The sequence below is a fragment of the Leptosomus discolor genome, chromosome 4, assembly GCF_034619465.1.
Source record: "Leptosomus discolor isolate bLepDis1 chromosome 4, bLepDis1.hap2, whole genome shotgun sequence".
In the NCBI taxonomy this organism is placed as follows: Eukaryota; Metazoa; Chordata; class Aves; order Leptosomiformes; family Leptosomidae; genus Leptosomus; species Leptosomus discolor.
The window spans coordinates 33,406,462-33,528,357 of NC_141394.1; the positions used below are offsets into that span (position 1 = coordinate 33,406,462).

The following is a 121,896-nucleotide window of genomic DNA, read 5'->3' on the forward strand; positions in this document are numbered from 1 at the left end:
GTTTCACAGGCAAGAGTTTCTGTAGGCTTGGCCTGAGACGGGAAGTTGTTTTTTTTTTTGTAGCTGAACGTGATTTCAGTAAGTGCTTGGACAAAATGATGAAATAACAATGTAGGTCTATTGAATGCAAAGACACCACCTCTAGGCTTAGGAAGCCCTTAACCTGCATTTAGATGGAAGCTGGAAAAGATGTTTAGGAAATAACACTTGCCCTGTTGTTCTGCTCTTCCCTAGGGCCTACTACCAGTCGCTGACGGAAATAGGATGCTGGCTAAGCAAGGCTTTGGTGTGTGGCTGGAATCTGTGCTCTTAATGCACCTTCTTGGATTTGGCATGATCTATGTGTGTCTGAGCAACAGAAGGCTTTTCTTATTGTTTTTGGGGCTGTCAGTATGTTTTCAGTTGAAGCTCTTTGAGTTCTTATAAATAACTGATTTCCCCGCCCCCCCCCCCCCCCCCCCCCATTTAAAAACCAAAGTACAGCAAGGTAGTCAAAGACAGTTGAAGATGTATTTAGATACAAACTGCCTTTTGAATCCTATGACAACCTACCTCCTTGACTGCTTCTCATACCAAATTCTAACAATGGGGTTTCTTTGCTTTATGATCTGAATTATTTTATTTTTTGCCTTTAGGTCCCTAGAGATGTCTTTATAAATTAAGTTTTTATCTCTATCAGATGCTCACGGCAGTGCAGAGTCTCAAGTTTTCTTTATTAATTATCTAATACTTAAAATATGTAGTATTTCAAAGATCTTTTTATGCTTTAGTTTGCAGCATTTGTGTGAGGCACACTCTCAAAGAAAGCTTGTCCCAGTTTGCCCAGCTGACAGTAGATCTTTCTTGCCTTTACTGCTGAAATGTTAGTAGACAGTTCTCAGCTTTTGACCAGTACTGCTTCTTCCCTGAGCTGTTGGAAACTCCCAAATTATGCATCTGCAGCTCCTGTTTCATTTGCAAGAGTAATTAATTTCTGCCCTGAATTCCTAATTCCAACTGGCATTGGTGATTGTGGCAGTCCCAGGCTGTGCTGCAGGACTTGACATTGTAGATCCTTGTACTGAAACTTCTACTGAAATCTTTCTTCTGTCACGCTCAAAGATCTTTGATCTGTTGTTGGTTGTTTAGGTCAGTCACTAGGCTCCAACAGTGTATTTTCACTCCTGCTGTTCTCTGATACAGAAAGCTAAATCGCATAAAAGACAGAGGAGCCAGGATTTTTTTTATCTTCTCACAATGGGAGCTCCCAAACTTTTTGCTGGCCCACTTCTGGTCTTGCACAAATAATGTAGCTCCGTAGTCAACAGTGGGTCAGAAGATCCTGTTGTGTTGGGAGTTCAGGGCTATGATGCAGCACTATTGCTGTGTGCTGATAAAAGCTGTTACCTCCTCTGACTGGTTTCATCGCAGCTGGTCTCCTCAGCCCCGTGAGGATTGCTGGCTTTGCGGCTTGGGCTGTCCCAGATCAATTGGAGATAGAACTGTGTTTTCCTGCACAAGTCTGAGAAGCCAGTTTCTTTGCTATGTTTTGTGGAACATGGTCTGATGACAAGAAAGGTAAACGTTCTGTGTGGTAGCTATGAGATGATTTGAGCACACTAATGTTTTCTGTGGCATAGAAAATAATCAAAGAGTTGTGACTGTTCTATACTCAAGAGAGGAAAAGTGCCATAGCTACATACTGACTCACTTTTTTTTTTCTGCTACACACTGTATCTCATGTGGGCACAGTATTTAGGAACTGATCTTTAACAAGACGGTCCCAAGCTATATCCTTTCCCTGTCTCTTTTTCTCAAGCCACTCCACTTCCGGCCTTTCACAGTTTGGATGTAGTTCGGTGCCGATTCAGAAATCTGAAAAAGTCTGCCTCTCTCTTGCATTTGCGGAGATGTAATAAGAATTCAGCAGGGAGCCTGGTGATCAAACATTTCTGAAGGCAAACCACTTGCAGAGGTGAGAGACAAAGGCTTTTCTGTCAGGGCTACATGGAGGGATACCTGCCTGTTCTCCATCATATCTAGCAGGCAGCAGAGGAAGGGGAAGCCCCCATCTTCTTCCATACATGTGCTAGGACCTGGGAGAGGTCCTTGTCCTCTCAACATCATCAGAAGACAGAATGTGTGTGTGTGTGTGCTGCAAGGAACATGAACATCATACTAGAATTCAAAATTATAGCAAATTATAAATGGAATGTGATTTAATGATGGCATCATCAACAACAAAAAGCTACTTCTTTTTAGGGTCTGCAACAAGAGGAATGTTGTTTGTAAGAGAGCATACAATGCCCATCTCTGTGATGTTATCCACGAGGTGCTATTGCTTAAGAAAGGAGGACAAAAGGGGAGAACAAGGACATGGCCTTAAGAAATATGATCTGTATGCCAGTGCTTCATTAGAACAGGTTGCTTAGGAATGCTGTGGTTTTTCTGTCAGCAGAGATTTTTTTAAAGGAAAGCTAAGTAACTGTCTACTTGTCTAGGTTTGCTTTATTTCATCTTGTAAGGAAAAGATGGACAAAAATTACTTTTAATGCTTCTTTCAAGTTATATGGAAACTATGTGTAATTTTATTCCACCTTTATAGGGAACCCCCCCAAGTTAAAAATATTTCTGCACCCTGCTGTCAGTGGTGTTCCTGTGTGTTGTGGTTTGTCTACCTGGACATATGGGTCAGATAGAGAAGTTCACTTGCACTCCTTGAGGGATATCATGCCCCATTTTTCCCTCTGCCACAATAGCAGCAAATTCTGTGATTATTGTCCTGCAGAGAAGTCATAATTAGGTAAAGAGAAGACATGATAATATGATGTAGCATAAAGGGTTTTCACATGCATACAGATGCAATACTCAACCACTGAACCTATACTTTATGAAATTCATCGTGCACTTGGTGCCAGGAGCATTTTCCTAATCTCATGCCATCTGTGCATCTGGCAGAATATTACAGGAAACTCATTTGTACGTCCACTTGAGAGTGTATCCTTCCTATTTAAAAAAAAAAGAAAACATTTTTAGATCATATCTTACAGTGGAAGATACTAGATTTGAAGTAGACTACCGTTGAGAGCTCTGAATTATTTTTTTTCCATTTTATTTCTTGGGCTAGAGTTCTTATTTTCCCAAAATGGTGAAATGCAGACACCAATGTACCAACAAGATAGTGCTGTTTACAATAGTTCCAACTTCAGGAAAGACTTTAATGAAAGGATTTTTTTTTCCTAAAGTGTATGGTGAACAGAAACATAACTATGACAATCATGATGGTAGCAGTGTGAAAAAAGAGAGGTTTATTTTCCCACATTAATTCTCTTACAGAATGATACTGTGCCCACTGTATGGAACCCTGACAGTGGGAAGGTAGGATCACCACAAGAGACAGATCACCACTCTTTCATCTGTTTAGAGATAACTGTATATAGAATAACCTAGGATCTTTTAGCAGGGACAAGACTTCTGCATAAGGATATTAAAGAGGTATATACCAAAAAAGAATACTTTTGAGATAGTGAATTAGGAAGAATAGTGAACATCACATAAGAACTAGGAGCTAGTGGACAAAATGATCTAGCAGTGAGTTTCTAATTACAGGGGCTAAAATGATGCAAGGCAAAATTAAACTGTGGAAGTTACTGTTGTAAGGTGCTTTGGATGCAGTGGGTGTGTGCTTCAGGGGCAAATTCATAGGGGGAGGGTGCACCAAAGGCTACTAAACATGGTTATGTAGACTTAAAGTCCAGGCTTAGGGATCTTTATGCTGTAGGATAGAGACAACATCAATCTATCCTTATGTTGTTATAATCTTTTCCTGCTGGGCTAGATAAGCTTTTGGCTTGACATGGCCTAGAACTGCCATTCTTTTATTAGTGAACGTAGCTTTGCAAATGTATACCAAGCTCAGTGATGTGTATGTCTGCATTGTCTTTACATGTTCCTTTAACTCATACAGTTGCTACCTTTTGTCTACACGGGATTTTGTACAAAATAACACAAAGACCTGTGTATATTGCAGAATAGTCACTTTCTCAGTATCTCTTGCTGGATACTATGTAAAAGAAAAAATGAACTCTTGTGACTGACCAAAGAATTCAAAGCCGATGTCTGCCCAAGTGAACACAGGTTATCTTTATATTGGGAAATATAGTTTGTAATCATCTTCACAATTGTTTTCTTGCAGTCAGAACCTAAGCATCTTCACTGTCTTTCATTTAGGGTAAAGCATTCTCTCTTTAAATGTTTGAATCCATGGTACAGAGGTACCCTCACCTCTATGCAAGTGTGTTTAGAAAGTGTGTCATACTTTGCAGAAGATACTTAGTACGTTTCCAATATGCAGTCATGTCTTGGTTTGAAAAGACAGGTGTCTGTGGAGGAAGGCAGGAGCCTCCCTTGAAATGGAAAGTGCAACCCCCTTCCCTCCAAATTATTATAATTTTGAAATTAACGGGCCTTCAGGCAAAGATATGGGGAATAGGAATAACAGTTCTTTACTAATATATGTATATATATAACACAAGGCAGGGAAAAACAAACAACCCACTGGTTTACACTGACAGAGTCAGGAATACAACCTGACACCCTGTTAGGGTGGCAGTAGCAGTCCGATAAGATGCTGGCTGCAGTCCTCCTGAAGTGATGGATGTAGTTCTGTGGAAGCAGCGATCTTGTAAAAGAGTCTGGTCTTCCCCCAAAGGTCCAGTGGTAGGTAGGTAGCTCTTGTCCTCTGGAACTCCAGTGGGGGGAAAAGCTCCTCTGGGAATCCAGTGGAAGAAAGGCTGCTAGGGTGTTCAAAATCTCCGTTTTTATTTGGCATGGACTGCTTGGCTCCTTCCCCCCGGGCGGAGCATCTCACAATGGGATGAGGAGTCGTGAGGCAGTTCCTTGATGGGCCATTAACAGGAGATAGCCCAGGAGCGAGTTATCGATGGGTCAGGCGATAAGGCATTGTTGTGCCCATTAACAGGAGATAGTCCAGAGGGGGGAGGCAGGGAGCACCGCCCCACCTGGTCTCAACAGCTCCTGAAGATGGTAATAGAATATTTTTTTTTTTTCCTTTTGGCACATTTTACACTGTAACCCAGGACAAGTCATCATCAGTTAGTTAAAACAGATATAACTATCACATAACAATTGCAGAGGCGTGATATTAGAAGTCTTCAGCAGTTACCTCTCTCTGGGTTGATATTGAACATGGACAGGCATTCTCTCAGTCTACTGATGCAGAATTAACCAGAATTCCTGCAGTCTCACTCATCTCAGCTATACCATATTTTGCAATACATCGTGCAACAGATGTGTTAGTGGATTCTGTGCATCATCCTGTTCACATCTGCAGGCAGCATTGGACATCTGAGGATGCTGCTGGGTGGCCACAATTGGTGGGAGGGCCAGGGAAAGCGAAGGGAGAAAACTGCTGTTCCTCCTTCCGTCCCTGCACCCATCCCTTCCTCAGGAAAAGCCATAGGCATCTCTGCTCGACTCCCTCCTCACTGCCCCCCAAAGGAACCTGAATAGGAGAGGCCTTTTAGGGTTTTTTGTGTAAAGTATGGAAGGTGAGAGGGAGTAGAGGGAAGGGATGGGAAGGGACAGAAGATGCCACCCAGCAGCATCCTCAGATGTCCAATGCTGCCTACAGAGGTGAACAGGATGTTGCACAGTATCCACTAACACATCTGTTGCACGATGTATTGCAAAATATGGTATAGCTGAGATGGGTGAGACTGCAGGAGTTCTGGTTAATTCTGCGTCAGTAGACTGAGGGAATGCCTGTCCATGTTCAATATCAACCCAGAGAGAGGTAACTGCTGAAGACTTCTAATATCATGACAGTAAGTTGTATATTTAAGTTTTAACTAATACTGACAAATGTTAGTGGTTTCACTTGTTAGTGATAGGATATCATGAACTCTTTAGACGATAAGCTTGTTTGGATTTCAGTTGGGGAGCGGGGTATTGAAATCCTGTTTAATTCCTGGGATGGAAGAAAAGCTTGCCTTTTTTTTTTTTTTTTTTTTTTGAAGCCAAAAAGATCTGCAATGTTAGAGAGAACAGTTGTTTGCTAGGAAAGACCTTCCCTTTCTGCATCTCTTAGCTCCCTGCACCTTAAAAGACAAAACACTAAAACCCACTAGATAAAACACTAAACCAGATTCTAGTTTAACTCACTAGAAACTGAAGAACAATCATATTTCAAACAACTACCATAAATTTGTTCAGCTGCTTTTCTCCCTTCTCCCCCCCCTCCCAAATCTCAATTCTGGCAGATGAGCAAAACGCCACAGGTACCCCACACTTCCTTCACTCGTTAGTAGTTCTTACGGCTCATTTCACACTCTGGCTAGCTTGATGTTAGAAGGTATGTGCAGTCCTCTAATTTATGGTTAACAAGTCTGTATTATCTTTGTAATCTCTATTGTCATGCAATAACAATTCCCCATGTAGGTTCGACTGGGTACTACAAATAATTTCTCATAAGTTTACTGATAATAACAACAGGTCTTAAGGAATGAGAGCAGGCTTATTATAACAATTGTTTGCAGGTGTTAAATGAAGAGCATTATAGAAATACATATGTGTAACACTCTATTAAACCAGAATCTCATAATAAGAGATGGATAATGATGAAGAAGCCTACACACTTCACAGCTCAGAAATTAATTTCTTAGACTTCCATCATTCAAAGAAATCACATTCCAATCACTGTTCAAGTGACATGAGTTTTCATACTTACAGTAATCTCCTGTATTGATAGTACATCAAAAATAGTTCCCTGAAGAATAAGGCTAATTTTCTAACCCAGTCAACCCTCACTTTGAAGTCTGGATTGGGATGGTGATGGAAAAGTTTCTGCAAAGGTTGAAGTATTGAGCCTTAAAGCATTCTTTATTCTTCCAGTATAATGATGGCAAATCTGCCCTCTCTCATTTCAGTCTTTTGAATAAGTCCCTAAAGCAGAAATAGGCAGTTTCACCTTGCTGTGCGTAACTCTCTTTCAGTGTCTTTCCCTTCTAGGTCTTGTCCAACTGCCATTAATCCTACTTGACATCTTATTTCAAGCTTTTGATTAATCTTACAGAAGTGAAACTGTTAGCATGGTCTCTCACTCCCAGAAGTACTTTTCTTTTGCACACATAGTAGGCTCTTGTTAAAGTTGCTTAATGAATTACATCCAGTGTTTGAAGAGGGAAGGTATGCAGGGTTGGGCAGTCCTTGCAATACTGAAAAGCTGGGAATATGCCCATTTGAGGGGCAATGGCCCCCGTGAGAAAGTTCTGCAGCCCCTTCCTGGCTCTTCTGAAGGTGCCGAGGTGGCATGTGCTTGCGGAGTCCTCACCTTCCACTGCTGCCCTCACCCCAGCTTTGCCTTGGCCTCTGTGTGCCAGCCTTGGTGCACCAGTGGTGTAAAATCAGCAGCAGCAGCTGCACTGCTGGGGTGTATTACAGAATCACAGAATGGTAGGGGTATTCTCTGCCTGCATCAGGGAGGGTGGATCAGAAGAGGTGATATGGCTTTCATGACAGTTTCAGACAAGACTGTCTCCTTCTGCTGTAACTTCTCCACAAAATATTCAGTTGTTTGTTTTGTGACTTCTTTCCTCTAGCAGGGTCCTAGCATTCACTGAGGGGCACTATCTTCATATGTAATACAGAAACAAATAGTGTAGTCTCATAAATCATCGCCTCTAAATATTGAGTTAGATCTTTTATGAAAGCATAATGACACCATGAGCTACCTCTATGTGTGTGTTTAAAAGTTACTCTCTTTTCCCCTTCCAAGGAGGAAATTGTCATTACCGTCATCGCCGGCGTACCCCTCTCCATACTGTCTCTCTTTCCTGCTTTCGCAATGGCCTCTGGGTGTCCATACTTCAAGCAGGTGTATAACAACCAGTGCCACTCATACACTGGAGTATGGAGTGTTTGTGGCTGTTGTGTCAGTTTGATTCACTGGACTTCTCACGGGAGCACTACATCTACCCTTCCAGCTCTGTATGAGGCTGCATCTAACTTGGTACTGTAATTTCAGTGGTGGAAATAAGGAGGAAATCAAACAGAAGAACCACCATAATAACTTTGGTAATGATAAATAAAATTCAGATCAGTCCACGTCATTAGCAGGCCAGAATGTACCTGCTATCACTCTGTTGCAAAATTTATGACTCAGTGGTGGGAGACACACAGATAATTCAGGGAGAAGTCAACGTCTATCTACTGTGGTGCTCTCTGAAGCATCCTGAAACTTTAGGATCTACCAATACAAATTATTTTTGTCAAAGTTCACTTAAATGCAGACTAGAGTAAGTCAATACGGATAGCAGCATGGGTTGTGTTCTTTGCTCGATGTTTCTGTTGGTTACACTGAAGGTCACATCGGATACGCAAAGCCAAAAGATGCTCCAGCATCACAAAGAAATGGGTTCTTAGTTGAGTAAGAAAATGCTAACTCCCTCAACTTCTAGGTCTCAAGCAATAAGGTGGAAAGCAAAAGACTGCCAAGCTGAATTAACTCATTTGTAGTAAGATGCTGAAGACAACTACCTTGCCAACTTCTGTCAGAAGCTATGTTTTACTGGCTGTAACTAAGATTCAGTTAGAAAATCTACACACTGGCTCTTACTTCCATCTTTTGCATATGTATCTATAAGATGGGAATCTAAGATAAGAGAGACCTGTGAATGATTCATGAAAATACTACATATTTAAATAAGCAACAAAAAATATTTAGAGAACGCCGTGACTATCTTCAGATCAGCAAAAATTATGGTAGGGTCTGGGGAATGTTACTGAAGACAATTGTACTTCACAGATGAGCACACTGTTGGACCACTGGAGGAGAATAGACAAGCCCACGTGTACATGCTTATGCCTTACGAAGGAACTGAAAGTATAGGAAAGAGTCAGTCTCTTATAATATACTGACTGCTTTTGTGGGATTAAATTGCCTAATCAGCTCCCAAAGTGCTGCACCTGATCGTTCTTTCTGCTTACTCAGCATAAAACATTTGGATGGGCTGTAGAGCTGCGTAAAGACAACAATTCCCTAAAACGCTTTGCAGGGGTTACAGTATTAGTGTATCTATCTCTGGCCATGGAGGCTCCCAGAAGAGTTAATGTAGTGCTAAAGCTTTTAAAGAAAATACATATTACTTGCAATAAGATTCAGAATCCTTGTGTTTGGCCTGAAATGGTTTTGTGGGGAGTAAAAATTTAATGCACTTACCTGTATAACTACCCCCATTCTGCTTCAGTCTAGTCAAAATCAGTTTGCAAAATGATGCTTGGCGTTAGAATGAATGATGTGATCTCCAATGCTCTAAACAGCATTACTGAAACTGTAGGAACATGATCATGACCTGTGTTGTATTCTTCATGGGCATGGTCTGTAATGAGAAGTACGAAAGCTCAACGTCTCACAGAACTGGCTGCTGAAACACTCAAATGGCAACAGCAGCAAGTGTAAGATCCACCAATCCATGTGCCTAGGGCACGTGCAGGGCTGGTGCTCCAGAGAGTCTCTGCTGGCTCCTGCATGAGACAGGCACTGGCAAAGTGACCAGAAGTCTCTGTTCTCTGCAGCTCAGCTCCTCATATGCTGAGATTATTTTAGCTGCTTGAGCCTCTGTAGGATGGTATCCCTGAATGTTAGATACATTAGGCTTTAATTGTATAGTGGGGGAAAAAAAAATGCTCTAAGCCCAGCCAAAACCCACTGTAAATTCATCTTCACCTTCCTTACCTGAAAGCACACTGATCAGCGATAGCTGTACCCACTCTTCCTTTTCTTCTTGACGAGCTTGCCTTAGACAAGCATGGTCCTTGCTGCAGCGGCTGGCAAGGTGAGCAGGGGAAGAAGGGGCAGAGCTGTCCTGGAGCAGCTCGCTTGTGTGTGGGCCCCATGGCACTGTCTGGGGAGGTCCCTGGCAGGCAGCTTCCCTGCCCCACTGGCTGTTGTTTCAGGCAGATGTCAGCAGATGTTTTTTGTCACTGCGATGTAACAGCGCACCCTGGGTTTATGTTTCAAATTACCCTGAGCAATAGGGCAGAAACTGATCAGAGCCCAATTCTATCCCTTAGGCTTTGAAGTAACTCTGACATGTTACCTTCTGTGTGGGCACAAGTCTACCAAAATAAAATTATTCTGGGAATGAGATATTTTTAGATGTGAGAGAAAGAAATTATGTTGGGGAGGAAAAGCGTGAAAGAAGGACAAGGGAGATAGGTCTAAGGCAGTTACTGAGCCAAGATTTTACATATCTCAGTTCAGCTGGAAGATCTTTTTTTTGTTTATGGGTTTGCTGAGATTTTTCATGAGATGAGTAAGTTTCAAGTAAAGGCATTCAGACCTTGTTACTATCCTGGCAACACGGCAAGTCTTACCTGTTTGGTTTTTTTTCCCCCCACTGGAAGAACAAGGATACTTTTGTATGGAAGCTTTGCTTGCTTTAAGTTAGTGCATGGCTAATAGTAAGTTGCAGAACTTGACTGGCAGATCTTACTGATGCAGCAGTCTGCTTCTGATTGCAAAAATTTAAAGGCTGGTGTACTGCTCTAGCTGTGGTCAACATCAGCAAAACGAGTGGACTTCACATGCCTGATCTTGTGCTCTCACACTGTATTGACTGTGGGAATTGAGAGCAGAGCAGAAAATGTTAAATATTCACAGACAAGAGATGTGCAACAGGCTTTCAGTAATAGTCTCGCAGTAACCATGGTTTTAAAGTCAAACAAACATGTAGCCCCTGAATGAGCAGAAGCACTCCTGCAGTGTAGTTGTTCATCTGAAAAATTATTCAAAATGGCATTATGGAGCGTCTCATTGAATGCCATGGTGATTTCCAGAACTAGCATTCTTGCTCTGAACAGAGAAAAGGGACAGAAATGACATTGTCAAATCTGAAAATACAATCTGGAGTTTGAATTGGTCTTTTTTCCTCTTCTTTTGCCTAGTGGATGCCCAAAGTTAGAGCCTTGCTTGCATCAATTTGTTCCCAATGTTGTCAGTAATATCCTTGATAATTCCTGCTCTTGTGCATGGTAATTTCTTGTCCAGGTGTAAGCTGTTGGACTGGGTTGGTCCCACACACAAAAGGGACATGGATCGTCTTTCCTTGCGTTGGCTCTTCGCAGCTTGTGAGAGGAGAAACACAAAATTAAGACTTAATACAGGAATGAGGAAGAAGAGGTTTTCTTGCAGTGAAATTTCTTACTAATAGCCTTCAGGATTTTGGAAACCTTCAGAAGCAGTGTAGTGTTTTCCCATTCACCTGATAATGCATTTTGAGCAACTGAGAATTAAAATATGCAGATGAGTACGTTATCACATCTAGGAAATGAAGTCACGGAAGACTGGAAAGCATCCCTGGGTCATCTATGTGTGCGTGTGTTCACGTTGCTCAGCTCCCTCCCTGTCAGGCTGTGCTGTTACACCTGTGGAGGGGAATCGCAGACAAACGTTCTCCTTGCTGACCCTGTAGACAAGCACAAGCGTAGCTGACATGAGAGCAGGTAAAAACCAGGGTTTCCTAATGGGGTAATGGCATAATGGTATCTGGCTTTGATCAGAAAGGTACTAGGCATTCCTGGCCCTGGGAGCATTGAGTGCCAAATGTTGTTAGACACTATGTGTATACACTCTGTGCCATCTGGGACATGGGCCCTTGGAAAGGGGACACTGAGCCGGTGTAAGCTGCTACCATGGTGTTGCTGAAGTCCTGGGGCAGGTAAAGTTTATGCTGGCTGATGATCTGCCTGGGTTCATTATGGTGGAGGGATGTCTAGAATTTCATTTTCTACGGTACTTTCCCCATACCCGTCTCCTTTTCCGCTCAAGAGTCAGTCAAAACAAAGCCCATTTTAAAAGAAATGAATGTAGAAAATGTGAAACGTAAGGATCTTTTACAAAGCGTCTTTTACAGAGTTGGGGACATAAAACAGGGCAGTGGAAGATAAGCCATTATGTATGTTGAGGAAGTCTAAGAATAAAGATTATAGGCAAACAGTCTACCTTTCTTTACAAGGCCTTGATTTACATCCCTGAAATCTCAAATTTAGCTATTACAATGAAGTCCTGTTGCACACAGAGCTGACTTTTTATCACCACTTAAAATCTAATTAATCCGTATTGAAGCACAAAGATTTCTGTTGTGTTTTAGGGTGAGGGGTCACAGAGCCCTCTTTGTTCATCCTCAGGCTTGTAATCATCAGGCATTGGGATATAATTTTACCAAGCAAATTGGAAGGTAACAGATCAAATCCTTATCGGAAAGCCTAACTCAAGGTTTAGTGAAGTCCTTCGTCCTTTATGTGAAACTTTATATTCATGAAGAACAAAAAAGTGTTTCAGAGCCTACAAAGGGTTAATAGCAAGGGCTTATATTTGGGGCAGCAGAGAACTGAAATCATCATAGCTTCGACCATCACTCAAGGTAGCAGTTGTTACAGAACTGCAGGGGAGACCTTCCTCCTCAAGCTTTTAGGACTCTGCTCTTATAATGGCCTTGGTCTATCGACCAATGATGCAATTAAGTGGCATCCTGTTCTCCCTGTTGGGATGGGTCCTATCCTGTCTCACCACCTATTTACCCCAGTGGAAAAATCTTAACCTGGAACTGAATGAACTGGAGATCTGGACCATGGGACTCTGGCAAGCTTGTGTTGTCCAGGAAGAAGGGGGAATGCAGTGCAAGGACTTCGATTCTTTCCTAGCGTTACCTCCAGAGCTCAGGATTTCTAGGATTTTGATGTTTTTTTCCAATGGATTGGGGCTTTTGGGCCTCTTGCTCTCAGGATTTGGGTTGGACTGTTTGAAAATTGGTGAAGGACAAGAAGAACAAAAGAAATGGCTGTTGCTGTTTGGAGGAATGCTCTTCTGGATATCGGGGATTACAGCTATTGTCCCAGTTTCTTGGGTTGCCCATTCCACTGTCCAGGAATTTTGGGATGAGAATATACCAGATATTGTTCCCAGGTGGGATTTTGGGGAAGCATTATTTGTTGGCTGGCTTGCTGGATTTTGTCTTATATTAGGAGGATCCCTACTTAATTGCGCAATTTGTTCAACTGAAGTCCATCCATCTTCAGTCCATTATGCAGTAGCAGAACAGCAAGAACAGTGTCAACACTTGGAAACTGAAACTAGGCCTTAAAATGGAAGGTTTTAAACAGTACAGAAAGACTGCCCTGTCTTTTTCAAACCCTAGTGCAAGCCAGAAGCTTGTTCCAGTAGTAATTCAAAGGACTCTTTGTTACCTAGCGGAGTTTCTAAACTTATGTCTGTTTTCTCCATAACTGGTATTGGAACGTGGTGTGTTTTCTCACCTGCAGAACTGTTTAAAACTTTGTTTCACAGCAGAATGCTGAAGTCTTCATGGACTGCGCAGAAAAGGTGCTTTTGCTTTCTTAACTGCACTGTAAAATCATGAAAATGAATATGCATGTTCCCTTACAGCTTGGCTTTTAACCAAATTGCGTTTTCATAACAACCAATTAAATGAGCCTCAAAGCTTGACTCCCTGTTGCAGTTTTCCACTTGCCTAATGCAGTGACGTACAAACTTGAGTTTTCACATCCTGAACAGTTTAAATACATGCATTGCAGCAAATCGTCTTTCTGTGTACTTGGATATTGTTAAGAAAACTGTAGGTTTCTGAAATTCTAGCAAGTTTTGTAGTTGTCTTTTTGTGCATGGGGCATTACAGGGTGGGTGCTTCATACCCAGGAAGCTGGGTTTTCCCAGTCTAGCACATTAAGCTGCCCATGCAAGTTACTCTGAGAGTTTCTGGCACCTGCATACTTTATGCACCAAAACCAGGCTGAGAAATGCTGCTTGAAAAAATACTTAAACTATCTTCACCTGATTGAGGCATTATGCATCCTGTCAAAGGCTCCTTAAGTTCCATTCACTTACAGCGGTGCGTTGTTCTGAAGGTGTAACCTTTGGCTTTAAACAAATTATGTTTAACTGGCCACAAAGCAGACAGCTTCATTTGCTGTCAGTGGAAATGTGGTAGTAAAATGCAATTTAAAAACAAACCCCAAGATGCCAGAACTAGCGGAACCGCTGTAACGCCTTAGCAGACTGATAGAAAGCAAAATACATGCTTTTCTTAAAAAAAACAAACTCAAAACTAATGAAAGGTGAGCCCAGCTGCGGCCATACCCTTCAGCTACAGGTTTACCACACTACCTCCTTACCCCCCAAACACTGCACATGGCACCAGGCTATACAAAGCAGGAGCAGAAGTATTTCATGCTTTATCAGGCATTGTTTTCATTTTTGCTTATGATCAGTATGACAAAGAATTGAGCAGAACAGCGCCTGCAAAAGCGAGCAGTTTAGCACTTCTGTGACTGCTAAAACTGAACTTGGTCCACAGGCAGATGCTACAGTTAGCTGGATTGCTGTTGGCTGTACTAGGACGGATTTTAACCTGTACCTGTAACTACTTACCAGACTGGAAAAATCTCAGCTTAGACTTAAATGTACTGGAGTTTTGGACCACGGGACTCTGGCAAACCTGTATAGTCCAAGACATAGGAAGGACACTGTGTAAAGACTTTGATTCTTTCCTAGCGTTGCCTCTAGAATTCAAGATTTGCAGGATTTTAGTATCTACATCAAATGGACTAGGACTTCCAAGCCTTGTGATCTCTAGTCTCGGTTTGGACTGCCTAAAGATGGAGAATACAGAGCAGAAGCTGAAGAAACATCTGTTACTACTTGGAGGAATATTCCTGTGGATGTCTGGGGTTCTGGCCTTAGTCCCTGTTTCTTGGGTTGCCCATACTATAGTCTAGGAATTTTGAGATGAAGATACCCCAGAAATTGCGCCCAGATGGGAAATGGGGGATGCACTGTTCAGTGGTGGATTTTCTCTATTTCTAGGGGCATCTCACTCCTCTCCACACTCTGCCTATCATCTGACCATCAGCTACCAGAGCAGTATGCAATGGCAGATATGCAAGACGCCCATCAACATCCAAAAACTGGAAATAGAAGACTTTAAATAGGGTATATATCAGGTTTTCTGATTTCTTACTCTTGCACTACAGTAAGAAAGGTCTGCTGAAGAGACAGGTTACTCTTTACAAGACTGGGGGGAGGGATTGTTTCTTACTAAGTAGTTCCTTTAATCACTACTTAACTTCAATTTTAATTACATTAACTGGTGAGCTGTGGCGATCTAAGTCAGTCACTGCTGTATTTCTCCAAAATCTAATCAATTGCAGATTTTGTTTTTGTAGTTGGTTGTGGTGGTTTGTTTTTTTTGGATAAGTGAGTAAAAAATTTTTGATCTCTAGGCATGCATGGAGAATTGTCCATATTTTAATCGGCAGAACTCCTACCAGGGCTGCTTTAAACAATGTCTTTTTTACAAAAATAGTATTAGTTTGTCCTAAACAGTTTGTAGCGCCAGTTGAACAGGCATTACAAAAGCCTAACACAGTAGAGCCTTGAATGACGTTTCCTGGACCTGTATCATTTACAGTAACCTGAATGTTCTCGGACATAACGCCATGTAATACGAGATTCTCCATCGTCCGCGTGTGAAAGAGAGAAGGACTGACTGTATCCCTGCATAATCTCTCTTTCTGAGGAAAGCCACTATTTCTGAATAATAATGACACATCGTCCAGTAGCAAACTGGCCGTGTTCATTGCTACTGCAGTTTTTACTTAAAGAACTAACTTAAGGATATGAATCAGTTTCCATATAACTTATCCTAAGACTTGTCAGTGATCAATGTGAACTTGCTATAAGCTGCACTGATTTTACATTGACAAAGCTGTAGCAACCATCTGTTTCTGCAAAGAACACAAAGACACAGAACAGCAATAAACAAATTAAATAAAACACTGGTCTGGAAAAGAGCTTTGTTAAAAAATGTATTTTCCGATCACTGAAACATATGGAAAGTGCAGAGACAAGTTAATCTATGTGATGTACTTGCATACTCTTACAGAAAAAATTAGAACAGAAACACATTCAGAATATAACCTGATTAAATATTTAGTTCAGTCCTGAGCATTTGATATTTAATACAGTATAAACATAGCAATAGTAAAAAAAAATAATCTTAAAGTTATCTGATTTGTGTTCTATTACAATTTTTGCTAAGCTTTGCTCATTTGGCTAAATATTCTTGTACCAGTAATATTTAGACTTTGATACATACAACTGCAGTAACATGGGTACCTGGAAATAGAACTAATTACATTCATTATACCCTGCTGTACAGAGTAAATTCCACTTTGTGTAATATTTATAATTTTAAATGGATGGGGAGTTATTTGTATGTATTATTTTAGCTTATTCTATTGTGTGTTTCAAGTGTGCACAATCTGAATTAGTAAAAAAACCCCAGAACTGTTAAAAGCTGCCTATAAGTATGTTCAACTCTACAGTTGTGGAAAATGAGGAGCATGAATATGTTTAAGTCTCTCATTTTTCAATGAGTTTTGCAAGCTAAAGCCAGCAATACTTAAATTTTACAAATCAGATGATAATACTTTTTTTGAAAATTATTCAACACGTGAGGAGAAACAGCTAATCTGGCAAGAATTTAGACAGCTCTAAATATTTTTCACAATAGCATGCTTAATGTCAAATATTTTTATGGTCAGAACTGAACTATATTAAGCAGAACATAAATAAGACTGTAAATAAATAAAAGAAAAATCATAAAGTACACCTCTAAACATCATTCTACAAACAACTTACATAATCAAATTGAGAAGCTGAAACTGTCAACCTTCATTTCACCTCTACATTAAATAATTCCAGATTCATTTTTTTTAAAAGTTGACCTTTGAAACATGAATGTTATCTCAAACCCAAGAAACCAAAAACAAATGGGGCATTCATAAAGGACGGTCCATCAGTCATCTTGCCCGAAAGAGCATGTTTGGCTATACATTTAAGCGAACTGATGTATTTGTGCATAAGAAAAACCTTGGGTGTCTGACGGACCTCTCATCACTGAATTGTCACTTTGAATTCAGGACAGCTGCTACCGTATCGTGGTTGTATTTGCTTCCGTTTTCTCACCAAGTAATTACAGCCTTTTTGAAGGAAGAAGTCCATGCGCATGGGGCTTGTTGCTTGGGGAAGAAAACTTTAGCCAGTGAATTAAACATGTCCGAGTGCAAGGTATTAAGTAGAAACCAAGATCATTCTGTTATCTGCAATGTCCACCTACTTACACAGCACCCGCAGAAGGTGACATCCCAACTGCTTTACCCAGACAGGGCCGCTTCAGCACCTGCACCCACTGCATCCGAGGTGATGCTTCTGCCTCGCAGGCTGCTTCACGGTAAGGCTGATTTGAAATGCACCGGTCACACCTGTTCGTTAAACCTGCGCACCCCCAACTGCATACGGGGTCAGCTGTGTGTTTTTAAAAATGTTATTTATTGTACCGAAATCGGTGAAGACCTCTAGTCGGGAGCTTGTCTTTTTCAGAAAGGGTTTACCTTACCGACGAGGCTTCTGACAGCTGAGTTAGTATGTGGTGGACTTTTCTCCTGGTACAAATACTTTAATGAAATGTCTTCATATTTGTAAAATTAACAAACGCTTTTACATATTCCTAGTTGGCAATAAGACAGCCTCTAGGACAAAAGATTAACATAGAGAAACTCTCACTTTTAAGTGTACAGTGGATATAACTATTCCGATTTCAATGTTGGCATTATGAATTTGATTCCAGTTCAGAAAGCAGCTGCCCCTTTTGGTAGTCTCATGGTAAGTTTTTAGGGTTACTTGTCTGCCTTGCCTTTCTCACTCTCCTGCAGATGCAAGAAACCTTTTAGTGCAGGTTAAAGTAGTACTGTACATTCACAGAACTCTGAACTCTGTCTCTTCCTACGAAATATTAAAAAACAAAACCAGAAGAAATTTGTTTTCAGAAACAACATTCCAATGTGGGTGATGAATCTAATTAGCAGCTGTTGTGAGGCAGCCTCGATGTTTCGGAAAGGAGCTTACGCTTGTGGTTAACTTTAAACTATAAAAGTCACACTCTTGTACAAAAATATTGCGTGGCAAAACAGCCATCTTCACAGTCTGCTCACATGAAAATAGTGAAAAGATAAACAATCTTCTGTTGAACGTAATATTTCTCAACACAGTGCAGTTCAACAGAATACATGCTTAGTACTGCCTTTGTTCCACCTTTACAAAATAAAAACACACACTCAATACATACAAACTGTACAAAATCAGCATCAGTATACCAAAATTAATCTACTTTGGTTTTCTGGTTGTTGTTTTTTTTTGCCGTTTCTTAAGCATAAACAATTCAATTCACTATATTTTACAAATAAACATATCAATAGTGAATGTAAAATAGAAGATCTTTAAAAGCAGGTCACTAGAACCACAAAGTTCATCTGAAAAGAGATGAACAAGTGGAAAACCACTTCAATGAAAATGCATAATTATACATCATCAGCTGGAAGGGCTGGTATACTGATCTTTGCTCTTGTGAAGTATGCTATCTTCTTCCTGAAATTAGAAAAGGAAACAAGTTATTATTTTACTATTTACGGCATGACCCCAATGTCATCTGCTAATGTTACAGCACAGTTCTTTAAAATACAGGTTTGGAAATTGGAAAACATACTGTGAGGAAAATACACAAGGAATTTATTTACCACATTGTGGCATTCTGACATAATTCCCTTCTTAGGCAGATTTATGTAAAAAGCAGCTCCAATTTTGAAAAAGAAGGGAAAATCAATATTTCATTAATAACTGCAATGAGACAAATATTGATCTAGTCACTGAATTTCCCACGACAATATTTCAGGCAAGGGATGAAAAGGCAAAATAAAACATTTATCTTGACTTGGGAAAAGGGGCGGTGGGGGGAGGGAATAAAACAATTTGGTCTGGGCAAGACTCAGAGAAGCAGAGTTGTCAGCCCATTCTCTAGTTGCTTTCCCTGGGCTGTTACCATTTCTGTCTCCTATGAACTGAGAGATTACTGAAGCATAGCAAGTTTACACAAGCTTGTCTGCCAGCAGCCTGGAAAGTAAATGATAAGTATTGGGGGCTTAAAAATCAAAGCTCAGAAGAGTCATTCTTCTTGAGAGCTTCAAAAATGCCTCTGTGTGATTAGTCGGTGAGGCCACAGCGCTGTAACAAGTCCAACCAGCAGGGCGGGTACAATTTGGCCTTAGAAAGTACATATTTGTCCAGTAGACTGAACCACGTTTGCCACTGGTGAAGCTTCAGCTCCCATCAAAAACAGTAGCTCAGAGCAAAATCAACTACGTAACTGGATTCCTCGGCTAGTTCTGTGGCGACCAGAAGGGGAATGGAACCTTACGATACCCTTCGTGCAGGTGAATGGTGCCTTGAGCACTATTACATGTTCCTGTAAATTTGGGCAGCGGTCTGTTTGTGATGCCTGTGAAATGACCAGCACGGACTAAAACTCTTTCTCAAGACTTGCACAGAAAGTGAAAACTGTTCTAAGATGCTCTAAATTTCGTACTGGACATAAACAGCTCAGCTGTAGCGCTTCTTTGCCGAGGAACCCCTTGCCTTTCTCTCCCGCTTTGATTCTGTATCACTTAGAGCTGCTGCTTGCAGTATGTGCCTCACAGGCCCCTATTTGCTTATGGATTTCTCAAACTGCTCAAACAATTGACTGGGTTAAAAAAGGAAAAAAAATCCTCATGCTTATTAGCAGCTGCCTTAAATTTCCTATACAGGAATCCAGAAATCAAACTTTAGAAAAGTGTGTTAGTGACAAAACGGATTAAGTTAGCTTGCAGCACTGTTTCTATATGGAAGAGTAAGCATTTTATTTTTCAAGCAACACTTTTATAGTTATTTTACATAGAAGTGTGGCCTTTGGGCTGCTGGCCTGCCACTTAACTGCCCAGCTTTTTGGGAATTTAGACCAGTTAGAATTCAGGTTTGAGATAGCAAGTGGTCATTCTGGCTTATGGTAAGCAAGAACACTTGATTAATTGCTTCACGTAATCAGTTGCCGTTCCCGCAACCAAAAGGAGGAGGAGAACAAAAAGGGGGAGGGATTCAAGATCTTTCCTGAATGACAAGTCTCGAGCAAGGCACGAGTAGCGGTTAATCAGTTTCCCGATGAGATGTGTACTGTGCTGCTTCTCCTTGAGGGGCGGTTTGCTTCGGGCACCTCCCACCACTGGAAAAAATCCCACCACTGCCAGCCCACTGCCAGCCTCCTGCGGGTGAGGTGAGCCATGGCGATGGGCACACACGTGCCTGCCCACAGCAGACACCACCCAGAGGTCTGAAACTTTTCACTCGGCTTCCCCCCCACCAGGGCTCAGCTGACGTACTGCCGCCTCCGCCACACGAGCAAGTTGCTGAGGCCTGGTCCTTTGAAACTCCAGCTTTGAGCTATGTCACAGTTTCTTGCAAGTCAAAGGCATGTGGATTTTTGACTAACATTACAGGGCGTATCTGACTATATTTAGAAATAATTCATGTTACTCCAGTACATTAAGAAGAGCATGAAAAGCAGAGCAGGCCGTACCTGAATGACTGCACCTGCAGTGGCACTTTCTGGCTCTGCTCCCGTAACCGGCATACATCCTTAGAAGCTTTCCTCATCAATTTCTCAGCGCTTAAACCTTGTTTCTGTTCTTCTTTTGACTGTTCAGCCTGTCAATGGGAAAAATAACTATATTTTGCTAATAATGAACTACTACTCATTTCAAAGAAATGACAAATTCTTTGAAATGCCCAGCCAAACAGCTGGCAGTGTCATGTGTACGGTTGGACTTGATGATCTTAAAGGTCTTCTCCAATGTAAATGATTCTATGAAAATCTCTATACAAAGGGTCAACACGACAGAAGACTGACATCACAAGCCTAAGCCATGGGCATGAAATAAGATAACAGAGCTTTTCCTAAAAAAAAAAATAAAAATAAAGCAAATCCCCTGCCATCACAGCTGGCTACTAGGTGTTACAAACTTCGGTAGTTCTTAGGGCTATAGTTAGACAATACCTAAATTTGTACGAACCAATGTTATCTAGCCAAGTATCTTTTTAGATCTGGAAGACAGTGATTCTCTTCCGATGTAAAACACTTCTATTCCCTAATGAAAGCTCTCAGGAAAGTCACCTGTACCTACTCTAAAATGACAGACAAATTAAAAAAAAAAAAAGAGAAGGTGTGCTCTCAAAATGCAGTTTCCAGTTTTGTTGACGTTGTTAGCAAAGTTAATATTCATGAACTTCTGTGCTTTTATTCATGACGACACCTGTTTTGGTAACAGCTAAGGCAAGTGAACAGTACACCAGTGGCAAGAAGGGATCAAGGAATTTTCTTGACATGAATGCTGTTATGCAGCTACATGCCCACCAGTAAGTCACAGTATTTCTGTGCTGCTGCATCAACAGGACGACTGCAGCAGTAACACCCACCGTTTCAGTGACAGACTGCTATTAACAGCTCTGTTTTGTTTTTTAACAAACTTTACCAAGGGTTTCTGAATGCCCAGTAATTTGAACAGCAGCTCTTTTTAGGTGGGCAGTCACCTGGATTTCTTAGACAAATGGTCTCGGTTCAGATGCAGATGAGTCCCATAACACATTGCATTATCACCCCAGTCGTGGGTGGGGTGCATGACATGGGCAATGCCACCTTGTGTGTGCACTTAGCTTCATTTCTAGACTGCAGGGACTGTCACACTTGAATTTTGCCAGCCACCAAAATTTAATGGAAGCAGTTCATGTTCTGAAACGATTTTTTAAAGTTCTTTAGAGGTTAATTTTCAATGCTTAACTTCAAGCACTCAGACTTGAAAATGCTGGTCTGTTACCTCAAAGTAAAACAAGCACATTAAAACACACCCAAGCCAGAAACAGCAATCTTCAAAGCTGGTTTGTAACTTAGGAGTTCATGTCTCTAGCTCTGAATTCCACCCAGTAAACTCCCAAACAACAAAACCAACGAGTTTAAAAAAGTTAGTCCATACTATCAGTTTCATACTGGGTATTTATAAAAATCTGTTCACAGCAGGAAAGCGGTACCCTCTGTCCATTGAAACTCACTCCAGTGTTTCATATGAAAGTGTTTTACACGAAAGAGCACGACCCTTTGAAAAAGTCACTCAAAATCCAGTCAGCCTGTACTGCTGTTAACTTCTTCAGTCCCCAGCTCCAACATAGCTATGACTTTAAAATGAAATTAACCTGTAACTATTGTTTTCTCTATTAGGTAGTGAACATCACTTTGCAATGTACAACTGGTAGCGTCTTAATTAATTTTACATATCACTGGCCATATGTTTTATCAGCTCCCCTAGTTAATATTTATCATTGAAGCACTAAACATGCAGTATTTCATATTTTTCTAATTTTATCTTTTCCCTAACTATACACGAGATTCTTGTGACTACTGCATTTCAGGCTGACAGCACAGATGACTTTGTTTTCATACTCTCTATTACCATGTACTGCTTTCTCATTTTTTAATCCTTTTATTTTTTCAGGATGCTCTCAGAGGAACTTTGATTTCAGCCCAATGTCTCTAAGCGTATGCATGCAAGGAGGTAAGCACGTGACCAGGTTTATATTCACATCATGTCTCTTGAGCGATTCATAAAGACAATGAATCCTCCATCTATCTAAAAAACAGAAAAGCACACTAATACATTTGCCATACATTCAGTAAGTGCCAAAAATCTGGCAGCTACCTGCCCAAAATAAGTGCCAGATAGGAATCTCTGTATCTGCGCTTCGCTTAAGCCTGAGGTAACAGAGAAGGAACACCATCAAAATTAGAGCTGGAACACCAATTCCTGTCTTGTTCTTCAGAGGTTTTTGTATAGAAGAAAATGAATCTAAAGAAAAACTGTTAACTGTGCTAAACACCAAAACACCGGAACAAGGACATAGTTGTGGTATTAATGACATAATTACATATTACCTTTACATAAAAGATGCAATGAAAAGAAATAAATAAGATCTTTACAGATATTTACGGGAGTCTTTTTTGGACATACACAAAGAGGAAGTACTTCAGAGGACACTAGGTGTCTGAAAACTTGTATGATTTAAGACTCAAACATTGAAACTGCATGATTTCTCACAAAAACGCAATCTAAACAAGAGAAAATGCTTCTGGTGCACAGAATTACCTACTGTTTTCTGATCCGCAGGTATTAGTGGGCTTTACGTACTTGCTGTACTTAGGAAGGTGTGGTAGGAAGGGGAGGGAAGGGATGGAGTCTGTGTGTTTGGCTTCAAGCAGAGGAACTGCGTGCCAGCGAGCAGCCACTGATTTTTCAACATCCCCCACATCTGCGGTTTCATTTTTCACTTGAGACTCTCTCAATTTCTCTGGCACTTCCAGCTGCTGTATTAGTCTGCGCTATTATAATGCCCGCAGGATCTAAAAAATAATCTATGACAATGTTCTCTAGGCCCCTGTGTTTTGCTAACCCAAGAGGAAACACTGACAGCAGAGTACAGCATTCTCAGGGTTGTTTCGCTCCACAGGGGAGGGCTGCAATGATTTTAAGGGTAGAAATATCTCTAGAAACTTTGTAAGCGCTCTTCAAAGAGGTGGGGTGGCTGTGATCACTGTTCTGATTTTTAGCTTGGAAAGGAGAACTTAAATGCTGAGCTGCAGCCTGCATATATTTTAGGAACATATTTTATTACCCTATTCCTCATCGCAGTGTGTGTCATGGCGTTGATCACTGACACCAGAGATGTAAGATATGACAAACCTATCTGCTGCCTTGACAGAGACAGCTGAAACAAGAAAGCACAAATCCAAAGGATTTATAACATTAAACGTTGCAGAGGCATACTCTAGTCAAGTGGGAGTAGTTTTAAATGAAATAAATTATTAAGAATTTCTATCCTACATCCAGCATTAGATATAAACTATGAACTACTAAACAAATTTAGCTATGCTTCTTTTATGTAAGCTACTATTTTTATGGGTTAAAATTTAGAAAGACCAAATGCATACAACAAATTCACACAGTAAAAAACCACAGTTATGCTGTGCGATGTTTAGACACTGCGCTGTCTTATCCCATTTTGCCCAAGGGTTTTTGAACACTTGTCAATGCTCAGCTTAAACTCTGCTAGTGTTTTATAGCCATTTTAGAACTCCACTAGCTATAGCCAACAGCAGGTGCCAAGGAACGAGAGACAGGAAGACAGAGGACAGAACAGGGCATAAACACAGAGCTGGAAGAACACATTGGGGAAAAGCTTTGTTTCCTAAGCTGTCAGTTGGTCAAGGACTTCTCGAAGTAGGTGACATCATTATGGTTAATGACCCCTGATGGATTTTTCTTCCATGAATTTATCAAAATGCTTTTTGAACTTAGGCAAACTTGCAGCACTCAATGTTCTGTGGAAAACATTTTTACAGTTTCTAAATGTTGTGCTATATTTGCTTGCATTAACCCGCCACCTCTTCAATCCCCTACTTCCTATGTAACGAAAGACAATGATTAATCGCTCTCCTCTGCCTCGCTCATGATTTTATAGACTTCAGTTGTAGCTATTTAACCACTCCTACACGGAAGCTCCTTTGACCATCCTTGTCAACCCTCTGGAGTTTTGATCCAGTTGGAGAAGGGGAACCAGAGGTGAACAATGTTTAAGTTACAGGCATAACATGTATTTACATCATATAAAACCATGATTTGTTTTGTTCCAACTTCTTTTCTTAGTAATTCCTGTCTTGCTTTTAGACATCCGCTGGTCACTGTGATGTTTTTGTTTCTTCTATCCAAGTATCTCATTTCTAATGTTTAGTGCAGAGCTCAGCTTTGTATATGTAAATATTAGGATCATCCCTTCCCTCTCCCACACAAGACTATTGACCAACATTTAGCTTTTAAAAGCTAAACAACAACTATTGCTTACATATTAGAAGGTCCTCTGCACCTTGTTAAAACTGCTTTCCATTTCTTACCACTCTGAATAACTTGGTGTCATCAAAACACAGAATCACAGAACGTTAGGGGTTGGAAGGGACCTCAAAAGGTCATCTACTCCAACTCCCTGCCAGAGCAGGACCACCTAGAGCAGGTCACACAGGAACGTGTCCAGGTAGGTTTTGAATGTCTCCAGAGAAGGAGACTCCACAGCCTCTCTGGGCAGCCTGTGCCAGGGCTCTGTCACCCTCACAGTGAAAAAGTTTTTCCTTCTGTCGATGTGGAACCTCCTGTGCTCCAGCTTGTACCACATCAAATCTCTACCAACCACAAATAGCTGAAGAGTACAAACCCCTCCTGGATGTCACTAGTAACCTCCCCGCACTGAAAACTGATGTACATTCGCTGACGTAGATGGGAAGGGGCCTCCACAGGGCATCTACTCCAACTCCTGCTTAGAGCAGTTGAAGCTAGAGCTAGGTACTCAGGGTCCTGTCCAGTTCAGTTCCAAATATCTGCAGCTGTGGAGGCTGGGGTTTGTTTGTTTATTTGTTGTTTTCCCTCCCCTTAACAACCTCTCTAGGCCCTTATTCCAGTGTATGAACACCCTCACAATTTAAAAAAACAACCTCCCCAAAACATAATAAAAACGTCCAACTTTTTAACGTATCTTGTTGCAATTTTCCACGTTCCAACTTGTCTCAGTTGCCTCTCTTTTATATCCTGTTTCTTACCTTTCATCCACACGAGGGCATCCTGTTACCTTACGGCAGTTTAGAGGCAGTGCACATATACTTGTATTGTTTTAGAGACCATCACATACAGAACTGGATTTGGCTTTCCTTTGCCAAAACTAGAATAAGTACGTCCTGCATAAGGAAACAGGCCACAGTGGAAGTACTGCCTTTCCCACATGCCCCCACCACTGTGAGTAATGGTCATAGCCTCTCTCTGTCTGTTACAAGTATCTTTTGGCTACAAGTTCTGGGCAGACTGCAAATCAACCGATGCTGAAGGACAAAAAGCGTATGCGTGTCTAGAAGTACGGCTGGGATGTGAGAATTTTAAATTAGCTTTTAAGTAAATGCTATTTAACTACACCAACCACAACTATTCCTCTAAATAACGGTTTCTACTCTGAAGTATTTAGAGGGCACTAGAAAAATACTACCTCAAATTCTATGTTTAAATGCTGTAGCATTGACTAATAAATAAAAATATTGCTTACACTATGTAATTCAGAGGTGTAATTAGTCAAATGTGAGCTTCTGCAAAGATCTTTAACATGACAGACCCAATTCTTTAACGAATTTATAGAAGAGGTAGCGGCATACGCATATTCACTCACACAGTATCTGCATACGCTGCTCATACCTGTTTTTCAGCTTGTTTCAAGAGTTTCTGGAATCGTTCATCCTCTAGCACACACAGGGGAAGGTCTGTCTCTCCTCTGCCTTTCATGTCCTCAAGCTTCTGTTTAAGATCCCGCAAGGCCCGAAGCTCATCATTCAGACGGTTCTGTCTGGTGCGCGATGCCTGGAGGTCCAGCTCCAAGTCAAGGGAAGTGCGTATGGGGCACTCTTGCGTAGCTCTTTGCATGATTGGTTGGCAAACAGGCTGGATCATTTGGGAGACAGAATAATAAAAGTGAGTATCGAGAGAGGCCAGTGTAGGGTTTGACATAATATGGTCAGAAAAGCTCAAATATGTTTTGTTTTTCTTTAGCAGAAAGCTGCTATGATGAGAGCCAAGACCAAAAATTCATCTATTCTAGAATTTTTCTTCAGTCGCTAAAAATAAATGCAAAAGTTTCTCCAACCAGGTGCACAATGATGTATTCACAGGTTAAAAACAAAAATCCCATTCTGAGCCCCGGGATGACACAATGCCAGGAGACCAACACTACACAGGCTTCCCCATAGATTTCAACTACATTACTTATTTTTATAAACATTTGCTTTTTCAAGGCCTAAGCAAACACATAATGTTATGAACTCTGTAAACATGCATTTCTTCAGTGTATTTCGCATTAATTATTGCCCTTTCACATTGACTTTTCGCACGAATAAGTTGGGCAGGAGAAGCCATCCCAGACTGTTCAGTATTTCTTTCTTATGCCAAATGCAATCCTGCTACCTGGTAACAACCCTTCCACAGAAGTGGTTTTTTTTAGTTGCAATCGAGATTAAAATATAACTCTCAACCTACGTAAGAATGAACTTCATGCAAGAGAAATACAATCTCACTCTTTTGTCCTTCAAACCCTCTTGGAGAAAAGTAAATCCCCTTTAAAAAGACATCTGAATCCTTGAAATTTCCACCAAAATTTGCTCAAGATATATATTGCTAGTGTTGAGCTTTGTGCAGCATAAGCCACCTTGGGTCACTCTGTAATAGTCGACTTCTTTAGCTTGTTACTGTTGAAGGGATCTGGGTTAAAGTTCAACAGTAAATGCCACGATGCCGAGCACCGGCGTCTTGCTGCAGGCTTCAGCTACAACTAGAACAACATAAGCTTTGTTGGTGGGGGAAGATGTAGGACTGAGACCACTGCGTGGAGATTTCAACCTGAAACCACAGGACTATGTGTGGTACTTGCATCACTTTTGCTGAAATACTTGAGGCACGTTGTTTTAAGTTGTTTGCTATTCCTTCTCTCCCCATACTTCATTTTAAACCATGTCCAGGTAACATAGCACATACCCGTTTCACTCTGAGGCTGCGCCGTTCCGTGGCATTTCTCACAAAGAGAGACTTTCTGGCTAGTGTTGAGCTGTCACTGTCACTTCGATTCAGCTGTCAAAACGCAGATAACAAACAGATATATACAGCACCTTCACATACAAACATATAGCTGTACTGCTATAACCAGTCAGAAAACCTCAGTGTTGGTACACATGTAGGTCGTTCTTAGTATAAAGTAAAAATTTTTTCAACTAGAATAAGCATCTACTCTAAAATTCTATTCCTAAACCAAGACAACCATTGATGTTACTGAATGAATAGTAAGCACACTCTTTAGGAATGCAAGGAAGGTACCTGTCGTTATTAAGTACTGCCAAATCAATGTCTCGCTGCAGATTATAAACCATGGATTTCATTTACCTGGGGCAGGCTTTTAACAAATTTATTACAGGGAAGGTAAGTCACTGTAGATGTGCACCTGCCCCACAAACAGTATTTCTGTATTATTATCATTATTTGAAACAAGTACAGGTGTGCCTACAGCTTCCTTCAAGAAGCACTTCCTGACTCTCAAAACATGCACCACAGCCCAGCAGTAGTTTCTTCTCAATTACAGCATTAGTTCCGCACACATCAGTGCAGACAGACAGTCAGATGCATCACCATGCGTGGTGGTAACCTTTAGAGAAAACAGAAGCATCTATCTGCAGGATATTTCTTTCACCTCTTCAGAGAAGGACAGACAAAAAGAATCATTCTACTAACATTTCAATAACCAAAGCTAGAGCCCTAAAGCACGCTTACACAGGACTGACTGGCTGTGGGGGGTGAGAAATGCAACCTCTTACAATATGAATACACCTCTTGAGAGACAAATCTGTCTTTTCACCACGGAGCCACGACTGGGAGCTCACCGCCGCTGGGTACGCACAGGGGTTATCACCACTGATGTTTGTTAAGCTCTTTTCATGGGAGATTTTCCAAGGCACCAACAGAGTCTGGGTCTGTCCTTTAGGCCTCAAAAATCCTTGTGTTTGCTGTAATGTCGGATGAAGGTAGGTGCTTCCTTGAAGCTAGGCCGTCTCTTCCAAGAAGAGCAGCTGACAGTTAGCCAGAGCATATCCAGCGGGTGCTTTCCTCTGGCACAGCACCACAAAGCAAGCAAGTCTGGACATGCTTGTGGTGCCAGCTGGGGACTAGGACTGGGGAGACCCGAGCTGTTCAGCCCTCTCCATGGACTCAGATGCAGCTCCAGTGCTCACTCTTGAGCCCCAGCTGTGGACTACAAGTATTTCTGAAACATTTCTGCAGAAGATTCATCTGTGCAAACGTGGTTTTCTCCTAGGGTACTTCGCTTCCAGGCAATACCATACAGAATTAGAATTACCCAAGGTATGTTTTTTTAGATTCTGGCTGCTGGCCAGATGTTCAAAGCTACAAAAGCCCAATACTTTTCCCAAAAGCCGAAAAACCTCAGGAGCTTATACTATCAAAGCAACTAGCGCTACTTCCTGTCAAACACCTCCATGGGCAGTAAGCTAAGGCTGTATTGTTTTGCCAATACAACTGATTTCCAGTGTACAGGAATTAAGACGAAGGCTAAGTTCTGAATTCAGCCAATAATATATCCAAATTATGTAAAGATTGTTACAAAATGATCTGCTGTGTTTCACTCTGGAGGCTATACGGAATAGTTATTTTAAGTATGTAGCTACCAACTAGGTTTTGGGGTTTTTTTTAGGCCAGTCATAATCACAGAGAAGTGATCAACTTCAATGTTCCCAAATGATTAAGCCAACCGCCTCTAACTGAACTGCAGAAGAATTAAAACATGAGTATTTTTTTAAAAAAAGTCATACTTGCCTGAGTAACCTGTAGAAGCTAAAGATCAAAACAAACTGCCTTTTCTAGGGTGTCTGTAATTAAAATCTATAGAGCTGGCAATCTATGCTTAAATCTTTAAACACATGATTTTCACAGTTAGTTTAGCAGCAACAGGGCTGACAATTTAAATCTTTTTTTCTTTCATGCTACCATAGATCTTTGTTGCCAAAGCCACGTTTAAAACTCAGCCCCTAGGCAGCGCTCACACATCTTTCAAAGATATAATTACAGCAGATTTTTGGGCTGCCCAAGTTTAAAACCAGTTGAGATACAAAGTGAGATTCAAAATTGATGACTGAGCTGTTTCCACACTGCTACCCTCAAATGGTTACATTATTAAAATGCAATGGCAGTTTACAGTGAACTCTATTCTATGTTTCAACAAATCATTTTGCTGTGCGAGAGCTGTAGTTGCTGACGTGCAGGGAAACGCAGCTTTTGCAGACAGCCTCAACACAGACATCTGCGTTACTTCTCTCCAATAGGGTGTATTTTTGCCCTGGTAAAGGAGTTTTGCAAGAGTATGCAACTCTGCTGAAAGTCAGTTCTGCTATGCATCAGGTCAGCTAGGGAAAGACAGAATCTAGAGAAAGCACAGACTGTGCCTCTCGCAGGGAAAATTGGTACATGACTCATTGTCATTAATGCATCATTCCCAAGAAGTTAAATGACTCTTCAGTTAATAGCTCTTCATTCCGAGTGTTTTTCCTCTTACCCTACAGATGTATTGGTTCCGCTCGCCTGGAGAGAAGGTTTGTGAGCGCACTATCATGCTGTTTCTGACAAAGGGACGCTGTCTGGAGCTCCAGCTGGCTCTGTCCTTGGGTCGGACTGTTGTGTTCTCGTTAAGCGCTTCCTCAGTGTTAGTCTCCTTATCAACCTAACAAAAGGAACTCAGTTTATCAGAACTACTATATCCAGTACATGCCACCATGTAGTTTTCGTGCCTTTGGATTTTAGAAGCGTTCTTGTTACCACGCAGCAGATGGAAAAAGACCAGCAGAAAAAAGCATCTTGCACACACAGAGAAGCTACATCAGGCAAAGAAACACAAAATTCCCAGAACGCTTAATGGTGTGTGGAGAGTGTTTGAAGGTACTCTTTGTACCCAGCAAAACCAAAGCTTTTGCAGAAAGGCCTTTCCTGCCCTGCAGAGGGTCTGATGCAGCCACAGCACAACAAGCAGTCTGCTTTGCCACGTGCAGACGTTACCGTCTTGCGCGTTTATACCTATTGCCCTCTGCCTCTGCGGAACAGCAAGGCTCTGCCGTGCCGGAGATGGTGCCTGGGCACGCTGCAGGAAGCAGCTCGCAAAGGGACGCTGCCCAGGTCCTTCCAGACGTGCTGCTGTACACCCCCGAGCCTCAGCAGCGGGGCTGCCTCATGGCAACCTGCGGAGCTGCACCAGCCTCGTGAACCCAGGGAAAAGACATGGCTAGCTGCTGGCCCTCCCAACAGCCTGCTGCCCCACACGTGCCCTCAGGGGCCAATGTCCCCGCAGGTGGCGCAGCCTGCACTTGCTTACATGCAGCAATCCTCCTGACAGCCGGGCTGCAGCAGCTGGCACATCTGGTGTCACGGATGTGCACTGGGGCATTTTCTTCAACTCGAGTAATTTAACAAGGTTCACGGTTTTCAATGTGCAGGTGATAAACACGATGACCTGAATAGCACAGCTGCAACCCTGACAGGATCTGGCACGCCAAGACCCATCCTGTGGGTGGCTTTGCAATGAGCTCTGCTACGTCTTTCGCTCACTGTCCAGGTCCGCCCAGCCTCGTCTTAGCGAAATACTTGGGTGCCTGCCTAACCTTCAGACGTTGTCCTTGACACCTCCCCTTGCCGAACTCAGGCTTTGATCTCTATGTGCTTGCTCCCCAGCAGGCTGTCAGTCCTTTTATACCACAGCCTTAGCTCATTTGGCTTCTTGCCATATTAACTGGAAGTTAATTACAGTTTCCAGCAAGTCCACTGCGGTATTGAACTTTTGTATTCTCACAAACTTGACGGAACGAGATGTCGTTCTTTGCTTTTCTATCTTTACTATTTTACAGAACCTGTGAGTTTAATACATGCAACAATTTTTTCATTAAGATGCAGAAAGGTGTTCTAAAAATTTTATTTCTGGAGTATGTGCTACCACATCAGGGATATGTTTACTGAAAATATACTAAAAGTGCTTTCAGAAAGGTGGAATATCATTTAAAGCAAACAGTTAACAAGAACATGGAATTAGACTTTGCTATACGCAGTGTGTGGGTAGTTCAATAGTACACAGTTTAATACACAATTTGGAATTTTCTGTTCATTAATCTTTCCTCCTCATCTCTGCTAAGCCAGTTTTTGTATTTCATACCCTAAGACAAAGGGAAGAAATAAGGAAGTCCTCTGGTTTAAAGATCTTGACCCTTGTGCTGTCTTTCCCCCCTTTATCAGATGAATGAGGAAAAAAAAGGAAACTATGAAACAGATGTGCAGAAATATCTTAAATATGCACAAGTTGTAGCTACTGAACTGCACCGGTATTTTGAATATTCTCCCTATGCAACAAAAAGTGGAGATACACATTTTTAGTTAATTGTCTTTGACTTAGAAGTTCTGCCTAGCATGTCTGTTAAACGTGCTCTTCATAGTTCAGAAGTGACCATGCCAATTTCATTAAAAGTATGTAACTGGCAAGTGCTACAGCAAAGGCCACGTCAAATTGTAAATGCTCAGATGCAGAAGACTTTTACATTAACTGCTCAGAAACAGATCTTCAGACATAATAAGATACTGTAGGAATGTGTATTTTAAGATACTCGCCAGTGTTAGTATTACAGCAGCTTGCTGGCTTTCGTGGGCCTCATCACTGTTCTCCCTGTCCTTGTCTTCACTTGTTTCTGCTGCATCAGTGAGTAACCCCATGTCATCAGTACAGCTGCCTTCTACTGCCAGCTTAATGCCATCTTCCTCTTCATCCACAATTTCATCAGAGGCTTCCGCGAGCATTTCTAACCTGTATGAACAGAAGTAGCCCCAGCTTATTCTCAAACTGAAAAAGCCCACCAGAGAAAGAGATCAGAAGGCCTAGGCCTTCACCCATGTATAGTGTACGCATTTTCCTGACAGGGAAAATCAGAGTATCACCCAAGTGCTTCCACTAAGTTCCCATGAAGGCAGGTTTCATTATAAGCGCAAGTAAAACCCAGCAAGCTCTATTACAGTTCACCTGCGAGATCATTATGACAACACTGCACTACATTCAATAGCTGACAACGTTGAAGGACTTAGGTTGCAACAAATTCATAAAACAAATGAGCATGTCTCCCCCTTCCCCACTGCAGCTAGAGAAATTGCACAGGAACAGAACTCAATGTAACAATTTAGCAAGAAATCTGTTTCTTGGGAAACCTCACAACTCCTTCAAAACCAAGACCATCGATAGAAGAACACACACACGGACTTTGTCAGACAGCAGCTCTCTTTTCAAATCCTTGATAGGAGACGTTCTAGTACACCTCCAGTGGCCTAGGCTCCCCAAGTGACTTCACAAGCACATGGAATGGAGGAGCATCAGCAGTAGGAGTTAACAGAGCAGCCAAGAATCCATAAACCTAAAAGAAGGTGAACTAACTGACCACACAAGAGAACGAGACTTTACCCCAGTTCCAGTGGTCGTGAGACACTGGAACACGCTGCCCAGAGAAGCTGTCCCCTCCCTGGCAGTGTTCCAGACGAGGCTGGATGGGGCTTTGAGCCACCTGGTCTGGTGGAAGGTGTCCCTGCCCATGGCAGGGGCGTTGGAACTAGATGGTCTTTAAGGTCCCTTCCAACCCAAACCATTCGATAAGTCTATGATCCCCTCTGGAAGTACAGCCCATTCATTTGTCTGAGAATAGGAGGAATGAGCAGAACCATTCAGGCATGAACGCTGAGGAAGTAAAAGTGGCTTTACCAGTCTTCCTCAGAGCCCCTTTGCTCCTGTTCCTCCTCCTCCTCATCTTCAGCCAGCTCAGCAGATGTCCTCTCCAGCAGAGCTGACACAGCATCCTGCTCACAAGGAAAGCAAAGATGAAACCACAACAGTGATACGTAACATAGGTAAAGAAGTGACAGCTCTTGCAAGAACCGCATTACCCTGCTGTTCCCCGAGGCCAGCAAAAACATGAGTCAGATCTCAAGCACAAGGGGTTTGAATTGTCAGTGTATAGCACATTAACGGATGGTTTTTATACAGAATAAATCTCAATCAAAAACAGATTGTTTGTAAAATGGTAACACAATCAAATATGCTCCTGTCATCCTTTAATGCCCTGTCTCTCCCTCTCATACTTGTAATACCCCTAGGTAAAAAAAGGTTGTTCTTAAAAGCTACATTTTTTAATGTAGTTCTTTTACGGAGGTATTAAAGCAGAAGAGCTTATTTAACCAGAAGAATTAGTATGTGTTTTGCATAAACAGCTACTTTTAATGGGTGCATATGAAAATAAATGGTAGACTTAAGGAAGCTCATGTTCAATAGCATTTTGAAATGAAACACAGCTGAAGTGTTTCAAATTGAAGTGCAATTTCGTATCCCACTAAGAAGCATCAGCCCTACCCACGCTTGCTAACAAGTCTGAAACCCCACACAGAACCTAGTCGCGCTCAAAGTGACAAAAGCACCCGCCAGACAACAGGGCCTTAGACCTTCAGGGGAGGAAATTCACATATTCAAATAACCACAGTGTAACGGCACAAGGAGAGTCTATGGCGCTTTTCTTGCTATTACGGTAATAGCCCACGCATTGCTCACCAAGTCCAGCGAGTCTGCCGACTGCTTGCTTAACAGAAACATGGGGTCTTCATTTTGTTCCCTGGGGTTTTTGCCAGGAATTCTCTTGCAAGGCAACAGGTTGTACCACAGAGTACAAGTCTCGTCGGAAAACGATAAATCTGCCAGACTGATCTGAGTCCCAGCCTGCACAAAATAAGAAAGGGGAAGAAAATAGTTTAAATTAGTTTTATTTCCTGCAGAACAGCTGAAAATAAATTGTACATTATCCATCTTATTTATTGTTATTTATCTAATTCTATAGTATTTATCACGTAAAATAGGCAGCACAAATTTGACATGAATCTTAATTCCCTTTTTAACTGTACAATTTTCTATTTCCCTCCACTTCTAATTAAAATAAACAAACAGAAGTACGTGGAAAGGTCCTTCATATTGTCCATTCTGCCATCTTTTACTTCCGTCTGTGGAATTTCTCCCCCGACGCACACACACGCAAACCCCTCCGTATCACTGTAACACACAGGTCTGCTTTTTACAGCACTCCATAATGAAAAACTCTGTCAATGAAACCTGCAGCAACAACTCATGGAGCAGCAAGTTTCAGTCAATTCTTCAGTTCTTCCACCACAAAAATCATCAATACAGCAAACAATAACAGGTGACCTTGTTCGCTGTAGCCAGTGAAGAAGCAAATGAAAAGACAGTAAAAGAGACTAAGAAACACTTTCATGTGGACAAGTGCTGACATCCACTGAGCTGGCTCTCTGGGAAAACCCACGAAGTACTCGTGTTTGGGCTGTGCCTTGGAGATTAAAATCCTCTGTTCTTTGGCAAAGCGAATCATCTTCACAGCTGCTGGGCTGCACACAGAGAGCTCTGGCAGAGACTCTGGTCTTGTTGCCCAGGGCTTTCTGCTGGGGGTGGTACTCCCAACTCTTTCTTTCGATCTTGTGATTAACCCTTATGTCTTTGTTTTGGTTTTTTGGGTTTTTTTTTGGTTGGGTTTCCTTCTTCACCTTTGTATCCTGCATTCTGCTGCATTTTTGTTCTGCTCTCCCCTTACCTGAGGGGAAACCTCTTACATGCTGAAAAACGCCAACACATTCCCCAGCAATTAAGTTAACTTCTACATTTTTGAAAGTGAGAGGCTGTTCCCAGTGGTTGAGGCTGATGAACCCCACCAGGTTACAGCTGCTCTTCAGTGTGTTGTAACTAAAAATCTCACCGTGCTACTGAGTCAGACTCACGGTGAAAAACTAAACTGAGTTGTACCAATCAGATCGTGCAAAAGTGGTTTGAAAGTAAACAAAGCACCACCAATTAGGAGATGACCACAATTAACATAAAAATTAAAAAAAGCCAGTTTCAAACAGGCTGGTCAATGCATGTCATGCCTTTTTGTTATTTCTACAGATCACAGAGACTAAAAAGGTGGATATCATATAATCTACAACAACGTGCAAAAAGGTAATTTAGTTTGTTCTTTGTGACAAGTTGTGATAATGAGGGTTTGCCTTTTTTTTTTGACATACTGTGGCTCTTTTTCAGCTCGTACATTAAAATCTAGTGTTAAAGTAATGTTGCAATGAAGTTTATGGGGTTTTTTTAATGTATAAAACTGCAAAGATGCAATATCAATCTGTAATTAAAGGGTTAAGGTGATGCAGTGTTATGAGTTATCAAAACACCTCCTAAAACTTCCATCCAGGATTAGATTCTGTATCGGGAATTTCAGAGAAAGGTAGCATTTGAGGTACTATAGCAACAACCAAGTTATGCTTCTGACTTTGTCTCCAAGTATTGTGGAATTTTAGCAGCCTGGACCACCAAAATACGAGGGGACACTGTAAACAAATGCATGCCAAAAAAAGCCCGAAATAAAACTGCATACCAAGCATTCTTCCCGAAGACTTCTACTGACAGCACAAACATCTACTCTCAGTGTCTTCTGCAGCAGCGTTACTTGGGAAATGGCTACTCTGAATATCTCGTTGAATAAAACGGTTTCCATGGCAGGATGAACTTTTGTGCGGAACAGACAGCTGCTATCAGTTGAGGACGGAAGTACTGCTACTCTAATATACCTGCCGGAAACAAAACAAAATCTTTACCTGTATTTAAAACTAGTACTTGCTGGTGACACGTGATAGGAGTTGACCCCATCAACTAAAGAACTGCACAGCAAGAAAATAAAACAACAACAAATCAGAGTTGGAATGGAAAAGAGTTGAAAAAGAGGAGTGAGAAACTCCTCCTGCCCCTTGCAGAAACATTTCCCGAAAAGGAATTTCTATGCCTGGTAAGGCAGCAGCACGAGAGGTGGCCATTTCTGTCTCTATCCAAATTTATCCTCTGGTTTAGTACTGTGAACACTGAACATCATGTCACAGATGGGCGGAAACACGATCTTAATGTTAATTAAAAGAATAAGAAAAATTTGGGTGGATGTAAAAATTAAACTGTCAGAACGATGTGAGCAGCACTGAAAAGCAGTGATGTTTTTTAATGTTTTAAAGAAACAAACAAAACAAAACGTCCAAAGAAACCAGAAAACTAAGGAAAACAAGGAAGAAAACAGTGAAAGCCATATCTGCTTAAGATCAATTAATCATGTATTAAGTGAGACTTGGAAGAATGCATCTTGCATGCCCTGAGTTTAAGCACAGGGAGTAACTTAAAACTGCCATACGGCTGTGTTCTTTTTATGTAACAAATATGAATGGATGTTATGGGGCTAAAGGCGATACTAGCTAACTTGCAGGTGCCACTTTAGTAGTAGCTTGACAGAGCAAAGACATTCCTAATGCAATTGTACCCGTTATTTACCTATGGCACAGCATCCCGTACAGGTGAATGAGCACAGCAATTGTTTTACATCTTTTCTGTGCTTATATATTAGTCTTTTTCTGGTATTTGCTTTAAATATAATTGAAATTCACTGTAGAACAAAATGCAATGAAGCCAGCTAAAGCAAGAAGAAAAAGTGGGCCAAGGAAAATTATTCTTGAAAAAACTTGTTCTCCCCAATATTACTGTTGCTCTATTTTTGGTTAGTGACTTTGTACATACAGCCATTATCATTAAAAACTTAGTTTCACCAAAAGACATTAGGTCTGTGAGAAATTTGATCTTGTTACTTGAATTTGGGCGTAGCCTTTATTCCCCAATTCTGCCAAGTTTCTTGGGATAAAGAGTAGGACCCAAGTTGTTTGGTTCACACGTACAGCCTGGATAGTAGGTATCCACCATTTTGACAAACAAACCCCGAGGCTGAGTGGCCATGCAGTGTAATTCCAGTAATGCTGCTGCTGCTGTATTCGCATAAATGTAGGTAAGAAATTTGCATGGTCTACTGAAAACAGCCATTTTAACAGATTAAGCAATTGGGAAGCATTTAGAAAAGAGGTAGGCATAGAAGATAAAGTATAGTAAAAGTACGTTTAAAAGGTGGTTCACTGGAGCTTTCTTCTAATAATTGTTGCTAATTCACTGGCATCAGGCCAGAATGAGGGGTAAACAGAGAAGTAAAAGCTAAATTGCTCCCTGGCTTTGTTTTACAAGACTGCTTACTTCCATTTTAATAAAAAAAAATTAAAAAGTCAACCAATGCCTCAGATTTTGCTGTGACAAACTACGACTTCTCAACTGATGGAAAAATGATCCTGACACAAACAGTAAGTATTCAGCTAGGCTCTACCTATTCTAAAAGTGAACAGCTTTTACAAACAGTGTGGAAACCAGTATCAGTAAGACTTTGTGTCAAGTCTATTCCTCTGTGGGTAAACATTCAATAAAGTACTACTAACCCATCCAATTCGATATTCCAGAAAATAGAGTTATAGCACCATTTTCCAGACTCAATTTTAATCATTGTACATACCTGTACAGCATATACATATATGCACACACAATGGCAAGTGACAGAAAAAATGCTATTCGCAAGGTCCTTCCTTTACCCTGTCCTTTCTTCCTCCTTGCTTTGTGTAGCTTTAGTTCTGTTACATCTTTTGAGCAGCAGCAGGTCTGGACTTCTGCACTGAAGATGTTTGACTACTAACTTCATAGTTTAATTCCTATGCAGATGCCAGCTATGACCTAACTTTACCTTACTGAACATTTTGTTGACATACTTTTCATATTCTAAATTATGCACTTTTCCTCTCAGCCGTGTCAATTTATTCTTCTATAGTTTTTCTATATTCTTGTGCTAAATGCTAGTGGACTTGGAAGGTCAGCAGGGGAAAGATGGAAGTCAGAAAAGGAAGGATGGTAGTAAACAACCATTTGTTATTAAAAATAAATAAAAACATTTCCAAATTCAGTGGCTTCCTATTGATCTGACAATCAAATTCACGGTGATGGGAGACAGGGGGAAGGGGCCAGCAAGAAACCCAAATTTTCCGAGCATTGATTATGTTCTACACTAATCTTACTAAGCTTCTCAACAGTTTAAGACAGCTTTACAGGCTGTAAAAAAGCTCACTGAAGTGCAAGTGTCCCCAAGGAGCCAGGGCAAGTTGTACCTACTTGTGCAGATGAGAGTTTTGGATTAGAATCTCAGTGGCAACGTTTTCTTATTCAGACATTTTTGTTCATTTCCTACATACATTTCCACTGTAATTACTTTTAGACCTTTCCTGTTGGTCCAATTTAACACAAGAAGCAGACTTCCAAGCTCCAGTTGTTAGGCATGCTGTATCTCAATGTGGCTCTGCTTGTCCACTTGCAATTTATCAAATTACCCCTTACCACTAAAAGCTCGCTTAAGAGACACATAATATTTTAACACCATTTTACATCAAAATGCCACACAAATGTAAAAAGACAACATTCTGAGCTGAAATAATGACAAAGTATCAAAAGAATGTTTCTAGGAACTACAGAATAGTGGTTCTGCACTCGCAAAGCTACAGAATGTTTAGAAGCACTAAACGAAGCATCATTTTTAAAAAATCCTTTTTGTTCCACTTTAGTGGAATGTGCAAATTTCCTGATAACTTCTTTTTCTTGCAGCACTGGAATATGTAAAAGCTACTACAGTTTGAAAAGTTCTATACATATCTTAGTATCATTAAGCAGTAAATCGATCCATTCCTTTGGAGAATTTGTACCATTTATTATTATACACTCATATTTCAAACTACTGCTCAGTGATTGACTTACACTTTAGAGCCAAGGGGGACAGAAAACGCTGGAAGATTTCTGAGCCGTACTATGATTACCACAAAACTTGAATTGCTGTGGTCGTATCTGTTAAAGAAAGGACAACATGAGGGAAGCTTGCTATTTGCATTTATGCACGAACAGAAACACTCCCTTTGCCGGTCACTTACCTGAGTCCTATTTGTACCTGGGCAGCCTCTAGAGTTGCATCATCTTCACTATATACAATGTCCTCAGTTTCATTTGGTCTAGGGCAAACAGGCAAATACTCCAATTTAGGAAAATTATAGTTAGCTTTCAGCAATAATTAAGGTACATGTACACAGAATGTATATACACTCTCCTAAGCAGGCTGATTTAAAGACAGCATGCAGTCCAAATGAGAATTTCAGAGCCTACACAACAGCAACGCCTGTTTTAGGGACCATCGCTGCCTGAACAGTTTGACAGCTCCAGTAATGAGTCAGAAAGGCCTTAGGCTGATTACTGAAGCCGGCCAGACTCACGGGCAAGAAAAAAAAACTCATGACATCTTCCTGTACATATTTACTAGTCCTTTATCACCCTAAACACGAAATTGGAAATTAAAATTTGTAATAAACATCAGACCACATGTAAACTGGATACCAAGTACTGCTTTGGAGAACATTTGAGAGGCAGGAGCTCTGTAAAATAAAGAGGTTTCCGTGCAAACAAGAAGTGTCTTTCCTCTGAGCCTGTTTTCAGAAGCATTCAAAGAACCAAACGGACTCAAGTCTTGCGGCTGAAGAGCAACTCTAGCGTTGAATGGAATTACAGAGAATCCATTTGGCAAAATAATTTCCAGTCATTTTCTGGGAGGTTTGAGTGAGGACGTGGTATTAATGTGTTTCATTGATTTTTAAAACTAGACTGTTGGGATCAATAGACAAGATCAAGATAGAAAATATCAAGAAAGGAAATGTGGAAAATAACACAGACATCCCGCAAGACAAGACAACAAACATTTAGAGGTCTCCTTTTTACTATTCACTTCCTGGCTGATGGCTAATTTGATAGAGTTTGTTTATTTCCTCCCCTGCCTCAAATTACCAATTCGAAGAACTGGTCTACACAGTAGAAATCACCGTACTGTAACTTCAGGAGCACATTGACAAATTGTAAGTCATTCCGTACACAGTGCTCGTGAAGACACTTCTACTAAACATAAGTGACTCGCACAGAGGCACACATTACCTCTTCACTACTTCCTGCTCAGTAATAAGAGTACCCACACCTAGAACTATCACACAATAACTAGAGTCTGTACATCTTAGCTTGCACAAATGGCAACAGTTTCCTTTTGTACGTGAGCTTAGGAGATGCAACTGTTTTCTTTCCTCTTTTCCTGAGTAATGACAGGAATTGGTTCTATTTTCCATCTGTCCCACCACTCACAGCCATTGGAAAGGACAGCTAAAGACTTGCTCCACGGAACATCCACAGCTTGTGGTCCAATGTCTGTTCATTTCTATCCACTGGACTCATAACTGGAGCAGACAGTAAGTTTTGATCACAGTGGTTCAGAATTGACAGAAAATGGAAAGACAAGAATGGTTATTGAACCAAAATACACAGTCACAGCCCCTCAGGCTGAGATTTTCATAGATGGGAGTTCATTTCAGCCTAAGAAGTTGCATTAGGTCTAACTGAACACATGGAGCAAACTAACACTAGGATTCAGAGTTCAGGGTGAAATATGGGTCCATGACCTAAGGTGAGGCTGAACTGGCATCGTAACACTTCAGGAGCAATCCCTTTCCTATTTGAGCTTTTTTATTTGGTCTCATCTATTTTTATTACCTTTTAATTTGCAAAAGACGTGATAAGTAATTTTATCAGAGGCCAATAAAACCCATTCATGATAACCTAACGCACCTTTACCTGTCCTAACAGAAAAGCATTTAGCCTGGCAACAGAAGATATGCATCTAGGTCTTTGTAGCCATTCTGCTAAAACAGCTCTCTGAATATTCGAAAGGACAAAAAATTCTTAATGTCAACAACTTGCCAAAACGGACGTAAAAAAAATAAAGATTTTGGTTTCTCTCATGGTTTGCAATAGTCTTCTGTCATGCAGTCTACAGTTCATTGTTCCCACTGCCAGAAAACAGGCAGTGCTACAGAAATTACTATGGAGAATCCTGTAGAAGTTACATCTTGTCGAAAAGCACCAAGAGCAAATACAGTTCTTATATCCTGTTCACCACAGAGAAGCATGAACATTACACTCTAACCTGGATTATTTTTATACCAACATTATAACTGAGGATTTTCTTATCTTTCCTATAGCCTCTTTTTTAAAAAGGAAGACTCAAGCAAATGCTTGAATATTGAAGCTACGCAATCTTAAGACAGTATCTAACCAAAACAAGAAGTAACAAGAGTCACTGAGTAGAGTCAATACAGCCACATGGCAGAAACTGTATCATTTAAATCCAGCTTTTCTCCTAGGAACACTTCTAGCAAGAAAAAAAAAAAAAAAGATTAGAGGGTAGCATATAAATGCAAACTTACTAGCTTAAAAATACCCAAACAATCAAACTTCATTGTCTGGCAAATGTGCCTTCCTTTCACTATGAACCTACAAAATATTTATAAAAAAGGCAAGATCGATAAACTACTTATGCTGGTATTATATAACTGTTTATAGATGTATTTAAATTTTTGCTGGAAAGATTCACATTATTTCTGAAACCTACTGTTTCACAGAAGCTTCATATACACCACTATCTCCAGCTACAGACTCATCGGACACGGCAGCAGATACACGTGCTGTTTTCTCCTCAAGCAGGTGACTAGCTGTTCTTCTCAGTAAGTCAACACCTACAAAAAGAAAGAATTAAAATTAGTCCAAGAGATTAATAGTCAGAAAGAGCGAAGCACATAGCTTAGAAAGTTGCCAAGTTGAAAGCAGTGACCCTTAACTGAGTATCACAGAGTAGTTTTGTTCCACATCATTAAACATTCTGAGACTGTACTGCTGTTATCACATATTCTGGCTAGGGATATAACCAAACCGATGAACTTGAAAATGTACAACTATTATTCCTTCCCAGAGGTACAAGCTCCTATCATCACCTTTATCTGTTAAGCTAGTTATTACTTTTCATTATCTTCACTATTAGCCCTCATTATCCTGATCTTTAAACCTGTATTTGCCGTGCTCACATTCTGCACCATAGTAACACTTCGGCTACATGCAAAACGCTTGTCTACTGCTTATTAAATATTCAGAAGTCAGACAGACACCCCCTCCCCAGTGATATAACTGCTAGAACAGAAAAATCCTCTCTGGTTTACTATCACCCAAAACTTTTTATGCTATGGTCTCCTTACTATCAACTACTACATAGCTTTAATCCTCGACTCGCATGCATATGCTGGTGTCACGCCATGCAGAAGCAGCGTTCGCAGAAAGCCATGTTCTGCAGCACAGTAAGTTGAGGGCCTGCGCAGCTCTTTTATCTGCCAAGGGGGTGAGGATATTGGTATCCATTATCATCCCCACCTGAATCATGACTTTACATCTTGTTAAGACGTTTAAAATTTAAGGCTTCAGATTAGATGACTGATTACTGCATTTGTGCTTTTACTCATGGCAGAAGGAATGCTTTCTCCTTGATGATGAAGTGCTCTTTCCCTTCTCCTCCACCACATGAGGGGTGAAGGTGATGGCATGATTTATTGATTACCCTTAGGAATTACCACAGCAGCCTGAATTGACTTTGACAATGACAGAAACTGACTGTGGAAGAACTACACGATATTCCAACTTGGTTTCTGACAGCAGGGACATGTGCAGAGGAGTAAATATCTGTATGGTTCACCTGTACAGAAAAGTCAGAGGCAGACAAAGAAGCAGGTTGAGTACTGCATCTAAAGAGCCAATGCAGATTATTACATGAAAACAGTAGCTATACTGTCTTCAGGTATGTTTGTCCACCTCCAAGTTAAGATTCAGCAGTATTCAGACCTGTAGTCTTGTAAAACTTAAGTGTGTGGGCTGAAATTTTCCGTGCTGGTTTTATGCCTCTGGCTGAGTTTGTTGAAAACCTTCTCATTCAGCATCGCAGCTGTTCCAAGAACGAAATTGGAGTAGAAACACGGAACGAACCCCAGGTCTGTATCTCACTGCTCATGTACTGAAGCCTGACCATGAGGCCCATTTTACTGTGGAAACTAGAGGTATTGAAGCATAATTAATTAATACCTGGCTTTTCAAAATTTGAGCGCTTGTTTTGGCAGTCTTAATACCAATTTAAAGACAATTTGTATCATACATATGATCCTGCATGAGGAAGTATCAGTATGAAGAATCACAGGATGAATTTATATTTTAAAGCTATAACTACTTATAGACTTAAAAGTTACCCTGACACTATCCAGGGACAACAGGTCCTCCAAAAAGCTCAGAAATGTTGGACAACCACATAATGCCTTTGAGAATAATAATTAAAGAAATAATTAAAAAAATAATAAAATTCTGATTCCTCATAACCCTGTGTGTTCCCAAATTCCACACCATCTTAAATTCAGTCCTCAGACTAGGTGAGTTGCAGCCAGATTGCAAAGACAGACAGACTGGAAGTTGTTCATTTGGAAAGGATATGCTGCTGAAATATGGGCAGGAAACTTAATTATTTGTCCCACCTTTTTTAATATGGCTTTAAAGCGAAAGAATTACTATGTTCCACCACAACGAAAAGACAAAGGACAAAATGACCCCATCCCCGCAAATCCCCTTCCGTGTTTTTCCACTCTGCATTTCACAGCCTCAGACCTTTAGTACATTCGCCAATTTCTTTTTTTCTTTCTGCACAGCTGAACAGAGGGGGACTCCCAGCTTGTATGACCTATTATACCATACATTTGTCTTCCGCTGCCACATTGCTCTGGTCAATATTGAAATTACTACAGTACTGCAGTAAGCTAATCTAATTAACCAACAGATAAGAGAGAGAGACACACGTAAAATAACAGCAGATTTCTCATTAAAAATTATGTCTGCATCAGTATGTCCAGGTACTTTTATCAAAATGTGGCAAACTCTAGGCACAAAGGTTCAAGCTGAGCAACAAATCTGGACAACGCGCTCTCTAGAGTTCGGCTGTATTTATTCTAAGACACCCAAACTCCTTAGTTAGCCGCTTCACTATCAACTCAGGCCCAGGAACATGGAGCAGGGAATGCTAGGTACTGATCAGGTTCCAAACAGGGCTGCCAGTGCTCAGCACTAGTGGAAATCTGGCTCCCTTGGTCTTTCCTTGGGAAAACAGAGCCACTGTGAAACAAACACACGAATGGTCTGCAACACTGTTAAAGACAAAGACGCTAGACAAAGTCATCGTGTAGAGAAAGCACAACATACTGTCAACCCTTACAAAAGGCAGCAAAGTCAATGCTCTGAGGATAAGCCACCAATTCCTGATAGCTGGGTTTTCTGAAGTTCTGACTCTCCCAAAGGCTTTGACAATATAACATGACTAAGCATATTGCATAGCTTTTACTGCAGACTAGAAGTAGAACTCATTACACCCAGTTCAGCCACCTTGAAGTTAAAAGTTAACTAGTTACTAAGGATACCTCGATAACTCAAACTGGCACCAGTGCAGTTTAATATCTTCATCAATGACACAGGCAGTGGGATCAACTGTACCCTCAGCTAGTTTGCAGCTGACACCAAGCGGCCTGAGGGACGGGAGGCCATCCAGAGGGACCTGGACAAGTTTGAGAAGTGGGCCCAGGCGAACCTCATGAGGTTCAACAAGGCCAAGTGCAACCCCCAGTATCTATACAGGCTGGGGGATGAAGGGACTGAGAACAGCCCTGAGAAGAAGGACTTGGGGGTGCTGGTGTACGAAACGCTGAATATGACCCAGCAATATGCGCTCACAGCCCAGAAAGCCAGCTGTATCCTGGGCTGCACCAAAAGAAGTGTGGCCAGCAGGTCGAGGGAGGTGATTCTCCCCCTCTACTCCACTCTGGTGAGACCCCACCTGCAGTGCTGTGTCCAGCTCTGGAGCCCTCAGCACAGGAAAGACATGGACCTGTCGGAGCAAGTCCAGAGCGGGGACACAAAGATGATCAGGGGGCTGGAGCACCTCCCCTGTGAGGACAGGCTGAGAGAGCTGGGGTTGTTCAGCCTGGAGAAGAGAAGGCTCCCGGGAGACCTTATTGTGGCCTTCCAATACTTCAAGGGGGCCCTATAAGAAAGAAGGGGCAATCCTTTTAGCAGGGCCTGTTGCAATAGGACAAGGAGTAACGGTCTTAAACTAAAAGAGGGTAGATTCAGACTAGATATAAGGAAGAAGTTTTTTACAATGAGGGTGGTGAAACACTGGAACAGGCTGCCCAGAGAGGTGGTAGATGCCCCATCCCTGGAAACAGTCAAGGTGAGGTTGGACAGGGCTCTGAGCAACCTGATCTAATTGAAGATGTCCCTGCTCACTGCAGCAGGGTTGGACTAGATGACCTTTAAAGGTCTCTTCCAGCCTCAACTATTCTATGACACCCAGTGTCATTCATCCCATCTTCCGTAAAGAGAAGTATGATTTAGGACAAGATGACTTGCCCTATTGGAAATTACTCACAGACTGCAGGGGAAGCCTAGACTAGCTTAGGAGCTCTATTCTAATTCAAATGGATAAAAAAGCTAAAAGCTGTAAAATCCATGTTAAAAATTTCACTGTAACTTACATGGCATGTGGTCACTTGTCTTTCTCAACTTACGTTAAAACAAACAAACAAACAAAAAACTGCAGATAATAACTACATACACACACGCATAACGACTCTAACTCTTAAGTCCAGAAAACTCTTTTACTGAGGATGTCAGTTTTTAACTTATTCTTTAGTGAGAAACAAAGCATCTGATTTCAAGTTACCAGAAGAGGGTATTTTTGCTCTTTCCCCACACATCCTGACAATACCTAGGAATACCATGCATCCTCTGCGTCTTCAAGGTCCAGCTTCAGGCTTTTCTGTTACTTTCTTCACAACAGAGTCTGCAATACCTAAACTTCCCTTCTGACACAGCTATTGAAAAGTGTAGATGGAACCAGTGTGATACCAGATCTCTGCAGCTTAAACTAGAAGTTAGTCAGAATTACTGACTGCCCACCATGAGAAATGTATGCTGATCAAGATACTCTTCAGGTACATGAGGTACCTCCCCATTCAAGAGCCAGCTGTTAGTTCAAAATTTTCATGTTACATATACATTTGACACTAGATTTTTTTTATTACCTGAACTTCCTTCATGTAGAGATGGCAGAGGCTGTCTAATGCCTTCATTAAGATCTTTATCATCTGTAGGAATCTGAGATTCTGCTCTGGCTTCAGAGTTCAATAACGTTTGGTTCTCACAGAGATTAATGCCTGCAAAATCACCCAAAAGGTCACAGTCTTCAAAGTCCGTAGTGAGGTGATGCAGAGGGGAATTTTGAGCTGACACTGAAAATGCAGCTTCTAAAACCAAAGGGGAGCCCGGGGGGGACAAGGAGGACAGTGAGGATCTGGAAGACAGCGATGTCACAGATTTGGGAGGCTCAGTCAATTTGGGATGGTCTGCAGCTGAAGGAGAGTCACTGTAACCCAGTCTCCCATGGGAACTGACCACTTCATTTTCATGAATAGTAGTGATGGGCCCTAAAGGAATGTAACCACTTTTTTCTTGCAATATGAAGTCAAGTTTATACTGATAGTCCAAATCTGTTATTTGATCGCCTTGGTTATAGTAGAGATCCGTGGAGCTGAGCGAGTTTAGTGACCCTCTGCTTGACGTGTTCAGAGATCCCCGGCTGGATGCCAGAGATCCCAAACTGCTCCCTGAAGACACAGATAATGTACTAGCTGAGAGGCTGCAAAAAAGAAAGCACAAACACATACATTGATGTTACTGAATTAAACCGGCACAAAACGGTACAAGGAGAGATAAGATTGACTGGAGCCACAATATAGCAATTTACAACTGAATGCTGCTTGGGGCATTATGTTTTTTAAGCGCCCATACTTGGCTTAGATCAGTGCGGCCAACTTGCACGCTAGCAGGGCAATTTATCCAGCTTACGGCCTGTTGCCAAAGCCCGTTTTCTTCTGGAGAAGGCTGCAGATTTGACAAACTGGTCTGGCAGTAACAGCAGCCTTCCCAGCTGCTATACTCCCTCAAAGACAAAAGCTCCACTCTGACATGGGCACTCATGGGGTCAATGTGACAGGAAAGGGATCCCCAGGAAGATCATGGCAGCAGAGGAGTGCTGCCACCTCTAGAGCAATTTATGCAGCCTGCCCTCTGCCCAAGCACCTGGGAAAGAGGGCAGCTACGAGACAACTTTTAACAGAACTGCTTGACATCTATAAGACAACACACAGTCTACACGAACAGTAAATCCAATTACGTAAGCATGACAAAGGCCAAACCATGCAATCTTCTCCTTAATAATAGGAGATAATGAGCCCTGCCAGGGCAGAGAAACTGAGTATCACTGCCTTTGCTCAGGAGGACTCTGCTGGGAAAAAACACCAGGAAAAATAATTCAAGGCAGCCCCTTCTAAACACTTAAAAGATGTTTACTGAGCAATAACAGAGCTATCAACTTTAAAAATTTTTGCTACTGGGCTAGAAAATTGCTTTTAGCAGGACAGAACCTCCTAAAAGTCCAAACAAACATGAGCACAAAATACTTTAAAAAATGATTTAAAAGGCTCTTTCCCTAACTAATCACCAATCAAGATGCAATTTATGGGATCTGGCTGAGATGTCTGAAATAGCTAAGCCAGCCTAGATCCCAGGAATAGGATGGTATGCCTTATTGCGAAACGACCTTTATAGAAGGCTTAAAAACATTAATACTCTTAAAGCCCCATTTTGATTTCTAAGATAGTAAGTAAACATTAATGCAGTGTCTGACTGGTGCATCCCACTGGGATATGCAAGAAAATTCAGAATTTTCTAAGTAAGTGTAATGGACACATGGTTTGGTAGCCCAGGATAAGAGTCCTCTGGTGAGACTGAGACAAACTTCCCTAGGACCAGTGACATGTATCATTAAATATTAGAATTCCCATCAGAGCAATGAGTTTGAGCTCACAGCTGCTGTAACAGATTCCTTTTTTGTCATCACTATGAATTTCATAAACTCAGGAGTCAGATTTTGAATCAATGACTGTCAGGGAAAAAAACCATCCTGCTGAAGGATACACTTCCATCTACAGAAAGTGTTAGTCAGTGTTGAAGAATAAAACCAGAATCAACTATTCACATAAGTATTTACATGCATACATGTGCTCATTAAGCCTCTCCAGTTATTACATACCATAAAGGCTACAGTTCTTAATAAGTAATTTTCGACAGACCTCTGAGAAACCATTTGGTCTCCTCAATGGCAGGATTTTAAAGATAAGACCAATTAGAGAATTCCTGATTTATTTATTTACACTGAAGCAAAATAATGTCTGCCTGCTTCATTATGGAAGTTGTGCAAAAAATCCATTTAATCCAGTCTTGAGTGCTTACTGAAAATATAAATGTACACCAGGCTTGCATGGTGGTAAAACGCTTGAAGCTATTACACTTGCATTTTTTTACTTAGATTAAACAAATTTTGTTCAGCTTCCAGCTAGGAGAAAAACCTACGAATGAAGTTGAGACATCCAGGTCCACTCGATTGTTGCTGAAAACAGGTTTTACATCACGTAGTACAGTCTCACCTCCTAAGCTGTGAATGCAAGTAAGTAGTTAACTTCGTAGTTTCTTCAAGTTTCTGTACCAACTCTTTTCTTCTCTCCTCCAATTTCAATCTGAAAAAAGAGGTACATATAAGTATAGGAAAGCATTACAAAATAAACTGGAGGCAAAAATATTTCACAGACAAGACAGAAAAAAGATGAAGATCCTTCATATTTTCACCTGGTCGCCAACTACTAAAATCCAAGAGCCTGTGTTAGCTCTCCGTCCTACTGTAAAACCCTAACCACTACAGCAGAGTGACTTTACCTGCAGAGTACTAAGCACTGTTACAAGCCTGCCGAGCCTACAAGCAAGCAGAGTGCTGGTACTCTTCCACTGTACCAAGGAGAAGGTGCACCCAATAAAAGAGTAACAGATGAGCACTGGGAAAATAGCCATAACTTCAGGACAAGAAGATCTGCACTAATACAGTTTCAAAAAGCCATAATGTAGATTGGCTGGTCACTTAATACAGTTCCAGAAAAAAACCCAAAAGAACAGTAATACCAGTGTTAGTTCTCATTATGCAAGAACTTGGTGAAGGCACTGCAGGAAGTTTAAAATTAAAGCACTCACTCTGATTTCAGAGTATTTGTATAGAGATAAAGCAGAGTAAACCAAAGCAGCATTCAAGTGCAAGGTCATGAGATGACAGACCATATTTAGGAGTCCTTGGTAAAGACTTCTACATCCTCAGCAGCTTTGTCACCACCTCGGAGCCACACAGCATTGTAACGCTCATTATCCAGGTTCACCTTTACAAAAAAGCAGAATTTATTGCCTCCTGCACTGTTATCTACCATACCTCTGTGACCACAAATGGTGGAACTCTCCTATTCCTTTTGGCTGGCTGCTAGCAGAAGGGATTCACTACCTTTTACAGTGATATTTTTCCTTTTATAATTGCCTTTTATCACTCAATTTACAACACCAAATAAACTGCTTTCCCTCAGCAGATTCAGCTAAAACCCTCCTGTAGTTGTGGATTAGTACAGTCTCCTCTAGCCCTGGCTCAGTCAACTGATACATGTCACAAGTTCTGAAGCAACTAATCTGAGAGACAAGACATTACCTACCCTCCTTTAAAAAAAAAAAAAAAAAAAAAGGAAAAAGAAAAAGGTGGATGTTAGTTCTCAGAAACGTTCCTTTGGCCTTTCTGGCATCTCAAGGATGCATAAATTAAAATTCGAATGCAGAGAACACTTCAAAGAACAAAGCCCGAAAATCAACCATTGCTTTCTTATGCAAACTGAATGAAATACCCAAGAGTTCCCAGAATTCACCCTCTTTGAGTGTCAGATACCAGTAAAAAGACATTAAGTCCTCAATTCAGCAAAGCATGAAAAGCACTTGCTTACACCCACGCTTATTCAGCGAGCAAATCAGGGTTATGCAAAGGTGAATAAGTTATCCCGAGGTCAGCCAGAGTGTGAACTTCCACTCCACTGCATACGCTGCCTGTGCTCTTGCACCGCAATAATGTGTTCATCTGCCAATACCTGTTAAGACTGTTAAAAGCATACACAGTACTTCATTCTTTGCTCAGGAACACATACACATGGGTTTCCAAACCAAGAATTATGCTCATCCATGGTATCAGACACTCTTTCCTGCCATTTGACTATTTATCAATGCCTTCTGTCTTCTTTGAAAGCCTAATCTATCCTGCTTTTCCAAGCAAGAATGCTCTTCACTAGGTCTTTTGTGGCTTTTCAATAGTGAACTATCATTTTATCTTCAAGGAAGAGGCACAAAACTTGCTGTACCCATTCAACTGCAAATGGCAAGAAAGAAAACTAAAAGCTTAGGAACCTCTGACTGGAGTCCTCAAAACAGGCACTTACAGTTGTTCCACTGAATTTGTAACTATTGAACTAAAAGGTTTGTTTTGGTTTTTCCTCCAAAGCGCAACCAAAAGTTTGTTTTCCTTTATTGTCTTAAGGAGGTTGATAAAATGTAATTTATCACCTATAAATTAGCTCTTGAAAAAAAATCCTTTCCTGGATGTAATTTGATCTACCAGTAATCAAAGAAGTAGTATTCATACCTGTAGGCAAATTTCAGAAAGATGTTAGTCACAAGTCACAAACACAAGCTAGATGATGAAATCACCCCTGGAAGCTCAAAGACACACAGGAAATAATTTTACTCTCTCACAATAAACTGAGATTCAAGGAAATTTGTTTCATTCTACATCAGGCCAAATTAAAAATACAAACAAAATCCCAGAACTTTCAGGAACCTTCCTTCTTTATAGCATAAGCAGGAACTTTAACATCCTCAAAACCATCAAAGAACCACTGTGTTATCTATTCTGGCATGGGCCTCTCTCAATCTCTCCTGTTTGCACCCCTCCTACCTAAATTAACCTATTACTCATTCCAGGAGCTCAAGTGTTAGGGAGACATCTTTCTCCACTTTTGATCTTAAGTGGCAACATTGCTGAGGGGGACATAGAATCTTAAAAAAAAATACATTAAAGTGTTAAAGTGCACACACCTCCCCTTTCAATGCAAACTTACGTGGACATGTTTGTTTATGACAGACACAAGAGCAGTGGCCAGTTTTTGCAGCAACAGCACAATCAAGTAGTTAAATCACGGACGTGTTTACTTAGAAGATTATGCCATGGACTAAAGCAGTAAAGGCATCTCCCTGACATGAACGCAGAGGCAAGAATGTAGCAAATAGTTCTCAACAGTTCCACAATCCAGTTATTTCTGTATCGTTGCTGGGGGGCTTCTTAACGCAGCCGGAGTATGCCCTGTCTCTGCTTTTTTTGAAGCTGATCTGTAATGATTTATACCTGCCTTCTGTAAATTGATTCTGAGTATATCTAGTGGCAATTTCAGCATCCTACGCCAAAATAACCCAGGGCTATGTTATAATGTTTTTGTTTTAAGTCAGAGTCAGTCTTCTGTTTCTTCCCCCTTTACAAAAAAACAACAACAAAAAACCCCAAAACAAAAAATCCCGTCACATCGAGCTCTGACACAATCCATAGCTTCTTACACTCTTGCTTCACTATCAGTACCTGTGAAACCACTGGAAACCTAAGGCATTCCTGAAATTTCATGAAAGAAAATAGAAATGCAACAACAGTGCAGCACTTTGAAGAAGGGGTGGCTCCTCCACTGATAATGGAAAGGAAAGTCTTCCTCCCCTCCAAGAAACAAAACGCTGATGGTTGATCTGATACAATCAAACGTATCCTTTTCTCAAATTAACATTTCAGGAAAAGTTTCACCATCTTAATCCTTCTACAAAACGAAGATTTTCTTCATGTTTATAGCAGATACACCAGAAAGAATCCTCAAAATAGCCTGGTGTGAAAGAATTTATGTGCTTTGAAGTAATCAAGGGAGACAGTTTTAATACCATAAACAGTTGCAGGTAGAAATTCACTGGAGATTTACTGGAACAGCAAAAAAAGCAAACCAGAAATCACCATAAATGCTACCTCAGCCAGCAGTGTATGACAAAATCTCAAACAGCAACCTCTGAAAAAAAATCCCACATTTTCAGGAATAAAAATCAAAAGGAGAAAAATTTGAAGAAAATGGGGGGGGGGGGGGGGGGGCGGGAATTAAGCTCTAACAACTAGTTGTGTAACTACACATGGGAAAAACATCTGCCATTTCATTTCATTGTGACAACAGGAAACAATTTTACTTGCCCTTGGTACTCCAAGTTTGGCATCTGACATGTATGGGAAAACGGTCAGGTGCAGAATTTTCTTTGGCACTAAACAAGCAAATCCAAAGCACAAGACTAAGAAACCAGCTACCTATTCACAGCATGAGTCAAGATTTAGCTATTACTTACAACAGCACATTATCAAAATCTTAGATTCAAATTGTTTATTTGTGAAGGTAATTTTATTATTGACCCCTTATTCTCCGTGTATTAATGGAAGCCAGAAATCAACGGCTCCACGGTACTTCAGATACTACTAACACAGCAAACTTCTGTAAAAATATAGTTCCGGACTACCCTTCTAAAACATGTTTGGATTATCAATATAATGCAGTTTAAACTACTATAAAGTGTACAGATATGTTTAAAAATCATGTCTAATACACACTTTGTAAACAAAAAATTTCCTCACTACTCAGCTACAATTTAGGACCCAGCTTCTAATGCCACTAACAGGATTTTCATCATTCAGTGAAACTGGAGCAACAGCAGGTGTTTCCTAGCCGAGGGAGGAAGGAAAGGCTTACAATGCTGATTGTGTTACTTCACTAAGACATACTACATTATGATACACATAATGACATTTTGTGTTTATTGCATTTCACTATGGGCTAGAGGTGCCCATAAATTTATTTCCATTTACAGCTGATGAAAAGTCCATTTGTGACAGTCACCTTTGATTTTCTCAAACTCTGAATCTGGCTAAAACAATTTATTGTGGGAACTGCTTCGGTACTGCTTAGGAAAGTTTTGCAACAATTATAGTTCTCCTCTGAACTTTTTTTTCCCCCTTTTGGTTGCATTTTTCTATGTAATAAAACTCACAGTGAAAGGCTTCAGATGTTGCAACAATCAAGATAATCTTTGTAACCTGAGTTCAAATAGTTTACAGCTATTATCAGAAACAAGTGAATGATGTATTGCCCTCCTGCTGGTATGTTGACATTCCTCAGTTATTTAACATCTGTCACAGGCATTTTCATGCTGGTAACAAACACAGAGCAACCGATATTGCAGAGCACATACGGGGTGTTCACATTCTCTCACAGCACAGAAGACTTCTGTGTGTTTCTGCCCAGTGGGCTAATAACAAATTTAATTAAGATCTACATAGAACAGTTTCTGAAGGAAAACAGGGAACATTTACTGAAGGAAAACAGCCCATCAAGGCATAGATCATGGTCTGTAATGGGAACAAAGGTTAGACTGCAAAAAGCAGCATTCAATATCAGCAAAAGACAACCCCTTACCTTTCAGCAAGTGCTTGACTGGGTGTGCTCTTTACAGACAGCAGCTCTTCTTCAAGTCTCTTCCTGTCTGCTTCTAGCTGCTCTAGCTCATCTTGAGTACGTTTCCGTGGTGTAATAAACTGGAGTTCTTTTAAAAGCTCTTCTTTTTCATTGATTAACATCAGTTTTTCCTTTTCCACATCTAGTGCCCCAGGCCAGGCTTCACTATCTAGCTTAGAGAGTTCAATCTTCAAGTTAGCCATGCTAAAATAAAACACAGCAGATTTGTCTGAGCCCAGCACAGCCACAAATCTCAGTAAAGAGAGTAGTGATACAGTATTTTGAAAGGTATCAGGATATAACTGCATTTTCTACCCAAAGCCATACTTTTAATTAGAAAAGCAAGCCACCTATCCAGGCTAACAGTAATATCCATCTGCGTTGAAAATGAGTTGCTCTTGTTCCAATGCAAGTTGAAGTCACAACATTAATAAAAGCTTTATGGAAAGCAATCTGTCTGACAACATAGTAGTGGCACTATGTTTTACTCACTGAGGAGTACAATGGATTTCTCCTAAGCTACTGGAGGCTGACTGCTCCTCAGAAACAGCAAGGACAATGGTGAAAGAACATGCACCATAGCAAGGTGCTCACTTCAGCAGCATGCACGTATGCAAATCTTACGAGGCAAAAGCATTGCTCTTCTATGTGACTAAAATAAAATGTAATAGGACAGAGGCTACCTAAAGAGAAAGGAGCTTAACTCGAAATTTTGAGTTTATGCTACCGCTGTTCCCACTACAGATGTCAAATCACACAGTGAAGACACCCAAGACTTGGTTATCCATACATACTGCGCAGATACATGCAGATAATGGAAGCAGAAACTTCACTACATTATTATTGTACTATAGCTCAGTCCTGATCAAGACAGGTTATTTCCAGTGTTCAGTCTCCATAATCATTCTGTCTATGGGCTCAGCAGCATAGCTTAAGCAGTGCAGGTCTTGCAATAGAGAGTCATTGTCCATTGGGAAAGCTAAAAAATTCCCTTTATAGGTGTCACATATCTAGTAAGATGACAACTTTCAGTCACTTCCAGCTTTAGCCACACCTGAACCAGCCGCATAGCTAAAGATGTGGAAGCTCTGAACTACGTAACAGCTCCTAGCATTCTGCACCTTGCTTGTAAGCTGGGAAAAAGGCAGAGAAAGGAGAAGTCAAAACAGAAAGATGTTCCCGTACAATCTAGGGCAAGAGGAACTCCTCTGCTACTTTTATTTATTTGTAACTGCCATAGTTAAATACACCTAAGTCAGCTCAACAGCCGATACAAGTCTGTGCAACTCCAGTGTTACTGAACACTACCTAAGGTAATGAATGACCCATGACATACTTCGTAATACACAGATAATCTGGTATGTATAATCTTTCTGTAGTTCTGATAGATTTCTGGAAAAACGTTTTTCTTCTTTCCAGTTTGTTTTCTGTGAATAACAAAACTAATAATATCATGCTTATTTTGCACCTCCAGTATTAATTTTATAGTACATTAAGGCTTTTATTTATGGTCAAAGCTACGAATAGTTAATGTTGACTCTAACTATCCCATTGCTTATACTAAAAGCTTAACACCACCCTTTCTTCCTCTACAGGTAATGTTTTCATTGCAGCATGAGCTGCACCTCAATGAAAAAACAACAGCTTCAAAAATGAAAACAACCCATATTCCCACCAAACCCCTGCAAGAACAAGTTTGACTCAGGGTATTTTCAGAGAAAGACAATGTAAAATAAACAGAAATACTATCAACAGTGCTACTATAACCAAACAGTGAGATGAAATGAAATGAAGCATTTCAATGTATTTTGCAGCTGTTACATATATCATTTATATTCAACAGTCCTTTAGAGGAGCAGTACTCAAGAGGGAAAACAACCAAATAGTTTCAGATGGATAAGGAAATGTTAAGATTTTCATCTCCAGGTCACAGTTTCTAGCTAACCTTCTTCTAAAAGCAGCTGCTACTGACAGCTGTTTGATGGCTTATGGGATGGGACGGTGGTCTCCAAACAGTTCCTTTGCTCCCCCTGCTATAGACAACTCTCTGCTACTGTAACTAACACTCTCTTCAGCTGCCTCATCAGACAGGCAAAGGACTAGATGGATATGAAAACTGAACTGCTCTCACTCTTTTGAGGAAGTCCTTGCCCAACAGGTCAACAAGGAATAATAGCCAGATCTTCACCACATCAGGATAGGATCGCCAGCATGCTATATTAGATCCTTTTGAACCACAATTACAACTGAATTCAGCACAGTTGACCTCAACATTCCATCTCTTCAAGAAGTTCTGCTGGCTAAGCAACAAGAAATGTGCAACATACAAAATTATCTGATAATTTTCAAGTAAAGAAATTCACTTACAAGATCCTCTCTTTCTCTTAGTTATTTTTACATAAAATAACTAAGAATTCACAAATTTAATATTTCAGAAAAAAATGGTGAATACTTATTAAATTATAGCAATGACTACAATGTCCATAATAATTAGGCGGGACGTAATTGGGTACTGAACTTTATGTGCAAACTGGTATGTATCTTCATTATTCCAAGGTATGTACACCTTATTAAGTTCCCCCTGTAGTCACTGATAAAATCAGTATGTGCAAACACTTTAAAGACTTTAATAGCCTCTTCAAGGCATATGATGCTCTTACATAAAGCTGAAAAGAATATTCATTACTGGGCAGTTTTCAGACAAAATTGCATAAAGATATCATTTAAAAGGAGATAATTCAACCTTGAAACACACTGATGTTAAAATACTTAGTTATGCAAAGGTAAGTACATCAGCTACCGAAATTTTGACCCACATTCTCATCTGACTAATTTGTGAGAAAGTAAGATCTTGTGCTGCAGTACTCCATACTCTGAACACTGCACTGTTTGGTTTTGTTTTGAAAAAAATTTTTTTTTCAAGATAGAAGTGGTAATCTGACTTATTGCCAGGAATTTTTTTGTTCCTACACAGGAGAGAAAAAACACAATGCTGGGACTTCTTGGTATCAAGACACAGTCAAAACAGAGGATGACCTGGTTTTGGATCAATTATGCCTGAGAAAAAATGCCATCTATCTGCATCCAAAGCACCATCTGACAATTAATATTATGTACATGATGATTCTACGCCAAAATTGTAATGTTCAATTCTGAACAAATACAATAGCCTTAGCACTCTTTGATGAATGCATTGATTATATAATAAAGTTTTATCCGTAATGATGATATAAAGGATTACTGTTGTTACTGGCAAGGATGGCAGCTACCACTCTGTATAAGGACAGTACGTATTTGAGATGAGGCAAAAATGCTGGTTGTGCAGCCTCCTGCCTTTAAAACAAAACCAAACTATGCCTTTACTTGGTACTTATAAGCTGCAAATTTCTTTTCCTAGTTATCTAATTGACGATGCCATAGTATTCCAATTGAAATAATATTTAAATCTCAGGTTAAATGGCATTTTAGGCACTGTTTTCACCTGGGGAAAAGTGCTATTTTTTATTTTATTGCCTTGTTTAGTTCTTTATAGTAAAAAAGGAACTTCAAGTGTGGGATAACTTTTTAGATTTCTATTTCTCTTAAATTACAAAGCACCCCCATAACAAAAACCACAGGGTTTCTGAATAGTTGACACCAAATTTTGTGACAAATATTACAAAATAATACAATACAATTAATACATTATTAATGGAGAGATATCCTACACACACTTGTTTTCTTAAATAGTAAATTTCGCCCCAGTATTATGCAGCACTTCTGGTACACTATAAGATATGTCATTCTAACCCCAAATGTTCCGCTTTCTGATGCCCGTTCTTCAGTGCTGTGGCAATTCATCAAAATGGCACTGTTTTTATGAGAACCACTGCAGAACTTTATTTGAAAGACATTCCACATTCATCAGTGGAGCAGTTCCTGATGTCTTTTCTCCTCAGCTTAAACTCAAAAAAAATCAACCCCATAGTGATAACAAATATTTAAATTATCCAAAGTCCCAGGGAAAAACGAAATAATTAAGTCTACTAAATCTGCACTGGAACCAGTCTGAAGCAACTCTAAAACTGAAGAGCCTTCAGTGGCACAGTAAACTGAAATGATGATCCCAAAGAAGGTTATAATGGACATAAATAACCTGGTGACTCCGTTCAGTGGAAAGCCAACTCACTTTATTCCCTTAATCCTGGGGCTGCCATGAATTTGTCACTGTCTGCATTTTCTTTCTTAACACATTCAACTTCGCATTAAATGTAAAACCTACTGTACAAAAAGACTGCTCCTGAAAGTCTGCCTGCATTCTGAAGGAAAAGCAACATGCTGCAGCACTGCCCGCAGCGTCTCCAGAGAGCCGCCCACTAGATGTCACTGCCAGCACAACGTTAGTGCTGCAGAGCGCTGACACCTTCCCAGCACAAGACTGTAACTGAACAAAGCAACTAACCCTATTACCTTCTTTTTGCCTCTTCATATTGAAGACTTAGCCTGACCTTCTCTGCTAAATTTGATCTACTTCTTGCTCCAACCTGTTGAGGAAGAAAAATAAATCAGCCTTATTACTGTGGAAAGCTGTTAAATGAATCAATGAAAGCTATGCACAGGCTAGAAAAATCACGACTTACAAAAAAAAAAACCCACATCCACCCGCAGCCACACACTTGCTGTTAAATGTCTAGTTAGAAATCTACTCAGATGTACAAACCAGCTGTTTTCTTCTCATACAGTTCATTATTTTTAACTATTGTACTACCAATTGTCCGTATCCCATCAGAGTAAAGCAAGAGCATTTTCAAAGAAGTCTTGCAATGATTGCACCCCAAGTTTTTATCTCATACTTTGAACTCTGCTGAACTCAGATTTAGAACTTAGTCAGTGCCTTTCAAAGTAAGACTTCAATAAATTCTCTACAAAACACAGAGAAGCTTAGCTCTGTTTGGAAAACCTTGTACAGTGTCTTCGTTATAAACTTAGCTCACAGAACTTCAAAGAAGGCACCAAAATTAAGCACAGCTTTCTGTGTATGTAAAATATACTGTCAGAAAATGTTTTAATGAATCACTGAACAAGCAGTTCCACTAACAGTTTTTCAGCTGCATGAAATGAAATTGCACAGTTAAATTCTGAGATCTTGTTTCTGAAAATTAAAATCATCTTTATGTTGAATTAAGTCTGTAAAGTGGATCATATCCTATAGACAGATCCAAAAAATACTAGCTACTCACGCTGATCTTCACTGTACTGGAACTATTTGATTAAATCATATGGTCATAAATGCTTTATGTCACATGTATAAAGTTCTTCTGACTCTTGATTTAAAATGTAAAGTAAAAAAAAGAAAAAATCAAATAACTGATTCTAAGCAATTCTCTCGAGCATGTATATATACACCTATCAGCAACAACAAACAACTATTTGAGTCCAATTCCACTAATCACAGCATTCTGATTCAATTTCTATTTACATTTGACAAAATGGAAAAAAGCTCACCTCACCAGAAATGTCAGTCTGAGACCCTGCATCCAGAGTTTGTCTAGAAAAAAACAGCTGGGAGTTTACAGAGCTGGAATTCAAGTCTGGTTCAGATGTCCCAATGGTCTGGTCAAGACTGAATTTCTCTCTCAGCTTTGCAAGACTCTGTCCAGGAAACAGAAAAGGAGGTGGTGTTCAAGTTTCTTTGCACTTTACCCTGTTTACACGAGTTTACCTCCAAGAGAATTTTTTTTTTTTTTTTTTTTTTTTTTTTTTTTTTTTTTACACAAAAGACTCCAAATTATGGGTTTATTTCACATTTAGCAAACTATCCTTTTAATCAAGCAGTTGGTAGGTAACTGACACCTGTGACAATGTAAAAACTACCCACGTGGGTTTATGTCTCTTTTGAGTTTGGGTTTTGGTTGGTTGTTTTTGTGTTGGGTTTTTTTTTGGTTGTTTTTTTTTTTTTAACTTGTCAACCAATTAAATATTTGGTTGATTAAAAGAAAGATCTGCTTTCAGAAATGGAAATAGGGCAATTTAGATACGGAAAACTTTTACTGATTTAGAAAATGGCCATGCATCTCAAAAACACATCTCTGAATTTCGTCCGCTTAGTATTTTAAATTGTGATTTAGAGGTAACATATGTGCTGTACCTTACATACAAGTTCAGAAGTCTATATTCTCTGACTGACACAAGAGTGGCTTTTTGAACTAGGAACGTCACAGGCTTCAGTTTCTGCATCTGAAAATTGATTTTAATACTAGTTTGGCTCAAAGAGTTTTGAGAAACCCTTAACAACTATAAAATACAAAGTATTTACCATGAGGAAAGTGAGTCATGTTAAAACAAATCCACATAAAACATACATCAACCATTTAAAATACCTTCATTAAATCTTGTTTTTCTCTCTCCCCTGAACTTATCGCCTTTCTGATGTTCTTCAGTTCACTCAGGATGGCTTTGGCCTCACGCAGCTCATACCCACTCTGGCCTCCAGACATCTTTTGGTCAATTCTGTGGAAAGACAGAATATTAATATCAGATACAGAAAATAATATTAACATCTCTGCTGTTCTGCTTCAGGCAGAAGCACAGTTAGAGAACAGAAGGGAAGGAGATAAGAGATACCATTTCCTGTGACAGACATGCAAACTGGAAAGAGGCCATTGAAGTCTCCATTAAAATACTTACTACTTAACCCTTGGCAAAAATGTCAAGCTACCTAACATACACACAGTGTCCAGGGAATGGCTTTTGCTGACATCAGGAAATTTCATGGAAAAATACTCCTGTTGGCTTTAAACCCACCTCAGCTCAGCTACTGGGGCCTTACTAAAGGCAGAGACTCCACAAGCAATTTTAGTTGATGCAGTCTTAAAGACATAAGGGGCACAGAGCACTGAACAGTCTTACACATTCTACCAGGTGTATAGCATTATTGCTGACAACACTGTCAAAATTCCCATCCCCACCATAACTCTCTGCAGCATACAAGCAGCTTTTGGGTACACCTTTCACACTATTAACTGTGATCCTCACAGAAGCAGAATTTGTCATTAGTAGAATTCCTCTACCCAGACTGCATCACGATATGGGCAGACAGGCAAGCTTCTTGGTACTAATCAGCCTTGCAGAGAAGAAACGTCACCAGAACCATTCTTGTTCTCAGCTTCCTTCTCGTTCACCCTAATCCTAGGCATTAACCGTCTGGAACAGCTGTTCTGCTCAGCCAGTCACCAGGCTCTGTTTATTCACAAAAATCTCTGGATAATTAATACCATATGTCATCCATCGGACAATTTATTAAATTCCTGAACTATCGATGATTTTAAAAACTGTAACTTGCTAATAACAAAACAAAAAGCCTCTAAACTTAGAGATAAAAAGTATTTCATTGTAGTATTTCCATATTTACTTCAGGAAGTACAGTTTGTAAACATATTTCTCTGATCTCTAGTTTAACTGAATATTTCATAGCATCATAGAAATGACTGCAGCTGTGCTTCAAAAAATTAAAACCGACCACCATCTTCACAAAAGCAAGCATTTAGTAGAGAATACATTCTTTTATAATGCAATTGGTTTTCTGTTTTTATCATCATCCATCATCTTTGCTGGAAGACATTAACCTTGTGAGTGAGGAATGAACAATCATTTTAATGATTAGAAGTGATCTCAACCATCCTCTGCAAGAACAGCGCACTCACACAAAACACCTATAACTGTATTCTATTTTCCTTCCAGTTTTGTGCAAAGATATCAAGGTTCTAAAGCAGTATTTAATGCTATGAGCCTGTCTGTTTTTCTTTCTCCACATTTCAGTTTTTGTGCAAACTAGAACTGCATTTGTGTAAGAAAATTGCCAATGTGACTCAGCATTCAGATTCCTATTCAAGGATGTACTTGTTACAGTTTGAAAATTCCTCAAACTCTTTCATAGGTAGACATTTACTGTCTGACAACACTCAATTTTCGGTAATTTATCAGGTTGCTAAGGTCAAATAGATACAGGATATGCCAACAATTGAGATCATGAATGAATAGTTGGGTAATACACCACATGCTGCCTAGTAATATGATGTGCCACATTCAAATCGCAACTGCTTTATTCTGTATATAATTAAGATGGACAAGAAGGATCTCTGACATACGAGATATTCCACCTTCCTGTTTTAAATTAATGGGATTAGTATTGTTTGAAAGTGGCTGACTGAATTTTAAAACCAAATGTTCACTGTGTTTCTGTGGAATGCTGTTGACAGTTTCTGAAACATGCTTTGGATTCCTATCAAAATGGCTTGTGAGCAAGCTGCTTTAAAACAATACTTCATTGTTGAATTAATATAATAAAACCAGCATGATTGGCTAACCTTTAATCCTGGGACAGCAGCACGAGTTTTTATTACCTTAAGCTTTAGAGTCAATACATCTTTCTTCTCCTAAACTTTGCTTCAGATGAAATCTGATTTATGGTTAAATAAATTCAATCATCTATCCTTTTCTCCCTTCACTCCTCACTACCTTTGTATATTTAAATAACAAATCTTACATTTCTGTTTTAGTCAAAATGAAGGAGGATAAAGACTAGACTGGCATCCTCCTAAGGTGCTGAGGGTTTTCAGTTCCCAATTGACTTCAAACTCTTCATACCAGAAAAACATTTTTTGTCTATTTTAACTCCTCTATGATTGGCCATCTCCTGGACCAGATATTTTTTCTCCCACTTAAAAAAAAATTCCTACTGTATAGAACTGATCTATTACAATACAAAAACAATAGTCTACACAATCTTTTGGTTGGAACTGGGAACTGAACTCCAGTCTCTCGGCTCCAAACACAGATGCTCTGTCATCCTTTGCAAATTACTTCTCTGCATTTTAGTACTCTACCTGGAAGATGGAAATGCACTTCCCTTCTCCCGTCTTTTGTCCATCTTCCCTATATATTCTGCAAGCCCTCCAGGATAAAGATTATTACTTATCTGACAGTGCGCTGCCATACACAGGAGGTCCTGAGAAAAAGGGTAAATTAATCCAGGCAGTATTACATTAACACTGCACATTGCTTCTGCTACAGGAACTAGTGTACTAAGAGCACACAGCTCAGCATTTTACTGTGTAAACGTATCCTTAATGTATGAGTATATACCACAATACAGAAAACAACTAGCATTAATAAATTTCTGTTCACATTAATTAGCAAGGTTTCCTCTGCAGCAAGTTCTCTGTGGTGACAGTTCCAGTAATGTTTAGTATTTTGGGGCCCAACTTTGTAAGTCAGGAGCAGCAGGGAACACTCAGACTGAAAAAACTTCATTCCCTAATAATCCAACTGGTTAAATACCCAGAATGCTCATCTGGTTCAGCATCAGCCCTTTGGACACCAGGCATCCCAGCAACTGGAACAAAGAAAGTAAGGTCTCTAATCCTCAAATTCTGACTCATTTGAAACCCTGCACAGTTGTGCACCATTTATGCCTCCAAGAACAGAACCCTCCTCTCTCTCTTTGAGCTCAGAGGTGGGGAAAGGGGAAAGAAAGACCTAATTGCTTTTTCATTTTTTTTAAAAAGGGATATGCAAAGCAGCTAAACTCTTCCTCGGGACCCTTAACCACCGCCCTTCTTTCTGCCTCTTTGAAACACAAGCTACCTCATGAGAAAAAAAATAGGAGGGGAACAGATTTCTCATGTTAGCACTTGCACAACAGGTTTGTAATTTCTACAGATTTCCTGCTTCCTAACTTATTAGATTCTCATTTCCCCCCCACAATAACTCTCTCACATAAGATGGATTCAATTCCATGCCAAAAAAAAGAAATCAGGTGACTAAATTAAGTCAGTTTCAACTATTTTCTTTTACTCACTGTTGCAGTGTTTCAAAGCCCTGTTCCTTGTAGAGCAGCTCTTGCTTCATCTGAGAGAGTTCCCTCTTCAGCTTCTTAACCTTGCATGTTAAATCAAAGCAAGAGTTAGAAAATTCCTCTTGTTAAATAGTGTAACACATGGCTCTGAACAATTAATGTATTCTCTACATCAGATGAGAAAAAAAAAAAAGAGTAAATTGCTCTACTGACACATATTAAAAACAAAAGGATCTGTTCTCTTCCTGAAGTCTATGGGCAACATGCTTTAGTGTTAAAGGGACACAAGCAGATTAAATCACATTCTTTATTTGTATCGATACCACACTGTGTTATTAAACCTGAGAGAACTTTAACAAGTAATTTACTTCTTACTTGTTAAGCACGCATTCCAACTGTCCTACAGGGACATGTCTGTTTATTTTTAAGCTTATTATATTTTCACTTTTTCATTCCAGTAAGCTCTCAAGTCATTTGCATTGTAAAAGACAAAGTGTGGACTCCTCTTCCCTCCCCTCCCCCCTCGAACCATTCTTTCTTATAAAGCTTTACAGACACTGGATCCCTAAATATATAACTCAGATTCATTTAATCCAGAGACAACAATCACTAAACACATTTGGATGGCAAATATATGCATCTATTTAACAAAAATGTCTTTGGCAAAACATTCCCTACTTTCCCTAAATTTGCATGCTCAATTGCTTTTTAATCTTAATATTGCTATTTCAGATGTTAGCAGGTATGAGTACACTATAAAATATTTATGAATCAAGATGAAATTTAAATGTCCTCCATTTAATTTTTTATGTCATACTTTCCAAATGTACTAAACCAAAGTTTCTGGACCACCTATAAAGGAAGGTACTTTTAACATAAATTAAAATCAATCCTCAGCATACACATAGAGATAGAAATGCTTCCTTGAAATGCAGAGTCCGAAAATTTGGGATTAGCCAGATATTGTTAGGCTTTTTAACTTTCCAATCAGTAAGGTAAAAAAAGGAAAAGCCTGCTGGAAGTCATCTGCTCTCACCTACCACTGTGAAGTTCTTACTTGTTTTCATACAAGTTCTCAGATACTCAACTCCCTTGAAAAATGGATTACATTAAGATGAAGAATTTTGATGGCTTTAACTAAAATTAATTTCAAAATATGTCTCCAAGACTTTTTGTACCCAAATCCCCTTAGACTTCCTACTTGGTGCTATTCTCCAAATTATTAAAAAAAAAAAAAAGAGAGAGAGAGCGTAACATGCCAGGTGATTAAAAGTACTGAGCATCAGCAGCTGCTGTAGCTTTCCAAAGGCTTAAATTACTTTATATGTCTAAAGTAGCCACTGATTTGCAGGGTCTTTGTATGGGTTTGTGAATGATACTTAGGCACTCAATTTTGTAGCTTCTGAGTTTTCTGTGACAGAAACAAAATGCTTTCAATCTCCATTTTCTCCAAAGCAAAATCTGTTCTCTAGATGAAGGGCTAGATTCAGACTTTTGGAACCATCATCACTAGTTGCTTTACTTGACAGAAAATTGTTTTTATTTTGACCACACTGAATAGTTAGCATGATAAACAGACAATGTCTCTAAGTACATACTCAGCGCTCCTTAACTATTTCTTCCCTGACTAGCACAAAAACCCCAAGAATAATCTCTCAAGTGGTCTGATCAAGGTTATAGAAAATGAACAGATACCACTCCCTGTTCCAGGTAAAGTAATGTGTAAAATATGAAAGACATCTTAACTTTTCCGAGAAACACAGAACGGCTAAACTTTTTTTTTTTTTAAATCAGAAAAGTGAATTTACAGTAATAGCAGAAGGCACATTTGATTTCAACTTAGAGGACTGGATCTCTCAGAAAAACTTACATTTTTCCTCGAGATCATCTTCTGAGTGTCCTCTGCTGTAATTCATCATCATTTCATTATCAAGAAATGTGAGTTAGGCACATTATCCTAGAAGGATGTGACCTACATCATAATATAGACTCTTGTGTTTACTGCTTCATACTTGCATTAAACTATTCTTGTGCTCCTTGTCTTCTCCTTCAAAACTTTCATATAATTCCTGCTTGTTCACAACTCTTCACTGGTTTTATCTTTCACTCCATTCCTACTGCTTCTGTACATCATCTTAAGTCACCTGACACGCCTCTTGCTCCCTCCTTCTAACTGCATCTTCAAGCAGGCTCCTGTGCTAACCCCCTTCTACTCCCACCACTTGAGTAGTAATGGAAAAACGATGACAACTCCTCCACCTTGTTATTTTACGAAGGTGCATCCACTACTCGCTCCATATGCATAAAACATACTGTGATCACATATGCTTTCTGTTGTTTGAATGATCTTACTGACTACTAATTAAGACCCCAAATGGCCCCACTCAAAGTCCACTGTAGGATCAGATCTTCTATTTTAATCTTGTGAGAAAGGTTTGTCTTCTGCTTATTTCATTTAACAGCAGTCTCATTTCTGTCATATTTTCTCCACAACCTATTGTGCAATAGGCAATTCATGTATCCAAAAGGCTCCACTTGCATATATTAAGCACAGCTAACAAGGAAAAGGCCAAAGGCCAATTCAGAACTTCCTCAAATGTTGAGATTTCCCCCTCCAGCCACCATTAACCTGACAATACCAGTAAGCCTCAGCCAGCATGCAAAAATGAGAAACAGGTTTAGTACATCTGACCTAATAGTTCACTAAACAATGGGCAAATGCTAGCTAGCTGGCTAGCAGCTTACTAATGACTAACTTTGTTTCCCATTAAGTCCATGCATGCACGTACTGTAAAATGCCAAAAGGTGGCATATTAGCAAGCATCCTCAAACATTCAAGTAAGAGTAAACTATGATAATAGTCATACCTCTCTTGCCATCTTCCATGAAAACCACTTTCCAGCCCTAGCATTGCAGGGCTCCACTTTCTCTTATCTCAATGATTTTCTTATCCAGTGGCCTTGGATGACAACACCTTTATGCTGATACAGATATTCTTGGACTGCACCCTTCTAAACTCTGCAGACAAGATTCAGGTCACCTATTTTAGGCACATAGGCAACTTGGACTTTGCAATGCCAATAAATTAGGTGTTGGGAACCAGCAGGATGTTAAGCTCCTTGACTCCAAGAAACAATGAGGAGAGGAAAGCACCTCCAAAAAACCAATTCTTGTGATTAACAGATCTGCCTCTCTCCTCAGTGAACAAATTATAGAACTACAGCCAAGAGGTAAATGATACGACTTTTCTGCATCTTGAGCTGGGAGGTGATCAGAGCTAAGTAACCGGAAAAACTGAGCACAGCACCATGTCTGAATTTTCCCCTCTCTGACTTGTAGGTGACTATATTTAAATTTGGTCATGTGTTTTCTTCTTCAACAACACTGATAATTTCCCAAATATACTAGTAATCCCCTTCCCAAAGGAAACAACTGTTACTGCTCCACTCATTTTAGAAAGAAGCTCTTGCCTTGTCTTTTCATTCTTGTTCTGGAGAAGGTCCTTACTGCTGTTGGTCTTCCCTACTAAACTTAGAAAATTCTTCCTCCCGCCTCCTCCAGTGTTGAAGATCTCTCACTAATGACCTGCTGTTCTCCTTAAAGGATAAGGGACAAATTGAGATTGGTAAGCAGTCAGGAGGGCAACATCCAGACGCCATTTTACAGCATATTCCATCCCTGATTTACACCAGGTTTTAAAATTTTAACGAGCTATTCCACAGTTCCTTTTAAACATGAATTGATTAGATGCCTAATCATAACTGTTACTCCACATGAAGGATGTTACTCTGAGGCTTCTCTGAGTGCTGCACTGTGCAGAAACCAGGAGGGGGCAATGGAAGAGCTGAGTAACCACTGTCGCTTGTGCTGCTTCTGCTCCCGCAGAATCCGTATTCCAGCCCTCGTCGAGGGACTATGCTGTGAGGTGCTGCCTTTTTAACCTGCATGGTTTGATCTAATATTTTTCATTACTAACTACAGAAAGCCTAGGCTATCCATAGAGTATTACGCGCCACAGCTTAAATAAATGAACTTCCTATATAGATTTCAAATGTCTTCCACGCCATTTCCTCTTTATTCAAGATAAATTCACTAGAGACTAACCTGTGAAAGAAAGTTCTGTACATGGAGTCTGTTAGTGACCATACTGAACACAGCTGATCAAATAATGGATTTTTGTTCGTTACCAATTTCAAAATGTGAACACAAATTTTCATTCTTGATCTGAGCTGTTCCATTTTGAGAAAAAGAGAGCAAAGTTTCACACCAATACTGAAAAGTGGTTTTTTAAACCACAAGACATTTGTGAGGCAGCTCATGTAGCCAATGGTGGTTTCATTTCTCACAGAAAAGAGATTGTGTAAAAAGTCATCTAGCTGCAGCTCACCTTGGCCTATACTTTTCTATTTTCACCTAAAGATTTTTACTCTTCCTTTTTTTAAAAACAAAATCAAGAAAGTGAAAATAGTTATTGGATTTATTTAAACACACATCTAATTAGAGTATCTGTCAAAGTTTCCCCAAAATGTGTTATCTGAAAGTAACAGAGACAGGTTTACAAGTTCATTAAAAGTCTCTGAATGGTATTTAATGAGAATATTAGGTTTCAGCACCAGGGTACAAGATATGTCTGCTAGTTCAAGCTTTGCTTATTCTACAGTCATAAACTTATGACTGTAGAATACAAATTCTATAGTCACATACACAGAATACAAATGAATATTAGTTAAGCACTCTCACCCTTAATCTTGTAGTGGAGATTTCAGCCTTCAGAATGTCAGGGTCATACTTTGTGCTTGATGAGGAGCCTGAGAACACTTTTTTAAAAAGACAAAAAAATATTTAAGTACTTTTAAATCATCAATTAGTCCCTTTCTCAATGAATCCAGATTGATCTAAAACTACAAAGTGCAGAAAAACATGTAATACTTTAAAAAAAATAATACATCCTTTTATAGAGTAGTCAGCACTGCAGGATGGCAAGAATTAATGAATAATCAAATTTTTCCCCTTTTTTCCTACCACTATTTGGTATCTCTCCTTCTTTGCTTATCTCAAGATCCTAAAGTAGCACCTCATTCTCCCTGGCTTTCTATCCCTTGCTTTCTGTTCCCATTCTTCTAGCTGAGCCATCTTGCGATCACCTCTTCCTGAAAGTTGTAATTTCTAAGGAGATTTCTGGAAAGCAGAGTAAGATTTATTCAGAAGCCTCAGAGGTTCGCCACTCAGTTCTTCTGCAGCTGTGCATGTTAATTTTATCATGCTACCTACTTCTGAGAGACTTTTGGTCAACAACAGGCCTCTGATGGCACTTCTCTGCATGCCATTTCCTTGTTCAACATTGTAACATGTATCTCTACTTCACCCCTGATCACAGAACACAGGCTACAAAATTATTGTATGCTATTCTTATAAAACAGCAACAATTTCCCTTCTTGGTCTATTGCAGACACCTCTCAACACGGTAGGGTCATTTCAGTATGCAGCCATGAAGTGCAGGAGATCCTATTTACTTTGAACCTAGATTGGGCAGAATTCTGTTCTGACAAACTCCATGACAAAATAGATTTCAGAGCCTGCTGCTCTAAACCGTGGCTCAAAGGAGTTCAATTGTATCAGGCAGAAGAGGGTTCTCTCCAGCAGAATATCTTTATATTAAATAAAATAAAATAAAAAGTAGGGATGCTATCTCTAAAAAAGCCAGAGTACAAGCTGTTCACAGAAAACCTTGAAAACTCATCCTAAAGAGAAACAGGAACCTCTGCAAGGCGCAGATCAAATAAGTTAGTGTATTCTCTACTGTACTTACAGCTTGTATGAGAGCTTGATTTTTCTTTGTAGGCATCATTCAACCGTACATACTCATCCAGTGCAAGTGCTAGCCTCTGTTCTTTCACGTGGTACAGTTCCTTCTGAGTACTGAGAGCATCCTGGGCTATCATAAGATAATCTTTTAACATTCTCTCTTGTTCTCGCCTCCATTGTTTCCTGGGATCTTCTATTTGTGTTGTTTCTTTATAGGAGAAAAAGAAAGTATTTAAAGAAACCTCTGCTGAAATCCGTTGACAACTAAATTGTTTCTTTGCCTGTAATCCACAGTTATAGAAGTCTAAACCATAGCTTGCCTTTGGTTACTAAGCAGATGATCAATTTTATTTAAGTTCTTCTTTGCCACAATAGTGTGTGTAGGAACAGTATTTAAGGGATCAACTGCAAAAATAGGAATTAAAATACAATAGGTAAATGCTTATGTAGATCATTCCCACATCCTCAACCTTAATAACAACCTAAAACAGAAGAAAAAACCCTATTTTTTGCATCAGAGTATTTGGAAATAATTGTATCAATAATGTCTTTCAATGACATCTTAAAATTGAATGCATTTCTGAACAAAAATGAAAAGTAATCTTAGCTATTACATTTTTTCAACCCCTCTCCTCCCCACTTCATTAATTTTTACAGCCATATGTTATTCATATTTTATAGTGGTTACCTCTCTCCTTTTCCTCTACAAAACCAGTTTTATCTTTTCCCCTGTAACTGAACTAACAGATCATTAACTCTGCAGATCACCTCACCTAACTCTATCCCTGTCCCTGCAAGGCATCTGATCCAAGATACAGCTTTCTTTTATGGTCAATAGACAGAGAGTGCTGCCCTCAGAGGCACTTCACTCCATCAAAGACAGGTGCCCAAGATACACGGGACTGAACTGCCTTTTAGACGTGTCTACTTCTTTCCATTAACTACCCAGGTAATACGCTAGAGTAGGCTGGAACAGGCGCTTAATTCACAAAGGGCTTCAGGTCAACCATTTTAAGTCCAGCAGCCACACAGAAGACAGACTTGCATAGAAGGTGTAGACAAGAGAATCAGACATACTGTAGTGGTATATATTAAGAAAGTATGTGATAAGATCAACCTAATTGTAGGTTTTAAGTTGTCTTTTTTTTTTTTTTTTTTTTTTTTACATAAACATGGAAAGAGGAAGAGTTAATGCTGAATGTTCCATCTTATCATTAATATTTCCTGATTTAGTTCAGCACTTTTTGAAGCTGTACAATATTCTTCCTTTAAAGCTCTACTAGGTACAAAAACTTTCTTATAAGACATAGCCATGAAAAATGTGAAATCTAAATGCAAACATCCACCACACTGCATTTTATTTGTAAGTTACATACTATAAATTTACATAGATCTACAGAGGTAAAAAGTAACATTCAGTACCAAAGTATTTAAGTGCAAAGTATTACTTCAGAATTTTTCTGCAAAAAGGAGGAGGGAAGTTTATTCTCTGGGTTCGATTTCTGCCACTTTAGTTCTCTAAATTGCTTTACTGTGAGAACCAATGCAGGGGGTGTGGGAAGAACTGCAACAGAACCAATCTGATTGCTCTAAACTGTAGCTGAAGTGCACTCTTGGTAAGAAGGCACTCTTTCAATTCCATACATGAAAACAGTTTTTGTAACAGCAAAAGCTGATAAGGACAGGTTCTGGTTAATAACAATTTCCCATACTGACTAACTAACAGTTTTTCAAAAGCCTTTTTTTGGTGTTAATATCACATAAATCAAAAGACATGTAAATAAAAAGTAGCATCCCATAAAACTAACCCTGTAGAATCTTAAACTGACAATGTGTATGGAACTACTGACGCTTTTAAAAACAAATAAATACACATACAGCCCACCCTCCACCATTTACAAACATGACAAGCTTTTGTATTTCTACTTGGGAAAGGTATCTCTTAGACATACACAATGGATGCATAGAGAGCATAAATCACATAAACCCAAGTGCAGTGCATAAAAGATTAAAGCACAGAAGCTTTATGCACAGTTGGTTTTCCAATAACCCCAACAGGAACGCTCTCTCTGAAAAACTAACTATAGCTGCGGGGACACACACACATATATCCATGTTTATAGCCACCTGCTCTTTTCCACAAAGATATCAGGCACACAAAGAAGCAAATCGATACCTTTTCTCTCCTAAACGGTCAACAGTTGTCCCTATCCGTGGCCACTTATTGCTGTTGTGCTTTAACACACCTTCACTTGCACAGTTATTTACACAAGATAAGAAGTGCTGGTTTCCAGAGCAGTCCTTCTTTGTGAAGCAGGACGAAGAGCATGAAGCAGGATTCTCATGGGTCAATGATCAAATAGGATAAATGCAGTTATGTTGGCTTTTTAGAAGAATGTAATTATGTGATTGTGTTTTAAGAGTGCAACCAGCAGTCACCAAATAATCTTACAAGATTGGAAGGTCTCATCTTCGAGCATGTTGTAGGTAATTGCCTTGTAGGTTTTAAGTGAGGATTGCTCAACATGCAGCCCAAAGACCAAATGTAGCCTGCAGAGTTCTAAAACATGGCCTACAGATGCCCTGTCCTTGTGACTGCAAGAGAAGGACAAAGCTGATCAACGGCAGATTATTTTGTATTGCTGACAAATACAATCAAACATTTTCTTTTTGCCTCACCAAGCTGCATATGCAAAACAATACTATGATTACATGAGCTAACATCTTTTATACTGATAGTCACAAATGAATTAAAGCAGACCCTACATTTTAAAAATTGCACACTGTAATGTCAGCATACTGAGGTTTAGGTATTTGCCTGTGTAGGTACATTGATGGGTCAAATTGTTCTCACCCAATTCTATCTGCACGTGTTTTATTCTGGAATGAACGCTCAGTTGGAAAAATACATAATCCTGGAAAAACCAAAGCAGTACTGGAATGACTATCCCAGAATTTTACCAAGCTGAGAAGGCTCTGGAGTATTTTCACTCTATGTCTTCCTAAATATTACAAAGCAGAAAACCCCAAAAAGCTTATCACTTGTTTGGCAAGTTGTTCATATAAACACATGTGCCTGTGTAGTGGCACCATATCCTTGTTCATTTACAATTTTCAGTTGTCTCAATTCTAATCAGTAGATTTACCCCACAGAAGAAAAGACAGAACTACGGATAATATTTCTGGTACTACAGTGCTGCCTTTTGAAAAGCATGTTCATTTGAGCATATGTACCTTCCAAGAGCCAATAGACTTTTTTTAAAAAGCAGAGTTCTTTCAAAACCAAATATTTATACTTCTCAGAGTAAAGCTTCACAAAGATAAGGATTTTTTTCCTGGACAAGAATGTTTTAAGAACCTGCTGTTAAGGTCAAACTTGTACACAAGAACCTTATTTGGATAGTTACATGCATGTCATTGAGGGGACAGCTTGCTGAACATTTCAAAGTTAAATGTGAAGCCCTCCATGCTTAAACCAAAGAGTCAGACTTAAACCAGAAAGAACATCCAAACATTTTCCTACGCTTATTATTCAACAGCTGATGTAAATAAACTTGGGAGATCTTACTCCTTTTTTAGGGCAGATGAATGTTTCCACTGGTGACTGCAACCGGATGCTGCCTTACAACCTCGTCTGTAGGAGATGAGAATCACGTAACAAACAGATTGCTAGCTAGACAGATGTGGAGATGTTATTTCTGCTGCTCAGGTGTGGAGTAAGCACTGGTTATGAACACTAGACAGAGCTGTAGGGCTGTATCTGTTCTAGAAAATGCTAACTGAACTTTAATCATTAGCAGTGGAGAATGAACAACCCATACCCCTGGCCACGACCTCTCCAACACTTTCTGCATCACCAGATAGTTAAATTCAAGAGTTCAGCTGTTTCTCATAGAGAAAATGAAGAAGATACAACAGCTATCATTTTCTGGGTCATAAACTTAGCCATGAACTAAAGGAATTTCCTTAAAACGGATCTTTAAACAACTAAAAGTTGTACATCAGGCTCTATCAAGAGCACCGATTAGATTTTTAAATATCTTTATATAGCAACTTCCTCTGTCCAATCACAATGCAAAATAACAATCCATAATAATAGAATGAGGAGGGTGGTAACACCCCTAATATGCAGGTTACACATTCCTAATTTGACTTGGTTTTAGCATCATTTAGCAAACTCACTTGCAAATCAAAATTACTCAATTCTATCAACAGATCTTGATTTTAAACCGATCAGTTTAACTTTAAACAAATTACTGCAAGTGCATAGTTAATAAATTTATTAAAAAATTATAAACAAGCAACTTATTTCCTCCTATTTTTAAAAGTCTGAGTGACTACCCACACTGGGGGGAAATTCTGTGAGACAGAAAACACTTGTGGTCTTCACCCAGCGGAACGGCACAAGCGGCAGGATGCCATGCTCCACCCAAGGACGTTCCTGTGCACTGAAACGATCACAGCCCTGTAATGTAGAAAAGGAAGCTGTGCTGGCTTTAATCATAATACTATTCATGAAATGCATTCTTCCTGGCTCACTGCCAGCCAGGTCTGATGCACTTAAACTCAGCAAAGAATTTGGCCCACACAATGATTCAAAACCAAAATGCCAGGACTGACTTTATGCCTTGAAAGTTTTGTTTATTCCTTTGGCTAGAACTTGCTTCAAGGGCAGCAATGTTACGCATGCTCTGCATAATTATACATAAGATATGTATTATACATAGGATACAGGCAATAGTCAGGCATGTCATTTTTTTAAATGAGATATTTTCATATATTATGTTATCAGGAAGCTCTGCCAAATTTTTACAGGCTACTTGAACAGAAGGAAACTATTACCTTATCAGCAGTAGATCATATTTCCCTAAAACACATGAAATTAAAATCCCACTAGAAAATCTCACAGGGAAGGGAACAGCTCCCTGACGCCCTACTGCTAGACATGAGAGAATTGGACATTTTACTACTGGATTAACAATATGTGGAAGCAATAGTTTTCCAATATCTCCCCTTGCCAAACAAAATAATAGCATCGATTGGCTCTAGAATGACCCACATGTAAGCCGTCTTCAGATAGACATGTTGCATTTAGGCAACACAGAGAATAAGTACTCTCAAGGGTTCCCACTAAAAAAGGTGCCAGAGATGCTAGATTGCTAGTTGAGAAGGACACATACGCAGCAAGAGATGACAAAATCATGACATTATACTTTTCATCTTGAAGAGAGAACTCTTATCTGTTTGAACACATGGTCATATTATTCCAGTTTGTAAATGGGGCAGAATCACCATCTCAGAAGAGAGGCTATTCCAAGGGAAACTAGTTGATCTGGCTTGAAATGAGGACCAGAGACCTAAGATCTATAGGGTAGAGAGCAGGGGGGAGTTGTGTGTCACAGCTGGAGCTGCTGTAACAGCCCTCGTTGTTCACAGTGGTGGTTTCCACCATGTCACCTCAACCCACACTCCCCAATGTTACACATTCACATGTTGTCTTTTGGACAGTCTTTGGCGCTCACCCAACCCAGCACAAAGCCTATCCAATATACTAAACCCACCCACTGCCTCACCAGCTCCAAGAGATAATATGAAAGCAGATATATCATGTTCTGGCAGGTTAGGTGAGTTGTGCCATCTTACTAAAGGACCAACGAGACAGTATAAAGGAGGAAGAACCACTCAGCTGGGGAAGGAACTAGACATCTTTTTTTGGCAGCAGTGAGCCTACTTCTGGATCTAGTCATGCATTAGAATCTTCAGTACGGATCTGCTCATTGATATGACACACCTTCTCCCTCATATATTAACTTACAGGAAAGTTTCCAGACCTGGAAACCATTGCTACAATACAAGACAAACTGCAGCAGCTGCGTCCTGAAAGGAAGGTAGTTTTGACTGACGCAGAAGCGTGCCACACACAGCTGGCTGTGCTTTGGGCTGCTCCAGTCACAACTCAGCTAGACACTCTGTGTCAGGACAGCAATTTCTCTGCCTGAAATACTAAGTGATGAAAAGATAACTCCATTACACCTGACATCTCTGGTTATCTTGCATAATAATTGCAGGACTACTACCTCCAACCAAACAGAACTCCACCTTCCAGAGGGTAACGTAGGCCTCAAAACCCCAAACCCAATAGCTGACTACATCTAGGATCCCTCACCACTGGTGGTTCTCCTGAACCCCAATGGCTGAAGAAAGTGCGGAAGCTAAACCCAGATTGGTTTAGCGTTGGGAACGCTTTTGCTGTGGCAGGATTACACGCTACTCCACACAAGTGTTTTGAGAAGGAGAGGATACCTGGAAAGAAACCTACTGCATGCTGAAGGCAAGCCCCTGGAAATGGGCTGCAGGGAAGCCAAACTGGGGCCAACTGCAGCAAAGGAGAATCAAGATTTCACTGGCATCTCAACAAAAATGTCTCAAGATAGCACAAATAAAATCAACAACAAAACTGACATGTAACAAGAGAAGAGGAAAAATGGTGTCTGGTATCAACCATTACAGGATAATGCGACTTAGCTTAGTGCTGGGTGGCGAAAGCCATTTTATCAACATCATTACATAATCACTACGAAATGTTTATTCTGTAAGTATATCCCACGTTTCTTGATAAACAAATTGGCTTTCAAATCTCCAGAACTTTTGGCTGCAATCAGACACAAATACACTTAGAAAAAAAAGAGTGCAAATATTACTTCATTTTACTTCAACTGGCACAACAAATATTGCAGGCAACTGAGATGCAAGTACAGTAGCACTAGTTTCAGGGAGAATAACCAAGTGTTACTAGACTGGCTTAAGGAATGCACTTCATTGTTTACATACCAGAGGCTTTCTGAATGTATTTTTCTTCTTATTCCTTTTTGTCCCCAATTTTTAAAAAAACCTTACAATTCAAACTCAAACAACAAGAAAAGCAATTCGTACCCAAAACTTTGAGGAAGAACTCACAAACAAATATTACATCATTTCACACTGACATATTTGTTCAATAGGTACATAAAAAATAGCACATTACGGAGACAGTAGCTTTAGTAAGACCATGCAACCCAACAAGACGACATATACAGCGTTTTAAAAATGATCTAACACATTGCTGGACACTCAAAGAAAATCACATTCTACCACATTTATTATTGATGGAATATGGGTTCTAAAGAGAGACATGAAGGAAAACTAGGTTATTCAGAGCATGCTTGGAACTGAGCTCGTTATGGTTTGTTTCCTGCCATAGAACTTGAACACAAAAAATGCCTCCTCTCTTCCAGACACCACCTCCACTTTTCCATAAAACAATTCTGTGCTTGAATTTGAGTAATGAGAGAAAATGAGAACATTTTCCAGCTACACTGTGCAAGCATGAGCAGACTTCTAAGCAATATTTATTCAGGTTTTTTTTACAAAGAAATATTGAACATGTTATCCTTACGGCACATTAGCTTCCTCTACATATCAGGTAGCATATGCTTATATATCTCAGAGTCAAATACAGTAGAAACTGTGAGCATTTTGCTATACATTATCCAGTAAGTAGGTATGTTCTACTGGTATGGCTATCAGAACTAAGACGTAAGAAAAACATGCAAGTATGATCTTTAAATAAAAGTCAGTCACTAAAATCATCTTTAATCCAGAGCCTTCACTGCTTGAGCCCTCCTTCTGTAGCTAGCATGCACCAGATTAATCCCTTCCTATAGCCAGGGGGCAGAGATGATACCTCTAAATAAGATACAAGATAAGATATACTGCACTTGGGTTTTCACCCTGTGTGTTTGCTGACAGTAAAGTCTTCACAATTGTTTCCCAAATGCTTGCATGTCACTACTTGCTTAGATGGTGATGGGTTGTGGGAACAAACAGTACACATTTATGATCGTGATACACCATTCAACTCCCTCAAACTAATGGTAATTGCAGACTCATGGTGGGATTTTCAAATTTCTTGCTTGTCTGAAAATATAGTCTGACATACTCTCATAGATGCATATGTACTTGAGTCCCAGGCTAGAGCAGAACAGGATCAGTCTATCCACAAAAATCTCTGTGTTACATAAATCAGTTGCACAGGTGTAAACTGGCATGAAAACGTTCAAGATCAAACAAGAAATAGAATACCTGTAGTTAAAATACTGTATTACAAGTGTCAAACCGTGTAGGTAAATAGCTAGGCTTTAGAATTTTAAGAAGGAAGGAAACCAAGTGGGGAAATAGGGACCTCCAGTGAACTCTATTCTCGAGCTAAGCAGAGACAAATCCCTCTACCTCTATGCTTCCTGATGTTTTAGCATCACTCTGACTCATTTTTCTTTTTCTTTGTGGATGAAACAGTGGTAGAAAGCAGTCTCTGGGAAAGGTGCATTCACACTTCTGAAGTGGACAACTAAAACTAAGGAAGAACTGCAGAAGCAGAGAAGGTACATGTCCAACTCCTCTTTAGAGAAAAATGCTGGGGGTGGAAGGCAGGGAGAAAAATCATCACATTGAATACAAAGTACAGAGTGGCAAAAAGAAAATGATGTGACGGATTGAAATATTACTGGGCTAAGAGTAGCTATTCCTTCCCATCCTTATCTTTTAAATACTGTAATTCAGTTCCTTTCTATTACCTTTGCCACTAAATATTACTAACAGCAGAGTACTTGTTTTATAGGTTAACTAGATTAACGCAATGAAGAAAACTGCTTGCCTGAAAATAAGAACTGGATAAAGTAAAGGGGATAAGTTATTTAGGAATATGTAGGGTGATGAAGGCAAGGCAGAACTTGTCCCAGCCCAGGATTCCCTCAGACTATTCATGTCAAGCCAGAAGTAGGTTTCCCTTTCTTGCTCCCATTACCTCTGCAGCTGTTCATCCACACACATCCCATGCATCAGAAAACCTAAGCGGGTGGGAAAAGGAAGAGGAGGTGGGGAACAACAACTCTCATGCCTCAGGAAGCAGAGTGCTTCCCCATTGTCCATGTTTACTACATGCTGACACAATGTAGGGGCAAGAACCAGGGCAAGCAAATGAGTGCTACTTCAGCTACCACCACCACCGGAGAAGTGCACCTGGAAATCACAGCCTCAGAGTCAAAACTGTTTCCTGGCATGCCTGCACAGGGCACAGAACAGATGAAAGTTCAATGGTGTCATTTCAAAATACCTTTAACCAGTGCTACCATGAAAAGCAGTCCTGTCTCTTCCACCTGACTGTTCATTCGTATCCCCAGGTCACCTTCCCTCCCTTGCTTGGATAAATAGGGGTGTGGAAAGGAGAACAAACAGCAACTTTTTTTTTCCATACCAGATTAGTTTCAACTCGAATCAGCTCCCTGATCTGATTCACTGTCTGGCCATGCAAATGTTCATGCCAGTATAAGCAAAAACGTTGCAGGGACAGAACAAAAGGCCAGAGGTAGCAATAGAGCAGGACCAATTCTTTCAGAGATTATATCAGCTTAAAAGTATTTGCAAATCCAAGCTCTAAGAGCATAAACATTTGCATCTCAGCCACTTGACACCTTATGTTGAAAACCCTGCAGAAGAATTGGAAAAATTTGAAAGTGATGACTTTGCCTGAAATAAAGTGGAGTAATAGGTTTATGTTATTTTTGGTATCGTCTTGAGTTCCTAACTGTTATTTAGCAAATGTTAGCAAATTAGCTGAAGTAGATGAACACACAAGTACATATACGCAATAACAATTCTAAGAGGGTACAGTGTAAGCTATAAAATCTTTGGACTCTCCCAAACCACAGTAAGAAGGATCTTGCACAAAAGGAACTCCTCAGTCCCTGGCCACTAAATAATATCCTTTCAGTCATCCCTCTAACAAAAGGCGCTACTGAACCACAGAGTAAGCATTTAGATTCTTACAGTACTAGCTACCACATCATATGCATGTTCTGCCTTGCCAGATGGCCTGTAATCTAGTCTCCCTTGAAGCTGAAACTATCACATTAAAACTCCTAATTGGGTTAATATATTCATAAAGCAATGACCTCAGTCAGTGTTTCTCAAAGCGAGTTACATCATCCAAAACGATCATGAGAAAGCTCTAAGGCAATCAGTAAGAGCTAGGAAAAAAAAAAGTATTTGAAAAAAACACATTAAAATATAGAAAATTATAGAAAATGTGCGATGATAATAAATCCAAATTATACCTAAACATATTGACACGAAAAGACAGTTCCTTAAGTCTAAGGCAGTGTTTAACAATTGCAAACTGCTCACAGCCAGCTCTTCCCCTCTGTGGAGGAGAAACTGAGTTCCCACTTGCAGTTAAGGAAAGTACTCTTTTCTCAGGTTTGTATGGGAGAAGGGAAGGGTAAAAGACTAAGAAATAATTACACAGATGGGGAAAAATTATATTTTTTAAAGGTATATTTATTTAAACTATTTTTGAAGAACTGACATAAAAATTTGGTAGAATTTTTAGAACTTTGCAAGGTCCAGCCTAGTACTGCTTTCTTGACATCAGTGGGAATTTTGCCAATACCCACCCTTCAAAAGGAGTGGAGTAAGTCCCACACTGACCATTAATGGAAATTTCATCCTTAACATTTTGAACTTTGAGTTTTTAACAGAAAAGGAGGGAACAATCATGAGCAAGACCTTCTGAATTTACAGTCTGTTGCACTAAGATCTAGCCTGCTGCTCATAGCTTATTAGGTTGGTTTGAGAAATTTAACAAGATTGCCTAGTTTTACTACAATGGCTCCAAAGTCCTGTGGACAACCTGAAACTTCACAGTTGTATCACATGTAGCTTTGTACAGAGGCACACAGTCAGAACAACACGAGAAAAAGAAATGAAAAAGAGGACAGATAATAGAGAAGCTGTTCAGAATAATTCATTATGGGATGCAAGAGGAGAGAATCAACAGGCCTTCCCTCAAACATTTTGATGAAATAAATCCAGGCAGAAGGCAGTGATCATGAAACATCCCTAGTCGTCTCTCCCTACCTAACACATGAGAGCAGATTTCTTCCCAAGGCGCTATCTCTCAAGCTGCCATTTACAGGTCCTGAAATTCTGCTTTATCCAACCTGTTTTTTAGGCATCTATCAATTTGGTCCTTCTCCTAGCAGTAGGTACAGTTTTTTCTCCCTCATTGGGCTTCTTTGCCCAATAAAAGAGAGAATTAACAAAATTGTAATCAATACAGGTAAAAGAGTAAAGGTGGCTTCCTTGTTCTAACATAGCCACTGTCCTTAGAGAGAATTTAAACAATTCAAATCCAAAAAGCATATTCAACACATCTGAATTATTACACTGCTAATAAAGCAGTAAGCAGGCACAAACCCTGCCTTCTAGAAAGGCTTTTCCCCCTAATTATTGGTGATCTCCATTCTAGAGATTTCAATAGTATCAAAACAACACATGTACCCGAGTCAGATGAAGTAGAAGTTATAACCTCCACATTCAGCAGGTCAGACAAATTACCTACTTATAAGATTCTTAGGCAGTTTACCTCCCAGCAACTCAAGAGTACTCTCATGAAAACACTGAGCAAAATGCAGCGTACAAAATTAAAATATACCACTTACAAAATAAGAAGTTTCACTGAAATTGCTACAAAGCAACACATATATTAATGGAACCAAACGCACTACTGAACAACAGATGGAAACCACTTTAAGTATACCGAAGTCCAAAGTACACCATTTTGTCATCCATCATACGCATTAACATAATTTAAGAAACGTAGCTCTTATTTGTCCCAGCCACAGACAGATACGTGTACGGATGGACATACACAACTCTTCTCTATTAAGTGGAAGTATTAAGTGTTTACAGCATATTGACAATTTTCAAGAGAATTCCAAGACAATGCTGTCCAAGCATCAACATCTTACATGTGTGTGAAGCAGAACTTCAACTCAGCTTATAATATTCAGGAACTCACCTTCAATGCACAGAAATAGCCCTTAAAAGTAAATTAAGTATTTAACCCCTTTCTGAAAAAAAAAAAAGAAAAAAAAAAAAAAAAAAGGCAAGAAAGCTACAAGACTGACATTTTTAGAACTGATTAAAGGTTTTGAGCATGCATGAAATAAAGAGCACGATTATCAGGGCAGCACTTTCAAAACACCCAGAAATGCAGACTGCCTCTTAAAATTTTATAGCTTTAAGTTTTACAGTTTTGGCCAAAGCAGAAGTTAAACCCAAGTTTCCTCTGATAACAGCATTTAGATTCAGAAACAAATCCTTAATTTCTTCACCTTTTGAATTCAATCAAGTATGTCCCTACTTTTTGAAGTTCAGGAATGTTTAACACCACACATAAGATCAGAAGACTTTCATGGTTATTCCAATAAAGTAGGGCTATAAAGGCCCAAATCAGGTTATTGGGTGGGATTCAGTTCAAGATTAGGTGTCTATCTGCAGGAGTTCAATAAGCACAGTAGGTATCTAATGTCCCATCCTAGTTATGAAACTTGTGGTTTAACCCAACTAAAGGAGCTTAAATCAGCTCATTGTCAAAGCAGACACCCAATCAGTCAGCTTTACATTACACTGACTGTATTGACTAGATAGCTATTGACTGCAAAACCAGCTTAGACATCTCAGGGTTGATTCACTTGCCCATACATTTGAGATGCCACGGGTAACAAGCCTTGTCTCCAGCTTTTGTTCCTGAAGGACACTGGTCTCTTACTGTCCATGACGTATCTACTGACCTTGTGCAGCTGTCTTTGCTACCCTAAAGCATCCGAAACGGCCACAGACACCTGACTATTTTTATAAGTACGCAGCACTGCTAGCACAGACGCAGGCACCTATATTCAGGTATTGACCTCAAACAGAATCTCTTCTATTATGTTGTTAAAGACAATTTCTGACAAAACAGAAAAAAAAGTATCAATTAATATGGAGTAATAAATGCATAAGAAGAGGATACAAACGCTTTCAGGAGTATATTCATTTCAGTAAATCTAACAAGTATTGTATTTCAAATTTTGCTGTAGTTTTATATGGTTTGGACATAATTCCCATGCAATCAAAAATATATGTAGAAACTGATGTAGTCATTTTGTACCAGCAGATTTTCTTGTAAGCCTTTTAAAGCCAATGATGTTATAAAAGGCAAATTTTCCCCAGCATTTTGATTCCCCCTTCCCTTTCCAATTACGACAAAATACAGCATTATTTATAGCCTGAAACGTATTCTACAACATTCTTAGAACTACATTACATTTGCCAGACCTCATATACAAGTTACAAATACCCCCCACACTCCATACTATCTTATCTACAATAGTTCCTTTCAAACTGAAGCCAGTTTTTGTTGCTCGTACCAGACTATCTCTGTCAGTGTGCATTGCTGCATATTTAATAGCCAAACATCCTACACTTTACAGATACCAACAGATGTAAACCATCTTTACTTACTACACATTAGATGGACTTGTTCCACAGAAAAAGACGAAGAGTCGTATGAATAATTTTGAGCCAGCAACCATCTGCAATCACCCCCAGCAAACCCGTGCACACAAATGGGATAATTTGTCTACTGAAAATCAGAAATTGTTACTTTAACTACACTTCTCTCACAAGAAACCTTTCTCTATGCCAAATCATGCTTTAGAAGCTTCTTAGGAAAGTCTAATGAAGACGGGCCTGCTTATATAACTGATATGGCAAATTGAAAAATACTTACGGTTGATGTGATCAATATAGTATACACCAATCTGAGGATCATATGCAGCTTCCCATCCCCATGGCAGTTCATCCCCAACACAATCCGCAAATGACAAGGGCTTTGTTAGCCTAAAAACAAAGAAACAAGTTAATGGTACAGCTTTTCTTTCTTCCATACATATGTTTGTTATTCATATTAACTCCTGTTATGGCAGAAACTAAAGACAGACAGCAGGGAGAAAAGAGAGCAAGTTGTTTTCTCCCTCATAAAGCTTAGGCTCTTGATTGTTTTCCCCCTAGTCCATCCTTCTGAATTCACTGACTTCAAAAACATAATATAAGTTATTGCAAACATTTTTCAGTACAGATACTCAAGCGAGAAATTCACTGCAACACCTTTCACATTTGACAGTTTAAAAATCAAACAACAACCTTGTAAAAAAATTTAAAAAATACAAATCTAACGTTCCTGGTTTGTCCCCAGAAGGTTTGGACCCTTCAACCTTGGGTCTGTAATGAAAGCACAAGATTTCAAGTTCATCTTCTCTAATGACCACAGACAGAAAACGCAGAAAAAAGAATATAACCACCTAAGATACAGTTAGCAGCACTCATCAATCCATATACTTGAGTAAAACAAGCAGACATGTGCATAGAGTAGGCACCTTGTAACGAACATTTAACGGGCCTTTGATGTTCACATTTTTTAGGTCCTTTTTTAGGAAGATAAACAAAGTTTTTCATTTTAATAATGGAGCACAGATTTGTTACAAGAAATAATTGATAACAATAATAATGGGCTCTTCTCCAGCTGAGCTTGAGCAAAGCTTTACATCATCATTTTTTTGTGTCCCCCCCCTTTTTTTTTTTTTTCAAGAAGTAAGTATTGAGTTTCCTGTTGACAAATGCAGAGATAAATGCCATGTCTGATATACTGACATATTTAATAGGAAGAACAAGAGATTAAGGTTTTAAAAATCCTCAGAGTAGGATTATCAAGAGCTGTTTGTGGGACACACGAGTACCACCTCCTTTGCTCACTACTGCTTAAGTTGTATCACCTAAGACTGTTTTTTCACCACATCATTAAAATTCTATACAAATAAAAAGCTAACAGTCTAATTCATATATGCTTGTCTATTTCAGTATTTTTTCTTCAATTAGTTTCTGACCAAAAGAAAAAATGTTTATTGACGTTTTTGTGAGAAATTAAAAGAATAGTACATTTTACTTTCTACAAAATTAACTGGCTTTCTGTGTGTAGAAAACACCAGTTAGAAAAGAATTTACACAACTATCTAATTCAATTTTTTATGCAGCTGATAAAATAGAAATTTGGGTATGGGTTTGATTTAGAAATCATTGTCCCACAAATATATTATTATTGTTGATGGATCTGATGGATACCAATTCTTTAAGAAGGGCAAAACTCTTCCTCCAAACTAGGGTTGCAGAAATTACAACGAACCAAGCTCTTAGAATCCAAAACCTTTTGAATGGTGATTTTGTTTTTCAATTTTTTTTTTTTTTTAAATTGTAAGCACGAATCCACTTCCTCATATTTCTCCAAAGTTTACAACATAATCCTATGAAGGTTACTAATGCTTAATTTGAGATCCTGAACACATTCATATGTATAAGGCAAAATAACTAATTTATTGCCACTTACAAACTGCTTCGCAAAACCACTAAACACACTGAAAACTATTACAAAATTCAGGTGAGATTACCAATGTGGAATTACACCTGGATCACTAGGATACAAAATATGGATTATAAGCAGCACAAGCAAGCTGTGAGAAAAGTTCCACGTACCGGGAGAGATTCTCCATTTGAATGGCCAGCCACAGACTCTTTTCTCAGTAGAGTGAGGAGGTGTAGCTTCTGTAGTACCTGCTCTCCTCAACCTTAACTTACTGTATGCTGCCTCACAGTCCAAGAGCTCCTTTTCTAAAGGAAAACCTAAATGGACGTGACTTATCCTCATCACAATGCAGGAGAGGATATCCCACTGAAGCCAACTGGGATAAACGCCCCAGCAATCTCCAGGGACAGACCAGGTCTGTAGCCAGCCAAGCCTACCCGTTGTACCCTCTGCTACTGCTGACATACATTTTTAAATCCAGACATGGCACTGCTCTGAGTAAGGCTGCTCAGAGAAGGAGCTCTCCAGAAATCCCAGCTCAGACCTGCCACTCTGCTCCTCACCCTCCTCCTCTTCTCAGGGCAGCAAAACCTGTGCTGCCACAGCCAGGGTGGCAGCTGTGCAGCTCAGCAGGCTAACAGCTGGCCTGCAAAGCTGCAGCTCCCTAGCACTGCCAAATCAAACACACCTGCCCACATGCTACCTACTAATAATTACCACCATCACTTCAAAGACTACTGTTTTGTTTGCAAATAGTAAGAGCTAGACAGAAAGAGGTATCTCTTAGGAAAGCAGAAGCCTTTTAAAGGCAGGATAATGCACACAATCACAGCCTCAGCCAGGCTGTCCACAGCACACAGCAAACTGAACACAGGGTACCCATGTCAGAGAGTTCCTAAAAGCAACAGCCCACACGTGAACCTGTGCAAACTACAAGGGCACATCTTGCTGTGACAAAAGTCCTGCCTCAAATTAGATTACAAATGTGGATTTTCATGAAACTTCTTAAATTGAATAAAATAAAAAGTTGAACATCATCCTTAGCCTTAACTTTAATTCAAAACACGAGTCTTGTAGCTCAAGTAGAAAAAAGTATTTGAAATACACCACGTAGCAGAGTATATAACACAACCAACTTGTATAAACATGGCCAGATGGTCTCTAATAAATTCATATAGAACTCTGCATAAGCATTCAATTCTTTCACCAAAGATACACACCATAGTTAGCAACAATCACAAGATGTGATTTTTAAACCACCTCTACACGAAGGATAAAACCCCAGTACTATCTTGGTTTTTCATCTGCACTCCACACCAATTTTGGTTTTAATAATTTCTTACTATTATAGCACATTCTGTAGGTTAGACCGCAGACCACGCGGATGTTCTGTCCAGGTGTTATCACCTGTCAGAAATCAGACATCATAAGAATGAACAGCAGCCATTCTCATCCCAGACACTCCATAAATTAAAGCAACACTAAAAAACTGTGGAGAAGTACTTGAGTGACCCACTCTGGACTTTAAAGAGAAGAAGAAGAAGATGACAGAAGCCCCAAAATACAGGCAGTATTGAACAAATTATTCTGTGAATTCTGCTCTGCTGGATCATGCTTGGACATGGCAGCCTTAAGATCTGAACTGTGTCAGGAGAACTGCTCCCAAGTAGATTTTTAAAACGTGAAAAGGTTTGTACATAACACGATCACAATTACTTTAGAGTTACATCTCCACAACTTTTTTTCTTTCTTTTCTTTTTTTCTTCCAGAGGTAGCTAGAAAGCTGTTGATGACACACCCATGTTTTGGCTACTGCTGAGCAGCACTCACACAGCATCCAGGCTGTCTCTCCAACATTCCCCCCTCACCACTAGGCTGGGGGTGGGCAAGGTCTTGGGAGGGGACATGGACAGGACACCTGACCCAAACTGACCAAAGGGATATTCCATACCATATGGTGTCTGCTCAGCAATAAAAGCTAAGAGAGAGGAGGGGGGAAGGCATTTGTTATTATAGCGTTTGTCTTTCAGAGCAACCACTATGCATACTGAAGCCCTACTTCCCATGAACTGGCTGGACATCACCTCCTGATGGGAAGTAGAGAATACATCTTTTGTTTCTCCACACAGCCTTTGCTTTTGCTTAGTTAAATTGCCTTTGTCTTGACCCACAAGTTTTTTTCCATCTTATTTTCTCCCCCCCTCTCCCGTCCAGCTGAGGAAGGGAGCAGTAGAGCAGCTTGGTGGGCACCTGGAATCCAGCTAAAGTCAACCCACCACAAATACACAGAAGTAAGGTTTCTTCCTAAGGTCAGGGTCCACAAAAATGAGAAATTTACTACATATACTAGTGAACACTATCTTTCTGTCAAGATACGGACAGACCATGGTATTTCACACCTCTGTGATCTGACATTATCAATGTGCATGTTCTTAAAAATGTGTATGCATATGTATGTACGTATACACACACACACACATTACTTTCAACACCTTGTTCTATGCAAGAGTAATGCTGCATCCTGCTGCATTCCTTCTCTGACTCCTTTTTTCTCCAAAATCTGTTCAGGATTAATTCAATTGTAACATTGAACCAGAGGTTATCCATATTATGATTAGGGCTCTACTTTATCAATAGGAAACTCTGGACTTTCATCTTCACTGTCTTCTAACTTCAGCTGATACCAGCACCACCGACCTCCTTAGCATAGTTCAAGGAGTGATTTTATCCACACTCTGAAAGACTATGTGAGTACAGCTTGACGTGTTTTGCTTGGATAGAACTATTTCCATCAATTTTGTAAGACTGATTTATTGTGATTTATAATATATGTGGTGGAGGGTTTGGTGAAGAGAGAAATGTTGCAGTAGGCTTATCTCAGAAAATGGGGGTGGGGAGGAGGGGATACAGACAAAAAAACCCCCACAAACCCCACACAACAAATTTGAGACTTCTTTTCCTCAATTAGAAAGGAAGAAAATGCAGGTTGGTAAGAGGTACATAAATACCTGAGAATTATGAACAGGTTTTGTCTTACTCTCTTTAAAAATTACTTCCAAGAATACCTCCTTCGCTGTGTGGTGCTTGACCTACAGTCAAGACTTGAAGTTTTGAATTCAATTATAACTAGGATCAACGCTCAACTTCTATAGCAACTTCAACCTGCATTTGAAAACTTTCTCCAAATTTCAGTTACCCTTTATCCAAAACGGCCTGATGTTCTTTGCCACACAAGATCTTGTGTGACACTTACATGAAGTGGTGTACTGATTAAATGTCACACCCATTCATTCTCATTATAATGATGTACATTACACATTATTTATTTTCTCTTACAATACAGTAGTCACTAGTACTTTTTTCTAGACAGAAACCATTCTGAAAAATATATCTCTTCTCCACACTCTAGGAATTGAGAAGACAAATCACAAGTTACTATTTAGATCCGCAGAAATGAGCATCTATTAAAATGTTACGGAAGAAACACAATGATTGAAAGACCACATGCATACTCATCCAAAATCTGGTTCCTTTAGCTACATATACCACTGCAGAAAGGCGTACAGATGACTTAACAATAACACAACACAACAGTAAAATAAAAGGCTCCTCTGAGCGCCTCCCCACAAATATTTTCAGTTAGCACAATGACACAGAATAGGAACATCAGCATCAGCTAATTTCTTATTTTGCAAAAGGATGGCCGAAAGCATAATTCTTATTTTCATCCAGTAGCTCAAGATCAGCAAATGTAAAAATTTAAATCAACTCATCAGGGAAAGGAATGTATAAATAGAAGAAGAAAAACGTTCTAAATGCTTCACTAGAACTCCTGAATTTAGTGCTCAAGCTGGATCTTAAAATCAATTCAATTCCTACTCAACTTTCTAATGCTATAGGCATTGTGACTTTGAAGGATCTATAAACATGTCTTCTAATACCATCCTAAATATCCACCGAAACATGGATTTTACTTACTTCAGGCACCCAAGATGGATTTCTTGCATAAAACTCAGGGGTGCAATTCATCTCATTAACTTCAAAAGTCAGCTACCTAACCTGAATTACTCCTTTAGGTTCCCTAGAGAGGCTGATTCAGCACAGCTATTTAGATTGAAGATGAATCACACCAAAGGTTTCCCTCTTTTTCTAGTGACTACAGCAGCTGTCTGAACGCAAGGCTCCTTACCCTATAGAAGGTAACTAAACTTAAGCAGGATGAATACTATACCAGGCATCAGACAGAGTGCATACAGAAGAGACCATGCTGTAGCTCCACATTGCAGGTCAGAGTTAGAGAGAGGCATTGCTGCTTTCTATGGCTGAGCTCAGTATCCATTAACAGCATGAAAGGTACATTACATGGGGAAGACAATTTTCTTTTCTACAAATTACAGTGGCTGAAGCTGCAACAAAACACATTCACTTTCTATTAATAATACTGCTGTCACTTTCCTAACTTTAAAAAGTGGTAACTGGGCCATTTACCTGCAGAAAGGGGCAGAATTTGCATGCCCACAAAACACCCTTCTGGCATATTCTTTGTTCATTCAATTCTATAAACCGGCAAGTCCCACGCACAACCTCTCTCTCTCGAAAAAGCTCATTCATGAGTCTGTTGACAGGATTTCAGCTTTTAAACACCATGCTCTTAACACAGTAGGGCCTTGTGTTCAGATACCAGGCCAAGACATTATGTACAACCTTTGTATTGCTTAGGTACATTATCTTTTAATAAGAGTATTATTAAGATATACTGCCATTTTTTTACAGGTATTATTTTGAAAGAGTAATTAAGTGGACATCAGTATCACATTAGAACACATCCAACAAGAGTAGCAAAGTGGCAGCCCCTGTTTTAGTATGGTGGTGTAAAATAAATAAATACAGTAAGGTCATGCATCTGTTTACCTTGTTTGCAACCAAACGTCAATAAAGGCCCATGTTTAAAAGACAGCAAACATGCATGTTACCTTTTCTACAGCAATACAGAATTACTAAGAGTAGTTCAAACTAAATGTCACCCCATTCTTTAATTATGAAGAATTCTCAATAAACTATGCTGCTTTATGCCTATAGCCGCTAGCACATGCACCGTTACTCTGCTTGTTTTCTACCACACATGCATGCACACAACAGCATAGGCTTACAGTCAAAAGTTCCTAGCCGTGTTCCTAGTGTTTACACGTAAGAGTCAGCAGTAGACCGACAGCACCATGCCTTCGCCTTTCTGCACAACTGCTGAGGCATAATTATACACTTTTAGGAGACAAAGATTTACTAACTCCATCAGCAAGTATTTCCTGGATACATTTAATGAATTTGCACTTGTTTTCCAGATTTCAAATCATTTTGCTCCTGGTAATACAAAGACAGGTAAAACAGTTAAATTTTTATAAAAGAATGGAAACTTGAGATATTTGGGCATTGATTCTAGTTTTCTAAAAAAAACATACAGGGACAGTATTTTTAATAGCTTGCAATTTCTATCCTATGATTCTTTTAAGCCCTTGAATACTTCTGATGTGCAGCAGGCCTTAAAGAAATATACTTCTTGGGTTTTAAAGGGTTTTCTTGGTAAATGAAAATGTACACACATGCAGATAGGGGTTTATACTAAGACACACACAAGTCAAGTTCACCACCTTACAGCAACACAGAATGGCTGGATGTTATTTGCATATATACTACTGGGATAATGGGCCCTTGCTACTATTTTACAAGCTGAAAAACTTGTTTTCCAATACTGTACTCGTACTGACAGTGGTTTACAATACCTCCCCATACTACAAGTGAGCTGTGGGTTCACATAGATAGGACTAGACCACATTCAACATCTAAGGCTTTGAAAAATATAGTTTCCATTAAAAGACTCTTGTCTGGCAAGCCAGCAGCCCAGGTGAACACATAGTGTGTTCAGGAAGCACAAAGATCAAGCAGAAAACAAAATCTAATAATTTTCTGTCCTCGTGGGGCTTGGGGTTTTTTAAACTTTTTTAGAGTATGGCATAAGCTGTCTCTTCTCTGTAATCCAGGCAAAGTACCGAAGGCCATTTTGAAATGCTTTGCTGAAAAGGGCAGTGTGCTGAATGGTGTCTTAGTTCTCAGTTAGAGCCCTCAAGGTAGACAGTTGCATTAATACTGCCATGTGAAATGGCAGTACCAGCCCATTATCAGTTCTGACTGCTACTGCCAAAAGGCCTTCCTGAAGACCAACTCAGTTTCATACGCTGTACTGTGGCACACAACTATTCACTATATTCAGTAAGTACTGCTTAGAAATAACAAGCCGATACCTCACCAATGACTGGCTTTGGAGACAAGCACTAACTGCAGTAGAAAACTGTACTCCATTCCTCAAATGTTTTCCAGGAACTACCCTTCTTGATTTAGTTAAACATTTAACTGCCAGGGCAAGGACGAAAATAAATCAAGTAACCCTTCAGCAACCCCACTACAACAAAAAAATCGTAAATTTAATATATTGATACATCACTCACTAAACTTGTACAACATCAAAAACCAGAAATCTGACAAAAGTTCTTAGTTTCCAATATCTATTATGAACATAATAATTTTAAACTGTATTAAATAAATACAGCCATGTATTTACTAGAAAAGATGCATTGTACATGGAAAGCAACAAGTTGTTTAACACAAAAATCTACTTATAACTACAAAGAATTTGAGTCCGCTTATTTTAACAGCAGCCCAAATATGTCTTTAAAAACAAAACCTGATAATAAAAATAGCAGAACAAAAAAACCCCTACAGAATGAATGCTAACCCCCTAGACAAATAAAGGACATATATTAGGGTTTTTTTTTGTCTTAGAGGGGCCAGTAAAATATGCAGAAATAGCGAACCAAACTAAAAAATAAGAAACCCACCAAGTAACCAAGGGGGCGGAAAAAAAATGAAATCAAAACAAATCTAAAAAAATTTTATATATGGTGGAACACACACAGTTTCCCCAAAACAACACCTTCCCACTTCACTTAGCAGTTTTGCAAGTGTCCTGTAAATAATCAGCAATTAAGTGCTTGCAATATATTAACAAAAATTACTATCCTTTTCATTTCTTCCTATTAAAAGACTTATCTTCAACGCTTAAAAATCCTACATCCCCACACTCCCTTAGCATTATGCAATGCAGAAAAGTTAAGAATAGAAATCTTCAGGTCCTCCAAAGATCTTGCCTGTTTCCTCTATAGAAGAAAACACAAAACAGGGAACTGATGTCCTTCTCACACGCCTACATGTGAAATGAAGCAAGCAGAGAACACACAACTGAAGATGTCAGTACAGGAGGCAGAAGATAGGGGGAGGTGAGTACAGAGGGAATGTGCTGCCGTCCAGCTTACCCTAAGATGCTATGTGCATGTTAGTGACTGCCATAAAACTTGTAACATCAAGGAAGCAGAGCATAACTACCTCTTCCCGGTTACAAAGGGGTTAACATTAGCTCAATGTCAGCTCACTCTGTCCCTTCACAGGTGCTTCTGAAAAGGCACTTAAACTGAATAGCTGAGACCCAGAAGGGGAAGAATGCTTTTGGGAAGGAAGGGACCCACACCCACTGGTTGCAGGACCAGGTCAAACTGCCTGCTGGCATGGATTTTTTGTTTCCTTTTCCTTTTGATTATGATAAACCTTTCTGGCTTTCCACTTAATTACCATCAGCGAAGAAAAAACCCCACGCTGAACACAGCTATACATTTTGCTACATCACATTATCATTGAAGGTACCGAAAGAAACTAAATATGGAGTGAAAAGGAGAAACAGTGTTTTCCAGCTCACCATACTAGCCATTTGTTTTTGTAGGGCAAAACCCCCCAACCACATCACTACTTGTAGTTTGTTTATCCCTTTAACATTGCCACGTTCAATGGAAAGATGACATTCTGAAAGGCTATGGGGAAGGTGGGGGCAGAGGAGTGGAAATGGATAATGCCCTGAATGTTTTCTCCTGTGTTTTTCTTTGACACAGCAGTTGGTCTTGCACTGGCATGTAAGCACTATAATATTAGACACCTGGAATGTGAGGAATGTCTGATAACCATACCCTAGCATAGGGATAATTCCACAGCCATAAACCAACTATACGACCTTTGAGCCTCAAATACAGTAACATTATGAAACGGCTATTATGTGCAGTGTTGCTATAGGTTATTTGTATACACATGACTGTACACTGTCGACAGAGGGAAATCATGTTGTCACCAATTAAGAACACTGTTAAGAAACTTAGCTATTAATGTAAGTCCATAAACACCATGATTTTTTTCCCAGTAATTTTAAGTGTTCACAATCCTACCTGCAAACTTGACTTGGAAATGTTTCCTTTACTCATTTTGTACCACTCTGCTTCTCATTTCACATATTTATTACCAAACTATTCCTCTACAATAGGAAGATATATCCCTAGAAATACACAAGTAAAAAAAGGAACAAAAACCCAACCAAAACCCCAAACCCAGTCAAGCACTGGTTTGTGAAATTGAGAAAAGGCACAAACTCTGCAAAAATTTTCACATGCAAACAGGAGTAACATCTGTCTCCAAAAGCTTACCATTTTGATATAACAAACAGCAGGAGAAAAATATCCATAGATTGGAATATTTTATTAAATAAATCAAAACAGATACACTTACAGTAAAGGATTAAAACATTTATTCAGGATGATTTGTCAGCTTGGCTATCTGTCAGGCACAAAATATTAAAAGCAGGCTTCGTGTCAGGTAGTTTACTAAAGGGTTAAACACAGGACGTTTCTGTAGTATGAAAATTAAATCTGGGAAAGGTAAAAGCATTTCAAAGAAAGAACACAGTCAAAACCAGAAAACAATCATGATAGTTATTGTCAGCATTAAAAGATCTTCCCTACACCTAACCTTTCCCCTTCCTCCTTTCCGTAATTTCATACACATGCCAGTCCAAATCACGCCACTACTCACCTCATCAGCTACAGAAAATTATTTGGAAAATCTTGTTCTGTGAACTCCCCTTCACTCCTCCTGCAAACACACACTTGCATTGCAAGGAACCTTTGGATTTATAGAGAGGATATTTAAAGACTCATCTCGCCTAACTCTGCTCCCACTGAAGTCAGCAGGAGTGTTACCAATTTCAGTAGCAGGAAACGTAAATGTGTGACAAGCTCTTTAGAAAAGTATCATCTATCTGAACATCTCAAATAACTTCACAAACAATCAACTTCAGCGCTGTGAAGCACTACAGCCAAGTACACCAATCATTCCAGAAGCAGGGAAGAACAAACCTGAGTTAACTGTCCAAGCTCACTGCAATTCAGTTACAGACCAAAAAACTGTGCCCAAGGGGAGACAGCACCCCACTCTTAACCGTTATTCCCAATACAGAGCTCTTCATGTCCGGATTTCTAGCTTTTCATCCAATCACTTGTTTACAGTTTTTAACGCATTCTTCATTAAATCATGTTGCAGCTCCTGTTGCAAAAAAAAATTGAGCAAGATCAGAGCTCAAATGGTACACAACCACTTGGTCAGCCTCTGGGCACTGGTAAACTCTATTTCCAGATGCTACAGGAGAAATCTTCAAAACGTCTTAATTTTTTTACATGGAAAATGAACACACACCACTGATTTTATACAACTGCAAGCAGCATAACATTGAAAGAAAAGGAAGGGATAATATATTTAGGTTTTAGTATTAATAAGAGTCCATAAAAAAGTCTGCTAACCCCTGGTGCAAACAGTTCAGAAAGTTCCCTCACACCATTTCAGCTATGGCTTCATAGAAAACAGTCTCTAGAAAAATCTTTACATTCTTGAGAGCAGAGTCATGGAAGCCACAGCCTGACATATATTAGTAAAACTGCACAAAACTGAAATAACGAGTAAGGGCTGTATCAAATATGTTTGCTTCATACAAATCTAACGTTGAACTTAAAAGTGCAAGGTGACGAAGTGTCATCGTACTGTAAAATTGCAGTATTATAAAATTACAAGTATAAGAACACTTCAGATATATGTTCTGGCCTACATTTAATCCCTCTCAACAATTATTTTAATATGTAGAACTAGTTCACAATGCTTCTATTAAAATTAAATTGCCTTTCTTTGTATATTCCAAGACACTCCTCAAATAGTGTTATATTTAACAAAATCAATGCAGAGTACTTTCAGCACCTCTACTATTTTTATATTTCTTTATTCACAATATTAACCGAATTCAAGTTTTAGATTAAATTTATTCCCAGTAGCATTGAAGTTTGAAAAATGGGAAACATGCAACAATTATCCAACAGGAAACATCTAAGCGTTTTGCTGTGATTTCCTTCCCACACACCCACTCCCAGAAACTGCACACTCACTCCCAGAAACTGCCTGAAAAAACCCCACCCCAAAACCTGTAACACAGCAAATTTTCTAGTAGTCACTAGCAGGAATACAGCACATATGCAGTTTATTGCAGCATGGCTTTCTATTTCAAAAAAAAAAAAAAAAAAAGAAAGCAGCTTTTGCCTCTCATGTCAAATTGACTAAACACCTTCCAGGTCAGATATGCTTTTCGCTTCCTAGAAGGGTGAAGTTCAGAAAAGAAAGAAAAAAAGGGGGGGCCAAAAAAGAGGAAAAAAAGGAGAAAAAAAAAAAAAAGGAAAAAAAAAAAAGAGACAAAAAAAAGAGAAAAAAAAAGGCACTGAACCCTTATAAAAGCCTTTCCAACTGCTTATCACACATCTCTCTAACGACTACACTTGGCACAAACAGTTGTTCAGAGCAGGGGAAATACTTCCAAGGCAGTAATTTGCAAACTGCTGAGGAATTCTGTGAGACACTGTAAAAGGGAACCTGGAGCTGCCAGATGAGCTAATGCTCTACTTATCAGACTGGAATAGAGCCGTCTACCTTTCCCACGTGTGGAAATGCACTCCTTTCAGGTTTATGAGCAGCCTGCATCACTGATTTAAAAAGATTATCCTAATCCAGGTTAAAAAATTACTTCAGAGAACACAGTATGTATTAAAACCTAGTCCCAGGCTGTAGTCATTAATAGCACAGAGTAAATTATCATCGTTTCTTCAAATAAGCGTACAGACATCAAAACAACATTCACTATATTCCCATGAGCAGCTAACAGCAATATTTTACCAGTCCTGTCTTTCAAGGTGAAAGCACATGCAAGAAGGGGGGAGAAGATGAGAACATCAGAACGGCAGTTATTTTGCACATTTTCAAATTTGATTGCTTAAGCTAACACTTAAAAACTCACAATTAAAAAAAAGAAAAGAGGTTATGCACAAAAGTCTGTGAAGAGATTTTCTACCACTGTATCATTTTTAATTGGAGCACGGGACATTAAGTATTTTTGCCAATGAACAAGTCATTCATCTCCTTGTGGATGGCTCTTTGAATCAGCCCAACATTTAGCAGAAGTCAAAACGCCAAACAGCTTATTTACAAGATACGAGGAAAGAAATATAGAACAAAATAGAAAACATCACCATACAACGTCTATAAAGCTATTGTATGATTACATTCAGCACTGACAGACCTATACTTCTGCACCACAACATCTAGAAAGTAAAACCACAGACCAAGACGCAGAGAAAAGCCGGCAGTGGTAATCAGGGTATAGAATGTAATGTAACTGAACAGATTACGATTCTTCACCTTGGAATTCACTTACAGAGTAGAAATATTCTATACAATGAAAGGAACAGGCAGCACTTTGTATTTCTAACACTACAAGGAGGCACACGCAGAAGAGCAGGATCAAAACAAAGTTCTGTATAACACACAATTATATCTGGACCTCACTGCCACAGCATTTTGTTGAGGTCAAAACTGTAATTGCTTTCAAAACCAGAATTGACGAAAAATACAAAGAATAGATCCACAGCAACAGTAAACATGATATTCCAGATGCAACTATTTTCCTATTGGCGTTTCTGTTCTAAATTCACTCTTCTTCTAGCGCATGCAGAGATTAATTAAATCTGCCACTCCTTCCTTTCCCAAGGCTGTTATGACTGGAAATCGGAATTCCAGACAGAAACCATGTCAGATACAGTACTTTGTCTTAAAGTACATTTAAAGAAAAGATTAGCTACATAGCAGCTACTGACCTTTACATTAATGATTAAAAAGACAACAAAGGAAAGAAACAAACAACAAAACAAGAGTGGTGATACTTTTCAAGATAGCTACTGAAATAACAGCATAGCTAAACAGTATGCCACAATCTTTATTCTTTGGCAATAGAAAGGAACACCTAATAGACAAATCTTAAGAGTTTAACAATGATGAAAGCGAAGAGAATGCTTCCCAGTGGAGGAAAAAAGAAAAAGAAAAAAAAGACTTTGGCCTTGTGCACACACTTCAAGCTCAACCCTTGTTAGAGAGGATTCTTAAAACTGCCTCACTACAGAGAACATTACGGAGCTACTGCAACTCATAAGCAAAGATATCTTTGAAGTCCCTTTATGTATTTTGAAGCCCCTTTAATGTATTTAATTATTTAATAAACATTTAGTTATTTAACACTAGAGTTTTTCCTTTTTTTTCCCCTTCTGTTGAATTGCAGTCACAGAGGATGTTTTTAAAAAATATTACTTAAATTGACATTTCTTAGATTTACATTAATCCCATTTATGGCAAATAATATATGGTCAATATTGAATTTTAGTAAAAATGGAAAGCTAATCTAGTCAAGAGAGTAACAAGCTACTTCAGCAGTACAGCTCCCACAAAGAAGTCATAGCAAGTCTCCACTTTTGACTAAAAACAGAGTACCAATTATCTTCATCACAGAATCATAGCACAGTGGGGGTTAGAACGGACCTCTGGAGATCATTTAGTCCAACCCCCCTGCCAGAGCAGGTTCACCTACAGCAGGTTGCACAGGACCGCATCCAGGCGAGTTTTGAATACCTCCAGGGGAGGAGACTCCACAACCTCCCTGGGCAGCCTGTTCCAGTGCTCTGTCACTCTCAGAGTAACGAAGTTTTTCCTCGTGTTCAGGCAGAACTTCCTGTGCTCCAGTTTGTGCCCGTTGCCCTTTGTCCTGTCACTGGGCACCACTGAAAAGAGCCTGGCCCCATCCTCTTGACACCCACCCTTTAGATATTTACAAGCATTGATAAGGTCCCCTCTCAGTCTTCTCTTCTCCAGGCTAAAGCGCCCCAGGTCTCTCAGCCTTTCCTCACAAGAGAGATGCTCCAGTCCCCTCATCATCTTTGTAGCTCTCTACTGGACCCTCTCCAGTAGGCTCCCTGTCTCTCTTGAACTGGGAGGCCCACAACTGGACACAGCACTCCAGATGTGGCCTCACCAGGGCAGCGCAGAGGGGGAGGAGAACCTCCCTTGACCTGCTGGCCACACTCCTCTTAATGCATCCCAGGATACCACTGGCCGCCTTGGCCACAAGGGCACATCGCTGGCTCATGGCCAACTTGCTGTCCACCAGGACTCCCAGGTCCTTCTCTGCAGAGCTGCTCTCCAGCAGGTCAACCCCCAGCATGTACTGGTGCATGGGGTTATTCCCCCCCAGGTGCAGGATCCTACACTTGCATTTAATTCCTGTTGTATTATGAAATGGAAATGCTTGGGCAATTAGGAAAATTCTTATCTATTGCAATACCTTGATCTACTGGCTACTTGAATTTCAAAGTAGAACAAAGTAGATCAGTTAAGTGCCCAATCCTGTGAAGGACACACTACTTCACAGAATAAGCCGCAGAAACTTGTATGTGCAGCCTCCTTCTACACCAAAGTCAAAAGCAGCCTTGCCATTGCCTTCAACGAGGCTAGAAGCAAACTTTGTATGCAATTAATACTTCAGTTACCTGACTTTTGTCGTGTTTGACAAAATAAAATTTAAAAATATTTTGTTCTTCTGTGAGAGGCTTTACTTTCGCCATTTTGACTTTTTTTAGCCAAACCAAGTTCCTTAATGAGGCTCTAGTAAGGAGAGAGTTTAAAAACAATTTTTAATGACATTTAAAACTACGATACTGTCTCAAATACTGAGCAGATGCACTTTCATTGAAAAACAACACCTAGGCATAAACAGCTGATTAAACAGTAATCTCCCACGCTGTATATATCTTTTGTACTGGAAGAGGCAAGTTGCCATACAAGCAATGTGTCAATAAATTCAGCTGAGAAGAAAGCTGCAATTTCACAGACTTCTGGAATTTCTCAGATACAGTATTTTTAAATGATTATTTCATAAAAATAACTTTAAATATTTTGTTAAATATGAAGTTTTTATACAGTTTGAGTAATGTAAAACCTTAACATTAGCTCACACAGTGGAAATACTTAGTCACTCCTTGCCAAGATAAGCATTACATCTCCATTTGGTATTTATTATTATTTTAAACTGCATAGAGAAGATTGCTCTTAAGAGATAGTTCAGATACAAATCTCTACTATCCAATTACTTATGTAATCTCTTTAAATTTTTCAATGGAAGTCTCTCACTATCTCTCATAAATCAATCTACATCAGTTGCTTTTGTGAAAAATCTTTAAAGATCAATATTAATACTTTGAGGTACTGTTTTTCTTCCTATTCTACATGATATCCTCAGGTTCCTTTGGGAAATTACTTCATGTATCATGGAAGCTTTTAAAAAAAAAAAAAAGTATCTACTTGGAGGCTAGGCTTCTGACTCTCATCCTCTAAACATCAGTCATCTAAAACAATTCCCAGAAGTATTGGAAAGCTTAAAAGCAGGCATGCTATAATTAAATAAGAGCCTAACTTCTAATCAGTTGAAAAGGCCATTAGGTGCCTGCATGCATTTCAGTGCTCTAGTAAAGCAATGAAAACGAATACAAGGAAAATTAACATTCAGTCAGAATGCGTACAAGAATAGAGTTTGACCTAACGAGAGGACAGATTTCCAAGCTCATGATAGTCCATGCAATTCCTTTTTAGCTTATCTGCAGGCACTCAGCATGGCTAAAGTTCTATTTTAGAAAGTATGTGAGAAGGTTAGGAAAGAAAAAAAATAATTGTGATTATTCACACTCAAGATAAAAAAAAAATAATTAAAAAACCCCCAACTGTTTTCTACATTTTAGACTCTGGGGATTCCATAGTAAATTTAAGAGAAGAAGCTGGAATTTCCTGATCTGGCAGATATAACCTAGGGTGGAGGAAAGATAATTCTCAAAAGAGCTTTCAAATGTGGGCTTGGAATTTTGCCAGACAGAACAATGATTGATTTAAATCAGCCATAAAAGAGCGATTTGATCTTCTGTCAAGTCTTTGAAATGGTAGAAGTTAATAGGAATCATCAGCACTGCGTGCTCGTTTAATGAAAAATCCATTCTTTTACATTTAGTTCTAAACATTTTTAATGCACTTGTGGGCTGATCATCTCATGCTTTCAGTTGTCAGTACACAAAACAACTCTTTTTGTGCCATGCTGAATTTCTACAGGCAAAAACAGTAAGGAAGAAAGGTAGGGTTTCGCAACAAAATAAAGCACTTGCATTCCTTCCTAAAGGTGATCTGCATAGCTCTTCACTGACTTTTTCAGTATACGGTAATTTTATCCTCTCCCAAAAAAACTCCCATGTTTCATCAGTTTCTACACAGAACAAATAGTGGGAAAACTCTGCACTTTATTGCAAGTTCAGGCGAAAGGGTCTAAGTTCTGCCTTTTTTGCTGACTTCACTGCTTCATGCTAAAGATACAAAAAGCATTTCATTCTGCCCACCACATTTTCTTTCCTTCACCTTACTGTTTTCTCTGTGTTGAGGTCATTGTATTTCTATCACTTTTATTTACAATAAACAGATTGTAACAAGGTTTCTGGTTTGGTTTACATGAACTTACATAAATAGCAATATCACTTTAAACAACTAGAGACATGCACCAAATGGTACCAGAGCAGTCTCTGAGTACCAGTGGAGCAACAGTACTGCTCATTTCTTAACATTGCAGTATTTCAACCATTATTAGCATTTCTGCATCAACACATACAAGACATTCTGCCTAGAAGTGATTTCTGCCTTCAAGAACCTAATCATAACAGCAGACCTCTTTTATTTGGAACCTAACAACCAAAAAAAAAAAAAAAAAAAGGTCAAAACCCGAACACCACTACATTTAGTTTTTAATAATGACATCTGGCTTCATTTGACAAGAGCCTGCAGAAGAAATGTATGTTCTTGTGTAACAGAGCTTGATAGTTTGCAAAGTAACTTAACTGTTGTCTTCTTGTTTTTCCATGCCTGGATTGTTCTTCCTGTTGTCCCTCTAAAGCCAGCTGCTGAGAGATAAGCAAGGAAGCAGCAGTGCTTGGTGACCCTCACTGGCAGCCAAAGAATTAGTCTGGTTGATGGAGCATGGCAATCCCCTGTGCCAGCTGAAAAAAAAAAAGCAGGCTAGAGCATTTTTTTGATCCTTTCACTGTACTTTGGGAAGACAAAAATCTCTTCCTTTCACAAACCTGACCAGGAAGCTTAATTGATGTCCAAAGGACCTCTACTGTATGGACACTCACTATGCTTAGGCTATAACCAAAGTCCTTTATGGGTGGCCCAAATACTTGTGAATAGGCTGTAACTGAGAGCGTGCTGCAGTATGGATAACTGCTTCAGACAGTAGGGACACAGGCAAAATGATCCACACAGCGTGATGCTCCTGAGACACTCACATCAGGCAGACTGTTAAGTGTGTTTGTCAGTAGAGCAAAGTGGGACAGAGTATAGCTTGCAGGGCATGATTTGCAGTCACTAGATGCAGGACGTGGTAGAGGAGGGTCAGAGAAATCCCTCAGCTGAGGTACAGAGGATGTCCATCACCTGCAAACTCCACACTAATGCAACACAAGGCCTGAAACACCCCAACCTTGACCTTGATGTCTTTGTTTCCCCTCTGCCTCCTCCAGCTGCTATGTGCCTCGGAAAACAAAAGCAGAAGAGGGAAAGCAATTTCCAAGGGCAAAGGCAGCCCAAAACACAGCTAGGGCCTTCTGAACTCAGTTTTGGGGGATCTGCAAAGGAAGGCCTGACTAAACAGGTCTTTGTGGCCAAAGAAGTAGAACTAACACAAACTGTACAGAGCAAATCATGCTCCTCCTGCCATTCACTAACATTCCTAGTTGTGTTGCTAAGCTGCCAACAAGCTAAAATGTATTGTGGACTTCAGGGCACTGAAAAATGTTGCATTCTCCTGCTGCCATCACCCCTACCTACCTTTTATTTATTCCATACTATTCATACAGATGGAGTGATGTATTCAAACAGGCTAAAACCAACTCTTTCCATTGCACTACTTCTGCTCATTCACTTGAGCTATTTTCTGAATGAAAAGAGAAAAGAGCAAATGCTAGGAAGAGAGAGCACACAGGACATGGCAGCTGAAGCTGGGAACTGCTGTTGATAAAAAACTGAGAGGCATTTATGGAGATTACAGATAGTCTTTGACTGGTTAAGTACTTCTAGTGATAGGCACATCTCACAACACTATCTAGAGGACAACAATCACATTTCACAGGAATTTCCACAGCAATGTTTCTTTTTATTCATTTGTCTGCTATTCCCCTCAGAAAATTTAAAAAATGTTCCTTTTTCAAAACTGAAACCTAGAGGTTCCTGCTGCCTTGGGTTATGGAACCTCTTCTGTCTCATTCATTCAGGCGAGATGGCTTTTCAATAGCACCAAGGCATTCTGAGCCAGGAAAGGGACCAGAATCTAATTCTTTCACATTCCAGACCAGTACTCTGACTAACAAGGAATAAAAGCTTGCCCAGTCTTTTACACTCCCAAAAGGACCTCTGACAAAAATTTTTCATCAAAACAGAAGAACGGAACATTTTATACACACTTATCAACACAGCAACTTCTGAAAAAAGATGTTTATTTAACTATTTCAACCAAGTTCAACTGTCACTTTGTCTTTTAACATTCATTTTCTCTCTTCTGCCTGTCTTGTTAGTGGCAGTCCAATGAACGTCCACCTGTGGAAAAACATGTAGCACACCACTGCTATACTGGTATTTTCAATAAAGTATTAAAGCAGTATTGCTTTTGTACACCACTGTCACTTGGAGCTTTCTCTGTGACAAATGTGTCTCTTCTAAATTAAACAGTTTCCAGTCCATCAGCAACTATTAGTATAATAATTAATTACATGATTTACATCTTCCAGTAGAATGCAAAATAAACAGCATCTTTATCATTTTTAAAGGAAGCATCTCTGTGTATCTTAGCTTGAAATGACACTTTTTTAAAAACAAGGAAAAAAATTAAAGATAGAATTACTGTTCTTCCTAAAATTGCAAGAATGTAAGAAACAAAACAAACTTTGCAGTACAAAGAAGATGAGAAAATGCTAGGATCATCAAGAACCCCATATAATTTACAGGCAACTTCAGGATAGCCCCCAATCAAACCAAATATGCAGCCAGCAGGCCAATTCTTCCAAGTATTCATCCACAGGTAGTAATTTAAAAAACAATCACAGTGGTGAATAAAAGCTGTTATGATCTATGAAGTACAGCAAGGTGCCATTCCGGAGAGTTGTTTTCAATTATCCATCTCTGAAAGTATGTTCTGGAACAAACTTTAAAATGTTGTCCCTTCCAAAGTCACATGTGAAGGAACAGAGGGGAAAAAAAAAATCATCACTAGATGCTTCTAGTACATTTAGTAGTAGTTATTTAACATTACACTGCAAATAATGTAGCCCCCCCACAGGTACATTTAATAAACCAGTCACTAGATGTCATGTACATTTTCCTCATCAAATTCTAAAATTCAAGTTCTTAGAAGTACATGCTAACTCCTGGGTGTTGGAGATCTATATATTGATACCACATAGAGCACAGCAGGACTTCAAAGCGAGAATGAAATTTCATTTCTGTACTTCCACTTGTAGGATTGATAGCTAGAGGAAAATTAAGCTTTAGATCATTTTAGAGATACTACTAAAGTGGACAGTGGTTGAGTTGCTGTCGTTATACTGCAAAACACCACTAGTAACCTCCCACTACCCTCATAATGCCCATTCCAATATAGCAAGTTAGTCTCCTTGTCCTGCAGCTACTTGATCATCACTTAATTTTTCCATTAAAGTCACAGGTGTTCAGGATTAAGGACTTCATGTCAGGGTATCATAGCAAGTCCTTTCCTTGAATTTAAACAGATTACATCAACACATTACTTCTCTGAAACTAGGGGTTTTTTTTCCAAAATGTGAAGTTTCATTACTTTGATGATCCAACCCTCATAAAGCCAGATTTACTCACATATGCCTGGTAAATAATGAAGGAAAGGCCAGTTATAAAGTCCTGGAATGTTGGCTTTTAGTAATACCAGGCCAGTCTTCCCCAGAAAACTTTTTTTTTTTTTTGGGAAAAAAGGTAATCACAGAATAATGTACATATGACGGAACCTCTGGAGGTCATCTGGTCCAATATCCTGTCCAATGCAGGACAACTCTGAAACTAGACCAGCTTGCTCCAAGTCAGGCCCACAACCACTTGGAGCAACCTCTTCTGTTTGCCCACAACGCTCAACTGCCTTTTTTTTTTTTGATTCAGTATATCATTGCAATTACATTTGCAATTATTTTTAAAGCTTTTCTGGGATAGAAATTATATATTTGCCCATCAGTTTCAACATAATGAACAGCAGAAATTCTATCTCCGTGGTAAACCACTGTGATTTCTATTAAAAAAAATAATTTTCATCAGTTGCCTGCTGTTACTTTCACATATTTCAACATCTGTATGGAAGACCAAATTGAGTATTTGTTCGGTATGCATTCTGTACCTAATTTATCCTTAGTCTCCACACCATACAGAGGTTGTACTTTCACAAGATGAAGTCTTCAGTACAAAAGCTAGTTTAAGAAAGATGATTCATCTTTTCAAAACTAAAAAAAAAAAAAAAAAAAGGTAAAATTACTTTTCACTGATGCAGCAGAACTATAAGCTTTTGTTGCAGTATGACCTTTAATGGGATTTTTTTTCTGCTTTCAAGCCTTTCTACTCTAGCTCACAGCAAAGTTGCACAAACAGCTGTATTGTACAACTGAAACACAAAGGTGGAAAGGGAAATATCTTCAGCCTTTACTACCACAACATTTTCTTCACAAAATCAAAACTTCAGCATCCACTAGTCTTATTTTTCTCTTTCATACATTCCTCTGAGCATCAGACCACCCAAACTGATAACTGTCAGCCAAATACTGCCCCAATAACATTATATCATGAACTACTTTATTCTCTGAAGAAAAAAAAAACCACTTAAAGATGTTTTCACATAAAAATCAAATATATCTCAACCAGATAGGCAGAACTGAAATATAGCAATGCACTGATTTGTTTCTCTGAAACAGAAAAGTAAACATGGATTTTGTAAAACTGAATTTGCCTCTGCTTATTTAAAAAAAAATAAAAAGAAACAGCATGTTAATTATCCTATAGATTCTCTGCCCACTCTCCTCTCTTCCAACTTAATATCTGATTTCCACTACCCAGTATATTCTTAGGATATTTCTACAGCAGACACAAAGGTCTCAACACTAGAAATAAAAAAAACTGTCCCTCGATTACCTAGCTTGGACCTTGATGAGTTTGCCCACAGAAGCAGGAAGTTTATTTATCCTGCTTCTTGATTAGCTTGGAATTCTAGGACTTCAATACAGACATCTGTCATGGTTTAAGCCCAGCAGGCAACTAAGCACTCCACAGCTGCTCACTGACTCCCCCCAAGGTGGGACGGGGGAGAGAATCTAAAGGGTAGAAGTGAGAAAACTCATAGGTTGACCTGGCAGCTTGACAGGCAAAGCAAAAGCCGTGCACACAAGCAAAGCAAAACAAGGAATTCATTCGCCACTTCCCATCGGCAGGCAGGTGTTCAGCCACCTCCAGGAAAGCAGGGCTCCATCACATGTAACAGTTACTTGGGAAGACAAACTGTATCTCCTCCCAACTCCTTCTGCGCCCCTAGCCGACTCACTGGTGGGGTGGGGTTGAGAGGCAGAAAAGGCCTTGACTCTGTGCAAGAACTGCACAGCAGCAGCAGAAACACCCCTGTGTTACCAACACTGTTTCCAGCACAAATCCAAAGCAGAGCCCCATACTAGCTGCTATGAAGAAAGTTAACTCTGCCCCTGCTAAAACCAGCATAAGGTTCTTGAAACCATAATAGACAGCCCAGCATATGAACGGGCAGTCTGAAAGATTTTGCCATCCCAATGTTCCCTTTTACCTACATCATCAAGCAATATCAGGGTGATTGACAGCCAAAGGAGGTATTCGGGGGGGGGGGAGAGACAGTAGCATTCTTCGGCTACATCTCAACTGTGAATGGTGGGGTTTGGGATTGCTTCCAATCTCCTGAGCTGCCAAACACTCTGTAATGAAGTGAAACTTGGTCAAGTACCAGTCCCATCTCTCAATGCTGACTTCTGGATCAGCTGGGCCAGCAGAGGCCTACGACCTGTTCTGGTCAGTACTACAGTTCAGGTGACTGTGGGACTAGGTTTCCAGGGTATTTCCTGACACACATTCTTCTGTTTAGATGTAACCATTCCTAAGTCAGGATCAAACCTCATCTTAGCATTAGGAGCCAGTGTAGGAAAGAGCAGCTGCAGAAAATATTAGTATAAAACCTCTCTGTTCCTCTAACTCTCTTATCAAGAGTATAAAAACAGCTAGTTCAACTTTTGCTAAACATCAGAGTATTCCCATGATGTGAAAGGTGGAAGAAGAGAGCCTAAGAAAAAAGTTTATAAAAACTCTGCAATGGAATACCTCCAATCAGAGCTTGTAATCTAGCACAAAGAATACACCTACAGGAAAAAAAAAAAAAAAAAAAAAAATCAGGTTTCACAAATTCTTCTGCTTACAATATAGTTTGCTTTTAATAAAGCATCTGCATAGGTGACTTCCTGCAGAGAGATTAATTCTATGTATTGGTCTAAAAGGCTGAGAAGTAATGTCTTCTCTTAAGCTTATTGTCCTTGAAAATTTTTGAAAGTATCCAATCATCTTAGGTTTAAAGCACTAAGTTCTTAACATAGTTTTTCATGTAATCAAAGTATCCCCATCAGGACATCATCATCGTCAAGGCCACATGAAACCTTTCATGATCACAGAATCATAGAATGGGTTAAGTTGGAAGGGACCTTTACAGATCACCTCGTCCAACCCCCCTGCAGTAAGCAGGGACATCCTTAGCTGCATCAGGTTGCTCAGAGCCCCGTTCAACCTCATCTTTAATGTTTCCAGGCATGTGGCTTCTAGCACCTCTCTGGGCAGCCTGTTCCAGTGTTTCACCACCCTCACATAGTTATCCGAATGTTACGGTGTTCATCATCAGTGCAACATCAGCTCTAAACATCACTGCATGTCTTAAACAGATCGGTACTATTCACACCTAAGGAAAAAGAGAGCATTCATTCAGCATTCAGCCTATTTTAAAAAAACTTTTCAAATGAAGCATTACAAGATAGCTATTTGTGAGAGCTTATTCCCAAAAGATCTGTTAGAAACGTACTACCTCAATAAGCAACGACAGTAGTGCCACAAGGAGGGTCCTCTGGTAGGTACTGTCACCCTTCAGCACCAGACACCTGCAGTGAACGTGTTTTCACGAGAACTTCAGGCAGCTGGCTGACGCTGCTTAACTATATAGTACACCTGCCAAACTGAGAATAAAATTAAAAATGAAGTGTTGATTATGGGAACACTACGGGTTGTTTTTTTTAAAAAAAAAAAAAAAAAATAATACTCTTCATACACTTTAAAAATACTAGCCACATTACACACTACAACTATGACCAGAAAGAAAATACCTTAAAATTTTCAGGAAAACATGAGTGACAAAAAAAAAAAAAAAAGAACATGAAATGCCAAGTATAGAAGGTTCTAAAGATTTTTAATACAAAACGCTTAACTGTTCTATATTTGTCCTCAAAGCTTATTTTCTTGCCAAAGTGTTGCCTGGAAAAATAAAGTTTTGATGGCTTTCATGTATTCTGAGCAAATGGGCCAGCCAGGTCCTGAATGCAAATCAGCAACCTGCCACAGCACAGAAGTCCATGGCTCATTTTATATCTTTGTAAGCCACACTGGTGAGGCAGAACAACCACTAGACAAGCAAACAAGAACATAAGCAAGAACTAAAAAGTCTAATCCATATCACCAGAATAATTTGGTTTGCTACAAGCAATTCACCTTCTAGACCATAGTATCATTAATTTGGCTAACATAGCAGCATAACTAATTAACAACTCCTTAGTAAACCTCAAGTTTTAGTTCACTGAAGTCTTTCTCTCAGAGTGGATATAAAAAAAAAAAGAGCCTAGGGATTATAAATAACAGAGGAAAACCAGAAAAGAACATGCAAAGCTCAGAAACTTGAACAAATCATCTGGTTTAGTTCCTGCATATTAAGCCTTCCTTCAGTAGTAAACCACTGACTGCACTAGCCTGACTAAAAGGGTTACAGTGTTTGTATGCTTTGCTGCATCCCATAATTTCTCTAGTCATTTGAACACTATTTCAGGAATGTCCTGTGGAGGTCTCAGATGATAATTCACATCCATAGCATTCTACTACTCACCAGAATGATTGTAAATGTGTTAACATTTCATTTCAAACATTGCAATACTCACAACATGCCAGAAAGAGGTCTTTGCTCCTTATCAGATTGCTTTCTTGAATTGCATCCTCTCACGTACAATCATTTATTACTCAATGCTTCAGCAAATATATTTTCAATATTTAATACTTTCATTTTCAAATGCTCCTTCTTTGTGCTGTAACCCACTAAAGCACCACCTCAGCCTGTCACTTCTGCACAAAACAAAGCTGGCAACTGCAAAAGAACATGGGAAATATGAAAAACTTTGGCAACACTGCTACTGTACAGAAACATTAAGATACAGAAACACAGAAGAAAAGACCTCGATTTCTGGGGCTTCTCTACAGGTCTACATTCCAATTCAGTAAATTAAAGGGAACACTATTATTTACTTCAGAAGGGTGAAATTCAAGTCAGACCCTCAGAGATCACATCATCTGAGCAGTAACGTGTTTTCTCTATTTCATTCCAACTCCATGGACATTCCAATTCCAGTTTTGGCAGTTTGTCACAGTTCACTCTGGAATTCAGTACTGAATAGTTTCGTGCCGTAAACTCATACCATAGCTTATTTTGCAAATCTCTCCAAGAGAAGTCCATAGCACTCCAAACTAAAATTGTCCACCACTGTACAATTCCATCCAAACTAAAAAGGGGGGTGGGTGAGTCTTTGCACTAAAAGTCTCAAGCAACAACAAAAAAACAAAACAAAACAAACCCACACCACATTTAGGTCAGATACTGCAGAAAATAAAACTGTCCATCACTGGGAATACAATTAAAAATCAATGCAATGCCTCAGGAAAAAATATGACCTTGCAAATGTTACTTATGATTATACTTTAAAATTTTTTGCAGATTACTGTACAAGATGGCATACTGTGTTAAGACAGCACTAACAGAATGAGCTGAAAGGGACTTGATTTTTCTTTTGGGTAATATATGAATACACTCAGTACACACTGTATAGGTCTTGAAAACACAGGGGTCAGACTTGGACGGACAGTGGTCTTAGGTACACCTGGGAATACAACCTCAGGAGTATAGAAAAAGCATAATTAAATGGTCCTTAAGAGAGAACCATGACCTAACTTCTGTTAAAGTTTTAACAACAAAATAAGAACAGAATGAATCTGTTAATACCTTCCTACCCAAACATCACTTCCTAAAGGAAGTAAGCTACTATGCTCCTAAACTCCTGAAGGCTCATGAGTTTCTCAGAGGATGCTTGCCGTACCTCTTTAAAAATAATAAAAAATTTAAATTACATTATTTGGTGCTGTACCAAGAAACGATGCATATAAAGATACCTCAAGCTGGGCCAAAATGTTTTGAAATTTAAACGAAACCCCAATTAACAACACACATTTGACAAGAGAAGTACAAGTACACTTGAGTGGTGGATGATTTATGGAACAGAACTGTCACTCAGCTCATGAGGATTTTGTACCATACACACCTCGGACAAAAAAGCCGAAGATTAAATATAGGTTAAAGGAGCTTTAAAAGCCACAGTAACCACAGACTATTTCACAAAAGCGAAGTCCATTAGATTCCATTACGTCTCACTTTCCTGATTGCCCTCCCAAAAGCAAGAAAAACATTCAAATGTTCCCTCCCTAGTTCAGCTCCCAGCTACTCCAGCCTTATTGCACTCTTAAACCTTCACAGAAACATAGAATACTTTCAGTTGGAAGAGACCTTCAAGATCATCGAGTCCAACCTTTGTCCTAGCTCTACCAACACCACTAAACCATGTCCCTAAGTACAACATCTACCCGCTTCTTAAACACCTCCAGGGATGGTGACTCCACCACCTCCCTGGGCAGGCTGTTCCAATGCCTGACAACCCTTTCAGTAAAGAAATTCTTCCTAATACCCAGCCTGAACCTCCCCTGGTGCAGCTTAAGGCCATTGTCCCCTTGTTCTATCACTAGGGAGAACAGACCAACCCCTGCCTTGCTACAACTTCGTTTTGGGTAGCTGTAGAGAGCGATAAGGTCTCCCCTCAGCCTTCTCTTCTCCAGGCTAAACAGCCCCAGATCCCTCAGCTGTTCCTCACATGAGACATGCTCCAAATCCAGTCCTTGGTAGCCTGCCTCTGTACCCTCTCCAGCACCTCAATGTCCTTCTTGTAGAGAGGGGCCCAAAACTGGACACAGTACTCAAGGTGCAGCCTCACCAGTGCCGAGTACAGGGGAATGATCACCTCCCTGCTGCTGCTGCTAACACTATTCCTGATACAGGCCAGGACACTGTTGGCCTTCTCAGCCACCTGGGCACACTGCTGGCTCATGTTCAGTTGGCTATCCATCAGCACCCCCAGGTCCCTCTCTGCCTGGCAGCTCTCCAGCCACTCCTTCCCAAGCCTGTAGCACTGCTGGGCATTGTTGTGGCTGAAGTGCAGGACCTAGCACTTGGCCTTATTGAAACTCATGGAACTGGCCTCGGCCCAGAGATCCAGCCTATCTAGATCCCTCTGTAGAGCTTCCCTACCCTCAAGCAGACCGACACTTCCACCCAGCTTGGTGTCATCTGTGGACTTACTATGGGTGCACTCCATCTCCTTGTCCAAATCATTGATAAAGATGTTAAACAGGAGTGGCCACAGTACTGAGCCCTGGGCGACACCACTCGTGACTGGCTGCCAACTGGATTTAACTCCATTGACCACAACTCTTTGGACTCGGACATCCAACTAGTTTTGCACTCAGCAAAGCATATGTCCATCCAAGCCAAGAGCAGTCAATTTCTCACAGCCTTTCCCTCATCCAACAAGTGGGCCACCCTGTCATAGAAGGAGATCAGGTTTGTTAAACAGGACCTGCCCTTCATAAACCCATGCTGACTGGGTCTGATCACCTGGTTGTCCTGCATGTGCTGCATAATGGAACGCAGGAGGATCTGCTCCATCAGTTTCCCTGGCACTGAAGTCAAACTGACAGGCCTGTAATTTCCCGGATCATCCTTCCATCCCTTCTTATATATGAGTGTTTTATTGGCTGACTTCCAATCTGCTGGGGCCTCCCCAGTCCATGACAACTGGTCTCCAATGGATCTTTGTGGAACAGAAGCCAAAACCAGCACTCCCTAGTAAGGCTCTGGATCAGTCAGGCTACAACGAGGACAGCAGCACACACCTAGAGGTCCCACACAGCCAGAACGGCTCATGAACAGGAACCGAGTAACAGGATGAGACCGTAACCATTTGCTAAATAACAGCATTTAAAAAAAATCTAATTCATAAATCTGAATCACATCTCTTTCTCTGATGCAGAGTAAATGTTTATTAAAAAACTGAAATTTTGCACAAGGTTATTTCTAACAGGAAGTAAGATTTTTCACAGAGAGATTTTGTTAACACCAGAGAAGAGGCAGGAAGTTTTAAGTCTATATAAACATTTTTAGGATAATCAAGGAAATCTGAATTAAGAATGAAGGGACTAGGCTTTGAATAAGAGTACTCTTTCTTGGTCAGATCACCAGGCCACAAGACAGGTATTTCTGGACTAGACTACAGTTTAACAATTGACGGTACTGAACAAAGGAAAAGAGCCCACCCCACTGTTTCCTCATCAAGAACAAATAAATGTCTTCCCCGACAACTTTCTGCAATCCACCACACACGGCGAGCAAGGTTAAAACACCCATTTTGTCAGCTGAAGTAGGCCATACCTCCTCTTCTGGAAGTATTAGAGAACTAGAGAGCCACATAGCAAATCATCCTGTCCTTTGATGAGCAGATGTGGCCTAGAGAGTGACAAGCAGAAGTGATCAGAGTTGTTCCTCCACAGTGTGATCCCAATAAAAACACTGCCGTGCAGCTATGTGACAGGGGACACCTGCGCTTTGGTCAAACCCTGTTACTTGACAAGATGCTACTAAGACATACGCCTGCCACACAGCTAAAAGGCAGGCACCATTCATCATGCATTGGGCATATTTACTGCCATATGGCATGACATGCTTGTACACAATCTGCAGAATATCAAAAGTTCATCTGCCACATGATTAAAAATACCACATCTTTGTCAGACATTCCCAGCTCTATAAGGGAGGTAAACTCTTAAGAGCAAAGGGCCAGGCACTGAATCAGAGAAGGAATTCTTCACCGGTCAGATTCGAAGGCCATAGGATATACTTATCTGGACAGGACCACAGTTTAGCACTTAAAAGTACTCTAAAAAGAAACAGTAGGTTCCTTCATTAACAACACGAGAAAGTTGCTAATACAAAGACAGTGTCCTAGCAGGACTCAGTTAAAATACAGATTCTTCTAGATCTTTTCTTCTATACCAAAAGTATAAAAAAAAATATTTGGTATTTCTGGACACGGAAAGCCCAATTACCAGAATAAACAGCATATTATGGAGGGCATTCCAGTACAGTTGTTCTTTTTGGGGTTTTTTCCAAATAAAGATTGATGTTTAATTTAATGAATTGAGAAAAATACCAAAGCAGGTCCAACACACAGTATTGTATAGCACTCAGCAAGAGCATGCAGAAATTTGAGTCTGCTGTCCCAAGACAATATGTCTTTACATATCCAAACAGTTACTTTGAATACAATATGTACTCAGAGTTGATGAGATAAAGCTGCCTTTCTTCAAGTACAAACAGTATCCAAGTTCAAAGGATAACATCTGATCTTGTTCTGTGAGATGCAAATGATTGTTTCAGTTGACAGAATACATTCATACCAATGACAGACTGCCTCTAGCCCAGAAGTCCTAACCAACCAAGAAAATTCCAAAAGCAAATTAGCCTTACAGAAGTACACTTAAAGAAAGGGGGGGGGGGGGGGGGGGGGGGGGGGCAGAGAGTGGGAAGAGGGAAGCAGTTTCTTCCCCAGGAAGCCCTTTCATTAGCCTTTTAAACACAACAGCCAGAGATTGATTTCATCGGGTAGGAACTTCACCATCACAAATGGTTTTGCACAAAAAAAGTCACTGGGAAGAGAACAGTATTCAGCAACACTCAAGATATGCTATTTAAAAAGACCCAAACTCTACACCCACAAAGCAAAATCCTACAAAATACTCAAGCAACACAAAAGGGAAACCATAACTAGGATGTCACTCCCCTTTTTTCAACCACTAGCTCCTCCTTCCAAATGAAGGTCAAGTCAATTTGTCCATGCTGATGACTCCCTCAAATACACGAAGAAAAATGGCTCCAGTTTGCATCACACAATAAAACATTCAAAGTCTTGAATTATTCCACCATTTTGGTGAGATACTTTTCAGCAGAGTCTAAAACAGTCAAAGAATTTCTGTTCTACTTTCATACACAGTAGAAATTAGCTATTCATAAGCATATCGTCCCCAGCAGCACATTCCCTGAAAACAGGATCTAATTCTGCCACCATGTAATGACAAAATTTGTCTTCAACAAGAGCTTCACTGTAACAAACATTTTAAAAGTCAGTAAAAAGTCTGTAACATCATAAATGTTTCTTGGTGACAGAAAACATGGTTAGGATCAAGATGTCTGTGACAGCTGTACTGCTGGTTCACAGCAAAGCAAAGGTGAACACACACACAAGAAAATGGAGAAACCTAACAAAAGAAATGGACACCTAATACAACAGTTCCATGGCAGCTAGGATTGATCTGCATCTTGGTTTCTACAGCACCACTCTCCCCTTTTGCTCCCAGCTCTGGACTTGCCTCCTGCCTCACACCAGCACTAGCATCCATTCAGTGACATGATGGGCTGATTCTGCTGTAAAACAATGCTAAAACCAAGGGACTTCATTTTAGCCAAATCATCTCCTGGGGTCAGTTTACTATTTGGTGGCAGAAGAGGGTCAGATAAACAGAACCATAACAGTCCAGACTCAGTGGGCTGCATTAGCCCTCTGCACCCCTTTTCCACTTTCCTTACAGGTTGCTGTAATAAGAGTTTACACATCCCAGCATAACAGTTGTGGAATCTTAGCATTGCTTCTATTTGTGCCTTTCTGAAAATGTGTCACCATGGAAATAGTAGTGTATGTTCATCCATTTTCAATCTTTTCCATTACTTCTATAAGTATTCTTCTAGTTTTTAGTCATCTGTGTGACATAAAAATTGTGAAATCTCAAAACATCTGTAACATTTTTTAGGCTAAAAAAAGTAGCGAGAAAACCAAAACAAAATCTATTCCACAAAATTTAACTTGTCTCTAGATGTTACAAACACTAGTAAGTGGAAGAGAAATACTCTCATCTTATTCTAATAACCTTAATAACATGTTCAAAGCATAGAATTTTAAACAAATGGTTGAACACAAGTTATTTAACTGGAGGGAAAAAAGATCTCCTAATGTAATCTGTAGAGATCTCCAAGTTGTAAATATTTGTCCTATTGGATCTATATATTGATCCTTAGTGTAAAAATGAAAACAACTTTCACAGCCATTATTTCAAAGTAAAGCCAGTTCCCCTTCTCTGAAAATACAAGATAGTTCTGAAGTATTCCTTCATTTAACCATATTGCAGTAGGACAACGTCTCTAGCAAACAGCTCAGCTCCATTCATTTGAAAACAGGCCTATTTTCCTTCATGTGTACAACTTCTTAAGGCTTATGTTGTGCATGACAACTACAGTAATACTATCTTGTAAGTCAAGATAGGTTTTAATCGAAATAGCTCCAGTAGGCAAGTACTACAGACAGGTCTGGATAAACCACTGTCTAGACCACATGCCCCACTTTACATACTAGGTCAGAGTCCTTGGCCTTAACCAGTGGTACACACTTTGCACACATAAGCAACAAATACTCCGTAGCAGTTCCTGACTTTTCTTCACATGCTCTGAGATGAAAGACACAGGGCAGCCCTATCACTCCGATAGAAATAAAGAATAGAAATGGTACCTTAGAGTTACCATAGCTATTTTCACTAATGTTAAAATCAACAATACATAGTCTCAAGCAAATGACAGACTGGTTAAAAAACCCACATACACAATCACTACGTATTTTAACACTGTCTGATGTGATCACAGCTATACTAGCACTGTAATATTAGAATTCTGCTTTACACTGGATAAACAAATGAGGGTGTCAGAAGTTCAGACACAGCTAGTCTCTCATTGTGAGTTCAGTACTTGCATCACAGGTTTTATTTTGAATAAATATACATTAATAAGTAAAAGCAGTTCCCAACCTGTCACTGAAACCAGAGTGAGATATCAGACAGTTTTGCATTCCTGAGCAGACAAGGAGACAGGATTAAATCATGTGGAATTAGGATAAAATCAACAAATGATACTACAGGATGAAACAAGGCAGAAAAAGGTATTTGGGGGGAAAAAAATTGTTGTCCTATCTCACTACAGGATTACCGCAAGGTATACATGTGGGAGTGTCATCAAACGACCTTCTACTGATTTTCCAAAATAGGCAGCTGACTATTTCTTATTAAGGTTTGAATTTCAGAAGGTATGTCAAGGTGTGTCATTTAACAGCTTCACACCACCAAAAATGTAAAAGCCCCACTCCCTCCTCAGCTACTAGCAAACAAGGGAGATGCAAGGGAAAATAGAAAGGGAATGAGAAAGGGAACCTTTCAATGACGGTTTCCCATTAACTTCATTCTCAGCAAGCAGCAGCCTAAGGAAAGGATTTATCAGCTGGTTGACTCTAGTTGTACCTTAAATCAGCAACGCTGAGATTTGCACTTAAAACAAAATTAAGATCCTACCCAATCAAAACATAATGGCTAACACTTCAGTTTAACATCATTATTCTTGAAAGGACAATGAATCATACTCCTATTTCTTGCATAAATTGCACCCACCCAGAAGTTTTAACATTTCCAAATTTTTTCCTATTTTAGCTGAAGTCCTGCAATCACCATTTTCGCACAGAACTGTACTTGCCTCAGACAACAGACACTTCAGACAGTAAAAGTCATTCTACTCATCTGTCACAACACAGCTTAAATCCAAAGAAGAATCGATCCAAACGTATTTTCCCGTCTCTGATGGTGCCCCACATCATGCTATTCCCTTTTCTGCTTACCTTTTGCTACCTTTAACATATACCAGCACACCACCTTATATGCCTCCTATTTCTCCAAGTCTCCACTGTGACTGCAAGCCACCTATCATACACCTCTGAGCTACAGTACTCCCCAAGAAAGAGACAGGATGAAAATACCCCTGCTCAAGTAACTTCTGCCTCAGAATTTCCCTCCTTACAGCCTCTGCTGTTTGCAGGACCAGAGAAAGCAGGTTCCAGTGAAAAGGTAAGGAATAAAGTGCCCTTCTTTTCTAAGGGAAACAGGCACACAACATTTAATTGCTGACAGCTAATAAAGGTTCTAATACAGACAAATCTTGCACAAGTTGCAGAATTCCACAATAAAAATTGTAGCGTTTTCACCTCCCCAAAAGATGAAAGCAGCAACGGAAACTGCATTCTGTCTCCGCATCACAAAGAAAACTCTTTCACAACCTCTTGACTCCGTAAAGTTCTCCAGTTTCTGCACATCCAATGTTTCTCAAGCACTGTCTTGGTTTCATAGTCAGCAATTACTCTAGAAACATTCTAGTGAAAGTATACTATGAACTATTTCAAATGTACAAATATATTTTAAACAGACTTTTCTCCTCAGTGGAAAGAGAAGTGAAAAAGGGGCAGAAAGAAAGGATAGCTTTGTTTTCATAGTGGCTTACTCCTCATCACTGACAGGAGTGTAGATAAATGTTTAAATAAAGATCACCTGCAGCTTCAGAATTTGTGATGTGGAACTCATTTTAGGCAAGCTATAAAAAAAACCCAAAGCTGTTCCGGGTCAGTGGTGATCAGCAGTGGAGCATGGGCAATTTACTATTCAGAAACCAAGACAGAAGAAGCCCTGCATTCCTGGTGAGAAAACCAAATACATCCAACTGCTAAAGATTTAAGGGTACTGAGATTCTTAGCTCCTATTCTGCTCCTCCTTGGTGCTCTACTCTGTTGGTTCCACTAAGGAAAATAATAAACATGAGGCCTACTTAAAATGTGTTGAACACTGGAAAAGACCAAAAAATTTTCCTTTTCAAATTTCTGTCTCCACACCAAGCCCCTCTTAATTGTCTAACAAAAGAAAAAGAAAAAAAAAAACCACCACACCAACACCTTAGTGTAACTCAGTATCCCAGGAACATAAAAGACTTTCAAGGGAACTTCAAAGAAAAGCATGAATTCCTCTAACCCTTTTCCACCTTTTCATCTGGCTCATCCTCTTCAGTCCATAGTTGTCTTTTTGTAACTTTGTCAAGTAGTAGTAGGACACAATTGATATTTTGGGCTATTACCCTTCCTACAATAAACCAGTTTCAGAAGAACTGTCAAGATCAGCGAGTTCTCAGTTTGCTGTAGCTCGGAGGAGTCACAAACAAACAACATTATGTATTCAGTGAGTGAAAATGTTACTACAACTCCTACTTTCTTGCCTTTATGTGTCTCTTCCTCGCACTTTATATCTTAACATGCCCTCTCTTTCAGGCCAGCAGTCTTCAAAACAAATCACAGTACCCTAAAGTGTTCAGAGAGAAAAATCACTGTTGAATAGTGCAAAACATTAAAAACCCCTGAAGAACAGAGCAATTCAAATAGCTTCCACAACACTCCTAAAACACAACAAGCCAAGTCACTCTTGCCCTTAGAAGTGCGAGATTCTCTAAAGTCAATGGGATTACTCAGATAAATGAAGTGGACACAACTGAAAACTGAGCCCCAAGCTTGAAGCTGATGTGAGTTTTTTTCCTAGCTGTACACAAGGTTATCAGTATATTAACAGCCCCGCACCATACAAGCAGTAACAAATACATTTACCATCAGAACAGTCTACAAAAGCGCATGAGAAAAAGCATCATGATATTAAAAAAACCCAACACAACACAAAATACAGATTTTTCCAGGAAGCTCTGAAATTCGACATTTTCAACTGTCAGCTTATCTCTAGACATGAATATTTTAAACCAGTAACAAAGAGGTTCCTAATTGTTCTCGAATACACCTGGCAACCCACAGACATATAGCTGATGTCTCACAGCACCAGTCTTCAGTATTTGTTTCTTCTAAATCAAAGAGGATAAAAATTATTTTAAAACATTATGCGTGAGTTTTCTATGTGATCTATGGAATGCAGCGTAACAGCAGCAGAAGGAATATTAACCATAAAAACTCAACTATTCTATATTCACTTTAGCAATGAAATATTTTAGGAGCCCATGTACTATAATATTCCACAGGTATGTTATGAAAAATTTATGATATCCACCAGAGAAAATAGTTTTAAAAAGTCCTAAATATCACAAAACACAGGAACATGTTTTCAGTCTTTTTCGTTATCTTCATTTTGACAATGCAAGGTAAGTTCTAGAAACAGCACAAACCCAGATTTTATTGTACTGACAAATCTGGAAGACCACTTTTCAATTTTTCTGACAGCAAGCCCGAATTATGTCCTGTATAGTTTTGGAACATATATTCCCTAAATACCTGGAAGGTAAAATGAAACCTAGAGCAAAGTCATCACAGGACTTTCATGCATTTCTTATTCACTTTTCCAAACCATGTCACCAATATAAATACAGGTTGTAAATACAAATACTGTAAGCTGCACATTAAATGGGCAATTCAGCTTCACAGCTGAGCCATGTACACTAAAGCATGGATTCTCTCAAGCACTTAGGGCAAAATCCCTCTTTCTGTTTGTTTTGCATGACTGACATAGGTTAACAATTATTTCAAACACCACTCTTTCTGAAAAAGGTCTTTACCTCCTTAGTTTTCATTACAGATTATCAAGTCTCAGGGCTTGGTTCCTCTTTCACTTATAATCAAGATATTAATGAAACACTATTTATCCTATCCCTATAGGATGGCAAACACACAACTGTTACTCACTTAGCTGTCACTTAATGAGAGTGAAGACTCAGATTTTACCACCAAATATGAATACTCTTTAAACTTTCCAGGACTACAGAATGCATAAGAAAAATCTTCAGTTAGGATACTCATGAGGTGTTACTGTAACAAGCACACTCTAATGTCATCATTTACCTCAGTCATACCATCTTGTATTCTGCTTTGCAAACACAAAAGTCTAAAACTAAACAAAACTTCAAATTCACTATTTCTAGAGACAGTAAAACCAGAAGTGTGGGGTTTTTTTTTACCGCAGACACTAAGTGCTCAATCACCCGAGAAGGCCAGGTGTAATAAATAACTGTCCTCTATACCTTACCACCTTACTAATACTTACATGTTTTGAAGTACAAATGATTTTAAGTATTAAGTTTGGCACTACTGGAATTTGCTGTTATAGCAAGTAGGACAGAGAAGTAGGCCTAACACAGCATATGATGCTTGTCAAAACTTCCCCCACGCAACTTACAGCCATCAAGCTTCATCACAACTACCTTTTGTAATTTCACCAGAGAAAGACAAACCAAGGCCTTCATTTATAATTCAGTACAGCTTGTTCCATTAATTTATAAAGTCTTTTAAAAGTTTTTGATAATTAGGCCGCACTTTTTTAATACTAACGTTGTATTCCATAATACACACAAAGTTTTGGGGTTTAATTACTTTTCAGGACCACTTTGGACAAAAATACACGTTTTACAATAGGCATCCTAGGCGTCTATCATCCAGCTATTAAAACCAGCCATTGAAGCCGAACCAAAGAGCCAGAATCCCTCCCCAGTGACTCCTGGGCAAGAAGCCTTTGAGCTGGTTACCTCGCTCACTGCAGCACTTTCAAAGGAGGTTTGCCGATTTACAGAGCTCAGACCTGGAAAGGGCAGCAAACACCCCGGCAGGCTGGCGGGGGGCTGAGAGGATTTGGGCTCGCTGAGGCCTAGCGAGCACACGAGGCCTCCCGCAGCCCCAGCTCCTTCTCCGCCAGCAGCCGAGACCTCTCCGGACGGGCGGTCTGAGCCGCCCGCGGGGCAGGCGGTCCCCGGGGCCGGGGGGCACGGGAGGGACAGGCGGGAGGGATAGGCGGCCGGGCCGCTCGGCCAGCCGGGAGGGAGGGAGGCGGCCCTGCTCCGCGGCGCCCAGGGGAGAGGGATGGCGAAGAGCCAGCGTCTCTGCTCTGGGAGAGACTCGCAAACTTCGGTACCTGTCGGGAACTCCTCAAACACCAGCGACCGCCGCCGCCCCCGAGGAAGAGCCCTACGAGCTCTCCCCCCGCCCCCAACATGAACTCACGCAACGGGCTTAAAAACACGCCGTACTCATGCCGATGGGAAGCAGGGCATGGCGTGCCCGGCTGCAAACAGGGGCTTCTCCTGCCCTGCCCCCGCTCCCCCGTCTGAGAGGGGCACCCTCCGGCGCGCCCCCGCGCCCCGTCCCGTCCCTCCGCGCCCGAAGCTGCCCCAGCGGTGAGGGGCCCGGCTCCGAGCCCACGCCCCCGCCCCGGGCCTCGCCACCTCCCTGCCCGCGCACCCACCTGTCCCGAGGGTCGATCCAGCTGGTTTGCTTGGTGTTGTGGTCGATGTAGAAGACTTTGCCGTCGTAATCCCTTGCCTCTTCCCAGCCATGGGGTAAGGGGAGCTGCCCATTCCCCGCTTTCCTAGGCATGGTCGGGCGGCGGGGGTAGCTGCTCCATAGGGACAGAAAGAAAGACGTGAAGCGGGAAAAGCCCCGACGCGAGCCGGGGGGACACGGAAGGGGCCGGGAGCAGGGGGGAGCCGGGAGCAGGGGGGAGCCCGCAGCGGGCTGTTTGCGGAAGCCCAGGAAAGCCCTCCTCCGCGACCGGGTCTCAGTCCACCATGCCTGAGCTGCCGCCTTGCCCGCGCCGCGGCAGCCCAGGTCAGGGTTGCCGGCGGAGCCCAGCTGCTGTCTGGGCGCGGGGAGCCCGGCTGAACCCCGGGCGGCCGCCGCTCATTAGCATGAGATTAGCATCTATCTCATCTGCATGCACATTCCTCCCGCCGCATTCCTCAAGGTTAACCCTGCCGGTACTGCCCGCTGCCGGGCTGGGCTGGGCTGGGCTAGGCAGGCCACGGCTGTGGATCCGGGACAGAAAACATCCAGCGGGGGAGCGTTTTGGGCAGGGAACAGGAGAGAGGGAAAAAGGCGGCAAGGAGGGCCTCGCCTGCCCCCAAACGAGCTCTGCCCGCGGCGAGCAGGGTGCTCGGCCGGTGTAGGGGTAGGAGACAACCACCTGAAGGGGACGGCGGCCTCACAGGCCGGGCCGCCAACCGCCGCTGCCTCCGCGCCTTCAGCTCTCGGGCGCTTAAGCACTCCAGGCACGTCCCCTCAGCCTT

The 121,896-nt window shown here is 40.0% G+C and overlaps 3 protein-coding genes across 5 annotated transcripts; 2 read left to right on the forward strand and 1 right to left on the reverse strand.

Moving 5' to 3' along the window:
• Positions 1–12,488: 12,488 nt before the first annotated feature.
• LOC104345558 (claudin-24) lies at positions 12,489–13,142 on the forward strand. Its single transcript, XM_009950042.1, has one exon. The coding sequence runs from the start codon at positions 12,489–12,491 to the stop codon at positions 13,140–13,142; it is 654 nt and encodes a 217-aa protein (XP_009948344.1).
• Positions 13,143–14,352: 1,210 nt separating this feature from the next.
• LOC104345560 (claudin-22-like) lies at positions 14,353–15,006 on the forward strand (the record flags this gene model as incomplete). Its single annotated transcript, XM_086464803.1, is given in 1 exon segment — positions 14,353–15,006. A coding segment is annotated over 1 exon segment (654 nt), but the record flags the coding sequence as incomplete, so codon positions are not given.
• Positions 15,007–18,435: 3,429 nt separating this feature from the next.
• Positions 18,436–121,207, reverse strand: WWC2 (WW and C2 domain containing 2). Of its 3 annotated transcripts, none has more exons than XM_086464035.1 (24): positions 121,077–121,207; positions 83,415–83,524; positions 69,768–69,971; positions 68,699–68,775; positions 63,962–64,041; positions 60,483–60,612; positions 59,608–59,754; positions 58,573–58,646; positions 54,085–54,327; positions 49,120–49,209; positions 46,640–47,270; positions 42,600–42,604; positions 42,111–42,218; positions 39,562–39,639; positions 39,392–39,478; positions 36,120–36,312; positions 34,247–34,411; positions 33,407–33,501; positions 32,275–32,467; positions 30,185–30,349; positions 27,604–27,696; positions 26,275–26,517; positions 20,523–20,650; positions 18,436–18,502 (listed from the first exon to the last, which is right to left on the reverse strand). In XM_086464035.1, exons 1-24 carry the CDS (start codon positions 121,205–121,207, stop codon positions 18,436–18,438), a joined length of 3,537 nt encoding a protein of 1,178 aa, XP_086320161.1. The 3 variants fall into 3 exon arrangements, with proteins under 3 accessions (XP_086320161.1, XP_086320160.1, XP_086320159.1); XM_086464034.1 differs by lacking the exon at positions 42,600–42,604 and adding an exon at positions 58,779–58,781 and having other exon boundaries at positions 26,275–26,527; positions 27,605–27,696; positions 42,111–42,234; positions 46,657–47,270; XM_086464033.1 differs by lacking the exon at positions 42,600–42,604 and having other exon boundaries at positions 42,111–42,234; positions 46,657–47,270.
• Positions 121,208–121,896: the final 689 nt, after the last annotated feature.

Coding starts and splice junctions, on each gene's coding strand:
- LOC104345558 (XM_009950042.1), top strand. CDS start 12,489: ATGGCCTTGGTCTATCGACCAATGATGCAATTAAGTGGCATCCTGTTC.
- WWC2 (XM_086464034.1), bottom strand. CDS start 121,207: ATGCCTAGGAAAGCGGGGAATGGGCAGCTCCCCTTACCCCATGGCTGG. Junction 60,613..63,961: donor GGCTTTGAAACACTGCAACA/GTGAGTAAAAGA, acceptor GTCTTTCCACAG/AATTGACCAAAAGATGTCTG. Junction 59,755..60,482: donor AAAAACAAGATTTAATGAAG/GTATTTTAAATG, acceptor TTTCCTGGACAG/AGTCTTGCAAAGCTGAGAGA.